General features: G+C 33.5%; 6 protein-coding genes across 11 annotated transcripts in view; 4 read left to right on the top strand and 2 right to left on the bottom strand.

Annotated features, from left to right (window-relative positions):
• Tsp42Er (Tetraspanin 42Er) overlaps positions 1–45,199 on the bottom strand; it is a 47,729-nt gene extending 2,530 nt beyond the window's left edge. The window contains exon 1 of one of the 2 annotated variants that reach the window (XM_075312009.1): positions 45,091–45,199. In XM_075312009.1, the coding sequence (XP_075168124.1) occupies positions 45,091–45,150 (60 nt within the window). In that variant the 5' untranslated portion in view covers positions 45,151–45,199. Of the gene's footprint in view, positions 1–387; positions 456–45,090 lie in introns of those variants that run through there. The other variant, XM_075312010.1, reaches the window with a different exon arrangement.
• LOC142238610 (uncharacterized) lies at positions 15,135–38,435 on the top strand. Its single transcript, XM_075310303.1, has 2 exons — positions 15,135–15,153; positions 31,881–38,435. The coding sequence occupies exon 2, from the start codon at positions 31,904–31,906 to the stop codon at positions 38,210–38,212; it is 6,309 nt and encodes a 2,102-aa protein (XP_075166418.1). The 5' UTR covers positions 15,135–15,153; positions 31,881–31,903; the 3' UTR covers positions 38,213–38,435.
• Positions 45,200–57,263: 12,064 nt separating the features above from the next.
• Tsp42Eq (Tetraspanin 42Eq) lies at positions 57,264–69,560 on the top strand. The gene is made up of 5 exons (XM_075309190.1): positions 57,264–57,453; positions 68,550–68,723; positions 68,791–68,946; positions 69,006–69,203; positions 69,272–69,560. Exons 1-5 carry the CDS (start codon positions 57,394–57,396, stop codon positions 69,344–69,346), a joined length of 663 nt encoding a protein of 220 aa, XP_075165305.1. The 5' UTR covers positions 57,264–57,393; the 3' UTR covers positions 69,347–69,560.
• A 7,827-nt stretch (positions 69,561–77,387) lies between these two features.
• Pgant3 (Polypeptide N-Acetylgalactosaminyltransferase 3) lies at positions 77,388–132,357 on the top strand. Of its 5 annotated transcripts, none has more exons than XM_075309184.1 (8): positions 77,388–77,477; positions 79,917–80,438; positions 107,992–108,092; positions 111,173–111,353; positions 125,349–125,518; positions 125,595–126,046; positions 126,105–126,896; positions 129,897–132,357. In XM_075309184.1, exons 2-8 carry the CDS (start codon positions 80,305–80,307, stop codon positions 130,056–130,058), a joined length of 1,992 nt encoding a protein of 663 aa, XP_075165299.1. In that variant the 5' UTR covers positions 77,388–77,477; positions 79,917–80,304; the 3' UTR covers positions 130,059–132,357. The 5 variants fall into 5 exon arrangements, with proteins under 5 accessions (XP_075165299.1, XP_075165301.1, XP_075165298.1 ...); XM_075309186.1 differs by having other exon boundaries at positions 77,400–77,563; positions 80,099–80,438; XM_075309183.1 differs by having other exon boundaries at positions 77,400–77,563.
• Positions 132,358–132,593: 236 nt separating this feature from the next.
• Positions 132,594–137,395, top strand: Tsp42Ep (Tetraspanin 42Ep). Its single transcript, XM_075310499.1, has 5 exons — positions 132,594–132,686; positions 133,812–133,985; positions 134,636–134,791; positions 136,996–137,187; positions 137,246–137,395. The coding sequence occupies exons 1-5, from the start codon at positions 132,627–132,629 to the stop codon at positions 137,393–137,395; spliced, it is 732 nt and encodes a 243-aa protein (XP_075166614.1). The 5' UTR covers positions 132,594–132,626.
• Positions 137,161–138,531, bottom strand: LOC142238777 (uncharacterized). The gene is made up of 4 exons (XM_075310500.1): positions 138,466–138,531; positions 138,111–138,263; positions 137,951–138,040; positions 137,161–137,538 (listed from the first exon to the last, which is right to left on the bottom strand). The coding sequence occupies exons 1-4, from the start codon at positions 138,523–138,525 to the stop codon at positions 137,407–137,409; spliced, it is 435 nt and encodes a 144-aa protein (XP_075166615.1). The 5' UTR covers positions 138,526–138,531; the 3' UTR covers positions 137,161–137,406.
• Between the last annotated feature and the right edge of the window lie 5,648 nt (positions 138,532–144,179).

The raw sequence follows: 144,179 nt of genomic DNA, 5'->3' as shown, positions 1-144,179 counted from the left end.
TATCACCCTTTATATTCCTTTACCCAGCAATACAAGAGCTTCCAAAAAAGTAGTTTGGATCCCAAACTTGTGATCCGGAAGTAGTGCAAACTTGGATCACCTCCAATGAATTTTACATGGGCTTGTCATTGAACGGAAGTACTCGATTTTTGGACCCTTTGTATTGCTTTAGAAGTTGTGCCTTAGAAGTTCATTTGAATGACAAGCAAAATTTTTTCAACAATTTCTTTTTCTATTTTTTGTTATGCCTGTTTTTCTTATTATATAATTTTTATAATTTGAATAACTTTTTGCCTCCACCTGGGGGTTGAACCTGGGTTTGTTGGCACCATTTTATACATCGTTTTTACTTTATTATTTTCGGCATATATTTTTGTATAAACATACCCAGCAAAAAAATTTGGAAGTTCTTCTAAAGGCACAACTTTAAAAGCACTTACAAAAATTACATCCCAAAGATGTTCTCCATATTAACTACACACACCCAGAGAAGGAATATGATCATCTCAAACATGTTGCAAGAACAAAATGTTATTTTTGGATGGTGACCATGTAACATGTTCGCCGCAACCATGTTATTTACTCAGAAATTATGTATATGTTTTCGGAAAGCATGTTATGTTTGGTCACCATCCAAAAATAACATTTTGCTCTTGAAACATGTTTGAGGTGATCATATTCCGTCTCTGGGTGCAGCAAGTTCTTTTAACTCAATTTTATGGTACATAACTCGCTTTTTCGTATTTTAATGGGTAATTTTAACTTTCTAGTTTCAAATAGATTACAACCAGAGTAAGAAATAATAAAATGGAACAATTTATTCAAGGTTTGTCGATAAAAATGGTAAATCCATTCTAGAAAAATTGCAATTTTTGAAGACACTCAGAGGAGGAATATGATCACCTCAAACATGTTTAAGAGCAAAATGTTATTTTTGGGTGGTGACCATGTAACATGGTTTTCGCAACACTGTTATTTTCCCGGAAATCATGTATCTGATTTCGGCAAGCAGGTTATATTTGACGAGAAAATAACATTTTAATGAAAAACATGTTACATGGTCACCATACAAAAATAATATTTTGCTCTTGAAACATGTGTTTGAGGTGATCATATTCCTTCTTTGCGTGGATATTTGAGGTCAAGCGTTTCAGACAAGCGTTCATTAAAAATCATAAAAAATTATAAAAATTATTTATTTGGCAAAATATAAAAACAAATTAACATCCAAAACACTGGATTCAGATCACACCCTAAAAAGTGATTCAAATTCAGTGCGACGACTGCTGAAATGGTGGACATCCGTCCTATTTCAAGCCCATGTTAAATTCATCGCTTCTGAGCCAATTTGGCACCACTTCCGGATCCAAAAAGATCATATATTTAATGGCGACCATTAAAATTATAACAAAAACGAGTTATAAAAAATTAAATCAAAAGAACTTCCTGCGTAGTTAAAACAAAGAACATCTTTGGGAGGACATTGTTAGAAGTGCTTTAAAGTTGTACTCTCCATTTTTTTGCGGGGTATTTATATTTAACCAGGGCTGTGGAGTCGAGTCAATTTTACTCGACTCCGACACCAACTCCAGCATTTCTTATTAGCCTCGACTCCGACTCCGGAATCGACTCCAGGTGGTGTACCTAAATCTCATTTTAAAGAACCCTAATTTTAAATTTTGATACGACTCGACGACAAATCTCAGCATTTCAGGGATGTAAAGAACTCTACATTTTAATGTCAGGCCAATAACTTAAAATACGACACAAGGCTACATAAAAGCAAAAAATTTCAAAAAATAAGTAGGCTTCCAGAAGTTTAAGAAGTAAAATCCTGGAATTAATCTATATAGGCATTTTATAATAAATAAATCTATTTAAAAAAGAAAAATACACAAAAATCAAAATGTCGGGCTAATCAGACAGAAAGTTTAGATGTTCAAAAATGTAATGTGTCGGATATAGAAAACAAACATAAACTGCCAAAAATTAGGACGGGCGGAATTTTAAATAACAACTACCATACAACAGATGACAGGAATAGCTGGACAGTTACGAATATTGTTTCTATAGAAATAAAATCGTGAAACATCGATTTATAAATGGTTTATCAGTTATGGATATTAGAGGCCAGGGTTGATAAAGTTGACAATTTTGTGTTTTTGTTTTATACATTTCGACTGCCAAAAGCACCGTGGCACGACCGCGAGTCATTTGGTACTTTTTCATCACAATTACTCTATATAAAGTTATTCTGCCCTAAATGTGAACGTTTCTCACACATCAACTCAACTCTAAAAATTATAAAAAGCAGACATTAAAGAAATATACATATTCTCAAATTAGGATATTTTAGTTTTTATTACAGGATCTTAATATTTTTGAGAGGAATATTGTCTATACCACATTCATTTGGTAGATGTTGCAAAGAGGTACTTCTTTGTGACAAAATTTTTCTATAGAAATAAAATTTTGAAAAAATTTTCTATAGAAATTTTTTACATTTTCAATGGAAATAATATTTTGACAAAATTTTCTTAGAAATAAAATTTTGACAAAATTTTCTATAGAAATTCTATTTTTACAAAATTGTCTATAGAAATAACATTTTGACATAATTTTCTATAGAAATTAAATTTTTACAAAATTTTCTATAGAAATAACATTTTGACAAAATTTTCGTTGAAATAAAAAAAAATCTGCAGAAATAAAATTTTGACAAAATTTTCTACAGAAACTAAATTTTTCAAAATGGGAAAAACTTTTTAAAACAAATCGGATGATGGGTTTATATGTAGGTGCTATATCCCAAATTTGTCCTGTATACCCCATCTTCGAACTCGACATGCCTGCCAAAAAATGTTGAACGTTAGGTTCAACTGCTATATTGTCTTAAAATTGTACCTTTATCAAGAGTACATATAACATGTTGGCTGATAAGTCCCCTGTCTGACACATAGATGGCGTCGCTAGTATTAAATACATATTATTTTTATATAGTACCAACCTTCAAATGATTCGTGTCAAAATTTGACGTCTGTAAGTCAATTAGGGAAAAATCATCAACAGTGACTATTAGATGGCGTTATTGGAGCGTTTGAAGGTCGAAATCGCGGCAAAACGGCCCCATATGAAGAAGAAAAAAGTGTTGTCCCACCAAGAAAACGCACCGTGCCACAAGTCATTGAGAACGATGGCAAAAATTCATGAATTGGGCGTCGAATTGCTTCCCCAGCCACCGTATTCTCCAGATCTGCCCCCCAGCGACTTTTTCTTGTTCTCAGACCTCAAATGGATGCTCGCAGGGAAAAATTTGGCTGCAATGAAGAGGTGATCGCCGAAACTGAGGCCTATTTTGAGGCAAACCCGAAGGAGTACTACCAAAATGGTATCAACAAATTGGAAGGTCTTTATAATCGTTGTATCGCTCTTGAAGGGAACTATGTTTAATAATAAAAACGAATTTTGACAAAAAAAATGTGTTTTTCTTTGTTAGACCGGGGACTTATCAGCCAACCTGTTATGGTCAAAAATCGATATTTTAATATGTTAAAAATGGACAATACAATTGATCTATTCGGCCCATATTCTAGTAAAATCTACTTTTTATATCACCGTGAAATTTCACCCATATAAATACACTGAAAGCCATTACTTCGTTTTTCGTTGTTCGATTAAAATCCCTAATGGAATCTAATTTGTCGAAATATTTCTTTAGTTACAAAGATAGGAAGTGTTTTCAGTTTGTTTCGCCGGAGTCGGAGTCGAGCAAAATTTCTACGACTCCGGCTCTGACTCCGACTCCAGCAAAATCTTCAAACTCCGACTCCAAGACTCCGAGTCCGGCTCCGACTCCACAGCCCTGTATTTGACCAAACATTATTTACATTAATTTCATTTAGGAATGAATAACAAGACTATTCCTGTGGTCTAAAAAGTCGCTACATGCACGGACGAAAAAGACTGTTTTTCATATGTTTGGGTGTAAAAATTATATGTTTGGAACTCCATTTTTTAACACAATATTTTTAAGTGCAAGCATATAATCTTCATAAACTAGTATAATATGTTTTAACACAATATTTTTAAGTGCAAGCATATAATGTTCATAAACTAGTATAACATGTTTGGGACATATATGTTAATATTAGAACATATTATGTTTGGGACATAAAATGTTTGTAAATATAATATGTTTAGATGCAAACGTATATTAATAAACATATATGTGTTTAGAAAGAGAGACCTAGAGAGCATGCTGCAAGTAAAATAACGGAAGTAACCAATTGGCGCTTTAAAAATATATCCACACAAAGAAAATTTCATTAACATTTTTTTACTGCCAGTGTATGCCCTAAGGTGAAATATAATATGTTTGAACAATACAAACAATATTTTGTTTGGACCAATCCTGAAAATATATATGCTTGGAGCAAAATGTGTTTGGGGTATATGTTACAGAAGCGATTTTTCTTGAGGGTGTGGTGAGATGAAAAAGAGAATTTGGTGGAATTAATTACAAATATTATAAATGTATGTAACTACTTTTCAACTAGATCTATTTTACATCTTTATATGTTTGTATTTTCTTATTTTATGTCATAGTCTTTTCAACTTCTAATATATGGACAACCATATATGTCCACTCACTTTGATATGCTAACGGACTGGAGAGTCATTTGAAATTTGCTACAAATTTGAAATTTGCTACAAATTGCTTAAATCTCTTCATCGTCAGATGAAATAACAAAAATTGTTGTCTTTGTTCTTTGTAGAGGAAATTAGGGATTTATTTCATTTTTCGTTTTGGGGAGTTATTTCATGGAGCTGCTTGATTCAAGTAAACTTTTCTCTATTATTTTTATCTATCCACCATAGGATGGGGGTATATTAACTTTGTCATTCCGTTTGTAATACATCGAAATTCCGTGTGTATTTAACACATCGAAAATTTGGCTTGCGATTGCTCTAAGAGAAGCAAAATTCATCCGATCCGGCTGAAATTTAGTACATGGTGTTAGTATATGATCTCTAACAACCATGCAAAAATTGGTCCATATCGGTCCATAATTACATATAGCCCCCATATAAACCGATCCCCCGATTTGGCTTGCGGAGCCTCTAAGAGAACCAAATTTCATCCGATCCGGCTGAAATTTGGTACATGGTATTGGTATATGTTCTCTAATGACCATGCAAAAATTGGTACACATCGGTCCACATCGGTCCATAATTATATATAGCCCCCATATAAACCGATCCCCCGATTTGGCTTGCGGAGCCTCTAAGAAACGAAAATTTCATCCGAACCGGCTGAAATTTGGTACATGGTGTTGGTATATGTTCTCTAATGACCACGCAAAAATTTGTGCATATCGGTCCATAATTATATATAGCCCCCATATAAATCGATTCCCAGATTTGTCCTCCGGAGCCTCTTGGAGTAGCAAAATTCATCCGATCCGGTTGAAATTTGCAACATGGTGTTAGTATAAGGCCGCTAATATTCATGCCAAAATTGGTCCATATCGGTCTATAGTTATATATAGCAGATCCCCATTCACACAAAAATTGGTCCATATCGGTTCATATTCATGGTTGCCACTCGAGCCAACAATAATCTACCAAAATTTTATTTTTATGGAAAACATTGTCAAAATTTTATTTCTATAGAAAATTTTGTAAAAATTTTATTTCTATAGAAAATTTTGTAAAAATTGTATTTCTATAGAAAATTTTGTCAAAATTTTATTTCTATAGAAAATTTTGTCAAAATTTTATTTCTATAGAAAATTTTTTCCAAATTTTATTTCTATAGAAATTTTTTTCCAAATTTTACTTCTATAGAAAATGTTGTCAAAATTTTATTTCTATAGAAACTTTAAATTTAATTATATACGTATTTAATCGGCCTTTTTTAGTTTAATATATACTATGTATGGACTACCTTGTAATTTAGAAGACGGTGTTAGGAAGATTTAAGATACCATGCCATCGGCAAGTGTTACCGCAACCCAAGTAATTCGATAGTGGATGACAGTCTTCAGTAGAAGTTTCTACGCAATCCATGGTGGAGGGTACATAAGCTTCGGCCTGGCCGAACTTACGGCCTTATCTACAGTATGTCAAGAAAGTGTTTTGACAATAGGATGAAACTTATGTTTTGTTCCAAAATTAAATATAATTTAATTTTAAAAAATATTTTATTATGTATTTTGCAATTTTCTGGAATTTGAAATATTTGGCAATGTCAAAAGACTTTCTTGACATACTGTACTTGTTTGGGACTAGTTTTGTTCAAATTCGGAATAAATAAATGGAAATCTTGTTTTATTTCTCAAGGGTATGTGTCATGAGGAAAATACTTCTCTGCAGCATTACCAAAAGTTAAATTGGAATCATGTACGTGTAAAGAGCAACCAATGCAGTTTGTGAGAAGTAAACCTCAAAAGTATTTGCTACTTGGTAGTATTCATGAAAATCGGATATATTGTAATCCAATTCGTTCGATATTGGTGGCGGATTGGTAAAAATGCTTCTGGTGAGCGTCTCAACCACTTACCTATTTTTTATTCGGTACAAGGTCTACGCTTGCAATTTAGTTCTTGGTATTGCTGCAGAGAAGTATTTTTCTCATACGACATGCCCATGCAAAAATATTAAAGCTTTCCATTTAATAGTATTTACTTACTTATTTTGAACCAAGTTACCTCCAAGAGTATTTGGTCGCAACAGTTTTTGCTGAAAATAGTTCATTATGAACTAATTGTAAATTTATTATCACTTTTTTTTTGTATATCAACTCTTTACCGATGTATGTGAATGCTTTCGCGGATGTTGAGAGGAAGGGTCCTTGACGGATGTTACAAATGAGTCGGCATGGATCCATATCTCCATAAATTACAACGAGGAACTTTTTCTGTATTAATTTATGCAAAATAAATACACTACAATTTAATCACAATTTGCCGAAGCCGTTTATCCCAGACACAAATGCCAGAGCGGAGAATTTGGCATGGAATAAAAAAATTTTTATACTTGCAATAATCTAAATCTTCTGAAGTGCCGATTTTTTTCTAGTATTATCTGTCTTTATCGGGGAAATATTGCTTACATTTAGCTTACTGACCTGGACTTTAATCGGCAAATCCCTTTGATAAATGCCGAATTTATCTCCTGCATTGCATATTGAAGCATTACGCATATACTCGTACAACTACCCCTCTAACCATCATTATTGTGGTATGAATTCAAAAACAATAATTGAATGATTGTTTACCGACTCATACGGCAAGAGAAAATTTTGGCCTACCATTAGATTTTATGACGCAAGTCTAAAGTACCTCCAAACTTCTTATCGCAACTGACTCAGAAATCCAGCGTTATCTGCCGTCATTGGTTTTCTGCAATAAAAGCTACCTTGAAAACATTTCAGGGGTATAACCGAAAAAGGGAGTGAGCAAGGCGAAAATCTCTTAAATTTAGTTATTGGGAAATATTTGTGATGTTAATTAAAACATATTATCCGAAATGTTTGAATCGAGCTATCTAATCGTTACCAATAGATCCCCATACGAGGGCGGTTCGGAAACTTCTTAGCCTATCAATGAAAGAGAATAGTTAGTTTTTCAAAAATATTTTTATTTTTCAATATAATCTCCTGAAACTTCAATACAATACAGTCCAACGCTTTTCTAGCAATTCTATCCCTTGATTAAAATAGTTTTCCTCAAGGTCTTCAAAATAGTGGTTTATAACTGTAATTGCATCTTCATTTGAGGTAAAATGGTTGCCAGCAAGGATTTTTTTTAGATTTGGGAACAAGTAAACGTCACTGGGAGCTAAATCAGGAGAATAAGGTGGGTGGTCAAGCAACTCGTACTTTAATTCATTGATTTTAGATTTATGTTAATACACTCTTGTGCGCTGGTGCGTTGTCTTGATGAAAATGTTTTTTTTGTGTTGTAAGCCTGGACGTTTTTCTCGAATTTGTACATTTAATTGATCCAAAAGGTTGCAATAGTACTCTTAATTTATTATTTTACCCTTTTAGAATATACTCCGAACCCCACTTGTCCACCCAATTTGGAGCTATCAGTGTAGAAATCTATATATTCTTTATTCCCCGGGGTCTGTGTGCACCACGCCTCATTGTTGGGGATTAGAGTCTCAAACTTTTTGTCGAAAAGTGGACTCGCCAAAGTGTAATCCACTACGTTAGGCATCTTCATCATCTTCAATGCTTGTACGAGCACGTTTAAATTCAGCAACCCAATTTTTTTACTGTTGCATATGCAGGAGCACTTTCACCTAACACATTCACCATATCATTATGAATTTCTTGTCCCGATAAACCATTTTATGTAAATATTTAATGACAGCACGCATTTCTAATTTTTGCATTGTAAAAAAAATTGCGGATGCGTCTTTTTTGAACACCTGTATATGAAGGAGTTGGAAGTTTCCAAAACACTTAACTTTTTTCTGTTTATACCGTGCTTTTTGTGCTAGACTAAGAAGTTTCCGAACTGCCCTCGTATAGCTAATTGGCCATCCATCGTCCATTGGTAAAATACTCAATTCATTTAAAAGACTGCTTATTGTCAGTCGTTTCTGAAGTACAGCTAGGAAGTGGAATCAAAACCAGCTAGGGGCAACGGAACGAAGAGTTAAATCAGAGATGTAAACACATTTTAATAAATACTACCTCTGATCAAAAATCAAATTTTAATTTTATTCATACACGCAAAAAAACAAATCGTTTAGAAAAACGTTATTAAAATTACGAAATAATTTTACAAAATATTTATTTTTGCAATTAATTTTTTTTTTTTGACTTTAAGTCTTTAATAAGAAACATTTTAAAGTTCATAGTAAAAATTTAATATAGTACTATGTAATGCCCGATATCGTTTCAAAACCTTGTGAACATTTTTGGAATATATGTAAAATTACATTATTTCCGTTTCCAAAAGAAAGTGGCCAACTAAGATATGTTTCTGTTAAATAAAGCTTCTTTACATCGACCCGTAGGCGCCCAAAACTATGCTCTATAGCGATAATTCTTTGTTGATAACAATAACAGCTACTTAGCCTAGTGGATAGTGTGTTGGCGTACAAACTGTATGGTCCGCGGTACGAAAGATAAAATTAAAAAAAGATAAAAAAAAATATAAATCAAACTAAACCTCGTGGAAGTGTGAAAGATGTGAAGGACGATTAAATTAGCCAGAAAATTAAAAAAATTGAGTTAGTCTTTATGAATTTACAGTGTGTAAAAAATAAACGTTTATCACAAAAATTTTTCTTTTAAACAAACTTCCTTACAGCGAAAAGCCTCAATTGCTCCAAATATGGATGCGGCAAACATGTTCACCGCCCAAAAACAAAATTTTTTAATTTTATTTTTTTTTTTTCAAAATTTTCAACAGGCCAATGAAATTTTCCTTTTGTTAAGTGTGTCTCAAACATTTTATGAACTAAACGTGGGTATAAAGTTCAACGACCGTACACAAAAGTTCAATATGAATTAACGCAAAAGATAATTTTCGTACGATTCTCAAAAATAGTAAGAATGAACTAGAGCATTGTTAAATGGTCGTGATTTGGCGCCAATGATTTTCTTCTTTATTTTTAGTTAATTTTTATACCCTCCACCATAGGAGGGAATTAACTTTGTCATTCCGTGTGTAACACATCGAAATATTGCTCTAAGACTCCATAAAGTATATATTCTGGGTCGTGGTGAAATTCTAAGCATGTCCGTCCGTCCGTCTGTTGAAATCACGCTAACTTCCGAACGAAACAAGCTATCGACTTGAAACTTGGCACAAGTAGTTGTTATTGATGTAGGTCGGATGGCATTGCAAATGGGTCATATCGGTTCACTTTTACGTATAACTCCCATATAAACGGACCCCCAGATTAGGCTTACGGATCCTCTAAGAGAAGCATATTTCATCCGATCTGGCTGACATTTGGTACACAGTGTTGGTATATGGTCTCTAACAACCATGCAAAAATTGGTCCACATCGGTCCATAATTATATATAGCCGCCATATAAACCGATCCCCAGATTTGTCTTGCGGAGTCTCTTGGAGGAGCAAAATTCATCCGATCCGGTTGAAACTTAGTACGTGGTGTTAATATATGGTCTCTACACGCTCACAAAAAATCGCTTCTGTAACATATACTCCCAAACATATTTTGCTTCAAGCATATATATTTTTGGGTATTGCCCAAACATTTATATGTTTGATCTCTTCCAATATATAATATGTTTGAAAGCATATTGATCTAAACAATATATGTTTGGGTAGTCTAAGTTCCAAACATTTTGTATTTTTGCATCCAAATTCAATAATGTTGTCTTCCAAAAAACAATATGTTATTATGTGAACATATAATATGTTTGGAAGCATTTTGCACCCAAAAATATTATATGCTTAAAAAAAATTCTCCCAAACAATATTGTGCTCAAAATTTTATTTATTTATTTATATATTTACAATCATAATGAATTATGAAAATAAACAGGTAATATAGGTGCTAACAACATAGGTTTTCGACCTGAATGCTCAAAATTTTTTGTTTTTGCCCAATTGTATATTCCCCGACATCTTTCTCACTTCCACGAGATTTTTTAGTTTTTAGCACCTTTTTCTGTAATACAAACATTGTAGAAGAAACTATTCAATTTTATGATTTTTTTTATTTTAATTTTACCTTTTGTCGGACGGGGATTCGAACAGCGGACCACATAGTTTGTAAGGATCAAAGAAGTAGCTGATCAATTGCCCAAGGAAAAATAAAATGTTAATTTTGTAATAACAAGCAACAACCACCAACTTAATTCAATATCGCTCCCTGTTAAATAGCGCTCCAAGCTACTAAACACATATATGTTTATAGGCTATTTCTAAATTAATATATGTTTGCATCCAAGCATATTATATTTACAAACATTTTATGTCCCAAACATAATATGTTCTAACATATTAACATATATGTCCCAAACATGTTATGCTAGTTTATGAACATTATATGCTTGCACTCAAAAATATTGTGTTTAAAAAATTGTGTTCCAAACATATAATGTTTATAGCCAAACATATGAAAAACAGTCTTTTTCAACCGTGTAAAAACCATGCAAAAATTGGTCCATATCGGTTCATAATTATATATAGCCCCCATATTAACAGATCCCCATATTTGACCTCGGGAGCCTCTTGAAGAAGCAAAATTCATCCGATCCGCTTTATATTTGGTAGATTTCGCTAGTGTATGGCCGATAACAACCACGCCAAAATTGGTCCGTAATACGGACCAATTACGGACTCCGTATCGATCTATATTACATATAGCCCCCAAATAAACCTATCCCCAATTTTGTAGCCATAGAAAATTTTGTCAAAATTTTATATTTCTATAGAAAATTTGTCAATATTTTATTTCTATAAAAAATTTTGTCAACAATTTATTTTTATAGAAAATTTTGTCAAAATTTTTATTCTATAGAAAATTTTGTCAGAATTTTATTTCTGTAGAAAATTTTGTCAAATTATTTCTATAGAAAATTTATGAAGCATTTCATAGTTGGAGAGGAATATTTTGCAAAATCTTCCAAAACATCAAGAATTCTACACCAAATAACCTAACCTAACCTATATTTACAGCACAAAAGCTCATATCGGTTCGTAATTATTTCTTCTCTATATATATCGGTCAAAAACTGAATATATACGTATTTAACAGAGCTGCCGCTACTACTTCAATCGAAGTATTTTGCTTCATTTTCACAAAAATTTCTACGTCACTCCTTCTTCCAAAAATCTGCTTCACTTTTTGTTCTGCTTCATATTTTAAAATTTTTCCCCATATTACATAATTGTTTTTCCCATTCCTTTAATTACGATGAACATAGCGGTTTTAATCATTGAATTATTAACCGATGTGGACCAATTTTTGCATAGTTGTTAGAGACCATATACTTACACCATGTACCAAATTTAAGCTGGATCGGATGAAATTTGCTTCTCGTTTATATGGGGGCTATACGTAAAAGTGGACCGATACATCAATAACAAGTACTTGTGCCAAGTTTCAAGATGATAGCTTCTTTCGTTCGGAAGTTAGCGTGATTTCAACAGACGGACGGACATGCTCAGATCGACACAGAATTTTACCACGACCCAAAATATATATACTTTATGGGGCCTTAGAGCAATATTTCGATGTGTTACAAACGGAATGACAAAGTTAATATACCCCCATCCCATGGTGGAGGGTATAATAAAATGAATTCTATTGTTTTGTTTTCAAAAATGTATGCTACTTCAATTTTATTCAATCTACTCCACTTTTTTCCAAAATCTACTTCACTCAATTTTTCACTAGCGGCAGCACTGGTATTTAATCGACCTTTCTTTTGTCTACTATATATCCCGCATGGAGCCACCGTGGTGCAATGGTTAGCATGCCCGCCTTGTATACACAAGGTCGTGGATTCGATTCCTGCTTCGACCGAACACCAAAAAGTTTTTCAGCGGTGGATTATCCCACCTCAGTAATGCTGGTGACATTTCTGAGGGTTTCAAAGCTTCTCTAAGTGGTTTCACTGCAATGTGGAACGCCGTTCGGACTCGGCTATAAAAAGGAGGTCCCTTGTCATTGAGCTTAACATGGAATCGGGCAGCACTCAGTGATAAGGGAGAAGTTCACCAATGTGGTATCACAATGGACTGAATAGTCTAAGTGAGCCTGATACATCGGGCTGCCACCTTACCTAACCAAACCTAACTTACAATTTAGAAGATGATGTTAAGAAGTTTTAAGATGCCTTGTCATGGCCCGCAACCCAAGTAATTTAATTGTGGATGACCGTCTTTAGCAGAAGTTTCTACGCAATCCATGGTGGAGGGTACATAAGATTCGGCCTGGCCGAACTTACGGTCGTATATACATGTTTCTTCTATGAGATTGTGTAATTTCGTGAATTGCAGTTAAAAAAAAGTTTCCTAGTTTTAACAACGATTTATGGAAATCTCAAAATGTCTAGTACAATTTAGTTCACTTTTCGCACGTGGTAGTTCATTCTTCCTATAAAACAGTTTACTTTTTTTCTATGTAGGTTAGGTGAAGTTAGGGGTAGTAGTAGCCCGTTATTATTTGGTTCACTTAGACTATTCAGTCCATAGTGATACCATAAGTGGTGAAATTCTCTCTTATCAATGAGACCGGCCCTATTCTATGTTTTGCTCAATGACAAGTGACTTCCTTTTGATAGCCAATGAAACTCGAAACTCTCAGAAATGTAATCAGTACAACCGAGAGGGGATAATCCGCCGCTGAAAAACTTTTGGTGTTCGGTCGAACTGGGATTGAACCCATGACCCTTTGAATGCTAGCGGACATGCTATCAATTGCACTCCAGTGGCTGACATTTTTAATGAACGCTTACTCGAAAATATTTCCCAATAAGTATACATTGAAGCAAAATTTTATTATACAGTAGGTAACGGATATAAATACATCTCATATAAGAAAAGAAAGCATACACTGAAAAAATATTGAGGCCAGCGAAAAAGCATGTCCGGTTCCAAAGATTTTGTGTTTACTCTAATGGTTTTTGGTATTGATTCCGAGCCACAGAAGCGGAGAATTGAAGTAAGGGTATTTTTAAGATACAATTCTCTTTTAAATTTGAGTTTAAAATTTAAACTTGAGCTTTTAAATTTCTTTTAAATCTGAGTTTTGATTCTAGGAAACAAGTTGGAATTGATTTGTTTTTTAGTTTTTTTCTTAGTTTTTTAGTTTTTTTTTTTTCAAACTCATACTCGATATCAAGTAGAAATTATTTAATGTTTCAAGTAAAAACGTCTTTAAAATTAAGCATGTCTTTCAGTACTACTAGTTTTGAAGGGTTTTTCCTTTGCAGTGAAGATACAAAAAGTCAACAAATTTAATGACAATTTTATTAATTTTAAAGAATTTTCTGCATTATTAAAGCCAAGTTGACCTTAGTCAAGCATAATTTTCTTTCATGTTTGGATATCCAATTTTAAGTCGAGTCACTTAACTATAAGGACAAAACGGCTTCATTGAAAAGTTTATCGAAAAAAACCTTATATCAGAGAAATGGGTCTTCTATGCTGAACAAAATTCGCATTCGTATTGCAAGAATATGAAATCTTGCGCCTCACAACAACACTTTTTTCAGTGCAATATCTACACCGTTTAGAATGGGACCAACCTTATTTAGAAGTTAATATGTAGGTTCTATTTCAAAAGCGCAATACAAAAACAAGTACACTAGAAAAAGAAACTTCAAAAAAAAGGGCGACGAAGAAAATTTAATATAACATGGTTAGGTTAGGTGGCAGCCCGATGTATGAGGCTCACTTAGACTATTCAGTCCATTGTGATACCACATTGGTGAACTTCTTTCTTATCACTGAGTGCTGCCCGATTCCATGTTAAGCTCAATGACAAGGGACCTCCTTTTTATAGCCGAGTCCGAACGGCGTTCCACATTCCAGTGAAACCACTTAGAGAAGCTTTGAAACCCTCAGAAATGTCACCAGCAGTACTGAGGTGGGATAATCCACCGCTGAAAAACATTTTGGTGTTCGGTCGAAGCAGGAATCGAACCCACAACCTTGTGTATGGAAGGCGGGCATGCTAACCATTACACCACGGTGGCTCCCTAATATAACATGTTTCGTTATGACAAGTTATGTAAAATCTATTAAAAATTCATGAAGAAGGTTTTGTAAAAATAACGAGAGGAATTTTTTCGGAGTACGAAATATTCGGTATTCGCACTAGCTAATTTATATTTATTGTTGCTTGCTTATTTTTCATATCACCAAACTGATTTCAGATTGATATTCCAGCAATTCGAAATATTTTCTTTTCTCAGTACAATGAATCTACGACGTTTCACTCTAATATACAAACCTTTCATAAATACAACTTGTTTACATACCTGGTATTACAGTTTTGCCTTTTGCGAATGCCCAAAGTAGAATGCATTTCAGTTAACAGAGCCATTACATGACAGAAGCAGATGTCTAAGACTGTATAAAAATGTATACCCACAGAAAACTGGTTCAGTTGAATTTTAACAGTGAGAGTGAAATCAAGTTGTTTTGGTGAGTGGATATGTGGTGTTTTAATAAAGGTTTCGTGTGATTTAAACGAAGTGCCTATAGTCTTCGAAACCACGAGCATGTGGCAATTGAGATGTTACCCTTTGCTTCCCCATATATTGTGTGTGTGTAATTTGAGTGCTACAGCCTCTTTGAAAATATTCGCAATAAAATAATATTTAAGTAATTTTCCATCCATTTGCATGGGTGTGTGATCTTTGTTACATGCTTGCAGGAGTCAAATGACTGCTGGCATACGAAAAGAGATACATATCAATTCGGCAAAAAAAAACAAATGTATACATTCTCGCCAGTGTTGGAAAAGCCTAACTCATGGTCACAAAAATGTACCAAATTTAAGGAACAATGCAATACCAAATTTAAGGAACAACGTATATTTTAGTTGGGCTAGTAAATCAGCATACAATAGAGTGAAAATCAACAACTAAAAGTTTAATATTTTTAAATTCATTAAATAGACAATGTTATTCTTTTTGTAAAAGTGAGACGGTTTGATACCAAATATATCGCTACGAATATCGATGGTGAAAATACTCACTTGTAAGATTTTACAGAAAAAAATATCAACAAATTTTAATTGAAAATTCGACTTGTTTTTAAACAAAATTGGTTATTAATGTTATCAATTTCATGGTCGAAGCAATTTTAATTAAATATTTAATTGGATCAATTAATTTCATATATGTAGATAATGTAGTGAAAATGTATCTTCATATACAAAAAAGTTACCTTTATATACAGTCAGCTGAAAAATGTATCAAATATTTTATAAAGGCCGTGTAAGATAATGAAACAATCCATTAAATTTTAATATATCTTAACTTTTGGAAATTGTTTAGAAATTTCAATCATAAATTTCAAGTTAAAGAAGTCCCATCTGAAGATCGCGTAATTTTAGTCACTAATCCCCCATGCAGAGAATGAAGCCGACCCATTTTTGTCGGCGACGGCGGCTTGACGGCTAAGCCGATATAAATTTGTCTATTCGGCGGCGGACGATTATCCATTATAAAATCAATTTGAAGTTATCCGAATGGTAATGAGATTAGTTGTACAACCAATCTTACAATCACATTTACATTTTATTCAAATTTTATGAGCTAAATTTTTGCAAAATTATTATATGACTGCTTTTGGATGGAAAGTTAAACGTCTTGACAAAAAAATACAAGAATTATTAACAAATTTTTCTGATTTAAATCAATATTTTTGATTAATTGGCGGCTAATTTTGAGTCGACATATTCGGCAGCGGCTTCGACTGGCAAAAACTGGTCGGCGGCAGCGCGACTCGACGGCTTCATTCTCTGTCCCCACACTAAACAGAATATTGTCCTGAGGTCAAAGATTTCATGTCTTTAAAATACGAATGCAAATTTTGCTTAGCATAGTACGCATTTCTCTAATATTCTTTCTTTGTCCAAAAGTCGATAAACTTTTCAATGAAGTCGTATTGACCTTACAATTAAGTGATTTGACTATAGGTATCATAAAATGAAACATTTTTGGACTAGTGTCAACTTGACTTTAATAATTCAGAAAATTTCTTTAAAATTAATGGAATTGTCTTTAAATTTGTTGTCTTTTTGCATCTTGACTACTAAGCAAAAAAATCGTTAAAATATAGGACATGTTTTTCTTAAAACGTTTTATACTTGAAACATAGCATAATTTCTACTGGAAGTCGAGTCTGAATTTGGAAAATAAAGTTGTCGTTAACTCGTTTTTAAAGGACTTTGATAGCATATGAAGAAAAAAAAGGAACAATTAAAAGCAAGTACACAAAACCTAAATTTAAAAGAGAATTGTGTCTTAAAAGTATCCTTATTTGTATTCTCCGCTTCTTTGGCTCGGAATCAATACCAAACATTTTAAAGTAAAGACAAAATCTTTGGAACCGAGCATGCTTTTTTCAGTGCATGCTCCGATATTCAGAATCGCAAATAGCTAAACACTCTTTTGGTGATATTTTCATAATCCAAATGATAAAAAGTTTAAATGGTATTTTGATTTAAATCCCAGTGTATCTTGAATTTTTGGTTATAAGAAAATAAATTCTTACGATTTGCGATTCTAAATATCGGAACATGGGCGAAAAAGTTGAGTATTCTAGTTTACGAATTCGCAAAGCATGAAACTTTTCTCTCATCTTTATCTTCCGAACTAAAATGGTTTATAATAAAAAACATTGTTCGCTTTTCTTATGCATAAGGAATTTGTTCCGAAGAGTGGGTGGACTACGAGATATTGGTAATTAAAAATTTTGTTTATTTTCACAAAAAAGTGGTCAACTCGGTTTCAAAATAAAACAAAGTTTTTGGTAAATTTCGAATGTCAAAAGTCGATTAGTCGAAATTGGGCAATTTCTTTCGAATGGCATTACATTACAGACGTCGATGGCTGAGGTAGTGTACATGCACAAAACTATATACTAATAGATCCAATTCCTTCAATCTCAACTGCAGTAAAGTATGTAATTAAAAAAATATTGGTGATATTTCTTTCTGTGTACAGTTAAAGTGATTGTGTGGCAATTTCGAAATTGTTTCGGTTAATTTGAAAGAGTATTCGAAACTCACAAAAATCACGTATGTACGTAGTAATATTCGAAATTTGGAATAGGAATGTTGTGTACACAAAATGTTTTGTTCCTTCAAAAATATGGAAAAACCCGAAAAAGAGTGTTTCTAACTAATAAACCAAATCCTCCAATTACGTAGAGTATATGAAAGACAAAATGTACTCTCCGCCAGTAATGCGAAGTTGACATAAAATCGAGTTTATCACTATTGTAACAATTAGAATAATTTTGGTTCACTAAAGGAAACTGATTAGAATACGGAAATCCGAAACGAATTTTCTCCTTAAAAATAAAGAAAATTAAAATAGAATTCATAAATTTTGCTTTAAGAATTGTTTTCTTTAAATTTGGAGAAGAAACTTTGAAATGTACGTCCTTATTTAATTATTTATTAAAATCTTTATTATAATTACAAATTATAATATCTATCGGCTTAAAAATAAATTTTGATTTAAAGAAAAAATTGTTAAATTAAGTGAGTGAGTGAGTTTAATTTTTCGACTAAACACAAAAATGGCCAAAAATAGTCTAATACTTATTTTAAAGATTTTTCATCTTTGGTTATTATTATTATTTTTGTTTTTTAGTACAATTTTTTTCCTTAAAAAATTAATTTTTTGTTATTAGAAATTATTGTTCAAATAGTTAATATGAAAAATTTTGTATTATTTTAATGTCTGTTGTGTTAATACATCTCACTGTTAATAGATACTGGTGTGATTCTAAATAAATGTAATAAATATATTGGACATCATGTGTTTTATTTAAAAACAGTAAAAGTGAGTATAAAACATAAATAAAAATAAAAGATACAAGACAACAGTTAATATATTGTAATAAACGTTTTAATAAAACGGTTTACATATATTAAAAGAAATTATTTCAAAAAGTTGGTTTATATTAACTCACTTTTTTTTAGTGCATATTTTTCTTCTTCAGAGTCTAGACGAAATCATTTCCCACAATGTTCCACTCTAATAAAATTATTTGTCAAAAGTACTGTATACCTCATATTTTGCAGGGTTAACAGCGACTTTAACATAACAAAATGTCAAACGATATACAATTGAATATAAAAGATTTGGTACTGTTAATTTTTAACAGAGATTGTTAATTCCACAGTATATGAATGTTTTAGTGAGAGCGTGTATTGAATTCACACATTGTTTTGCGTCCAGTGTTGCCAGCAAAGCAGTCAATAAAGTTAAAAAAAATCGTCACTTTTTCCAAAATAATTAGAATACAAGTCTAAACATTTGCAAAAAATAGGGAATATAAATTATTAAAATAAACCATAAAACAAAATAAAATAAATTTATTTCATATACAAAATAGAAAGTTAATTACGAAATATGTTATTTATGTACAAAACAAAATTTGAAAAAATGTCTACACTAAAAAAAAAAAAAATTTGTCGTGATGTCAAAGATTTCATGTCTTTAAAGTACGAATGCAAATTTTGCTGAGCATAGAAGACGCATTTCTCTAATATAAAGGTTTTTCCTCGTCCAAAAGTCGATAAACTTTTCAATGAAGTCGTATTATCCTTATAATTAAATGATTTCATTAAAAAATGGGTATCATAACATGAATGAAAAAATGTTTGGGCTAAGGTCACTTGACTTTAATAATTCAGAAAAATTCTTTAAATTTAATGAAATTGTCTTTGTTGTCTTTTTGCATCTGACTACAAAGCAAAAAATCTTCTAAAAATAGCACATGTTTTTCAACGCTTTATTTTAAAGACGTTTTTCACTTGAAACATAGCATAATTTCTGCTGGAAGTCTTTCTACTTGGAAAATAAAGTTGTTGTTAACTTTTTTTTAAAGGACTTTAATAGCATATGAATAAAAAAGCTGAAAAATTAAAATTTGCTTCCTAGAATCAAGCACACAAAACCAAAATTTAAAGAGAATTGTGTCTTAAAAGTAGCCCTACTTGTATTCTCCGCTTCTTTGGCTCGGAATCAATACCAAAATTTTTAAAGGAAAGACAAAATTTTGGAACCAGGCATGCTTATTTTCAGTGTAAAGAAAACAAAAACATGAAATGGAAATTATAATTCCATTATAGAGATAATCCAGATGGCGCCAAAAGAATCTTTTATCAGACGAATATATTCGTCCTTGCTGTAAACATATTGTTTATACCCTGATTTATAAATTGGACGGTACATTAACGTGATATTCCGCTTCAACTTCACATTATCAGATTCATTACCCGTTGATTATGTTACTTTAATATTCTTAAATTTGATTTATTTATAACTTGTCTAAAAAGTTAAAACTTATTCTCAGTTTATATTAAATATGTTTTGGACACTGAACAAAATATTGACCTAATAGGAAATATTATGTCCTAAATTTTATGCCACGCTATTTACACAATATTATGGACACATTTCTTTAAAACATTTCTTTAAAACATAAAATAAAAGAAAGTTTCAAAACAGTATTTGATTACATCTAGAAAAAAAAAATCTTGGAAATCCGCGATCCTCTGTGAAAGTCATATGTCTTAGTAAAACTTTCCTTAAAGTGACGAAAAATTTTTACTTTAAAGAAATCGACTTTAAATTAACTTAGATGTATATTTTTTAGATTTAAGAAAACAGCTTCAAATGTAGGCTAAAACTTATTTTGAGGATTTTGCATCTTTGATTTACAGATGTTTTTTTTTAGAATTAAGAAACTATTTGTAACTTTGAAGTATCAGTTATAATTTGGATTTTTAAACAGGCAAGAGAATGAAAATTCTGTAAATGAGATCTGAATCCGGATGAAAAAGACTGTTTGGGTGTAAAAATTATGTTATATGTTCGGAACTAAATTTTTTTAACACAATATTTTTAGGTGCAAGCATATAATATTCATAAACTAGCATAACATGTTTGGGACATATATGTTAATATGCTTGGGACATAAAATGTTTGAAAATATAATATGCTTAGATGCAAACCATATATTAATTTGGAAATAGCCTAAAAACACAGCCCAATGAAAATTTCGTTTTTGTAAGTATGTCTCAAACATTTTAAGAACTAAACGTGAGTATAAAGTTCAATGACCGTACACATAAGTTCAATATGAACTAAAGAAAATTAAAATTTTACGATTCCCAAAAATAGTAAGAATGAACTACTGTATGGTTAAAATGGTCATGATTTGGCTCCAATGATTTTCTTCTTTAATTTGGTTAATTTCTTCTTCTATGAGAGGTTGTAATTTCGAAAACTGCAGATAAAAAGTACAACGGGGCATAAAATTTTCCCGGTTTTAACAACGCTTTGTGGAAATCTCAAAATGTGGAGTAAAATTTAGTTCAATTTTCGTACACTGGTAGAAAAAGTTTCGTTAATACGATAAATTCCTACGTTGTATTAACGAAATTCTTCATTAAAAGTCAGCCAACGTAGCATTTCATTCTAACAACGTAATTTTACGTTATACTTACGAAACCCTTTTTGGAATAAATTTCGTTGTATTAACGAATAATTACGTTGATATAACGTAGCCTTTTCGTGGTATTAACGAAAATTATTCGTTGTATGAATGAAAATCATTCATTGTCTGAATAAAAGACGATCGTTGTATCAATGAACACAAACGATATATTAATGAAACCTAACCCATTAATGTATTTGAGTATAGTCATTGGCGGTGTATTATTTTTTGTTAAGAGCTTAGAAATATATTTTATATATAGTAGGAAATAATACAATTTCTCCAATTTCTTTGCCACTAAGGTTAATTCCGGTAATTGTTACACGTTTTCATCTGAAAGTTCAACGAATAATCAACAAATAATCAAACAAATAATCAACGAAGCCCGTTCGTTAATAGTACGAAGCATTTTTCCAGCAGTGTACGAGTTAGTTTATTCTTCCTATAAAACAGTTCACTTTTTTCGGTGCAGTATCAAACTTAAGAGAATTTCATCGTAAATACATTTTACTAAGGAATTCAATATCAAAATCCTTACGGAAATGTCAAAATCTTTTGATCCAAATAATCTTATTTTTTAGTGTAAGATTTTAAACTCCATAGAACTAAAAATATGTTTGTTCTGCTCGAGACCTCTTTTTCTAACATAACGAGAGTTCTTAAGTTAGAAAAAATATAAATAGTCGATCTTCGCGAAATTTACAAATAAATTTTTAAAGACACAAATATAGCAGTTTTGTAAACAGCATTATCCATTTTAAATTCTTTTTACAGCTATTAAAAATTGTTTCCATCGATCTATACAACTTCGAAAACGGACCCTTAAGCTTGGACTCTGAAATCCGAACACCTCTCAAAATAGACAATTTGTATACCCAAATATAATAAAACAAACGAGTAAAGTAGAAAGTCGAGCGAAGCCGTCAATATCATAGCCCAGCAAAAAAAAAAAGCGTCGCCAAAAAGTAGTGAAAATATTATTTTTGGATCTGGAAGTGGTGCAAAAAATGATGATGAATTTAACATGGACGGTCATAGGACGGATGTCCACCATTTCTGTAGTCGTTGCACTGAGTTTGTATCACTTCTTACGGTGTGGTCCGCAATTCATTGATATAAAGGGTGATTTGTTAAGAGCTTGATAACTTTTTAAAAAAAAAAAAACGCATAAAATTTGCAAAATCTCATCGGTTCTTTATTTGAAACGTTAGATTGGTCCATGACATTTACTTTTTGAAGATAATTTCATTTAAATGTTGACCGCGGCTGCGTCTTAGGTGGTCCATTCGGAAAGTCCAATTTTGGGCAACTTTTTCGAGCATTTCGGCCGGAATAGCCCGAATTTCTTCGGAAATGTTGTCTTCCAAAGCTGGAATAGTTGCTGGCTTATTTCTGTAGACTTTAGACTTGACGTAGCCCCACAAAAAATAGTCTAAAGGCGTCAAATCGCATGATCTTGGTGGCCAACTTACCGGTCCATTTCTTGAGATGAATTGTTCTCCGAAGTTTTCCCTCAAAATGGCCATAGAATCGCGAGCTGTGTGGCATGTAGCGCCATCTTGTTGAAACCACATGTCAACCAAGTTCAGTTCTTCCATTTTTGGCAACAAAAAGTTTGTTAGCATCGAACGATAGCGATCGCCATTCACCGTAACGTTGCGTCCAACAGCATCTTTGAAAAAATACGGTCCAATGATTCCACCAGCGTACAAACCACACCAAACAGTGCATTTTTCGGGATGCATGGGCAGTTCTTGAACGGCTTCTGGTTGCTCTTCACTCCAAATGCGGCAATTTTGCTTATTTACGTAGCCATTCAACCAGAAATGAGCCTCATCGCTGAACAAAATTTGTCGATAAAAAAGCGGATTTTCTGCCACTGATTTTGGTAATAAAATTCAATGATTTGCAAGCGTTGCTCGTTAGTAAGTCTATTCATGATGAAATGTCAAAGCATACTGAGCATCTTTCTCTTTGACACCATGTCTGAAATCCCACGTGATCTGTCAAATACTAATGCATGAAAATCCTAACCTCAAAAGAATCACCCTTTAGATGTGAATTAAAAAATTTTGTGATATTTTGCCACATAAATAATTTTTATAATTTTTCATGACTTTTAATGACCTCAAATATTTGCAAACATTCGCAATTTTTATACCCTCCATCATAGGATGGGGGTATATTAACTTTGTCATTCCGTTTGTAACACATCGAAATATTGCTCTAAGACCCCATAAAGTATATATATTCTGGGTCGTGGTGAAATTCTGAGTCGATCTAAGCATGTCCGTCCGTCCGTCCGTCCGTCTGTTGAAATCACGCTAACTTCCGAACGAAACAAGCTATCGACTTGAAACTTGGCACAAGTAGTTGTTATCGATGTAGGTCGGATGGTATTGAAAATGGGCCATATCGGTCCACTTTTACGTATAGCCCCCATATAAAGTGACCCTCAGATTTGGCTTTTAGAGCCTCTAACAGAAGCATATTTCATCCGATCCGGCTGAAATTTGGTATATGGTGTTGGAATATGGTCTCTAACAACCATGCAAAAATTGGTTCATATCGGTCCACTTTTACGTATAGCCCCCATATAAACGGACCCCCAAATTTGGCTTGCGATTGCTCTAAGAGAAGCAAATTTCATCCGATCCGGCTGAAATTTGGTACATGCTGTTAGTATATGCTCTCTACCAACCATGCAAAAATTGGTCCACATCGGTCCATAATTATATATAGCCCCCATATAAACCGATCCCCAGATTTGGCTTGCGGAGCCTAAAAGAGAAGCAAATTTCATCCGATCCGGCTGAAATTTGGTACATGATGTTGGTATATGGTCTCTAACAACCATGCAAAAATTGGTCCATATCGGTCCATAATTATATATAGCCCCCATATAAACCGATCCCCAGATTTGGCTTGTGGAGCCTCTAAGAGAAGCATGTTTCATCCGATCCGGCTGAAATTTGGTACATGGTGTTGGTATATGGTCTCTAACAAACGTGCAAAAATTGGTCCACATCGGTCCATAATTATATATAGCCCCCATATAAACCGATCCCCAGATTTGGCTTGCGGAGCCTAAAAGAGAAGCAAATTTCATCCGATCCGGCTGATATTTGGTACATGATGTTGGTATATGGTCTCTAACAACCATGCAAAAATTGGTCCATATCGGTCCTTAATTATATATAGCCCCCATATAAACCGATCCCCAGATTTGGTTTGTAGAGCCTCTAACAGAAGCATATTTCATCCGATCCGGCTGAAATTTGGTATATGGTGTTGGTATATGGTCTCTACCAACCATGCAAAAATTGGTTTACATCGGTCCATAATTATATATAGCCCCCATATAAACCGATCCCCAGATTTGGCTTGCGGAGCCTAAAAGAGAAGCAAATTTCATCCGATCCGGCTGATATTTGGTACATAATGTTGGTATATGGTCTCTAACAACCATGCAAAAATTGGTCCATATCGGTCCTTAATTATATATAGCCACCATATAAACCGATCCCCAGATTTGGCTTGTGGAGCCTCTAAGAGAAGCATATTTCATCCGATCCGGCTGAAATTTGGTACAGGGTGTTGGTATATGGTCTCTAACAACCGTGCAAAAATTGGTCCACATCGGTCCATAATTATATATACCGCCCATATAAACCGATCCCTAGATTTGGGTTGTGGAGCCTCTAAGATAAGCATATTTTATCCGATCCGGCTGAAATTTGGTACATAATGTTGGTATAGGGTCTCTAACAACCATGCAAAAATTGGTCCAAATCGGTTCATAATTATATATAGCCCCCATATAAACCGATCTCCAGATTTGGCTTGCAAAGCCTCAAAGAGAAGCAAATTGCATCCGATCCGGCTGAAATTTGGTACATGGTATTGGTATATGGTTTCTAACAACCATGCAAAAATTGGTCCACATCGGTCCATAATTATATAAAGCGCCCATATAAACCGATCCCCAGATTTGGGTTGGGGAGCCTCAAAGAGAAGCAAATTTCATCCGATCCGGCTGAAATTTGGTACATGATATTGGTATATGGTCTCTAACAACCATTCAAAAATTGGTCCACATCGGTTCATAATTATATATAGCCCCCATATAAAACGATCCCCAGATTTGGCTTGCGAAGTCTCCAAGAGAAGCAAATTTCATCCAATCCGGTTGTAATTTGGAACATGGTGTTAGTATATGATCTTTAACAACCGTGCCAGAATTGGTCCATATCGGTCCATAATTATGTATAGCCCCCATATAAAACGTTCACCAGATTTGACCTCCGGAGCCTCTTGGAGGAGCAAAATTCATCCGATCCGGTTCAAATTAGGAACGTGGTGTTAGTATATGGTCGCTAACAACCATATCAAAATTGGTCCAATCACACAAAAATTGGTCCATATCGGTCCATAATCATGGTTGCCACTAGAGCCAAAAATAATCTACCAAAATTTTTTTCTATAGAAAATTTTGTCAAAATTTTATTTCTATAGAAAATTTTGTCAAAATTTTATTTCTAGAGAAAATTTTGTTAAAATATTATTCGGTTCATAATAAAATTTTCATCATTGTCAAAATTTTATTTCTATAGAAAATTTTGTTCAGATTTTATTCGGTTCATAATCATGGTTGCCACTCGAGCCAAAAATAATCTACCAAGATTTTATTTCTATAGAAATTTTGTCAAAAGTTTATTTCTATAGAAAATTTTGTTAAAATTTTATTTCTGTAGAAATTTTTTTCAAAATTTTCTTTCTATAGAAAATTTTGTCATACAATTTAGAAGATGGTGTTAGGAGGTTTTAAGATGCCTTGCCATCGGCAAGCGTTACCGCCGATGGCAAGGCATCTTCGATTGTGGATGGCAGTGTTTAGAAGAAGTTTCTACGCAATCCATGATGGAGGGTACATAAGCTTCGGCCTGGCCGAACTTACGGCCGTATATACTTGTTCTAGATTGAATTTAGCATTTTTTTCGACAAAATTAAAATAATTTTTTCCATCCTATTAATTCTTACTCTGTTTTAAACTTAAAACGCCCATTAAAAATATGAATAAAGCGAGTTATAAAAAATTTAATCAAAAGAACTTTCTGTGTGGTTAAAAAAAGAACATCTTTGGAAGTGTTTTTAAAGTTGTGAATTTGGAACAACTTCAGCATTTTTTTGTTGGCGCCCTAAATAACCTCTGCTGAAGTAGTAAATCTAAGCATTTGGGGCTATTAGTAAAATAAGTTTGGGTGGAAGATAAATATAAATCTCCTATGATGTGGTCGATGTTTTGCACTGATGAGAGAAATAGGGCAAATTTTGCATTGCTTAGAAGACGCATTTCTCTAATATAAAATTTTTTTCTTGTCCAAAAGTCTATAAACTTTTCAATGAAATCCTATTGTCCTTATAATTAAGTGACTTGACCATTAGCGTAGCTAGACAATTTTCCTAGGGGGGGGGTCTATAGCCCCCCTAGCTAAAACTTTATAGACTGAACTTATAGGTTCAACTAATGTTTTATTTCATAAAATTTAATAAAAAATAGACATCAAAATAACTCGACAATCAATTTATAATAAAGCAACTAAAAGTACCCCACGAGAAATAGGTGCAAATTGCCACTGACGGACCTATCACAGAACTGGTACCTGTGCTCCAGTTAGTTGCAATTTTCACATTTAGTGAAATAAAATGATCAGAATAACCTTTTGTTCGACATATTTCAAAAGTTTTTTTTTCATTTCGGGTTCGATTAGGAGCCCAAATTGAAAGAGATTTCTAAGAGTTTGTCCGAGAATGGTTCCTGAGGACCTGTTTATGGGTTGCTCCTGCTAAATTGTCCCAGGACGTGTCCTTTGGGATGAGTCCAAGACGCGTCCTAAAATGTAAGTTTACTCCGTCAATGACAAACCCATGTTAAAGTGGACGGTCCCTTCCATACGTTTTGATCAGAACTGGGACTGGTCCATACACACCAGGGACTAGTCCTGTACCATTTCTGTGGTTGATCCATTTCCCGTAGGGTAGTTCCACACTTTTCCCAGCAAAAAATTGGGAGTTGTTCTAAAGGCACAACTTTAAAAGCACTTCCAAAAATGTCCTCACAAAGAAGTTAACTATTTTAACTACACAGGAAGTTTTTTTACTTAATTTTTTTTTTTATATTTTAATGCGTAATTTTTTGTTTTCTTTATTCAAATAGTTTAAAAAAAGAGTAAGAATAAATAAAATGGTACAAATTATTCAAATTTTGCCACAAAAATGCTAAATCCATTATAGAAAAATCGATAATATTTGAAAAAACGTTTCAAACAAGCGTTAGAATGCATTAAAAATCATAAAAAAGTATAAAAATTATTTATTTGGGAAAATATCACAACATTTTTAATTCACATTCAAAACACTGAATTCAAATCACACCCTAAGAAGTGATGCAAATTCATTGCAACGGTTGTTGAAACGGTGGACATTCGTTCTATGACAAGTTCATATTACATTTATCGCTTCTCCACCAATTTTGTAACACAGAACATTTTCACTTCTTTTTTGGCGACGCTTTTTTGCAGCATTATTAAGATATTAATTTATGAAAGAATAGTTTTAATATCAATTAGTATTTTTTATTCAACTAAATCATAACTTCAACCACAGCTTTATTTCATAAATATCAGACTTCTACCACAACTTAAGTAATTCGATTGTGTATGAAAGTCTTTGGTGAAACTTTGTGCGCTGTACGAGTATATACTTGTTTAATTTTTATAAAAATGTAAAATCGTAAATAAGTTTTCAAATTCTGGGGGGGCTAAAATTTTTCTGGGGGGGTCTAAGCCCCCTCCCCAGAGGCCTTCCTACGCTTATGGACTTGACTTAAAAAGGGTATCATAATATGAAAGAAAAAAATTTTGGGCTAAGCTCAACTTGACTTTAGTAATTCAGAAAAATTCTTTAAAATTAATGAAATTGTCTTTAAATTTTTTGTCTTTTTGCATCTTGACTACAAAGCAAACAATCGTTCAAATATAGGACATGTTTTTCAACACTTTATTTTAAAGACGTTTTTTACTTGAAACATAGCATAATTTCTACTGCAAGTCGAGTCTGAATTTGGAAAATAAAATTGTCCTTAAATCGTTTTTAATGGACTTTGATAGCATACGAAGAAAAAACTGAAAAACCGAAAAATTAAAATTTGCTTCCTAGAAACAAGTACACAAAATCCATATTTAAAACGAATTTTGTCTTAAAAGTATCCCTACTTGAATTCTCCGCTTATTTGGCTCGGAATCAATTCCAAAAATTTTAATGTAAAGCAAAATCTTTGGAACTGGGCATGCTTTTTTTCAGTGTACATTTGATGAGAGGGTCACCTTCTTATGTATTTTCATCTGCTGAATTCGAAAATGAAGTTTAAGATTTTTATGGAACCGTTTTTAAGATGTCCCGTTATGTTTAGTTTTTCGTCCTTTTTCACTAGACAAAGTTGATAGTATTTGCTTTAAAAAATGTATTCTTTTCATTTAGGACGCGAATCTTTTGAGTTTGCGTCCCCCCGTAAAGTCCTATATCGACGAAGTAAAGTCAATTTTCCTTAAAGTGAAAAAATAAATAATCTTTAGGTTAGGTTAGGTTATGTGGCAGCCCGATGTATCAGGCTCACTTAGACTATTCAGTCCATTGTAATACCACAGTGGTGAACTTCTCTCTTATCACTGAGTGCTGCCCGATTCCATGTTAAGCTCAATGACAAGGGACCTCCTTTTTATAGCCGAGTCCGAACGGCGTTCCACATTCCAGTGAAACCACTTAGAGAAGCTTTGAAACCCTCAGAAATGTCACCAGCATTACTGAGGTGGGATGATCCACCGCTGAAAAACTTTTTGGTGTTCGGTCGTAGCAGGAATCGAACCCACGACATTGTCTATGCAAGGCGGGCATGCTAACCATTGCACCAATATCTCAGTTAATCTTTCATTTAACTGAGATATTGAACCTTTCGAATAAAGATAAAAATGCCTCAAATATAGGCTAATACTAATATAGGAAGAAGGACGCACAATTCAAAATTTGTTGTCCTAAATTAAAAAAAAAAATAAACTTAAATTTATGAACTTCTTTTAATAAAAATTTCTTAATTATTTGATAATTTTCCTTAATATGTGTAAATAACGTGCCGCAAAGATTGTGTAATATTTCATTCTACTTCAATATTTTTTGCATAATTATTTTTATATCGTTTACCACTACTGTTTGTGCATTTGTATGTAACGGCCAGAAGGAGCCGTCATAGACCCATCTTTTAGTATACCGATATTAAATTAAAATTAAAGTCGATGAGCGATGTCTGTCAGTTCGTCTCTCTGTTGATGTATTTTTGTGTGCATTTTGGATTTATCAGTTCAGATTTTGATATAGCTGCCATATACATTTATAACCGATCTGGTCATAAATTACGTATTTATCAACCCATCTTCTTCAAGTTTCGTATATTCAAATATTTTGTGAGTCTCATAAATTTTGCAGAATATCAGTATAATCGGTTCAGATTTAGATATAGCTCCCATATATATCTTTCACCCGATATGCACTTATATGACCACAGAGGCCATAGTTTTACTTCGATTTAAATGGAATTTCGCACAGAGAGTAGATTTCCCATTCTAACTGTGTATGGCAAGTTTGATTGAAATCGGTTCAGGATTAGCTATAGCTCCTATATAGAGGTATCGCCCGATTTACACTCCTATCCCCAGAGGCCAATATTTTATACCGATTTACGTAAAATTTTACACAGGAAGTAGAATTAACATTATAAATATGCATACACCTTAAAAAAAATCGCTTCTCTAACATATGTTCCAAACATATTTTGCAGGAAGCACATATATTATTGGATACCGCCGAACCATTAATATGTTTGTTTTATGTGAACATATTATATGTTTGGAAGCATTTTGAGCCCAAAAATATTATATGCTTGGAAGAATTTTCCCCAAAGAAGATTGTGCTCATTCCCTAACATAATTTTCACTTCCACGAAATTTTTAGTTCTTGGTATCTTTTTCTGTAATACAAATAATGTTGAAGAAATTATTCAATTTTATAATTTTTTTAAGTTTTACCTTTCGCCTGACGGGAGAATCGAACCGAGGACCATACATTTTGTAAGCCAACACACTATCCACTGGGCTACGTAACAGTTATAGTCACCAGTATACAATTATCGTTATAAGTTACATTTATATAGCATAGTTTGCAGCGCCCACAAGCCCATGCAAACATAACATTATTTAAACGAAACATACATTTGTTAGCCACGTGGAGTAGTGGTTAGCATGTCTGCCTTGCATGCACAGGGTCGTGGGTTCAATTCCTACTCCGACCGAACCATTTTTTTTTGTAATTTAGACATTTATACTATATTAAATTTTTATAATGAAACTTCGAAAAGTGGGTTATTAAAGATTTACAGTCAGAAACAGTGCTTGATATAAACGAAATGGCTTTTGAATAAAATATTACTATTTCTTTGCAAAAATAACAATTTTATAACAAAAAACTGTTTTTGGTATAAAAGTTTGAAATTTTTGAAGAAAATCAAAAACTATACACATACATAAATAATTTTATAATGTACACATAAATTTATTTTGGCGTGAACCGTTTTTTATTAGCATTTAATACCATTTTAAATGCCTTTAAAACTTTTGTACTTAATTTCATTTTTACCTTTAAGGCCGTTAAAAACTGTGTGTCCATAATGCCAAAATGATAAACAAAACACTTGTCCACACATACATAAAATTCTCCTCTCAAGGCGAAAACACATGCTGTTTTTTTTTCAAATCTCTATGCTCTTGGTTCTGAATGTCTATACTCTTTACTCCGAATACTCATTTTAATATTCAAATTAAATAATATTTAGACTAAAGCATATCAATTTTTGGCCTTATCATAAAGCAGTTTTCCGAAACAACCGTTTCACAGAAATTGTAAACATATATATGTTTACTCGAAATTTGTAAATTTATATATGTTTACATTCACACATATTATTTTTATGAAACATTCATGCCCCAAACATAATATATTTTAACACATTAACATATGTGTCCCAAACATTTAGTGTTAGTTTAGGAACATTACATGTTGGCACTTAAATATATTGTGTTTAAAAATTGTGCCCGAAACACATTTTGTTTATATCGGAACATATGAAAAACATATTTTTCTAACAGTGTACCGAATTTGGTTGTAATCGGTTCAGATTTAGATATAGCTTCCATATATGTATTTTATACGATTTACATATGACCACCGTAGGTTAAAATTTCCCGGCCCGACTTTAGACTTTACTTACTTGTTGAAGAAATCTTCGTAGTTTGAAGAAACAATTTGTGTTCATTGCAAAAATGTCTTCTCCTCAAGCAAACAAGCAAAAATTGTTTAATATAAGTCCTTAATAACTATTGTCCCCATATGGTCCTATCGCTAGATTGGACTTCTGGAGTGTCAAAAAAGTTTATACAAAAATTGGCCCATATCGATCTATAATCATCGATTTTTAAGATTACATAAGATCGATATGGCCAAAAGTAGTAAAGTAAATGTTCGACTATTTTCTAATAGCAAACCAATGTAACAGCTCTTTAATAATTTATCTTTTGCAGAATTCGTCGATATAACTTACCTCATGCTCAAAATGGCACACAAAAATATTTCAAACCGATTTAATCCGTATTTGAAAAAAGAAAATAAAGAAACGAGCGTTTTGGAGCAGGACAGCACAATAAAGAAATCATGCTCGGAATTGAGGAGTCTGGTCGAGGAAAATCGCTGTCCCTTAGTAGTGCCACCATCACATTATGAAAATATGAAAAAATTAAGCGGATTTCAAATATTGCAGTTTAAGCGTGAACGCATCATAGAGGACGATCACATTTTCATATCCAGCGATGATGATGACGATCAGGACTACAGAGCTGTTAAAAGTAGTAGCTACAGAAATAAAATTCCATCATTGCCAGAAACATCCAGTACGTCAAACATAAGCTTGCAATCTAACTCCGATGCCTCATTTAACTCGCGAGAAATATCCTTAATGGGTAGAATAAAATCGGATCCATATTGTGATCGCCATACAGGAACCACCAGGAGAAAGGTCAATCAAACACCAATTACTACAGAGTTTGCAGAAACCCATATAGTTCCATCTGTAATGTCAATCCATCGCGAACCAAAAAGCTACAAACGTTTAATTTCAGTAGATAATAAATCGTTTACCTTTTCTCAAATGAAACCAAATTTCCAATCCAATTGCTCATTGATGGCCGGTAAAAGATATATATCTAATATTTTCCTAACCGATGATATTCGACGCGAATTAGAACCCCATATTCTCCATATTCTGGCAACTCGAACGTACCGTAGACGAATTTGTAAAGAGTTTATAATAAAAGATAGCAAGTACAAAGTATACATTAAGCGCAGCGGAGATTTAATAATTATAAAGCAACCTGTGTCTGATTCGACTGAAGGTAGTCGAGAAATGGATAGTAAGTCATCGAATGATGATGAGATATCGAAAGGACCAGCACAAGTGTCTGCAGCACCAATACAACTTTTGGGAGGTAAACCATTTGTATGTGACCAATTCTTAGAAGAAGATATTCGTAGCTATTTGGATAAGCAAGTGTCGGAAATATTGAAAACAGATCCGCATCGGAAACGCCTTAAAAGAAAATTCGATATTAATGACAAGAAATATCGGATACTTTTTCAACGCAATGGAGGATTGGTAGTCCAAGTTTCACCACAGACAAAAGAACTTTGTATGGAAAAAGAAGTAAATTCGCGTGATATATCATCCGATCGTATGGATTTGGAAACGAAAAATATAAAACCACAACCGTCTGCCCACTCATTGATCGAAAACCCCGTTGTACATAGTAACACATTTAAAGAAAATGGGTCCCATGATGGAACAAAATCGAACACTACGAAAATGCCTGTCAAACCCTCACAACTTTTAGGTGGTAAACCATTTTTATGTGACCAAATCATAGAAGAAGATGTTCGTAGCTATTTGGATAAGCAAGTCAAGGAAATATTGAAAACAAATCCGCATCGAAAACGTCTTAAAAGAAAATTCGATATCAATGACAAGAAATATCGGATACTTTTTCAGCGCAATGGGGGATTGGCAGTCCAAGTTTCGACTCAAACAAAAGAAATTTGTATTGATAAAGAAGTAAATCCGCGTGACATATCATCCGATCGTATGGATTTAGAAACGAAAGATATACAACCAAAACCTTCTTCCCATTCATTGATCGAAAACCCCGTTGTACATAATAACGCATTTGAAGACATTTTCTTCAAATGTGTTGAAGACAATTGTGTTGATAAAGAAGTAAATTCGCCTGATATACCTTCCGATCGTATGGATTTGGAAACAAAAACTTCTAGCCGTTCATTTATCGCACAACCAATGGCACATAGTAACGAATTTGACGAAAATGGGTCCCAAGATGGAACAAAATCGAACACTTCGAAAATGCCTGTCAAACCCTCACAACTTTTAGGTGGTAAACCATTTTTATGTGACCAAATCATAGAAGAAGGTGTTCGTAGCTATTTGGATAAAGAAGTTACAGAAATATTGAAAACAAATCCGCATCGTAGACGTCTTAAAAGAAAATTCGATATCAATGACAAGAAATATCGGATACTTTTTCTACGTAATGGAGGATTGGTAGTCCAAGTTTCGCCTCTGACAAAAGAAATTTGTATTGATAAAGAAGTAAATTTGCCTGATATATCATCCGATCGTATGGATTTAGAAACGAAAGATATACAACCAAAACCTTCTTCCCACTCATTGATCGAAAACCCCGTTGTACATAATAACGCATTTGAAGACATTTTCTTCAAATGTGTTGAAGACAATTGTGTTGATAAAGAAGTAAATTCGCCTGATATACCTTCCGATCGTATGGATTTGGAAACAAAAACTTCTAGCCGTTCATTTATCGCACAACCAATGGCACATAGTAACGAATTTGACGAAAATGGGTCCCAAGATGGAACAAAATCGAACACTTCGAAAATGCCTGTCAAACCCTCACAACTTTTAGGTGGTAAACTATTTTTATGTGACCAAATCATAGAAGAAGATGTTCGTAGCTATTTGGATAAAGAAGTTACAGAAATATTGAAAACAAATCCGCATCGTAGACGTCTTAAAAGAAAATTCGATATCAATGACAAGAAATATCGGATACTTTTTCTACGTAATGGAGGATTGGTAGTCCAAGTTTCGCCTCAGACAAAAGAAATTTTTATCGATAAGAAAATAAATTCGTCTAATATAACATCCGAAGAGATACAACCAGAATGTTCTCCCCGTTCATTGATAGAAAACTCCTTTGCCATTGACGACAACGTTTTGAATTCAATACCCGATAAAGAAGTAAATGCTTCCAATATATCATCGGATAGTATAGAGGTGGAAACAGAAGATAGACAGACCAAATCTTCTTCGCATTCATTGACTGGAAAATCCTTAGAACATACCAACGCATTTAAAGATCAAGTTGGACCACAATCACACGTGTCGGAAAGATCTACTAAACCTCCACAACTTTTGGCTGGTAAACCGTTTATATGTAACCATGTCTTAGAAGAAGATGTTCGGAATTACTTGGATAGGCAAGTTACGGAAATATTAAAAACTGATCCACATCGCATACGTGTTAAAAAACAATTCCGGATCAACGACAAGAAATATGATGTATTTTTCAAACGTAATGGAGATTTGATTGTCCTGGTTTTGCCTCAGCCAAAAGAAGTTTGTAACGAAAAAATAACATCAGCTACATCATCACCTGGCAGTTTCGAGTCAGTAGAAAAAGATATAAGATTACAAGATTCTACGAATTTCCATAATCTCGAAGACGAAATATCTTTGCGCCATAATCTCGGAGACGAAATGTCAGATCTATCATCGTGTGGAACAAAGTCTACATTTTCTGAATTTTCTACAACACCCCGACAACTTTTGGCAGGTAAACCGTTTATATGTGACCATGTCCTAGAAGAAGATGTTCGGAAATACTTGGATAGACAAGTTGTGGGAATGTTGAAATCGGATCCACATCGCAAACGTGTCAACAGACAATTTGAGATCAAAGACAAGAAATACCGTCTTATATTTAAACGTAACGGAGATTTGATTGTTCGCGTATTACCTCAATCAAAAGAAATTGGTCTCGCTAAAGAAACAGATGCCTCTGAGTCGGAAACTGAGGATATACAATCAGGTTCAGCTATGCATTCATTAGCCCGATTGTCGTGCGTGTCCCATAAGCTATTAGAAGATAATGTTCGAGGTAATTTGCAAGGCAATAAAATATTGGGAATAAAATCCGAAATCCAAAACGAAGGGAACTCATCTGAAATAATGGAGACCGAAGATGCTACAACTGAACCACCTGCAAATTTAATGACCAGTAAAGCATTTGATTGCAACGAAATACCGTCAAGGAATATTCAAAGTGGAAGACAACTTTTGGCCGGTAAACCGTTTATATGTGATCATGTCCTAGAAGAAGATGTTCGGAGTTACTTGGATAGACAAGTTGTGGAAATGTTGAAATCGGATCCACATCGCAAACGTGTCAACAGACAATTTGAGATCAAAGACAAGAAATACCGTCTTATATTTAAACGTAACGGAGATTTGATTGTTCGCGTATTACCTCAATCAAAAGAAATTGGTCTCGCTAAAGAAACAGATGCCTCTGAGTCGGAAACTGAGGATATACAATCAGGTTCAGCTATGCATTCATTAGCCCGATTGTCGTGCGTGTCCCATAAGCTATTAGAAGATAATGTTCGAGGAAATTTGCAAGGCAATACAATATTGGGAATAAAATCCGAAATCCAAAACGAAGGGAACTCATCTGAAATAATGGAGACCGAAGATGCTACAACTGAACCACCTGCAAATTTAATGACCAGTAGAGCATTTGATTGCAACGAAATACCGTCAAGGAATATTCAAAGTGGAAGACAACTTTTGGCCGGTAAACCGTTTATATGTGACCATGTCCTAGAAGAAGATGTTCGGAGTTACTTGGATAGACAAGTTGTGGAAATGTTGAAATCGGATCCACACCGCAAACGTGTCAACAGACAATTCGAAATCAAAGACCAGAAATACCGTCTTATTTTTAAACGTAATGGAGATTTGATAGTTCGCATCTTGCCTCGATCAAAAGAAATTGGTCTCGTTAAAGAAACAGTTGTCTCTGGTATATCATCGGATCATTTAGAATCGACAACTGCCGATATAAAATCAGGTTCAGCTATTCAGTCATTAGCCCCATTGTCGCGTGTGTCCCATGAGCTATTGGAAGATACTGCTCGAGGAAATTTGCAAGGCAATATACCTATGGGATTAAAATCCGAAATCCAAAATAAAGGAAACTCATCTGAAATAATGGACAGCGACGATGCTACAAATGATCCACCTGCAAATTTAATGACCAGCAGAGCATTTGATTGCAACGAAATACCGTCAAGGAATATTCAAAGTGGAAGACAACTTTTGGCCGGTAAACCGTTTATATGTGACCATGTCCTAGAAGAAGATGTTCGGAGTTACTTGGATAGACAAGTTGTGGAAATGTTGAAATCGGATCCACACCGCAAACGTGTCAACAGACAATTCGAAATCAAAGACCAGAAATACCGTCTTATTTTTAAACGTAATGGAGATTTGATAGTTCGCATCTTGCCTCGATCAAAAGAAATTGGTCTCGTTAAACAAACAGTTGTCTCTGATATACCATCGAATCATTTACAAGCCTCATTGCCTTGTGTGTCCCATAATCTATCGAAAGATAATGTTCAAAGTTTTGTTCCAGACAATATATCGTTGGAAATAAAATCTAAACTCCAAAAGGAAGAAAACCCTGAAGTATTGGAAACCGAAGATGCTACAACAGATCCATCTACAAATTTAATGGCCGGTAGACCATTTGTTTGCATCGGAATTCTACCAAGCAATATTCAGTGTGAGCTGGAGAAACAAGTTGCACTCATGCTTTCAACACTTACCCACAACTATGGTACTAAAAGACTTTTCCATGTCGCAGATAGGAGATATCGTGTATACGTTAAAAGGAGCGGGGACTTGATAATAACTGCGTTACCATCAACGACGGATGTTGATCTCGAGAACGCCGCAAATTTATCTGATATATCCGATTATGAAGTGGACTCCATCATGGACTATAAAAATTCCGATCAATCCAAACTACTAAAAGGTGATCCACATTCTTCGTCTATGAATGTTGACCTTGAGAATATTGGCAATATATCTGATATATCATCTGATGAAATGGAATCATTCACAGAATCTAATACTTTGAATCATCCCAAGCAACTTTTAGCTGGAATACCATTTTTATGTAAAGAAATTTTAGAAGAGGATGTTCGACGTGAGTTAGACGACCACGTTGCACAAATGATTAAAATTCCACTACATAATAATCGAACGAAAAAGCTTTTCATTATTAGGAATCGGAAATATCGAGTATTCCATAAAAGAAATGGTGAATTGATAGTCACCATATCGCCTCCGTCAGAAAATTGTACCACAGAAATTATCAGCCATTTATCTGATATATCATCTGATGAAATGGAATCCGTAAAGGAATCTATTAACTCCCATCAACCCAAACAACTTTTGGCTGGAAAACCGTTTATATGCAGAGAAACCATAGATGAAGATATTCTACATCAGTTGGAGGAACAGATTGTACCAATCCTTAAAACCGATCGACCACATCAGCATCGAACTAAAAGATGTTTCAATGTCAAGGATCGGAAATATCGCGTCTACTTTAAGCGAAATGGAGATGTGATCATTACTGTTTTACCATTATCTTTAGAATCATGCTTCCGGATATTGAAGAGTTCTCCTGATTCGTCATAGGCACGAAGACATAATCTCCAAATAAATTATAATGCAATGAAGTGGTAGATGTAGGACACATAGAAAAATTCAACAGTAAATCGTATGAAGAATTTGTAATACGGAAGTAACAAGCCAAATCTCAATGGGAGAATCCCATAAATTCATTGAAAATAATAATAGCAGGATATATTAATATTTTGTACATTGTAACTTTGAAGTAAATAAAATTACTATTTGTTTATATACAGCGTTTAATTTTTGTAAAAAGAAATATACACAGAAGAACTATTAAATTAGTTTTTATTAAATTAAAATTTGGATGTATTATTTTAGGATACAAAATTCACACAATATTACACTCAAAAAATACTGTCGTGTCCTTAAAATACGCAAGCGGTTTTTTCTTAGAAAGTTTTTACTTAAAAGTCAATGTTTTATTTCTACTGGAAGTCGAGTATAAATTTGGAAATTTAAATTGTCGTTAAAACGTTTTAAAAGATCTTTGATAGAACATGAAGAAAAAAGCTGTAAAAAGGGCAAATTTTTATGTTTTACAGTGAACCACTTAACTTATCACAGATCCAATTATACACGATTATTTGTCTTCTCAATACCTTTCATCTCAATGCATTTCTAACTCGATATATAATTCGTTTGGTGAAAAAAGAGCGAAAAACTAAAAATAACGGGATATCTCAAAAAAATGTTCCATAAAAAAAAATTAAAAAATTATTTTTTTCGAATTCAGCAGATCAAAATACATAAGAAAAGTTACATCTCACCAAATGTACATTAAAAACAAGTATATACACCCGTATGTTCGGCCAGGCCGAATCTTATGTACCCTCCACCATGGATTGCATAGAAACTTGTACTAAAGCCTGTCATCCACAATCGAATTAATTGGGTTGCGGTAACACTTGCTGCTGGCAAGGTATCTTAAAACTTCTTAACACCGTCTTCTCAATTGTAAGTTAAAGGGTGATACGGTCAAAATTTGGCCAAGGGAAAACGCGTGTAAATCGGTGAAATCGTTTATTTAAAAAATCAAATTAAATTTCTTTTTCAAGTTCAATTAGTATAAAATTCAGGAAAAATATTCAATTAGGCTTTCGCTTTTCCAAATCCGAATTGCCGGGCCTCACGCTTGACACCTGCCATCAGATTTCGTACAGACACCTTGTCCACCTTCTTCGCCGCAGAAAGCCAGTTTGCCTTGAACTGCTGCTCGTCCTTAGCAGTTTTTTGGTCTTCATTAGGTTCCGCTTGACAATAGCCCAGTATTTCTCAATTGGGCGGAGCTCTGGCGTGTTGGGAGGGTTCTTGTCCTTGGGAACCACCTGCACGTTGTTGGCGGCGTACCACTCCATGGCCTTTTTACCGTAATGGCAAGATGCAAAATCCGGCCAAAACAGTACGGAACAACCGTGTTTCTTCAGGAATGGCAGCAGACGTTTATTCAAACATTCTTTCACGTAAATTTCTTGGTTGACAGTCCCGGAAGCTATGAAAATTCTGCTTTTCAAGCCACAGGTACAGATGGCTGGCCAAACCAGATATTTCTTTGCGAACTTTGACAGTTTTATGTGCTTGAAAATATCTGCTACCTTTCCCCTTCCTTTTGCCGTATAAAACTCCTGTCCAGGAAGCTGGTTGTAGTCGGCTTTGACGTAGGTTTCGTCGTCCATTACCACGCAGTCAAACTTCGTCAGCATCGTCGTGTACAGCCTTCGGGATCGCGCTTTGGCCGTCGTATTTTGTTTATCATCGCGATTTGGAGTCACTACCTTCTTGTAAGTCGATAGTCCGGCTCGTTTTTTGGCTCGATGCACGGTTGTATACGATACACCCAGCTTATTTGCGGCATCTCGGAGAGAGAGGTTAGGGTTTCGCTTGAAACTACCGGCAACTCTCTTTGTCGTCTCAGCGGCTTCCGGTTTTCGATTTCCCCCCGATCCAGACTTCCTGGCTGTCGACAAACGTTCCCCAAACACTTTAATTACATTTGTAACGGTTGATTTGGCAACTTTTAGCGATTTTGCCAGCTTTGCGTGCGTGGCGCTCGGATTTTCGCAACATTCTACACACACACACCTTCAAAATGAGGGGTGTTCAGGTTTGTTAAATGCAAAATTGAAAGAAATACGTCAAGTTTATATTGGCCAAATTTTGACCGTATCAACCTTTAGTCCATACGGGGTATATATTAAACGAAACAAGTATATACGGCCGTAAGTTCGGCCAGGCCGAAGCTTATGTACCCTCCATCATCGATTGCGTAGAAACTTCTTCTAAACACTGCCATCCAGAATCGAATTACTTAAGTTGCGGTAACGCTTGCCGATGGCAAGGTATCTTAAAACCTCCTAACACCATCTTCTAAATTGTAAGCAAGTCCATACGTGGTATATATTACATCAAAAAAGATCAATCCAATAAATAAATAAAATTTTAACAAAATTTTCTATAGAAATAAAATTTTCACAAAATTTTCTATAGAAATTAAAATTTTGACAACATTTTCTATAGAAAGAAAATGTTGACAAAAATTTCTACAGAAATAAAATTTTAATTATGAACCGATATGGACCAATTTTTGTGTGATTGGACCAATTTTGGTATGGTTGTTAGCGACCATATACTAACACCACGTTCCTAATTTGAACCGGATCGGATGAATTTCGCTCCTCCAAGAGGCTACGGAGGTCAAATCTGGAGAACGTTTTATATGGGGGCTATATATAATTATGGACCGATATGGACCAATTCTGGCACGGTTGTTAAAGATCATATATATATACTTACACCATGTTCCAAATTACAACCGGATTGGATGAAATTTGCTTCTCTTAGAGGCTCCACAAGCCAAAGCTGGGGATCGGTTTATATGGGGGCTATATATAATTATGGACTGATATGGGTCAATTTTTGCATGGTTGGTAGAGACCATATACCAACACCATGTACCAAATTTCAGCCGGATCGGATGAAATATGCTTCTCTTAGAGGCTCCACAAGCCAAAGATGGGGATCGGTTTATATGGGGGCTATATATAATTATGAACCGATATGGACCAATTTTTGCACGGTTATTAGAGACCATATACCAACACCATGTACCAAATTTCAGCCGGATCGGATGATATTTGCTTCTCTTTTAGGCTCCACAAGCTAAATCTGGGGATCGGTTTATATGGGGGCTATATATAATTATGGACCGATGTGGACCAATTTTTGCATGGTTGTTAGAGACCATATACCAACACCATATACCAAATTTCAGCCGGATCGGATGAAATATGCTTCTGTTAGAGGCTCCACAAGCCAAATCTGAGGGTCCCTTTATATGGGGGCTATACGTAAAAGTGGACCGATATGGCCCATTTTCAATACCATCCGACCTACATCGATAACAACTACTTGTGCCAAGTTTCAAGTCGATAGCTTGTTTCGTTCGGAAGTTAGCATGATTTCAACAGACGGACGGACGGACGGACATGCTTAGATCGACTCAGAATTTCACCACGACCCAGAATATATACTTTATGGGGTCTTAGAGCAATATTTCGATGTGTTACAAACGGAATGACAAAGTTAATATACCCCCATCCTATGATGGAGGGTATAAAAAGGCTGATTAAATACGTATATAATTCAGTTTGGCAAAATTTTCTATAGAAATAAAATTTTGACAAAATTTTCTACAGAAATATATTTTTGACAAAATTTTCGATAGCAATAAAATTTTGACAAATTTTTCTATAGAAATAAAATTTTGACAAAATTTTGTATAGTAATAAAATTTGGACAAAATTTTCTATAGTAATAAAATTTTGACAAAATTTTCTATAGAAATAAAATGTTGACAAAATAGTCTATAGTAATAAAATTTTGACAACATTTTCTATAGTAATAAAATTTTGACAAAATTATCTGTAGTAATAAAATTTTGACAAAATTTTTTATAGTAATAAAATTTTGACAAAATTATCTGTAGTAATAAAATTTTGACAAAATTTTCTATAGTAATAAAATTTTGGTAGATTATTTTTGGGGATCGGCTATATATAACTATAGACCGATACGGACCAATTCTGGCATGATTGTTAGCGTCCATATACTAGCGCAATGTACCACATTTCACCACGTACCAAATTTCAACCAGATCGGATGAATTTTGCTCCTCCAAGAGCTCCGGACGTCAAATCTGGGGATCGGTTTAAATGGGTGTTATATATAATTAAGATCGGTATGGACCAATTTTTGCATGGTTGTTAGAGACCATATACTATGGACCAATTCCTGCATGGTTGTTGGAGATCATTTACTAACACCACATACCAAATTTCAACCGAATTGGATGAATGTGCTCATCCATGATGCTCTGGAGGTCATTTCTGGGGATCGGTTTATATGGGGGCTATATATAATTATGGACCGATATGGACCAATTTTTGCATGGTTGTTAGATACCATATACCAACACCATGTACCAAATTTCAACCGGATCGGATGAAATTTTCTTCTCTTAGAGGCTCCGCAAGCCAAATCGGGGGATCGATTTATATGGGGGCTATATATAATTATGGACCGATATGGACCAATTTTTGCATGGTTGTTAGAGACCATATACTAACACCATGTAACAAATTTCTGCCAGATCGGATGAAATTTTCTTCTCTTAGAGGCTACACAAGCCAAATCTGGGGATCGGTTTATATGGGGGCTATATATAATTATGGACCGATATGGACCAATTTTTGCATGGTTGTTAGAGACCATATACCAACACCATGTAGCAAATTTCAACCGGATCGGATGAATGTTGCTACTCCAAGAGAGCTAAATCTGAGCGTCGGTCTATTTTCCCTACATAGGGCAAATATTCGTATACCTTTTTCAGGTATGTAACGGTGTAAAGTGTATTTTAGAACACCTCTTAATTGTGACACTTCGCGAAGGTGATACAAGTGATTACCAGAACTGGCACGATTGATAAAAATAATAAGTGAAATTGGTCAAAAATAGGTTTTTAGTTTTTTTTTTTAATTTCTTAATTCAAATTAAATTCCGAGGCACAGCTTCTAAAGCAATGCAAGGATCCGGAGTACTTTCCTTTTTTACTTTTCACTATTTCCGGATCACAAGTTGGGGATTCAAAGAATTTTTTTTTGAAGCTCTTTTTTTGCTGGGTTTATAATATGGCCCAAATCGTATCCTAAATATTTTCCATTAGACCAAGAATAATATCCACAACTTACCGCACACAATGCATTAAAGAAGAACGTCGTGTATTTAAAAAAATTTCTATAGAAATAAAATTTTGACAAAATTTTCTACAGAAATATATTTTTGACAAAATTTTCGATAGCAATAAAATTTTGACAAATTTTTCTATAGAAATAAAATTTTGACAAAATTTTGTATAGTAATAAAATTTGGACAAAATTTTCTATAGTAATAAAATTTTGACAAAATTTTCTATAGAAATAAAATGTTGACAAAATAGTCTATAGTAATAAAATTTTGACAACATTTTCTATAGTAATAAAATTTTGACAAAATTATCTGTAGTAATAAAATTTTGACAAAATTTTTTATAGTAATAAAATTTTGACAAAATTATCTGTAGTAATAAAATTTTGACAAAATTTTCTATAGTAATAAAATTTTGGTAGATTATTTTTGGGGATCGGCTATATATAACTATAGACCGATACGGACCAATTCTGGCATGATTGTTAGCGTCCATATACTAGCGCAATGTACCACATTTCACCACGTACCAAATTTCAACCAGATCGGATGAATTTTGCTCCTCCAAGAGCTCCGGACGTCAAATCTGGGGATCGGTTTAAATGGGTGTTATATATAATTAAGATCGGTATGGACCAATTTTTGCATGGTTGTTAGAGACCATATACTATGGACCAATTCCTGCATGGTTGTTGGAGATCATTTACTAACACCACATACCAAATTTCAACCGAATTGGATGAATGTGCTCATCCATGATGCTCTGGAGGTCATTTCTGGGGATCGGTTTATATGGGGGCTATATATAATTATGGACCGATATGGACCAATTTTTGCATGGTTGTTAGATACCATATACCAACACCATGTACCAAATTTCAACCGGATCGGATGAAATTTTCTTCTCTTAGAGGCTCCGCAAGCCAAATCGGGGGATCGATTTATATGGGGGCTATATATAATTATGGACCGATATGGACCAATTTTTGCATGGTTGTTAGAGACCATATACTAACACCATGTAACAAATTTCTGCCAGATCGGATGAAATTTTCTTCTCTTAGAGGCTACACAAGCCAAATCTGGGGATCGGTTTATATGGGGGCTATATATAATTATGGACCGATATGGACCAATTTTTGCATGGTTGTTAGAGACCATATACCAACACCATGTAGCAAATTTCAACCGGATCGGATGAATGTTGCTACTCCAAGAGAGCTAAATCTGAGCGTCGGTCTATTTTCCCTACATAGGGCAAATATTCGTATACCTTTTTCAGGTATGTAACGGTGTAAAGTGTATTTTAGAACACCTCTTAATTGTGACACTTCGCGAAGGTGATACAAGTGATTACCAGAACTGGCACGATTGATAAAAATAATAAGTGAAATTGGTCAAAAATAGGTTTTTAGTTTTTTTTTTTAATTTCTTAATTCAAATTAAATTCCGAGGCACAGCTTCTAAAGCAATGCAAGGATCCGGAGTACTTTCCTTTTTTACTTTTCACTATTTCCGGATCACAAGTTGGGGATTCAAAGAATTTTTTTTTGAAGCTCTTTTTTTGCTGGGTTTATAATATGGCCCAAATCGTATCCTAAATATTTTCCATTAGACCAAGAATAATATCCACAACTTACCGCACACAATGCATTAAAGAAGAACGTCGTGTATTTAATTGTCGCTGTAGCACAACCCATTCTATTTTTTTTTGTTCCTAATTTCCGATAATTCAAAGTTTTAATATGATTTCGCTGGAGGTTTAAACCAAACTAAGTAAATATGCATATCCAAGTAATTCGTATTATCGTTTTTGTTTCTTGTATTGCCTATTCGCCCATTTAATCAGGCGTCATTTATGCTTCCGATAACATATCATCATTTGAAATGGTGAAGAAAGCTACCTAATCATATCTAATACCAAGTTATTTTTTATTTTGGCATTCGTACTACTAGTAAAGTTAATATGAAAAACAAAATTAATTAAAATAGGGGACTATCTTACGTGCATTATGGTTATGTGCTGAAGAGAATTTTGATAACAAACACCGCGAACTATATAAGAATTGACCAACTCTCTCAAAATGTTACACAGAAAGAAAAAGGAGATTTTGAACCGTCGCTCATTCTTCCGCTTCATTGGTTCATCGTTTTTAGCTGTGCTTTATTCAGTGATGCCAAAACTCTCGAAGGGAAATATATTATAATGTCTAACACTCCAAAAAAAACCTTCGCACTAGAATATGGATAATATATGGATACAGATAACTTAACCCTTTCACTACCGAAATAAATCTAATCTTAAAAACATTTATTTTTCATCTGTTTTTAGTTGTACTAACAGCATGTAGAACAAAAATTGTCATTTTAAAAATCTACCTCCATTACTTCAAGAGCAATATGAGCTTGTTCTGAAAACTTGATTCATGAATTGTGACCAAATGGCCTTACGAAAATAAGCGCTATTTGGCCTATAATATCTTTCAAAGTGTGAGAAAAAATACAAAAAGATCCCGTAAAAGTATCAGCTATAGTTTTTCTATAAATGTCCATTTACTAGAAACATACAGTAGAAAAATTGTCTTAAATTTTCGTATTTTTCGTTTATTGTTAAAGAAGTTTATAAAAATTTATTTTAGACCTCACCAATATGGATAATCTAAATAAGCTATAAATATTTATAGCTTATTTAGATTAAAGCCTCTACTTTAAAATAACATCGAAACTAAGTGGGAAAATAGAATTTGGTGTCTTTTTCGAATGTCCTTCTAAGTGGACATCGCACAGTGGGCGATTGGGCCTCGTTAGCGGCATTTAATTAATAACTTCTAAACGAAAAAAGATATTTTCAGACGTTTTTTTCACAGCTCAGAAAAAAGTCATAGAATTTTTTAAGAAAAAAAATTTGTTTAAATTTATTTTTTTTAATTTTTAAATTTTTTTTTTCATTTTTTTTAAATTTTTTTTTAATTTCAAAAAATTTTTTTAACTTCAATAAACAAATAAATTATGTTCGGAATCTTCGGAATCAGAATCAGGCATATCTAGATGCTTCATTAAAAGCAAGCTCTTAACATCATCGTCCATAATAATATTTTTTGCAGACGAAATTTGGCAATGAAGATATCAAAGGGTCAGACGAAACTAACAAAGCATTTGTGATATCTTCCATTGTATTTTTCCTGGAATTTTTTCTTGTATTGCTCTCGCGTATGTTTCGATAGTCCTTGTTCCTGGATTTAAGAGCTTCTTCGGACATCATACCAATCGGAAGGGAAAAATGGTTTGTTATATCTGTTCCATGAATTAAAATTCTGTGAACAGACGATGTCATGTAAAACCAGGAGTATGCTTTAACAAAAATTTCGGCAGTTTCCAATGCGTAAGATCTGAAAGCGTTTGAATTTATGTCGTATCCACAAGCCAATGCTCGTAAGACTACGCTAAATCGATATATTAAATCATAGCTTACTCCTGTTATACGAGCAGCCAAATTTGGTTGTTGGAAAAACCTCCTTGCAGTGTTTCCGTTGTTCGTGCTGCCAGTACCAGCCATTGGTATATCCACCAACAAATGCATTTCTTCCCTTAGCTTCTGCTGAATACTTCTTTTATTTTGTTCAACGACATCCTTGTCAGCACCACGAGCTTGCCACTTTTGTATTGGTATTCTATATGCAATGTGCAAAACACACTCGAAAAACCTAATCCATGCGTGGAGACTTGATAAGCCATATTCAAATAGGTTTCCCTTAATAGGAAAGCTTTTCACCAAATTTAGATCGTGTTCATATTTTTGGGAGTCGCGCTACAGATTCCGCATGTTTGCGAAGCCGATTCCGATATGACACTGAACGTTTTGCCATCAAGCATGGTCATATGAAATTGGTGATCAATTCTTAAGGTACTAACAAATGTTGGAAAAATATTTAATATTTGGCTGTTAATGTTTTGAATTTCTCTGCGATACAAGTCTGCCGATTCTTTCTCGCAAAGTAATTTAATGGGTCGACAATATCGGATAGAAGAAGGCCGATTGTTTTTCCATAAAACTGTCGGTCCTTTCTGCACTATCAATGGTACCCTACAAATTGAAAATAAATATTGATCTATCATGTCTCCATCGAAGTCATTAAATTTTTGCCTGTAAGTAGAATGGCCGCTGCTGCCATCACAACCCCATTTGTAGGTAGCAGTTGGGTGTTATTATTATTTTCAATATGGTTTTGAAAACTTTCTGGGTGTGCTTCAATAATCCTAGCAATCGTATGGTCTACTAAGCTTTGTAATGGCACCTCAGCGAAATGATCAGTGACCGTGATGACACTAGGATAGCATTTTTTTCGCACAACGCAGTTTGTCGTAGCATGGATATATATCGGCGTTTTGCCCTTTAGCGGCTCTCTTTGAAAAATTCCATGTGTACTTGGTATGTCCATTCTAGTCATTCCTGGTTTTTGTTTTCAAAAAAAAAACTTATTTCTTCTACAGTTTTTCCACTTTTCTACAAGCTTACTAGTAAAATTCCGAAGCTGTTTGCCAATCTCGTACTGCTCCTCCTGAGTATATTTTGAGAACAGTACCAAATACAAAGTTTTCCATGGTGAGAAACATCTTGGTTGGGATCGCTTCTTCATGCCATACTAAAAAAAGTACCCGTTTTGCTACCGACATTGTTCCTAAAAAGTACCATGTTTTAAAGGTTAGCAGGTAATAGCAGTTCATATTACACATTTTGGATGCACAATGACTCATACTTCCAGCTAAAAAAAGAGTTAGACCTAATCCGTGCGAATCTTGAAAGTTCTACTCCACGAACTACAGGTGCACGCTAGTGCGGGCTAGTTGTTAATACACTTAATTACCACTACATTTTATGAACAATACATTTAAAGACCGGTCACAAACACTGATTTTTTATGTAATACATACCTAGATTTTAATAAAAAGCCACACTTTTAATAAAACAAGTAAAAATTGTAAATTTCCAAGGAGCTCGAAATCAATGCGCACAACAAAGAAAAATATTGTAAAGCACTTGCTAAAACATATTTTGTGTTTGACAGCTCACAGCTGATGATCATCTGATCGTAGAGCTTATAAAAAAACGCCAAAAATCTAATCAAAGCAGATTTGATTAGATTTTTAAGCATTTAATTCAAATTTGAAAATTTGAATTAAATGCCGCTAGCGAGGCCCAATCGCCCACTGTGCATCGGTAGTAAAAGGGTTAAAAGATCTATTACATAATCAGGTAACTTTTTTTTAAAATTATGAACCTTTATCAAAAACCACTATGTTCAATGTACATTGTACACAGCTTTATATGTTTACTGCTTATTTCCATTTCATTCCATTCATTTTAATAAGAGTTCTTCGAGAAATTTCAAATTACGTTTTTCAGAGGGCAAAATATATTTGTCGACATTACGAGGGCGGTTCGGAAAGAAATAGTGAAAGAAAATAGTTAGTTTTTCAACAAGATTTTTATTTTTCAATATAATCTCCTGAAACTTCAATACACTTAGTCCAACGCTTTTCTAGCAATTCTATCCCTTGATTAAAATAGTTTTCCTCAAGGTCTTCAAAATACAACTGTAATTGCATCTTCATTTGAGGTAAAACGCTTGCCAGCAAGGATTTTTTTAGATTTGGGAACAAGTAAAAGTCACTGGGAGCAAAATCTGGAGAATAAGGTGGGTGGTCAAGCAACTCGTACTTTAATTCATTGATTTTAGCCATTGTTTAAACACTCTTGTGCGCTGGTGCGTTGTCTTGATGAAAAAATATTTTTTTGTGTTGTAAGCCAGGACGTTTTTCTCGAATTTGTACATTTAATTGATCCAAAAGGTTGCAATAGTACTCTGAATTTATTGTTTTACCCTTGCAGATAGTCAATCAATAAAATACCTTTGAAGTCCCAAAAAACCGTTGCCATAACCTTACCAGCCGATTGAATTGTTAGAGATCATTAGAGATGCCCATGATATTAGCTATTTCACGCACTTTTATTCGTCGATCATTTAATACCATATCAAGCACTTTGGCTATAATTTCTGTTGTTGTAGCTGTTTTTGGACGTCCACTCATCTTCAATGCTTTCACCTAACACATTCACCATAAATATAATTATGCATTTCTTGTCCCGATAAACCTTTGTTTATGTAAATATTTAATGACAGCACGCATTTATAATTTTTCCATTGTAACAAAATTGAGGATGCGTCTTTTTTGAACATCTGTTTCTATATGAAGGAGTTGCCAGATCGAAACAAAATTTAATATGTGTTCACAACACAGATGGAAGTCTCCAAAACACTTAACTTTTTTCTGCTTATACCGCGCTTTTTGTGCTAGGCTAAGAAGTTTCCGAACTACCCTCGTAAATATTGAAATACTCGTTGAGTATTTTAATATTCGCCGGGAGTCTATTCTGAGTCCGTCCGTCTGTTGAAATCACGCTAACTTCCGAACGAAACAAGCTATCAACTTGAAACTTGGCACAAGTAGTTGTTATTGATGTAGGCCAGATGGTATTGCAAATGGGCCATATCGGCCCACTTTTACGTATAGCCCCCATATAAACGGACCCCCAAATTTGGCTTGCGATTGTTTTAAAAGAAGCAAATTTCATCCGATCAGGCTGAAATTTGGTATATATATAGCCCACATATAAATCGATCCCCAGATTTGTCCTCCGCAGCCTCTTGGAGGAGCAAAATTCATCCGATCCGGTTGAAATTTGGAACATGGTGGTAGAATGTGGTCTCTAACAAACACGCAAGAATTGGTCCATATCGGTCCATAATTATATATAGCCCCCATATAAACCGTTCCCCAGATTTGATCTCCGGAGCCTCTTGGAGGAGCAAAATTCATCCGATCCCGTTGAAATTTGCAACGTGGTGTTAGTATAAGGCCGCTAATAACCATGCCAAAATTGGTCCATATCGGTCTATAGTTATATATAGCCGATCCCTAATTACACAAAAATTGGTCCATATCGGTTCATAATCATGGTTGCCACTCGAGCCAAAAATAATCTACCAAAATTTTATTTTTATAGAAAATTTTGTCAAAATTTTAGAAAATGTTGCCAAAATTTTATTTCTATAGAAACTTTAAACTTAATTATATACGTATTTAATCGGCCTTTTTTAGTTTAATATATACCACGTATGGACTATGTGGTATATATTACGGTATTAGGAAGTTTTAAGATACCTTGCCGTCGGCTTCAGTAGAAGTTTCTACGCAATCCATGGTGGAGGGTACATAAGCTTCGGCCTGGCCGAACTTACGGCCGTATATACTTGTTAACATTCTATTTAGACATTTAAAAAGTTTTGAATGAAAAGGTGTTCTCAATCAAACTATACTCTGTTCAAATTAACCCTTCCGACCCTAAAGTTGCCTGTGGGCAACTTTTTGTATTGTATTTTAAGACTAACTATTAGCGTTGTTTTTGTTTTTGAGATTTTTTTTTTTCAAAAATTACAACAAAAATATTGCAAGTTTTTATTAAATCTTTTGTAGTACATAACATATCAAATAAAATATTTATGGAGGTCAAATCTTAGAATTGCAAAAATAATTTTTAAAATTTAAAAATTGCCTGTGGGCAACTTTGGGCAATTGTGGTAGTAAAATTACATATTTTTGGACATGGGACCTAGAGAAAAAAGGTTTGTGAAACAATGATATTAAACAAATGTTGAACTTTGATTGGGATGTCCCAGTGACGAGGAAAGCGGCAATGATGTGGAAGACATATCTGCAGTGCTGAGGAGGAATTTGAAAGAAATCATAAAAGGGAAGAAGCCATAGATATCAGCCTTCTTGGCAACATACTGGCGGATTAGCACGAATATTGACACTTTACTATAATTTGGTTTTTTAGACCGCCAGTTAAACTTGGCTTCAGAACAAACAAAGAACAAAACATTTTCGAGAATCACGCATGATTCACGCGAAGCTGTGAATGAAATTTAAACTAAATGTCGTGAATGTGCGTGAACGGAACTTGTCTTGCCATTTGAAATCGCTTTCAAGCATACTTGTGCATACACAGATAAAAATAAGTTTGAGAACCAATAACTTTTGTTGAAAAACCAATAACAAAATTTGTTAATTTTCCTGCAACAAATTAATTTGTACTTTTAATAACCATTATTACAAAAAAGTTGTTAGCAATCGTTACCATCAGAAGGCAACAAACAATTTGTGTTCTCAATAACATAATTTGTAAGTAATTTGTTGAGCATCCAACAGTACAAAATATTTGTTGTTGAACGTTATGTTTAATCCTCAACAAATATTTTTGAATTTGAATGAAAAAATTTGTATGTGGTTTGTTGAAGTCTATCAATGACCTGTAACAAATTTATTGGTGTATTGACAAAAAATTAAATTGAAATTGACAGAATTATTGCACCAAAAATTGCAAAATTGCCGGAACAATTTTGGAGATATTTTGTTAAGTACACACGGAGAAGGAATATGACAAAATGCTATTTATGGACGGGGAACATGTAACATTTTTGTGTCGAAAATCCTATACTCAGTTTTGTAATTGTATGACGATTTTAAATTTGAGTAGTCCAGGGTCTAGCAAGCATTTTGACAACTTTTTGCCCAGTGATATATATTCTAGTTAATTAGAATTGTAATAATCCCGATATTAATACGGGTTTATTAATTATCTCATACAACAAACACATTTAAGAAACTACCAAATTTAAAAAATATAAATTTTTCACACGCATTTATAAATGCTTTTCTGTACTCTATGATGAATGAGCTCTTTGCTTGCTATCATACACGTGCATGTGCTCAAACTCATTTTGTTCTAACGGTATTCTTCGCATACTTCTTTTAGCTATCGTACATGTTCTCAGCGATGTGCGCGTAACCAATCTTGTATTTTTGTTTTTGTTTTCATATCGATAGCAGTCAACTATTTTCGCAACAAAACAATTTGTTGAAAATTCAGAATATTTCTATTATTTCCGCTGTCAAGCATCTACAAACACATTTCAACAACAAATGCCTCATATTCAATAGACAAATTTGTTGAGCATCAGCTGATTTTACATACAAATAAAGTTGTTAATATTTATTTGCAGTTATTTTTTTGTGTGTACCTTCACTACGCACATGGCATGCGTGAGTACAAATATTTCTTCGTGAATGCGCGTAAGCGTAAGTAAAATTTACTATAAAAATAACAAAAAATGTAAAAAAACCAATAAAACGTAATACGTCTGAATAAAAATGGGGGGATGGAGCAGGGTCTAATGAGCACCGATGGTGGACAGTATAGAGAGCTGGACACAACGCTCCAAGATTGTAGTTGTGTTTGTGGACTGTATTTGGAATCCCAGAGAAAGATAGCTCCCACAAGCGAGATGTTAAATACATGGTGGATGAAACTGTCAAGCAGAAGAGTTTAGTTATATTGTTAGGAAATGATATCTCGAGCAATGAGGTATCGTAACCCAACACAATAAGTAAACCCAAGTAGAGGTAAACACAAGTGGGTCAGATTTCAATTTACAATTTATTTTAAGATGATCAAATCTCACCTAGTGGCCTGGGTCACGGCTTACAAAAAACAGAAAGATTGTATCTTTCCCACTAACTAAGAAACCTATCAACTCCATTTATTTTTATTTTTAGAACATTCTGAAGATTTTTTTGGCATTCCTGTCGATACTTGTTTTGGTATATGTATATCGTTTTCAAATTCAATGACTTTCAAATTGTATTTACGTTAAATTTTAAGCTAACATAATTCATTCAAATTCATTAAAATCCAATCAAATTTCTATATATAATAACTAAGGCTAAACAGCTATGTTTAGACAACGTCTATAATTACAAAGCAAACCATTTTATAGCCACATTTGCCCAAAGTTGACCACAGGCAACAATCTCTACCGCCCAAACGAATGTGCGTGGCGACCCGAAATTTTGGCTAGATGCTTCTTAAATGACTTAAACATGATTATAAAAAATTTTTAGCGATATCTATAAAAATTCGGGGTCGAAAGTGTTAAAAAAAGCACCAAAAACACTAAATGGAAATACCAAAAAGCACCAAGTTGGAAATCAAAAGGCACAAAATTGGTACCACTGGCTTTAATTCATCGACAAACATTTCTTTTTTAGACTTGGTTCTTATGAATGTATAAATAAAATATTTGCTTGTTTTATTCAACACATCTTTATGTAGAGGTAAAAGTCGAAAGCGCTTCGAAAAATTATATTTTTTAAGTTAAGTTATTAAGTTAATTTTTTATTAAGTTATAATGAAATCCAAAACATCTGAGGAACTAGTGCGAAATCAATGCAGCAGATAATTAAAGAGATAACTTTCACCCAAAGACAAGTCCAAGCAGGCCACATAGTTTGCAAGCCAATACAACATCCACTAGACTATGCGGCTGCTATTGTCATCAACAGACAATTATCGCTATAGCCATCAACGCACAAGCAACCCATATAGCCATTTATAGAACATAGTTTTCGGCGACCACTAGCCGATGTAAAGAAACTATTTAGGAAGACAAACCACTTTGGTAAGCCCCTTTCTTATAAACGATGTACAAATAAAAACTTTTGAAGCGGAAATTATGTAATTTTGTAAATATTCCAAAATTTTTCGCAAAATTTATTTAGTTTTTACTTCGAAAACTCAGAAACTAACATTGCTTAATATAAACAAAATAGATTGTGATTTTGGAATAAAATTTTCTTTAGTTATTTTAAAAATCAATTTTTTGTAACAATAAACGAGATAAAGAAATTCAAAAAAACTGTGACAAAAGAACAAAGTTTGCTATACCCGTTCTCCAAACATTTCGTTGACTGCAGATCTACAATGATTTTCTCAAGAATTAATAGGAAAATGTTTATTTTCGTCTATGTTTTATTTTTTTTTTTAAGTAACTGCGAAAATAAAGTGATTTTCCACTCGAAAATCAAACATAGTACCGGTCTTATGAAGGCAAATATTAAGAACAGAATATTTTTTTGTTCAATTGGTTCATTTTAATTTACAATTATTAGAAAACGTATTAGTAGAAACCACATTTGTATGCAGGGACCAATGGATAAGCAAGATGACTTCGAGTTGATCGAAGGAAGAATAATTCCCGTATGTAATTTTTAAAATAATTAACATATAAGACTCTAATTGAATCATCTCACCCGGCCTTAATAAAAACTATGTGTACCTTCTGTGTTTGGTATCTGGCATTTTCTTTTCAATAACTTATTAGTATCGATTCCTTTAATCTTCTTGTCCAGTAAGCTCGAATAAACATTGTAATAATGTGCGGTTTAAATGATTTGGACATTATACCAGCCTGCGTTGATATTAGACTAACATAAAAATAGTTAGGTTAGGTGGCAGCCCGATGTATCAGGCTCACTTAGACTATTCAGTCCATTGTGGTACCACATTGGTGAACTTCTCTCTTATCACTGAGTGCTGCCCGATTCCATGTTAAGCTCAATGACAAGGGACCTCCTTTTTATAGCCGAGTCCGAACGGCGTCCCACATTGCAGTTAAACCACTTAGAGAAGCTTTAAAACCCTCAGAAATGTCACCAGCATTACTGAGGTGGGATAAACATAAAAATAGTTATTCTGTAATATTTTCCAACTGATTTTTGGTTTTCCTACCACTGTGCCTCCCTTTATATACCAATATTCATAATAATTTATTGATAGTTTATCGAAGGAATTTGTACGGTAATAGTAGGTTTAAAGTTTACGTTAACTTTTATGAATATAGGGGATAGTCTTTTACTTGGTTAGATCTGATTATACAGGGAGCAACAACATAATCTAGTAGCCTATAAGATATAGAAACTTGAAACAGCTCTGTTACAGAATAAATTACATTACCACGATGACTGATAATATTATCATTCATTCATTAGAAAATCCTGCTATCTGTACATGCATTCTCACCCCGTCATACCCCTAAATAAAATCTAAAAATATTGATTTCCACTACAGTGTAATTTCATTAGGAAACTTTGTGTTCGGTATTAGTGAATGCCATCGTACTTATTTTTATCTCCAAATTAGAAACACAAATGTTAAGGTGATGACATTGTGCTACAATTCCTTATCACTGCTTTGATAAAAATCCCCAACTTAAAATCCACAAATAGAGATTTCTAAGTTGTTCATTTGTGGAAATTTGATTATAGGGCTAGCAGTTAAGGGCATTGTGGGGATTTATTTCCTATACCGTACACCAAGCGGAGAAACCGATACGTATCCGAACAGCAAAAAACAATATAGTAACTTTAGCAAATACGTTGGTGGTCCGATAAGTACTTGGCTCAGAAGCATTGAATTTTAACGGGGCTTCGTAACCGAAAGCTTCCGTTGATAGTAAGCCATTCTTTCTAACAGGTATATCTGGGGGCATTAGCACAAGAGGTATTGATAATAAGTTTTTCACATCAACACTTTTAAGAAGCAGTTCACTTTTACGTATAGGTTTTGTTTATTTGATAGTCGAAGGAAATATCAGTTAATTAGATTTGTTTGTGTTTTTTTAATAAGGCCTAAAAAGCTCGTATATCTATATTTTTGGAAATACAAATCGTCGCTTTGAAGAGCCATTGGAACTTTGATCGCCCAGCAAAAAAATTGGAAGTTGTTCCACAAACATTTCTTTTAAAGCCCATCCCAGAATCCCCCATCGCGTTTTTTCAACTTCCGATGCAGTCCTTTTGGACAAGTCCACAAACATTTCTTCTAAATCGCATCGTGGGATCCCCCAATAATTTTTTTCCACTTCCGATGCAGTCCTTGTGGACAAGTATTAGAAAGAACGCAATCAGGCTATTTTACGTGCAAATTTTGTATAATTAAATTTTACAAAAAATATAAAACTAATAAAAAACTAAAAAAATAGAAATTAATAAAAAAAGTAAAAAAAATAATAAATTTCATCCCCGCTGGGATTTGAACCTGTGCCGTTTGACTTTTTCGCTTCCATGGAAGTTCTTTTGAGAAGGTTTTGCAAATTACGAGAATTTTTAATTTTTTTGTTGGTTTTTAATGGAAAAAATATATGCCGAAAATAAAATATAAAAACGATGCGTGTTATAAAAAAATAATTTTTTAGAAAAATATTTGATAAAAAAATTGCCGCTGGTGAGATTTGAACCTGCGTTTCTTATTTTTTCGTTCATACTAATAAAGAACATCTCGAGAAGCAATTAGAATGTTATTCCTTGGTGTCGTATTACGATCATATCACAACCGTTTAAATTGACCTTCCGACGCGAAAAAGATTTTCAAATTGTAAAAATTAGATAATAGGAAAATAATTGTGTAATAAAACTATATGGATGAAAAAAATGTGAAATTGGTTGAAAAAAATTGTTTTTTTTTTGCTTTTTAAATTTCTTCATTCAAATTAACTTCCAGGGCACAACTTCTAAAGCAATGCAAAGGATCCAAAAAGGGAGTACTTCCGTCCTATGACAAACCCATGTAATGAGTTATATTTTTATTTAAATTTATCCAATATTTCGAAACATTTCCGATGTTCGTCTTCAGGGATTTTTTTTTTTGAAGTAAAGAACAATGAACTTATTCGCAAACGAGCAAATTTTCACTTTGACTTAAAATTTGTCTCTGAGTTTGGCATCCCTATCAACAACAAAAAAAAACAAAAACACGATCTACAAACATATGTTTGCTGTAATCTCTATTGTGCCGTTCATTCGCTACGCCACTGAGTTTTTGGAAGTTTCGGATAGAACACAATAATCTCAAATAAAAATTCAGTTATCAATTTGCCGTCCTAGAGAACACATGACTATCGTGAGGCATTTGAAAATATCGTAAAAATCGAAATCGGTTAAATAGCTTCCTCTTCGGATCTACCAGTTAAAGAAGTCAAACAAGAATGGGTTGTGGCGAATCATCATTAAAGTTCTCCCTATTTATTTTAAATATTTTGTCTTTCGTGAGTGTTGTTTGTTAATGTAATCTAAATACATCATACTTGAAGGTTATGATATCTAATGACGGTGAAAATTGATAATGATATTATAATTGACATATAAGCAAACAAAACTAACAACTATAATTTACACATCTAATTAAATCATTTACCTTCGGCTGTAGTTTTTGATAAAATAAAAAAATATATTCAAGAAAAAAACAAAAACACCTTAGAAAGAAAGGATTATTCTATTAGCACCGAAGAAATCAATCATACGTGCCTACCATGCGTACGTTCATCTTCTAACTATTCTGTTGTACTCTAAATTAAAACTAATTCTACCAAATTCAAAAATGATTAAAATTAAAAAAATAAATAAAAATTACCTAATATAAAATATAATTCCACTCAAAATTAAGAGCAATAAGTTTGCCCAATATTAAGGAAAAATTTGTTTAAAATAAAAATAAAAAAATGAAATAATGTTCATAATCTTTTTTTAACATTTTGTGATTACACGTATGCTACTTAACATTGCAAATTGCGTCCCTGGAAAAGTGTCCATATCCTCTAATATATATTTTTTTAAACTAAACAATTATTTGTTGGTGATTAGCTTTTTTACTATGTCGAAAAAAGAATATGAAAAATTTGGTAATTGAAACATATATTCTAAATTATATTTTATATAGAACACGCTTGAAAGACGTTTACATTGTGATACCACAGTGATGAACTTCTCTCTTCAGAGAGAATAAAAACACAAGAGGACGAAAGTTTCTCTTCTACAAAAACAACAAATGTCAACCGTATAGATATCGCACAGTGCCTGCAGCTTTGGTATTTCCGACGTTGCGGTCGAAGCGCTGTTTTGATAAATTGGTTATAAAGGCATCGCCAGTTATAATTTCAAATTGTCTGCCAAAAAATTTAATGGAATGAAAACTTTTATAAAAAAGAACATTTGTTACTACAAAGTAGGGTTTAAATCCTATTTTCTTTACGTTTCGTAAAGTCAGCAGAGAACTGAACTGGGTGACGCCGACGCAAACTGTGTGATATTTGAGAGAAGCGCCGACAAAAATTGCATGATATTAGAGAAATTTTCCTCATGGCTGCCACCTACTGACGCAGTTTCGCTTCACAGTTACGTTCTCTTGTGTTTTTATTCTCTCTGCTCTCTTGTCACTCAGTGCTGCTAGATTCCATGTTTAGCGCAATAACTAGAGACCTGTTTTTTATAGCCGAATGATTTCAATGACTCAGGAATGACACCAGCACCGCTGAAGACCATTTTTGGTATTCCTTCAAAACGGGGATTGTACCGATGACCCTTTGTATACAAGGCGGGCTAACCATTTTATTACATTTAGGTCACAAATTTTGAAATCTGAGACCCTCCGTTAAAGTCTTAGGGTTTTAAACTAAGGCAAATGTTCTCTAAAATAAAAAAAAAACACATTTTTGATTTAATGAAAACTTCCTTAAATTAACTGAAATATTGAATCTTTAGATTTAACGCTTCAAATATAGGGTAAGACTTACAGCCTATTTCTGCTATCAGAATTCTAGTCTTCGTTCGCATACAAAACGAAAAACAGCTGATTTTCGTTTCTCTAAGGTGTATCTAAACGAAAATTGAAACGAAAGTCAATGCGAACGAAAACGTAACGTTACAACTAAAATTGGGTTTCTCTAACTCCATTCGTTCGCATTTGTCGAACAGAAATGTCAAATCCAGTCACTTTGCACAAACCTTTCGTTTTGTGGAAAAGGGTATTCATAAATAAGGAAAAACTTACAGCCTATTTCTGCAATCAGAATTCTAGTCTTCGTTCGCATACAAAACGAAAAACAGCTGATTTTGGTTTCTCTAAGGGGTATCTAAACGAAAATCGAAACGAAAGTCAATTCGAACGAAGACGTAACCTCTAAAATTAGGTTTCTCTAACTCGATTCGTTCGCATTTTGTCGAACTGAAATTCAAAACCACTTACTTGGTAAAGACCTTTCGTTTTGTGAAATAAGGCATTTACACTGTTAGAAAAATATGTTTTTCATATGTTTCGATATAAACAAAATGTGTTTCGGGCACAATTTTTAAACACAATATATTTAAGTGCAAACATGTAATGTTCTCAAACTAACACTAAATGTTTGGAACACATATGTTAATATGTTAGAATATATTATGTTTGGGGCATGCATGTTTCATAAAAATTATATGTGTGAATGTAAACATATATAAATTTACAAATTTCGAGTAAACATATATATGTTGTGATATTTTATTCAGAGAGCCACAGAGAGAGAGTATAGAGAAAGAAATAGAGATAAAAACCGGGAGGGTCGACGAAAGATATAAAATTAACACAGCGAGAGAATCAAAAGAGAGCAATTTCTGTGAAACCGCTTATATGTTGTTTCGGAAACTGCTTTATGAAAAGGCCAAAAATTGTATATGCTTAAGTCTAAATATTATGTAATTTAAGCCTAATTATTATTTAATTTGTGTATATTATAAAATTATTTATGTATGTTTATACTCGACCCCACGTTCTTCCTTTGTTAGAGTTTTTGAATTCCTTCCAAAATTTCAAACTTTTATACCAAAACCAGTTTTTTATTACAAAATTGTTATTTTTGCAATAAAAAAATAATATCTTAGCCAAAAGCTCAGTCCATTTCGTTTATATCAAGCACTGTTTCTGACTGTAAATCTTTAATAACCCACATTTCGAAGTTTCATTATAAAAATTTAATATAGTATAAATATAAATGTGTAAATTAAAAAAAAAAATTGTGTTTGGTCGGAGCAGGGATTGAACCCACGACCCTTTGCATGTACGGCAGACATGCTAACCACTGCTCCACGTTGCCAACACATGTATGTTTCTGTTAAATAATGTTATGTTTGCATGGGCTCGTGGGCGCTGCAAACTATGCTATATAAATGTAACTTATAACGATAATTGTCTACTGGTGACTATAACAGCTACGTAGCTCAGTGGTAGTGTGTTGGCTTACAAACTGTATGGTCCTCGGTTCGATTCTCCGTCCAGGCGAAAGGTAAAATTTAAAAAAATTATAAAATTGAATAATTTCTTCAACATTATTTGTATTACAGAAAAAGGTGCCAAGAACTAAAAAATTTCGTGGAAGTGAAAATTATGTTAGGGAATGAGCACAATCTTCTTTGGGGAAAATTCTGCCAAGCATATAATATTTTTGGGCTCAAAATGCTTCCAAACATATTATATGTTCACATAAAACAAACATATTAATGTTTCGGCAGTATCCAATAATATATGTGCTTCCTGCAAAATATGTTTGGAACATATGTTAGAGAGGCGATTTTTTTTGAGGGTGTATAAATAAGGAAAAACTTAATAATTGGTAAATTGATTAAAGCTTTTAATGTAAATATGTGATAAAAGTGATTTATATCGATCTATTTTTTCTTTATAACCACCATAGAGACCGTTTAAGGGAAAGTTTAACACGAATAAACACATACATTTCGAATGAAACTCTCATTAAAAGGAGAACCGAACTTGAATTACTGTAGAAATATAGAAATGCAAGCACATATCTCTCTACGCGGGCTTATTTGTTAATAAAATTAGTGAGCTAAACCAAATATTAAGAGTGGGAAAAATTTGCCAAAATAAACGGCGATTTTATGGAAAATAATTTTTAAAATGTGTGGACCTTTTTCAAGTAATTGAGATCTAATATTAGCATTTGACAGTAACGTAAGCCAAGCGAACGACCGAAAGGAATTTAGAGAAACCCAAATCTAGACGAAAGTGAGTGACTACCGTTCGTTCGCAATTGCTTTCGTTCGGATATCGGAAATAGGCTGTTATTTCGAGGATTATTTAGCATCTTTGGTTTAAAGTTTATTTGAAATTAAGAAAATATCGCGAAAAGAGAATGACAATTTGATAAATGAGATCTGTAGCCTTATTTCAATTTTATTGATCCTAGATTTGAAGCCAGATAAGTTGCTAAAAATTTATTTGTTTTAAAGAAGCCGCATATTGGCCCGGAATCAATAACAAATCCATAAGACTGAATCCAAGTAAGCCCTTTTTTGAGTGTAGATACCCAAGCCGTGAAAACAGAATAATTGTTTATACATGTCCAAAAATGTGCAGCACTGTCATCAGCTGTTTAAAAACAATCACATAGACCAAGTAGGGTTGCAAGATGATGGTTGCGGAAATCCGGGACATTGCTCCGTACATTCCGGGATTTATCGGGACAAGCAAAAACAGTCACATTTTTCGAAAATACACGGATGAAAAAGGCTGTTTTTCATATGTTTGGCTATAAACATTATATGTTTGGAACACAAATTTTTAAACACAATATTTTTGAGTGCAAGCATATAATGTTCATAAACTAGCATAACATGTTTGGGACATATATGTTAATATGTTAGAACATATTATGTTTGGGACATAAAATGTTTGTAAATATAAAATGTTTGGATGCAAACATATATTAATTTAGAAATAGCCTATAAACATATATGTGTTTAGTAGCTTGGAGCGCTATTTAACAGGGAGCGATATTGAATTAAGTTGGTGGTTGTTGCTTGTTATTACAAAATTAACATTTTATTTTTCCTTGGGCAATTGATCAGCTACTTCTTTGATCCTTACAAACTGTGTGGTCCGCTGTTCGAATCCCCGTCCGGCAAAAGGTAAAATTAAAATAAAAAAAATCATACAATTGAATAATTTCTTCTACAATGTTTGTATTACAGAAAAAGGTGCTAAGAACTAAAAAATCTCGTGGAAGTGAGAAAGATGTGGGGGAATATACAATTGGGCAGAAACAAAATTTTGAGCATTCAGGTCGAAAACCTATGTTGTTAGCACCTATATTACCTGTTTATTTTCATAATTCGTTATGATTGTAAATATATAAATAAATAACTAAAATTTTGAGCACAATATTGTTTGGGAGAATTTTTTTAAGCATATAATATTTTTGGGTGCAAAATGCTTCCAAACATATTATATGTTCACATAATAACATATTGTTTTTTGGAAGACAACATTATTGAATTTGGATGCAAAAATACAAAATGTTTGAAACTTAGACTACCCAAACATATATTGTTTAGACTAATATGTTTTCAAACATATTATATATTGGAAGAGATCAAACATATAAATGTTTGGGCAATACCCAAAAATGTATATGCTTGAAGCAAAATATGTTTGGGAGTATATGTTACAGAAGCGATTTTTTGTGAGCGTGTAGTTGCCATTCTTTATCACTTGGCAAATGTGCATATACGTCATTGCGTATCGTTATTGTCTATAGACTTTGAAATTCCTAAATATGTTGGAACCTCTGAAACTTTCTCCCATGATTTTATACCAAACGTAAATATTGGGATTTTTTAAACGGAAACCTAAACTTATATTTACTGGCATATTACTTTCGGTTTTAGCAAACAAACTTAAGCTCTGAGATGACAATCGCTGCTTCTTTTGTACACTCAAAAAAAAAGTGAACTCTCCATTTCACTATAGCCAATTCAACTTTATTTTAGTTCATGGAATTATTATATATGGAGAAAGTTTCCAAATGAAGTAAAAAGTTTTACTAAATTCGTACTTCTCACAAAATAGTTCATTATTTCTTTAAATTTGTGAATTTTATTACAAATGTGTCCATTATGATCTTCGTATGTCGCTAAAGACATTCTTGCAATTTTGAACTCCAATTTTTTCTTTCAAACTACAAAATTTTCTTTGACAAGTGAAAAAATTAATTAAAGGGTGATACGGTCAAAATTTGGTCAAGGGAAAACGCGTGTAAATCGGTGAAATCGTTTATTTAAAACATCAAATTAAATTTCTTTTTCAAGTTCAATTAGTATAAAATTCAGGAAAAATATTCAGTTAGGCTTTCGCTTTTCCAAATCCGAATTGCCGGGCCTCACACTTGACACCTGCCATCAGATTTTGCTCGTCCTTAGCAGTTGTTTTGGTCTTCTTTAGGTTCCGCTTGACAATAACCCAGTATTTCTCAATTGGGCGGAGCTCTGGCGTGTTGGGAGGGTTCTTGTCCTTGGGAACCACCTGCACGTTGTTGGCGGCGTACCACTCCATGGCCTTTTTACCGCAATGGCAAGATGCCAAATCCGACCAAAACAGTACGGAACAACCGTGTTTCTTCAGGAAAGGCAGCAGACGTTTATTCAAACACTCTTTCACGTAAATTTCTTGGTTGAAAGTCCCGGAAGCTATGAAAATGCTGCTTTTCAAGCCACAGGTCAGATGGCTTGCCAAACCAGATATTTCTTTGCGAACTTTTACAGTTTTATGTGCTTGAAAATATCTGCTACCTTTTGCCGTATAAAACTCCTGTCCCGGAAGCTGCTTGTAGTCGGCTTTGACGTAGGTTTCGTCGTCCATTACCACGCAGTCAAACTTCGTCAGCATCGTCGTATACAGCCTCCGGGATCGCGCTTTGGCCGTCGTATTTTGTTTATCATCGCGATTTGGAGTCACTACCTTCTTGTAAGTCGATAGTCCGGCTCGTTTTTTGGCTCGATGCACGGTTGTAGACGACACATCCAGCTTATTTGCGGCATCTCGGAGAGAGAGGTTAGGGTTTCGCTTGAAACTACCGGCAACTCTCTTTGTCGTCTCAGCGGCTTCCGGTTTTCGATTTCCCCCCGATCCAGACTTCCTGGCACTCGGCAAACGTTCCCCAAACACTTTAATTACATTTGTAACGGTTGATTTGGCAACTTTTAGCGATTTTGCCAGCTTTGCGTGCGAGTAGCTCGGATTTTCGCGATGCGCGAGCAAAATTTTGATACGCTGCTCTTCTTGCTTGGACGGCATTTTGACAACTGAAGAGTGAATTCCAAAATCAAAATAGAAGCAACATTCTACACACACACCTTCAAAATGAGGGGTGTTCAGGTTTTTTAAATGCAAAATTGAAAGAAATACGTCAAGTTTATATTGACCAAATTTTGACCGTATCACCCATTATGTCTAATAAATTTTCTTGAATTTGTCGAAAAAAATTAACTTATTTTTTGTGATATCGGCGCGATGTCAGCGTTAGTTAAAATTTTAAAAAAATATTTAAAAATTTCTAAAAATGTTTTCTTCCTGGTGGGTTCACTGTTTTTTCAGTGTAGTGCCTTTCGATACTGGGAATTTGGATATCGCCATGGACAGGTATATTTCGCATCAGAGTTGGGGATTGTTGTAGTGCCACTAAAGAGTCTACGGAAGTGGTAGGGATAAAGTCGAACTTTGAAATGTTGGCAGGGAGTATAGACTTGAGTTATAATTTGTAAAAATGCATTTCGCACAAAAACGTGAATTTGAAATTAAATTAGACAGTTGCGTTAGTTTTCTACATTTACTGCTCAAGTGACAGCTGATGATTCGAAAGAGAGTTATTTGATTTGTTTCTCATAGTGACAAGATTGAATGAAATGGTACAAAAGCTGACAGACAAATGTACATTTAACAAGTATATACAGCAGTAAGTTCGGCCGGGCCGAATCTTAAATACCCACCACTATGATTCAAATATAACAGTTGCCTTTGAAAACTCTTCGTCGTAGCGGGTTACTTGATAATATATAGAAATGATTAAAGAACGCCATCATTTAAAATCTAAAATCTATAGATTGTTTTCTTTGAAACACCAAATATTGTAAAAGCATATAGAATTATGTATATACACACCTTTTTCTAATGCAAATTGACAGATTTGAATGGTAATTCTCGTTTTTCAAAACAAAATTGAGTCGCTTGACTGCACAATTGAGTGCGATGACTGCGCATTGCATCATAGACCAAGGAAGGTATAGACATCTCAAGTGAATTCACAGCGCTGTAGTTTGTCTGCACACCGTAGATGGCTCTTTTTCGTCTGCAATTGAGTGATTCTTTAATTTGGCTTTAATTTGTTTTCTTTCCTTTGTTTTCTCGTTGAAACACCAAATATTGTGAAAGTTTATAAAATACTATTCATCCACACCTTTTTTGTAATGCAAATTTACTCATTTATACGGTTATTCTCGTTTTCCAAAAAGAAATTGAGTCACTTGACTGCGCAATTGAGTGGAATGACTGCGCACTGCAAATAAACAAAACCATGGTGAATTATCAAGGTATGTCTCTATATTTTCTTGGTCTATGATTGCATATAAACGAAATCATTGTGAATTGACATAATACGTCTATGCATTTTCTTGGTCTATGCCAATCACAGACAACATGTAAAATCTTAAATTTTTAATGTATGAAGTGCTCAAATACTAATAAATGTATAATGCTGTGATTATTTATTCCACTACATAACTTTTAATTTCATGTTATTCGACACGATTTACACTGATCAGATGATCTAAATATAACACCATAGACCAATTACAATAGACACATACCTTGATAATTCACCATGGTTTTGTTTATTTGCAGTGTGCAGTCATTTGCACTCAATTGCGCAGTCAAGTGACTCAATTTCTTTTTGGAAAACGAGAATTACCGTACAAATCAGTCAATTTGCATTACAAAAAAGGTGTGGATGTATAGAATTTTACATGTTTTTCCAATATTTGGTGTTTCATCAAAAGAACAAACGAAAGAAAACAAATTAAAGCCAAATTTAACAAGTATATACGGCCGTAAGTTCGGCCAGGCCGAATCTTTTGTACCCTCCACCATGGATTGCGTAGAAACTTCTACGAAAGACTGTCATCCACAATCGAATGGATGATGGTATGGACCAATTTTTGTGTGATTGGGGATCGATTTATCTGATGGCTATATATAACTATAGATCGATATGGACCCAGCTAGGCATGGTTGTTAACGGTCATATACCAGCACAATGTACCAAATTTCAACTGACTCGGATGAAAGTTGCTCCTCCAAGGGGCTCCAAAACCAAATCTCGAGATCGATTTATATGGGGGCTATATATGATTATGGACTGATATGGATCACTTTTGGCATGGTTCTTAAATATCATATACTACCACCACGTACCAAATTTCAAACAGATCGGATGAATTTTGCTCTTCCAAGAGGCTACGGAGGTCAAATCTGGGGATCGGTTTATATAGGGCCTATATATAATTATTGACCGATTTCGACCAATTTTTGCATGGGTGTTTGAGGCCATATATTAACACCACGTACCAAATTTCAACTGAATTAGATGAAGTTTGGTCTTCCAAGAGGCGCCGGAGGTCAAATCTGGTGATCGGTTTATATGGGGGCTATATATAATTATAGACCGATGTGGACCAATTTTTGCATAGTCATTAGAGACCATATATTACCACAATGTACCAAATTTCAGCCGGATCAGATGAAATAGCTTCTCTTAGAGGCTCCGCAAGCCAAATCGGGGGATCGGTTTATATGGGGACTATATATAATTATGGACCGATGTGGACCAATTTGTGCATGGGTGTTAGAGACCATATACTAACACCATGTACCAAATTTCAGCCGGATCGGATGAAATTTGGTTCTCTTCGAGGATTCGCAAGTCAAATTTGGGGGTCCGTTTATATGGGGGCTATACGTAAAAGTGGACCGATATGGCCCATTTGCAATACCATCCGACCTACATCAATAACAACTACTTGTGCAAAGTTTCAAGTCGATAGCTTGTTTCGTTCGGAAGTTCGCGTGATTTCAACAGACGGACGTACGGACATGCTCAGATCGACTCAGAATTTCACCACGACCCAGAATATATATACTTTATGGGGTCTTAGAGCAATATTTCGATATGTTACAAACGGAATGACACAGTTAATATACCCCCATCCTATGGTGGAGGGTATAAAAATCTCTCAATTGCAGACGAAAATGAGCCATCTACGGTGTGCAGCGCTGTGAATTCACTTTCGTTGTCTATACCTTCCTTGGTCTATGTATAACACCAGTGAAACGATGTTCTAAATCCCAATAAAAACAAGTATTGCAGAAATGCTTATACTCAATACGTTTTCAAACCTTTTCTTAAAGAATTTGCTCAGAATTCAATTTGAAAAATTGTTGATATGGGATGAAGATGGGATTCACTATCAAATTGATATGGTGTTACCTATGCAAAATGCTCATCCTTGTGTTTGTTGGGATAGTTCATACAAATGTTGCATCCAGTGTTAAAAGAAAACAGGCCTATAGTTGTACACGAGCATTATCGTCAGAGTTGGTATGTCGCAAATTTTAACTTGTGTGACATACATTTACGACGGTGTCGCAAACAAGTGTAGGTTAGGTTAGGTTATGTGGCAGCCCGATGTATCAGGCCCACTTAGACTATTCAGTCCATTGTGATACCACAGTGGTGAACTTCTCTCTTATCACTGAGTGCTGCCCGATTCCATGTTAAGCTCAATGACAAGGGACCTCCTTTTTATAGCCGAGTCCGAACGGCGTTCCACATTCCAGTGAAACCACTTAGAGAAGCTTTGAAACCCTCAGAAATGTCACCAGCATTACTGAGGTGGGATAATCCACCGCTGAAAAACTTTTTGGTGTTCGGTCGTAGCAGGAATCGAAACCACGACCTTGTGTATGCAAGGCGGGCATGCTAACCATTGCACCATGGTGGCTCCGAAAACAAGTGTATTACACAGAAAAAAAAAGTCACGAAAAATTTTCCAATTGAAGTCTTAATTGAGTTTTAAAAAAATATTCAATTAGAAATTTAATTCGTGATTGAAGACAAAAAATATGTTTTTGTGTGTATGATATCACTTGTGGTGAACTTATCAATTAATTTTGCCAAATTCCATACAGAAAGAAAAATGAATTAAAAATGAGCCAACGACATTTGTGCATTGTCGTAACAAAATGCAGGTAATGAATATTTTCATCAATAACACGGCAATTTTAGTTTTCTAATATAAAATCCGTAACGAATTTTTTTTGTATTATTGTATTTACGACGTCGATTTGTTGGCTCAATTATAATAATAAATTTCGTTGATAATCCGAAGTTTCTTCTAGTTTACATAACTTTAATTAAAGTAACTGAATTATGTTCTGTTCATATGGACATATGTTTATAATTTTTAACCTTTTTAAATTCTTTAGATCTTTGGAGCATTGACACTGTCAGCATGTATCTACGCTCTCATTGAATTCGAGTTTTGTGAGGCGGTAAGAATTCCATGCATCTTGGGATGCGTTCTAAGCTCTGTATTATTCCTTAACAGTATTTTGGGATGCTGTGGTGCCTACCATAAAGCAGTACATCTAACATGGATTGTAAGTCCCTCTACCATCAGAAAATGTGCACAGCACAGTTTTTGAAATAAAATTTCATTTCTTTTAGTACTCTGTGATAATGCTCCTGTTAATGGGAGCCCAAATTGCTGTGATATTTTTGCAACCAATCGATTTCAATAAAGTGGCCACAGAACTCATTGACAAGGTGTGGAATTCAACCGATATTGGAAATGATTACATGATGACCTCATATGAGATAAAGGTAATAAGCAGTGATATGTTTATAGCTAAAAATATAAGATCTCTTTGGAAATATTTTAGTATGAATGTTGTGGGAGATATGGTCCAAATGATTATAAAATTGCGAATGAAACAATTCCAACCAGCTGCTATAGTTATCATAACAACACCATCGCTGAAAACCTCTTCGTTGATGGTTGCATTCCTAAAATGACAGAAATGTATTCAACCAATCAACGTGTGGAGGAGATAAGTGATTGGATTCTTGTCGGTATCGAGGTAAGCACCTTCTTTAATATTTATCTTAAATCAAGCCGTCTACAATTAAGGTTAATTTTTTATTGTAGGGTCTATGTGCTTTGATTGGTGGACTTATGGCAATTACTATAAAAAATGTTCAAAGAAGAAAATACTATCATTAATACTGAGTATAGGGGAAAATTATATCTCTATGTTGAAGTAGTTTCACAAACAAAATTTGTAATTTTTTTATTTGTATAACATTTTTAGAAAAAATATTTGATAATGAAATAAAAATGTTAATAAGGTTCAATGTTGGGCTGGGCCGAATGTTTGACTCGCCTTCAATGAAAAGTTTGTCAACTTTTGGTCAAGTAGAACCTTTGTAAAGAAAAACGTATTTTAATGACGCGATATGTATGAGCTTACGACAAAATAGTATAGATGTTGTAGAAGTTAAATCAAGAGATCGAATTATGTGAAGCTATATCAAGCTCTAAATCGATAGACTTCTTTGAATTATAACTATCTTCAGACCAAAGTCTCAGCGTGATATCACAATTATTGAAAGATGAAATTGGAATTTCAATTTCATATGCAGGATGGGAACTTTACATCTCGGAAAAATTATACAAATACTTAAGTGTACTCACCTAATATCACGGAAAAAATTTTGTCCAAAATATTGGAAATTATTTTTTTTTAAATTAAAATGTTTATAGAATTTTAAAACTATAAAATTAAAAATTTAATTGATTCAACAAATAGTTTAATTAAAACAGAAATCAATCACGAAAACGAATACTATCTATAAATTTTTTAATTGGATCAATTAATTTTTTAATTGACTTCGGTGATTGACACAATCATTTCTGTGATTGAAGGCATTTCAATTACAAATAAATTGGATCAATTAATCCAAAAATTATTTTATTTTGCGAAGACTGTAAAGTTAGATGAGGACTTAACCCTTCTGTGCGTGATGAGGTCCCGCTGGACCTTTTTGATTTTTATTCATACATAACTTTATCTTTTATATGAATTTCTGCTTGATGGTTTATGACTTCTTGTACTGAAGTGTTTTAAGTTCAAAACTTAAAATTTTTATGTGATTGAATCATTAAATCGGTTTTTATAGGTATTTGAAAAAGTTTAGTGCGATTCTGCGTGATGAGGTCCAATGGGACCTACTACTAATTACATTAGTGGTTTTAGCACAGTTTAAAAAACAGCGTAAAGATATTGCGATTTTCGTATTTGGAACAATTAATAACAACAACATCCTTTCAGAAAATACCGTTATTTGGAAGAATTTGTCGTTTTTGAAGTTTCCATTGGTTTCGTTGCTTGGTAGTACATAATTTTATGTCTTCCGTGGATATATCCACTACAGTGAAACTAAAAGTGCAAAAAAAGTTATTTGAACTTCATGGAAATCTTGGCCGATCTAAGTTTTTATATTTTTATACATGTTCGAGACCCATCGGCTCCCAGAATTTGGCAAGATGTGCCTCAATTTGGACCAAGTTTGAAGCAAGCAATATGCACATAATAATGCGAACAAAAATGAACGCCCCTAAAAGAATTGTATGTTATTGTTTATCCCTCAAAAATCCAGTTTGTAAAGAACATTCAACTACCAAAACAATATATTGTTGCTTGGTACGTATAAGGATACTTATAGGTACCACGCCTGCGACAAACATCAGGGCCTCTAGTATACTTAACATATCAAAAATTTAAACGTTATCTGTATCCTATAAAAAATTAAATAAAACTCCATATTTACAACCAAATATTTATATATGCAATTTGTGCATCATAGAAGAGTCCACCTACAGTAAATGATCAAAAAATATCGTAGGGATAACCTCTCTACCATCCTTTTTTATTGTAGGTCCCACGGGACCTCATCACGCTGGTATCGCTTCCAGTGTTATCACATACACAAGGGTTAATCCAATCAAGCATATATTGTGTGAATATCTTTCGTTGTGTGTAAAGCGTAAGCGCTGTTAAGTTCCACATCTAGACACCAAAACATACTTGCCCAACCAATGTGGAACTGTGGTTATAGGAATCATTTTATTTTATTTATTTATTCCCAGGAGTCTGAGTAAACAACACCCTATTATTGCAAACAGCTTATATTATTCACAGCGCCTAAGGGTATGCCATTTTTATTTTATACACACTTGACTCGACTTAGTTTTGCTAAGCCCCAATAGATGGCGTTAATAATTCTACCACAATCCCTATTGTGAGAACTTCTCACACATAAGGTCTGTTCGCGTACTTTTCCAGTAAAAACTAGCAAGAGAGTAAGAGTGTATTTTATACTCTTTGCTGAAAAGTACACGAACGGTATCCAGTAGCTATTTGCACATTGAAAATTTCAGCTGCTAAAACATTGAAAACAAAAAACGAATCCTGTATATTTAACTTCCAATCGTAGTTGCCGAACATGTACATTGTATTGGTACTTTGTTTTTTATCAATAACCAGCTGCCAACGTACGCTATGGTTTGCAAGATTTTACTGGGAAAAAAATCTCTAGCAAAAACTTGCAATTTCTCTATCTCATAACTGTCAAATGTAGTCTCTCTCCGGCTCTCTTTTGCTGGCGTTTTGGTGTAAACGAACGACTTCCAGTAAAAATTTGTAATAATTATCAAATATTATCGGGTTCTCGAACGGAGCTATAATTAGATTATAAAAAACTATATGAAGTAAAGTATTTAAAAAATACCGCACACATTATCGAATTAAATTTTATGCGTCTAAATTAATTATTTTAATAAAGTAAAGTAATGTGAAAACCTAACATAGTAACGGCCTTAAAAACAAATTTCTTACAGGCCATTATACACTGCAAAAAAACAGTGAACCCACCAGGAAGGAAAATTTTAGTTAATTTTAGAAAAATTAGATTAAATTTAGAAAATTTTAACAAAACTGTATTAGAAACGCAGATGTCACGCTTTCTTAAAAAAAGTAAAATTAGACAAATTCAAGAATTAGACAAATTCACGAAAAATTATTAGACATAATTAAGGAAAAAAGTTTAGTTAAAAATTGCAAAAATGTCTTTAATACAATACGAAGTTCATGATGGACGCATTATTGGTAAAATTTAGAAATATTAAAAAATTCATAACTATTTTGTAGGAGACACGAATTTAGCTAAACTTTATGCTCCATTGTATATAATTTATGGTTTAAGGTAGGTATTAAGTCCGAGTTTAGCAGCTAAAGGCCGGTACTATGTTCATTCTTGCGAAAAATTTTTATGGAAACCATTATTTCGCACATAGAAAGCGGCGTTTTTTTAGGTAGCTTGGAGCGCTATTTTACAGGGAGCGATATTGAATTAAGTTGGTGGTTGTTGCTTGTTTTTACAAAATAACATTTTATTTTTCCTTGGGCAATTGATCTGCTATTCCTTTGATCCTTTGTATAGTTTCGGAACAAAAATATGGTCCGTGTTTGATTTATAAACACACACAAATAGTTTTTAATAAATAAATTATTTCTTAATTCACATTGCAAATGGCGCCGTGCTATAAACGTCAGTTTTTCAACACGAAAAAAACAAAGTATCACAAATGGAAAAAATTTCGCAAATTTTTCGCATTTTTTGGTTTTGTATGGAGTTTCAACGCGAAAACCGAACAGAGTACCGGCCTTAAAACCGTCATTTTTTCACGATTACTTTTCTTTAATAATCTATTTTAAGGAATACAAACTTTGTGAAAATTTATTTTGGGCTTTTTCCCATCAAGTTATAAAAAAATTTGCAATAAATATGTATAATTTTATGCCTTTTTCTTGCTGATTTAGTTTTCACTTTAGCGATTTTAGCGGCTAAACTCGAACTTAGTACCCACCTTTAGTTAATTTAACTAACGTACGCAAAAAATTATTACAGTTATAGAAACTTTCTTAAAAAGTAATAATTGTATGAAATTCCTAATCAATCAGGCAATCAGTACGAAATTCCTAATGTTCGCAGCTGTAATGGACGTTCGTTGTTAATCCCCTAATGTACAAGCCCGCCTGGAAAGATTTTAACAAAAGTTTACGAGTTACCACGGGCTGACATGTAGTCATTGAAAGTTGGTCACCTCGGGGGTATGAAATGTTGTTTTAGTTGTCATATCAGCAATTATGAACCGATTTCGATGATTTCTCTCTTTGCTGGAAAAATCCCTTTGTAAAACCCTCAAATTTATTGTTTTGCAAAATTTTACCAAAGTAGCATCATTATTTTGAATCGATGAGTTTCGTTTTTGGGCGGATCCTTATTTTCTTTTCTTAACTGCATTCCCTTTACGAAATGCAGTTAATGCACAATCGACGAACGAATTTTTACCAATTTTTCGGAAAAGGCACCTATATTCATAACATGTTTTTTTCTATACTTCTCCCAATTTATTTTGCTTGTTTCTTCTATCAAATAAGGATATGTTCATATCTTATTTATATAAGATACACAAAAAAACGATGTAAGTCCAGAACACATTCTCATATTGGAGAAATTTTAAATAAAGCATAATATTTGCCTAAACACACAAAAATAGTGCTAAATGCTGGAGGGTCCATTTTTTGACTTTAACAAAACCTCATAATCTAAAGGAATTCTATATTTAGACCAAAAAATTAAAATAGGATACAAGGTTAGAATCCCCTAATTTGAATTAGGCTCTGACTAAACATACTCAAAATATATGTCAAATTATTGAAATAAATTTCACCTTAAAGGTAGGTATTAAGTTTATTATAACCGCTAAAATCGCCATTTTTCACGATTTTTGCAAGATTAACTACAGTCTACTGAATGACATATCCAACAATGTAAACTGGAACGAGGTTTATTACTACGAAGAAGTTGAAGTTCAAGCTAATTTTATGCAAGGTAAAACACCAATAGGGCTGTTTTCTTTTTGCACTGGATGCAACATTTGTATGAGCTATCCAGAACATCGTTGCACTGGTGTTCTATCCAGAACATCTCATCAGTGCAAGTCGCGCCGATCTTGCCAGATTGTGTTTTGATAAAGTGACGCTTCATCGATTCACAATATCACTTTATTGTGACTAATTTATCGAAAAACATGAAATTCAAAGTGGTATAGTGTCATTAATAATCGCAGCAGTAAATATTTATTACTAATTGGAGCATTTCATACATTAAAAATGCAAGATTTCACTTCTTTTCTGTGATTGTTTTTGAACAGCTGATGACAGTGTTGCATATTTTTGGAGATGTCCTGGGTAAACGAGTGCTCTGTTTTCTTTTAGTCCTTCACGGCTTAGGGTATCCAGTGCTAAAAGAAAACAGACCTAATGCTGTTTGATGCTTGTGTGCCTAAAAAAGTTGTAAGTACTAAACCTACTCAGCAGATGTGGTTTAATCATGACATTAAAAAGTTGATACGTGATAGAGATAACAAATCCAAAAGATTGCCAGACGTGAAGTTACAAAAGCAATAAATACCACGAAATCTTCTTATCATCAAAGGAAATTTAATGATACAGATGCAAAATGGAAGACAATTCGAAACATTGGAATTGGGCGGAAAAGTTTCACACCTATTAATATTGCTTAATGATCTAAATAAGATTTTTGCTAACCAAAATCTGAATAATAGTTCTGCGTATGAATGTCTTCCGTCTTGTGGAGATCTTTTGTTTGAAGAGTTCACCTTCAAGTGGGTAGATCAATATGATGTCCAGAAAAGCATCCTATCTATTAAATCGAACTCTGTAGGAATGGATGAACTGAACCCAAAATTCGTAAAGTTATTATTACCAATATGCCTGCCATATTTCACACACATTTTCAACACAATTCTGACAAAGTCAATTCTTCTCAACACTTGGAAATATACAAAGATAATACCTCTGCCTAAACCAAACAACGAATTTCGTCCAATTGCCGCATCTGTCGAAAGTCTTAGAGCGGTTAATGTATGAACGAATAAATACATAAATAATATAAAAAAACTGTTGACTGAACGGCAATCAGGCTTTAGACCTATGAGAAGTTGCGTTACTTTTTCTGCAAAAAAAAAAAATATATGTATAGTGGCGAGCCCCCCTATATATTCGAGAGATTAAAGTTCGCTCGATCAAATCGAGGAAGAAAAATCATCCAATTACGATACAAATATTCGAGACCTGAGCCACAATTTCTGATATATGCGATCCGTCTCTGGAACAATCTCCCTACAACAATTCAATTAATAAGCAACGCATTTCTTTTTAAAAAAAGAATTAAAATCACATTTACAATAATATTATTATTATACAATTCTTGATTAATGTGTATACTTGTCGCATTTCAAATCGCAACCAATTTTATTGTCATTTAAGGTGGGTATTAAGTTCGAGTTTAGCCGCTAAAAACGAAATTTTTTCACGATTACTTTTCTTTAATAATCCATTTTAAGGAATACAAACTTTGTGAAAATTTGCTTTGGGCTTTTCCCCATCAAGTTATAATAAAATTTGCAACAAATATGTATAATTTCATGCATTTTTCTTACTGATTTAGTTTTCACTTTAGCGATTTTAGCGGCTAAACTAGAACTTAATACTCACCTTTATACAAAACTTGTAAAATAAATATAATTAATTTTCATATTTAATATTTAATATTCATTGAAACCTATTTATATAGTTCCCATTATTTTTTTTTACATCTAATAACTTAAAATATATTGTTAATCGACTTAAACCTTAGTGCTGTCATATATAAGAATTAAATTTTGTTGTGCTAAGGATCACCAAAAATACGAATAAATAAAATAAAATAAATAAATAAAGTGATTGTTTTTCAGATATTTTTCCAGACACGCTGCCTCAATCTAGAATAAAAACACTGGCTGATGGACGCTGCAACATGTAACTTGCCCCTTTTAAATCAACATCATTATATTATTAATGAAAAAATTATGTTAAATGTGTTGTGATAGTGGTATTAATGTTATATTTATAAGAATTTATAAATATTTAATCAAATTAAAAAACATCTAAACAATAGTGTTTTACTTGACCACAATGATTCTTTTACAACTATCTTAAACTGTACTTTTTCTAATTGTTTGAAGGGGCTCTTATTGGCGTCGTTCTAAATTTATCTAAAAAGGCACCTAATATTTGCACTCATGCGACACTTTTTTGTAGTAACTTGGCGTGGTACAACTTCTCAATAGTAACGGCGCTTTTCCGACGAGTTTTGGACGTCGTATACGATTGTTTTCGACGTGGTGGGTATTCTCAGAAGCGCCATCAAATTCAGAAAATTTTGGCAGGGTGATTAAAGGTGAGTACACCGGGAGCCACCGTGGTGCAATGGTTAGCATGCCCGCCTTGCATACACAAGGTCGTGGGTTCGATTCCTGCTTCGACCGAACACCAAAAAGTTTTTCAGCGGTGGATTATCCCACCTCAGTAATGCTGGTGACATTTCTGAGGGTTTCAAAACTTCTCAAAGTGGTTTCACTGCAATGTGGAACGCCGTTCGGACTCGGCGATAAAAAGGAGGTCCCTTGTCATTGAGCTTAACATGGAATCGGGCAGCACTCAGTGATAAGAGAGAAGTTCACCAATGTGGTATCACAATGGACTGAATAGTCTAAGTGAGCCTGATACATCGGGCTGCCACCTAACCTAACCTAACCTAAAGGTGAGTACTATGTTCGGTTTTCGAGTTGGAAATCACTTTATATTCCTGAAATAATCAAAATTATAAATGAAACAAACATATTCCCATAATATTTTGCCGAAGTTTAGAGGAAGAAGAAACTGTTTTAATAAAGTAACCGCGAACATTTCAACCAAAAAGTGAACATAGTACTTACCTTAAAACTCAAAAACATCACAAGTGGAAACTAAAAGTAACAATGAAACGCTTTTCATTGCAAAACATAACATAAAACTATTGGGCTCAATTTTAAATAAAAATTCGTTAGCATAAATAGCAATGCATTTCTTATGGGAATGAAATTTTTCGCTAGAGGTGCATACCGGCCTAAAGGCAAAGATTTATGTATTTTCTATTATAAAGCAGAGCCATCTAGTGGTTGAAAGTTTACTTTAAATACAAGCCTTTGCCAACACTACAGTCAACGGCGTCAGTTTATGTTTACCCAGCTTTTTTTGAATACCGCCGTCATATAATTTTAAAACGGCTTTGTTAATATACTCTATACGCTTTACAACACTAGGATAATCTTAAAGTTGTTTTCCAAATAAACATTGAATTATCTCCCACCGCCCACTTTTCGCAGTATCCACTATCCCTATCCTGTAAATTATTTGTATATTGTGAATTATTTGGTGTTTGATCCATGAAATCGATACCGGACTCTTGAAAATGGAATCATAGTTAGCAGGTGAAGTCATCTGTTTGTGGTTTATTTTAGTTGGAAGTGTTCCATCAAACAATTCTGTCTGTTTTGTTTTCGCCTCATCGTTTCCAATGTTGAATACTGGTACTTTTCTTGAGCTACGGTTGCTCCTGGTTGTTCCTACTCCCAATGTTAAATTAGGAGGCTCGAATAAACCATATGTAGATTTGCCTTTCATACTATTGAAAGGGCTTATGGTAGAGGTGTGCACTAGAGATGTGCACGTGACACGAAATTGTCGTGACTCACGAAAATTTTCGTGATTCGTGCGTGAGTCGTGAGTCACGCTCATGACAACAGCGTGAGTGTGCGTGAGCGTGATTAACAAACCAAAATGTCGTGCGTGAGCGTGAGTCACGAAAATAATATCTTCGTGAGTGTGCGTGAGTAACGAATTACACTCACGAAAATATTTCTGCTCAACAACATAAAACGCTTAAGAGTTAAATTCAATAACAATTTTAGTGACACCTGGGATGTTAAGAGTTTAATAACACTCTCGATTTTAATAATGCTCATGTTTTCAGACACTTCGGTAAGGTAAATTAATCATAAAATTATTCGTGAGTCACGATATTTTTCGTGAATCACGATATTTTTCGTGAGTCACGGTATTTTTCGACGTTTTCGTGCGTGAGTGTGCGTGAGTACAAATTTTCTTTTCGTGAGTGTGCGTGAGCGTGAGCCCTACCAAAAAAGTTCGTGCGTGAGTGTGCGTGAGTATGATTTTTCAGTCGTGAGTGTGCGTGAGCGTGAGTAAAATATTACTCACGTGCACACCTCTAGTGTGCACGTGACACGAAATTGTAATGACTCGAAAAGTTTCACGCTCATGTCAACGGCTTAAATGTGCTTGATTAACAAACCAAAATGTCGTGCGTGAGTGTGAGTCACGGAAACAATATCTTCGTGAGTGTGCGTGAGTAACGAATTACGCTCACGGAAATAATCCCGCTCCCCAAAAAAACGCTTAAAAGTTAAATTCATTTGTAATTTTAGTGACACCTAGGATGTTAAGAGTTTAATAACGCTCTCGATTTTAATCGTGTTCATGATTGCAGACACGTCGCTCAGGTAAATTACTCATAAAATTAGTCGTGAGTCACGACATTTTCGTGTGCGAGTAAAAGTGTTCTTTTCGTGCATGAGTAATGCCCTTTACAGACTATCAGTTATTCCGGACGGAATGTCGGTGTTTGTAAAGAATCTTACAGTGTGTCGAATCGATACGACTTGTCGGCGATGACTAAATAATCGGTAAAAGTGTTATCGATCCCATAAACATGCAGCAGTATCGATTATGCCTTCGGACTTAACTTATAATGTGCACAATATATGGGATATGTTCGACACGAGCACTGTCGTCCGGAATAATTGATAGTCTGTAAAGCGCATAAGATTTTTCCGTCGTGAGTGTGCGTGAGTGTGCGTAAAATATTACTCACGTGCACACCTCTAGCTTATGGGCTTATGATGAACGGATTCATTATTTGTTTACCCAGCTTTTTTGAATACCGCCGTCATTTAATTTTAATACGGCTTTGTTAATGTTCTCTATACGCTTTACAACACTAGTTGTGTTGTCAGCTTCCAGTAGACAACATTTTTGCCGTCGGTCGAAATGTTGCCAGCTCCCAGTAGATAATATTTATGCCGTCGCTCGAAATGTTGCCAGCTCCCAGTAGTCAACATTTTTGCCGTCGGTCGAAATGTTGCCAGCTCATGCCTATGGTCTAAATGAGCATAGGACATGCCCTATAGCTCACACACAATCCAGCGGCGGAATCGAGAGGACCTTGTAAATCAGGCATGTTAAATGTATGTATGTAGTCTTCTAAAATTAGACCTGTATTAATTTCAAGACAAGAAGTAGACAAGCTTCTAATTCAGCTTCCCAAAATCGGCCATTATTTTTCTTTAATTTTTTGAATTTAAATTCTTCCAAAAATTATAATTTTTTTAATTTTATATTATTTATTTATTTATCTTTCTTTGAACTCGGAAATTCTTACTGTAACCATAAATAATTGTGAATTGAAACAATAGTAATACTGAATATTGTATTATAATAATGAGAACGTATAGGGGAAACCTTCCGTACTATAGAACACCTTCTTCAGCACATAGCTGTAATAAAAAGGAGGGGTGGTGTGGTTCTATTTTCAGTAATTATGTTGGAATTCTAAAACACACATTTCGAATTTAGATACAAATATTATTTGTTATTTCGAAGATTCAAAGACGGCCTTCACAAACAAAATCAAATGCCAATATCTTTGAAAGAATTAAATTGCCAAAGAATTAAACCCAAAGAAATTCTGTCTTTTTACAATTGCAGGACGTCTTCCCGACAAGATTTAATACTAATAACTCCATTATATGAAACGCCTTGTCAAGGGAGCATAGACGCAACACTGTCATTGTTTTGGCTGAAACACTGCTAGTATTGACTCTTTGTTATGAGCGAAAACAAAACAGAAATTCAGTATAAGTGAGCAGCAAACGTCTCCCATTCAGCAGTTGATGGTTGGTGGTTAAACTTATCTCGCGGAACGTTGTATCGCCGGTTCTTTGTGGTCAAGTTGGTGGATTGATTTTCGTGCTTTAAATAAAACATAAAACGGGTATACGGGTTCGTTTTTAGTGAGTCAAAGATCTTTGGAAGAATTCAAAATTATACCAACAACAACATTACGAAGACGTCACGTCTTTTTACACGTAACATAATGGGCTTAAGATTTCAACAGCTGAAGAAGCTATGGCTATTGTATCTGTTCTTGCTGTTTTTTGCCTTCTTCATGTTTGCCTTCAGCATCAACCTATATGTGACCAGTATGCAGTCAGTGAACCAGGAACAACTGTAAGTTACTTTTCTAGCAACGTTAACTCATAATAACAGTGCCAATTAAGCAACAGTTAAGAGTGGGAATAAACGAATTGATGGTCTACATAGCAGCCAATTTGTTTGGCCATCATGCTTGAGTTAGTATGAGATGCAACAGCATGGTCCAAGATAAGAAATAATAGTGAAAATGACCACAGCCGTCTATGATTGAAATTATGCAAAATTTTCCAATGCTGAAAATGGAAACCGGTGCTATGTCGGTTAGAAAATTATCTGTTTCCAAAAGATAGACGATTAGGGAAGCCAATACCTTTTTCAATCATCATCAGAGACTAATGCAAAATATATTAGCGTAGCTGGACAATTTTCCTGGACTGAAGTTATAGGTTCAATTAATGTTTTATTTTTTAAAAATAAATAAAAAATCTGACTTCAACATAGCTAGACAAGTAGTTCACACATTTTCCCAGCAAAACAATTTGGGTGTTGTTCTGAAGGCACAACTTTAAAAGCACTTCTAAAAATGTCCTCACAAAGAAGTTAATTATTTTAACTACGCAGGAAGTTGTTTTGATTCAATTTGTTATAACTCGTTTTTCGTATTTTTAATGGGTAATTTTATAAAATAAATAAAAAATATAAAATGGTACTAATTTTTCAAATTTTTCCGCAAAAATGCTAACTCCGTTCTAGAAAATTTTAATATTTTAATAATTTTTGAAAATATTCGAAGGGAAATAATTTTTGAAAATATTCCAGGTCAAGCGTAATAATGCATTAAAACTCATAAAAACTTATTAACAAATTTTATTCGGGAAAATATCACAAAATTTTTTAATTCACCTTATAATAAAGAAACTAACTTACACTTTAAAAGACAATGTTAAGAAATAAAATTATATATTGCCATCGGCAACTGCTACCACAATGCAAAGTCGTAAATAGGTTTTCAAATTCTGGGGGGGGGGGGGGCTAAAATTTTACTGGGGGTTTAAGCCCCCTCCCCAGAGGCCTTCCTACTCTTATGGCAAAATACATAAATTGTGAATGTGATAAATACGTCGAAAACGTAAATGGTAGAAAGTGGAGAATTCAGTATTAGTCCATAACGATGATAATTATATAAAAATTAACTTTTATTAAGAAAAATAATTTATAGAAAAAAGAATAATTTAGTCGAAGTAAAAATATTTGTGATAAAATTAATCAGCTGTGTAACCAAATTAAAACGTATTATTAATTTTCCTATTTTGATTGTAAAATATCTTGGTATACCCTCCACCATAGGATGGGGGTATATTAACTTTGTCATTCCGTTTATAACACATCGAAATATTGCTCTAAGACCCCAAAAAGTATATATATTCTGTGTCGTGGTGAAATTCTGAGTCGATCTGAACATGTCCGTCCGTCCGTCTGTTGACATCACGCTAACTTCCGAACGAAACAAGCTATCGACTTGAAACTTGGCACAAGTAGTTGTTATTGATGTAGGTCGGATGGTATTGCAAATGGGCCATATCGGCCCACTTTTACGTATAGCCCCCATATAAACGGACCTCCAAATTTGGCTTGCGGATCCTCTAAGAGAAGCAAATTTCATCCGATCCGGCTGAAATTTGGTACATGGTGTTAGTATATAGTCTCTAACAACCATGCAAAAATTGGTTCATATCGGTCCATAATTATATATAGCCCCCATATAAAACTAAAATTCATCTGATTTAGTTGAAATTTGGTACGTGATGTTAATATATGTTGTGGCATCAAACACCCATGCAAAAATTGATCCACATCGGTCCATAATTATATATAGCCCCCATATAAACAGATCCCCAGATTTGGCTTGCGAAGTCTCTAAGAGAAGCAAATTTCATCCGATCCGGTTGTAATTTGGAACATGGTGTTAGTATATGATCTTTAACAACCGTGCCAGAATTGGTTCATATCGGTCCATAATTATATATAGACCCCAAATAAAACGTTCTCCAGATTTGACCTCCGGAGCCTCTTGGAGGAGCAAAATTCATCCGATCCGGTTGAAACTTAGTAAGTTGTGTTAGTATATGGTCTCTAACATCCATGCAAAAATTGGTCCATATCGGTCTATAGTTATATATAGCCGATCTCAAATCACACAAAAATTGGTCCATATCGGTTCATAACAATGGTTGCCACTCAAGCCAAAAATAATCTACCAAAATTTTATTTCTATAGAAAAAAATTTGCAAAATTTTTTTTCTATAGAATTTTTTTGCAAAATTATTTCGGCATAAGCCGGCTATCATACAAAACCTTTTTTCGGAGGGTTCAAGTGTGGTTCATTGTTGGGTTTAATGAACTGCCTGAATTTATTCTGATAATTGGTTGATAGTTTTGCTGCAAATAGAGGATGCTGATAAGGAATGTGGTAATTCCGAAACCATCCAACCATCTTGCAGTCCATAGGTCTTTGCCCAAATAAATTTGACAAACATTCTTTTCCTCTGTTGGTTAAACTACACTTGTAGTTTAGTCAATGTATGGTTTTAAGCTGCAACAAAAAAACAACAATGCTTAAAGATCAAAACCAACAATAACAAAACAAAACGAATGGAAAATTTTATTTCTATAGAAAATTTTTGCAAAATTTTATTTATATAGAAAATTTTGTCAAAATTTTATTTTCTTTAAAATTCAGTCTCTTGACAATAATATTCAAGTAAAATTTTTGTTGAAATTTAGTAACAAGTACCTTTCCGATCAAAAAATACATTTTTTGTACTTTCTTAAAAATTGTATTTTCCATCCCTGAGTAACTGGCAAAGTGACCAAAATTTTTAAAATATGCACGTTTGGAAATATCTCTTTATTGCTTCCATCGCTAAATTAGGCAAGTTTTTTTCGCAGGTTTTGCTCAATTTCATTTACACACGTGTGTTTGGCTGTTTCGTTGGGGGGGTGGTTTGATCCCCCTCATCCCCCCTGAATACGGCCTTGAATCACCCGATAGCATGAAAGTACCTTACTAAATATTCCTTGGAACAAATATACCCAGCAAAAAAAGCGTCGCCAAAGGAGTAATGAAAATGTTCTTTTTGGATCCGGAAGTGGTGCAAAATTGACGCAGAAGCGATGAATTTAACATGGGCTTGTCATAGGACGGAAGTCCTCCATTTCAACAGCCGTTGCACTGAATTTGCATCACTTCTTTAGGTGTGATCGGGAGCCACCGTGGTGCAATGGTTAGCATGCCCGCCTTGCATACACAAGGTCGTGGGTTCGATTCCTGCTTCGACCGAACACCAAAAAGTTTTTCAGCGGTGGATTATCCCACCTCAGTAATGCTGGTGACATTTCTGAGGGTTTCAAAGCTTCTCTAAGTGGTTTCACTGCAATGTGGAACGCCGTTCACAATTTTTTCAAATTGGATTTACCATTTTTTTGATTTGTACCATTTTATGAATTTTTACTCTGTTTTTAACCTATTTGAAACAAAAAAAGTACCCATTAAAAGTATGAAAAAACCAAGTTATAAAAAATTGAATTAAAAGAACTTTCTGGGTAGTTAAAATAAAGAACATCATTGGGAGTGCATCTTCTGGAAGTACTTTTAAAGTTGTGCCTTTGGAAGAACTTCCAAATTTTTTTGCTGGGTAATACATAACTAATCTAAGGGCAAACCAATATAACATAAAAAGTTAGTAATGCGACTTAATAATATATTTTCCCAGCAAGGAAAATTAAAATTTACTATCAATTAAAACAAGAACAAAATATCCGAAAACAAATGCATTAAAAACAACAAATATGGAAAAAATTCTGCTGCAGTTCGACACCCTCAAAATCCGGTAACAAAACTTAACCATATTCTACACGAGGATTTTGGTGATATAATTTGTGTGATTAAGGAAATTTTTTTAGAGTATTTCCACGAATACACGAATATAACGATGTTTAGTAGGATCTTCAAATTTAATGCAATAATTTTTTGTATGTTCTTTTAAAAACGTTCCAATTTGTATCGTTCACATATGAAGTTATTTGGAAACTGATTTTGAACTAAGTAGCTTGTTTGTTTCAATGCGCTTGTTTGTTTACAATGCGCTTCACTGACCTCATATTCGAAATTAGCAAGCCGAAATGTTCTAAGAAAAAACTGCAATACCAAACCGTTTGTGAAACAATTGTAAAATATGGCCCATAATTCAAATTTTAATACATATATATTTTTTTTTGTATGGAAATGCATTAACATGATTTTTGCCATTTTCCCAAGATTTAATTTTTAATGAGATGTGTGTGTGTGTGTGTGATGTACCTATGCTCTGGTACTCTTAACCGTTTGTAAGAACGATATTACACCCAATTTAAACTCAAACATACGAATCAGAATAACAATACAAAAGCACTACTGTATACACGTCTCTAAAGTCTATATCCAGTTGTCTGTTGTCCACGGATTAGGGTAACTTGTTTCTATTTTTGTAAGTCATCTGTAAGTCTTCAGAGTTAGTATTTAAATATGCCTATCTACAATATGGAAATGATGCCAACAAAAATGGGTTTGTTTTAATACCCGACCAAACCAAAAAAGTCATCTTCTAAATGTAAACGTCTATTGAGTTAGGTCAGAGCACAAAACAATTAATTAAGTCAAGGATATATGTATATTTACACATTGTTTGATTTTTATTGTGTTTCTCTTCTCTATATGTACTATAGTTAATCGTTTTTGTTTTGACAAACTTAGCGAAATTTGAAATTGATTTTAAAGTGGAAGTTGATACTATTCAACCCATATGAAAATTCATGGACTTACTCTGCAATAAATTAATTAAATCACATACATTTTAAAACATTTTCCACAGAAATAAATCTTAAAATTAATTTTCTACACTGCCATTGTCTTCATTATCATGCACAACCGGTGGTATTTTTCTATCTACTTCCTTGATAACAAGTTTTAAATTTGGAACTCCCCAAATTCTAATTTTAAGCCTACATAATTTTTAATATCACATGTGCGTTTCTATATATAACTAAAAACAATTTGTTAGTTTAATCTTCATCTAAGTTACAAACCTAAAACTATGCAGACAAAAAATATCAAAAAAATAGTTCCAATTAAAAAATTGTCTTAATCAATTAAAAAATTAGCTGATATAATTAATCTTTTAATCAAATACATTTAACGTCAATTAACGTTATATTTATATAAAAAAATATTTCCAATTTTTTTAAATTTCCATTTTGTTCGATAATAATTGTTTTAAACATCAATTATATTTTTAATTAAACAAATTAACAGATTTATTAAAAGTGTCGAAGATATCAATTAATTTTTTAATAAATAATATTTTAAATTTCCAATTATTTCTGCCCTTGATACTATACATCAATTGCCTGATTAAATCAGAAAACATTTTCTACGTCGATAGCCGTCAAAGTCAATTGGAGATAGATAGGGTACGATATAAACTATTTTCGGGCTCTAAAAATCTTCAGGTGGAAATGTCAGGACAAACAAAAAATATTACGGATTCTAGATACTCAAGAAGGAAATCAGGAGATTGCTCTATGCGTATTCATTTCTTCAAAATATAAATGCATGCCTTTAAAAGCAAATCAGTTTAAATGTTTCTACTTACTACAATAATAATAATACGAGGGCAGTTCGGAAACTTCTTAGCCTAGCACAAAAAGCGCGATATAAACAGAAAAAAGTTGTGTTTTGGAAACTTCCATCTCTGTTATGAACACATGTTCAATTTTGTTTCGATCTGGCAACTCCTTCATATAGAAACAGGTGTTCAAAAAAGACGCATCCGCAATTTTTTTACAATGGCCAAAGTGCATGATATGGTATTAAATGATCGACGCATAAAAGTGCGTGAAATTGCTAATATCAGGGGCATCTCAAATGATCGAGTCCATTTAATTTTGCATGAAGAACTACAGATGAAAAAGCTTTCTGCAAGATGGGTGCCGCATTTGTTAACAGTCGATCAAAAACGCATAAAAATTAACATTTCTCAAGCTTGTTTGGATCGTTTTAAGCAAAATAAAATGGATTTTAAGCGTCGTTTCATAACTGTTGATGAGACATGGATCCACCACTATACTCCAGAGACAAAAGAACAATCCAAACAATGGACTGAAGCTGGAGGAAGTGCCCCAAAAAAGGCAAAGACAATTCAATCGGCTGGTATGGCAACGGTTTTTTGGTTATGGCAACGATTTTTTGGGACTTCAAAGGTATTTTATTGATTGACTATCTGCAAAAGGGTAAAACAATAAATTCAGAGTACTATTGCAACCTTTTGGATCAATTAAATGTACAAATTCGAGAAAAACGTCCTGGCTTACAACACAAAAAAATTATTTTTCATCAAGACAACGCACCAGCGCACAAGAGTGTTTTAACAATGGCTAAAATCAACGAATTAAAGTATGAGTTGCTTGACCACCCACCTTATTCTCCTGATTTAGCTCCCAGTGACTTTTACTTGTTCCCAAATCTAAAAAAATCCTTGCTGGCAAGCGTTTTACCTCAAATGAAGTTGCATTATAGTTGTAAACCACTATTTTGAAGACCTTGAGGAAAACTATTTCAATCAAGGGATAGAATTGCTAGAAAAGCGTTGGACTAAGTGTATTGAAGTTTCAGGAGATTATATTGAAAAATAAAAATATTTTTGAAAAACTAACTATTATCTTTCATTGATAGGCTAAGAAGTTTCCGAACCGCTCTCGTAATAATAATCACAGCCAAATCGGTTAAAAAACGCGGTTGTTATGGTCAAGAATCGCATATATCCAATATGGTCTCTATGGAAGTAATGAAGTAAAATTAACCGATCATTCCCCACACCGAAGTAAGAAGTTTCTTTTCGGAGGAACGACATTTTAAACAAACAAAATTTTTTTCTGCAGCTAAAAAAATTCTTTAAAAGCAAATACAAATGTTCAGAGACAATTTTTGTATCGTTTGCTTTGTTTGATATTAAAGAAAATACTTCACATTAAAGGTGAATTTCGTTTGTTTAAAATTTCGTTCCGGAAGGAAGTTTTTATACCCTTCACCACTACTGTGGTACAGGGTATAATAAGTTTGTGCATTTGTATGTAACGCCAAGAAGGAAAAGTCTGAGACCCATCGTTTAGTATACCGATCGTCTTAGAATTAAATTCTGAGTCGATTTAGCGATGTCCGTCTGTCTGTCTGTCTGTCTGTCCGTCTGTCTGTCTGTCTGTTGATGTATTTTTGTGTGCAAAGTACAGCTCGCAGTTTTAGTCCGATTGTCCTAAAATTTGGTATAGGGTCCTGTTTCGGCTCAAAGACGATCCCTATTGATTTTGGAAAAAATCGGTTCAGATTTAGATATAGCTGCCATATATATTTTTCACCGATCTGGTCATAATTGGCGTGTATATCAACCGATCTTCCTCAAATTCCGTACATCCGAATATTTTATGAGTCTCGAAAAACTTGCAAAATATCAGCCTAATCGGTTCAGATTTAGATATAGCTCCCATATATAGCTTTCGCCCGATTTACACTCATTTGCCCACAGAGGCCAATTTTTTGCTCCGATTTAGTTGAAATTTTGCACAGGGAGTAGAATTAGCATTGTAGCTATGCGTGTCAAATTTGGTTGAAATCGGTTCAGATTTAGATATAGCTCCCATATATAGCTTTCGCCCGATTTACACTCATTTGCCCACAGAGGCCAATTTTTTGCTCCGATTTAGTTGAAATTTTGCACAGGGAGTAGAATTAGCATTGTAGCTATGCGTGTCAAATTTGGTTGAAATCGGTTCAGATTTAGATATAGCTCCCATATATAGCTTTCGCCCGATTTACACTCATTTGCCCACAGAGGCCAATTTTTTGCTCCGATTTAGTTGAAATTTTGCACAGGGAGTAGAATTAGCATTGTAGCTATGCGTGTCAAATTTGGTTGAAATCGGTTCAGATTTAGATATAGCTCCCATATATAGCTTTCGCCCGATTTACACTCATATGACCACAGAGGCCAATTTTTTGCTCCGATTTAGTTGAAATTTTACACAGGGAGTAGAATTAGCATTGTAGCTATGCGTGCCAAATTTGGTTGAAATCGGTTCAGAGTTAGATATAGCTCCCATATATAGCTTTCGCCCGATTTACACTCATATGACCGTAGAGGCCAATTTTTAACTCCGATTTAGTTGAAATTTTACACAGGGAGTAGAATTAGCATTGCAGCTATGCGTGCCAAATTTGGTTGAAATCGGTTCAGAGTTAGATATAGCTCCCATATATATGTTTTTCTGATTTCGACAAAAATGGTCAAAATACCAACATTTTCCTTGTAAAATCGCCACTGCTTAGTCCAAAAGTTGTAAAAATGACTCTAATTTTCCTAAACTTCTAATACATATATATCGAGCGATAAATCATAAATAAACTTTTGCGAAGTTTCCGTAAAATTGCTTCAGATTTAAATGTTTCACATATTTTTTTACTAATATTGTGTTCCACCCTAGTGCATTAGCCGACTTAAATTTTGAGTCTATAGATTTTGTAGAAGTCTAACAAATTCTGTCCAGATCGAGTGATATTTAAATGTATGTATTTGGTACAAACCTTTATATATAGCCCCCAACACATTTGACGGATGTGATATGGTATCGAAAATTTAGATCTACAAAGTGGTGCAGGGTATAATATAGTCGGCCCCGCCCGACTTTAGACTTTCCTTACTTGTTTTTCTTTGGGTTTAGGGAAGTAAGGAAGTAAAATTGTCAACGATTCTCTGTGAAGGCTCAACAAGTTCTTAGTTTTCAAATAAGAGCACTCCCCCAAAGACAATATTCTGCGGAATCTACCGCTTCCACACGATATAACATCAAAAGTACACAATTGAGCAATTAACCCTTAAATGCGCACTGTATCTTTTAAAATACAACCAGAAAAAATCTTACGTCTTAAAATTTTGGTCGAATTCTACGAAATCAAGTTTGTTGCATTTAAAACATCATAACGCAGTTTTATAAAATATTTCCGGAAAATCTATGGTACTTCTGTGTCATCTGAATCCAAAAATTGTCTTGCCGTACTAATCTTATGTATATTATACTAATTTTTATTAAAAGCTTGTGTGCTAGTATAGGTTTAATGGTTAGTTTTAAGTAAATTTTTCCTGAATTGTACTAAATTCTATCAACATGTTGTCCTATAGTAGGTTGGTTGATTAAATAATGAATAAATAAAATAAAATAAACATTTTTGCCCGAAATTTTAAAAAAAACACACACAAATTGGAGAATAGTTAATTTTTGCCAGAAATAAAAGGAATGTTTTAAAAATTTTGTGTAGTGTAAAAATATCTCTATTCTCTACTACAACCAAATTGTTTATTTGTAAACAAAAACTTAGTTGCACTGGGCACTGTATATTTTAAGATACAACCATTATTTCTGCCAAAAAAAAAAAAAACAAAATTTAGAAGACAATTTGCTTTTTTGGGCATTTAAGTGTTAAAATATGTTAGTAGACTGAAACTATATTCCCATTCTTATCTGTAATTGTTTGAATAAATTACATTTGAAATTTAGTCACAGTGAAATTTATAATTGTTTTAATGTAATGAGAAGTTATTATTTGACGATACCATCATATTAGCGAAACGAATTGTGCATTGAAGAAAATTATATTTCATAATAGAATTTTAGCTGCAGCTGATTGAATTGCAAGATGATTCGTTAAGAAATCCAGCAACTGGATAAATATAGGAACGGATTTGTTGAGGCATGAAATTCATTATCTTGTAATTCGACGGTGAAATAATGTGTTTCAATTAAATTGTAATAAAACTCAATTTTGTCAATAAACACGGAGGAAATCTGTCAAAATAGTAAAATGTCGGCTGAAAAAGCAAAAATAAATTATTTAAATTTGTCTGTTATATTTAATGCGTTTTTCAATGGTTTATACATTTCCGATGGCACAGGGTCACCGTAAAATGCTCCCTATTTTCATCGATATGATTTAAACCACTTAACTTGTCACAGATCCAATTGTACACGTTTGTTCGTCATCTCAATACCTTACATTTAAGTACCAACAACTATATAATTGGACATTTTTCGCTCGAGATAGGATTTGTCTAGTGGGAAAAGGACACAAATATTAGTCTCGGACCCCATTTATTTATTCTGGATCAAATGAGTTATAAACCAACCCCGCAAATATGGCTTGCGGCGCCTCTTGAAATTTGGTTCCATAATTATATATAGTCCGGGGATAGGATTTGATTTCCGGAGCTTCTTGGAGGTGCAAATCTCTTCCGATCCGTTTGAAATATGGTCAGTATATGTTTTCTATTAATCATGCAAAAATTAGTCCATATCGGTCCAAAATTATATATAGCCCCCATTTAAAGTTCCCCAAGTTCTGGAGTCACATGGAGGAACAAATTTCATCCGATGCAGTTGAAATTTGGCTCTAATTACCATGCTAAAATTGGTTCATAATTATTTATAGACTCCTCTATATAAACCGATCAAGATATTCTGCACTCAAAAAATATTGAAGTTAATTTTGTTTAATTTTATAAACTTTTAATATTACAGTTTAGTATTACCAACGATTTCACAAAAATAAGTAAACATTTATCGACAAATTCAAGAAAATTTATTAGACATAATTATTTTTTTTTTCACTTGTTAAAGAAAATTTCGTAGTTTGGAGGAAAAGATTGGATTTCAAAATTGCAAAAGTGTCTTTAGTGGTATGGGCTCATTTTTGGTAAAATTTACAAATTATAAGAAATTCTGAATTTTTTTGTAGCAACCACGAATTTAGTTCATCTATATGCTCCATTTGTATATACGTTTTCCCCTTTTTGGTTCATTTAACGTAACTTAAACAAAAATTTATTAAAGCAAAGGCAAATTTCTCATATTTAAATTGGCTTAGTGTCATATACACAATTTTTTTTTATTCAATCACAAAATTAATTGATCCAATTAATTTTTTAATTGATATGTCTTCAATCACAGAAAATTAAAAAAATAATAGATCGAATATAAAAATTAATTAATTTTTGTGATTGATTTTTTTTTTTTCAACTAGAAAATTTGTTGAATTTTTTAAAACTTAATTTAGACTTTAATTGGAAAAAATTTTCGTGAAATTTTTTTCTGTGTACATAAGATTCGGCCTGTTCGAACTTACGACCAGCGTTGCCAGAATTGTTTCACCAAAAACCGCTAGATTTGTCCAAAAAACTAGCCAAAAAAAGCTAAAAAATTTAAAAAAAATAGCTAGAAAAAAAAAGCTAATTTTTTTTGTATCAAAAGTCACATTTTTGATTGAAATTTAACAAACTTAAAGGCTTTATTTCACTTAAAATGCGTATTATTTTAACTGTATTCATTTTATTTCCATTTCTGTGAGACTGTAAGAAAATCTATGTCATATTAGCTCTGTTTGCATACTCGATACATTTTGATTACTATCACAAGTCCTTCATTTATATTTCCTAGTAAAAAACTTTTTTCCCGGTAAACTTGCAATTATCAGCTGGTTAATTGTCAACAAGTCCAATGTCGCATAGAACTGCATTAGCAAATATCAATATATTTCGTTTTAACTGAATTAATGATAAATTCGTGATCGTGTACACTTCACCTAATATTACCCAAGAGAATAAAACCCATTCTGTCTTGCAAGTTTATACTGAATAACTTTTATTCGAAAATTTCCCATACAAACCTATTGTCCAATTTTCGTAAATGTAAATCCATTCCATTAATAAATAGCAGATTTGTTTTGATCCTATCACTACGAATTTTTTATTGCATTTTTTTGATGTTAAAAAAATAATACCACATTCAAAACTTTATTTCCTTAATTATTTCTATGTTCTGTTCCAAAGATTTTGTACACTAATGATTTTGGTATTGATTCAGAGTCAAATTTGAATTTATTCATTTTTTCAGCTTTTTCTTCATGAGCTATCACAGTGCTTTAAAAATGTGCTAACGACAACTTAAATTTCCAAATTCAGACTCGACTTTAAGTAGAAATTATTCTGTGTATACGTTTTTAAAATAAAATGTTGAAAAACCCCTTCTTTTATTGAACGCTATTTTGGTTTGTGGTCAAGATACAAAAACTCCACAAATTTAAAGACTATTTAATTAATTTTAAGAATTTTTTAGAATTGACCCTAGCCTGCTTTCATGAAAAGATACCCATTTTTAAGTTGAATCACTTAACTATAAGGACAAAACGATTTTATCGGCTTTTGGACAAGGAAAACAGTTTATAACATTTAAGAGAAATCCACAAATGCTATTATAACCAAAATTCGCGTTCGTATTTTAAAGACATGAAATCTTTGGCCTCATGACAATATTTTTTCAGTGTACAAAGCAATTCACATCCACTATTTTAATTTAGTAATATCATAATAACTTTAGAATACGTATTAAAATAACATAAAAAGGATAAACGAGTCAAATGCTATTATTCCTAATAATTTACTGACAGTTTATATAAGGAATATGTATGGTAATAGTAGATTTAAAGTTTACGATAACTTTTATGAATACGAGGAAAAAAACTTTACATCAAGGTGTATTTGCTGCAAAAATGCCCGCATAATGGCTGGAATAATTATTAAGGCTTAAATTGAGCTTTGAAATATGCGGAAAACCTTATTCTGGCAGCAAGACTTAGATAAAAACGAAGTTTTATCCATATTTCAATAGGAACATGTCGAAAATAAAAAAAGCCAAACATAGCTAAAAGGGTCATGAAAAAAAGCCAGAAAAAAAGCTAAAATCTAAATGCATTTTTTTTCCCGCTAAACGTCTTCAAAAAAAGCCAAATCTAGCGGGAAAAAAGCTAAATTGGCAACGCTGCTTACGACCGTATTCTTGTTTCAATTTAATTAATTGTTGTAGGTGCAATGTACTTAGCTGTAGTTAACATTTTATTATTAATTACAAACCACATGTTTTCTGTGTACAAATTTAGCATTCTACAAGTTTTGCACAATATTTTATTTATTAGTAATAGTTACGTAATAAGTATCAACTGTATAAATAGCGAAAACTCAAGTGATAAGAAATACTAAGTTCACCCAAAAAAAGTTGTTAGTAAACATAGTACACTCAAAAAAAGTGAACCCTCTTGAATTCACTAAAGCCAATTTAACTTTATTTCAGTTAATGGAATTATTATGTTTGGAGAAGGTTTCCTTTACTCTAATAATTTTTTGCGTACTTTGGTTTAATGAAATAAAAAACGGGAAAAACTTGCACACAAATGAAGCATAAAGATTTACTAAATTCGTACTTCTCACAAAACAGTTCATTACTTGTTTAAATTTGTAAATTTGCACCCATCTTGAACATTGTTGCAATTTTGAACTCCAATTTTTTCCTTCAAACATTTTTTTTAACAAGTGAAAAAAAAATTAATTATTGAATTTGTCAAAAAATATTTACCTACTTTTGTGATATCGTCATCGTTTGTAATACTATTTATATAAAATTTTCTAAAATTAACCAATTTTTTCCTGGTGGGTTCACTGTTTTTTTTTCAGTGTAGACGCAGATATATCTGCTAAAACAACAAAAAAGTCTACTAAAAAGGGATAGCACTCACTATTTATTGAAATAGCAAACATTTTCAGTCTTTTAAATCAATATTTTTGATTAACTGGCAGCTAAATTTGAGTCGAGATGAGTCGACATATTCCGCGACGACATCGACGGTCAAAAACTGGTCGGCGGCAGCTAAAATCGGCGACGTTACTAGGCGGCTTCATTCTCTGCTCGGATAGGCAGCAGCTTTACCATTGTGACACTTTAGTGACAAATTTGCCACTTTTTTCGAACACTAAATGTGATTCTTTTAACGATTTTGTGTCACTTTTCCCAAAAGTTTAAATTTTGTGGGGAATCATGAAAAGATTCGTTTTTATGAAATAAATTTTGAGTACTCTTCTTAAAAGATGATGCATTATATATCGGGTGGTAGAGTGTTCCAGAGACGTATCGTGCCAATAAAGAACTGCCATTCGGATGCAAGACTTGTCCTTCTAAAGGCTATTATATTCCTATTCCTATCAGATCTGGTAAACCGAATTCTATCATAGAGATAGTTTGATTTTCGTCTGTAAATCAATTTATGTAGAAATACTAACGATTTGACATTAAGCAGGGTATTAAAACTAAAGCCAAAGGGGGAGTCTGCAACATGCGAAACATGATCGGTCCTGCGTAACCCATACACATAACGAAATATACTATTGAATGCCACGTTAAGTCTATTGTTGCTCACGGAGTCACAATTCGCGAAGAGTTCCGATCCGTAAATTAAACCCGGTATAAAAAGACTTTTCGCCAAGAGAAGTCGAATATTGACTGGTGTGTAGGAATGAGTAATCCATAAAGAACGTAATTTAGCATATGTCTGTCCAACGACCGTGTTTACATGACTCGACCAACTCAAGGTCCTATTGAATACCACTCCTAAATTCTCAGCACTAGTGACTAAATCGATTTTCTGACCATCTGTCATAATATGAGCATTCGACAAACAGAACCTTCTATTCTTGTGTATAATAAAACATTTAGACTTTAGTGGCCATTGTCCATCGAAACACACGATTAAGGTCGTGGTTAAGTTTCCCCAAACACTTACTAGCATTACCTACCGGACTACTTAAAAAGATTTGCATACATAAGCATCTGACTATGGACTATTTCAAGAGGGAAGTCATTGGCGTACATGCAAAATAATAGAGGTCCAATTATAGAACCCTGTGGAACCCCTTTCGTAACTGGTAATGGAATGAAAAAGTATCTCCGGTGTAAACCGTCTGTAACCGATTGTTAAGATAGGAAGTAATAAGAGAGGTAGTAGTAGGTGAGAAATTGAAAAATCTTTGAAGTTTCAGACATAACATTGTGTGATCAACAGTATCGAAAGCCTTTGAGTGATCTAAGAGGACAAGAAAACTAACATGGTTCCCATCAATATTTCTCCTAATTGATTCTGAAACTTCGATCAGTGCACTCACACAACTGTGATCTCTGCGGAAACCGGACTGCCTTCCAGATAATAAGTTACAACGAAGAAGATAATCATATATCTGCTTGTGTAAAACCCTTTCGAACACTTTAGAAACATAACACAAAATAACAATGGGTCGTGACTCCGAATTAGATTTCGGTATCGGAATAATCTTTGCATGCTTCCATATGGTGGGATAAGTGCTGGAAGTCAGAATTGTGTTAAAAAAGTAGGTGAAAAGAGGTTTAAGTTGAGAATATGTCTTAAAAATCTGATTTTTTTCAAATTAAAGTATAAAAGGCAAACAAAATATTTGCTTGATCGTATATTGAATGGGGTTGCAAAATCCAAAGAACCTATTTTGGTTCAATCTGGAAAATCTTTTGGGTACCATTAAATCCCCAAAAAATTTTGCAAATTATTGTACGCTATTCTATGAGTTTCAAAATTATAACAGCAGATACTGAACGTTTTTGTATGCAGACATTTTTGTAAGAGTGTTTTGATGGCATCATAAATTGCCTTTAGGCAAATTGCTATCATGTATTGTTTTTTTTTGTATATTTCAACCAATTATTTTATCTACACCCTCAAAAAAAATCGCTTCTTTAACATATGTTCCAAACATATTTTGCAGGAAGCACATATATTATTGGATACTGCCGAAACATTAATATGTTTGTTTTATGTGAACATATTATATGTTTGGAAGCATTTTGAGGCCAAAAATATCATATGCTTGGAAGAATTTTTCCCAAAGACGATTGTGCTCATTGCCTAACATACTCGTAATATTCACATCCACGAAATATTTTAGTTTTTGGCACCTTTTTCTGTAATACAAATAATGTTGAAGAAATTATTCACTTTTAAAAATTTTTTAAATTTTAACTTTCGCCTACACGGAGAATCGAACCGAGGACCATACAGTTTGTAAGCCAACACACTATCCATTGGACTACGTAGCTGTTATAGTCACCAGTAGATAATTATCGTTATAAGTTACATTTATATAGCATAGTTTGCAGCGCCCACGAGCCCATGCAAACATAACATAACGTGGGGCAGTGGTTAGCATGTCTGCCTTGCATGCAAAGGGTCGTGGGTTCAATTTATATTTATACTATATTATTATATTTATACTATAATACACATTTATATTTATACTATATTAATTTTTTATAATGAAACTTCGAAATGTGAGTTATTAAAGATTTATAGTCAGTAACAGTGCTTGATATAAACGAAATTGACTGATTTTTGGATAAAATATCATTTTTTTTATTGCAAAAATAACAATTTTGCAACAAAAATCTGTTTTTGGTACAAAACTTTAAAATTTGGAAGGAATTCAAAAACTCTAACAAAAGAAGAACGTGGAGTCGAGTATAAACATACATAAATAATTTTATAATATAAACATAAATTTATTTAGGCGTGAACAGTTTTTTACTAGCATTTAACACCATCGCTCTAAAATGCCTTTTATATTTCTTTAATAATTCATTTTAAAGAAAATAAACTTTTTAAATTGTTTTAGCTGCAAAACTCGAACTTAATGCCCGCTTTTATATTTGAAGGTGTCCGTCAACTCCTCGTGGACTACTTATTAATAAAGAGGAACTAAACTTTGTTTTTATACATTTTACTGTGTAATTTTTCACTATTTCCTCCTTATTTCATTTTACTGTCCCAACTCTAAAAAGAGTATAGTGTCCTTTCGTTATTTTTATGAAGACCCCTGATTTCTTTTAACGAACCAAGAAAAAAAAATTGTGCCCATAATGTCAAAATGATAAACAAAACACATGTCCACACATACATAAAATGCTGCTCTCAAGCATAGACCAAGAAAATATAGAGACATACCTTGATAATTCACCATGGTTTTGTTTATTTGCAGTGCGCAGTCATTCCACTCAATTGCGCAGTCAAGTGACTCAATTTATTTTTGGAAAACGAGAATAACCGTATAAATTAGTCAATTTGCATTACAAAAAAGGTGTGGATGAATAGTATTTTATAAACTTTCACAATATTTGGTGTTTCAACGAGAGAACAAAGGAAAGAAAACAAATTAAAGCCAAATTAAAAAATCACTCATTTGCAGACGAAAAAGAGCCATCTACGGTGTGCAGACAAACTACAGCGCTGTGAATTCACTTGAGATGTCTATACCTTCCTTGGTCTACACAGTCTCACATAAGTTTACATACCCTTGAGGTTTTTACCTTATAACTAAACATGTTTCTTGTTGTTGTTTATAATCCAGACTAAAAACATCTTCTTGAAAATGGACAAATACTTTGTTTTTTAAATTAATTTACAAAATCTAAAGCATATATGTGCATATTTTATTATATTTTAATAATTAAAGAAAATACAATTTCTTAAACCGTATGTAAACTTGTGTAAGACTGTGTATGTCTCAAGGCGAAAACATATGCTGTTTGTTTTTCAAATGTATATTCTCTTGGTTCCGAATGTCTATTCTCTCTATTCAAATTAAATAATAGTTAGACTTAAGCATATCAAATTTTTGGCCTTATCATAAAACAGTTTTCCGAAACAACATACAAGCGGTTTCACAGAAATTTTTCTCTTTTGATTCTTTTGCTGTGTTATGTTGATATCTTTCGTCAACTCTCCCGGTTTCCATCTCTATTTCTTTCTCTATACTCTCTCTGTCGCTTTGAATAAAATATCACAACATATGTATGTTTAGTCGAAATTTGTAAATTTATATATGTTTGCATTCACACATATGATTTTTATGAAACATTCATGCCCCAAACATAATATATTCTAACATATTAACATAGATGTCCCAAACATTTAGTGTTAGTTTAGGAACATTACATGTTTGCACTTAAATATATTGTGTTTTAAAATTGTGCCCGAAACACATTTTGTTTATATCGGAACATATGAAAAACATATTTTTCTAACAGTGTACAACTTAGGTATTCTTTCTTGGGTACCGATTAGATTTTTTACTAGTAATTTATCATCTGTGAATCTTTGCTCAAACGTTTCCAATCAATTTGTGCTCAACAGTCGAATGTCGGTTTTACAGTATTCTCATATATTCTAGAGGTTATTCTCATTTAATAAAACTTTTCACATAAACTCAACCAAAAAGAAGGGTTTCCTATTTTAAATTTCTCTTCATTAAGATTCTAAATTCAAAACCAGTTTAGTTTGTTTTTTAGAATATTTAAGTTTTCTACATTGACTGTATCTGTTGCCTAATCTATACATGGTGTTGTAGAAATGTTGGAAAAATTGTTCTCCTCACACAATAATGAAAATTTTCCAACAATTATAAATATTGAAGTCGATTCTCAATGAGTAGTAACTTGTTTTTTGAAAATAATTGTTGCGAAGGACAAAAAAACAGCTAACAGCAACAACAATCATTTGGACCTGATTGCATTATCAAGGTAAAAAAAACTAAGTACTGAAGAAGCGGTATGGCTATTCGAAAGACAATTGACTTGCCGTTTCTTACATATTGCATGTACGTAGTGAATGGGCCACAATTATTCATCCATTGAGAAGCACTTTAAAATATTTTCGACTTAAACGCTTCTGTCTTTTCGAATAGTTTCTTCGTCTTCGTTATCATAGTCATCGAATATTTACTACACCACTATACACATTAGCATTTTGATGTAGTCAAACTTAAACAGCCTGATAGATTTTAGTCTGGCTTAGATATATTTGTTGTTTTTAGTGGTAGCTACATATTTATTATTAGAATGCTAATTCATATTCCCTTATATATTCGAAAATAACAATAAGTTGCTGCAAAAAAAATCTTCTTAGTTATATGCAAAATTTTGTTTATACCCTCCACCATAGGATGGGGTTATATTAACTTTGTCATTCCGTTTCTAACACATCGAAATATTGCTCTAAGATCCCATAAAGTATATATATTCTGGGTCTTGGTGAAATTCTGAGTCGATCTAAGCATGTCCGTCCGTCCGTTCGTCTGTTGAAATCACGCTAACTTCCGAACGAAACAACCTATCGACATGAAACTTGGCACAAGTAGTTATTATTGCCCACTTTTACGTATAGCCCCCATATAACCCGATCCCCAGATTTGGCTTGCGGAGCCTCTTGGAGGAGCACAATTCATCCGATCCGGTTGAAATTTGGTACGTGGTGTTAGTATATTGTCTCTAACAACCATGCAAAAATTGGTCCATATCGGTCCATAATTATATATAGCCCCCATATAAACCGATCCCCAGATTTGACCTCTGGAGCCTCTTGGAGGAACAAATTTCATCCGATCCGGTTGAAAATTGGTACGTGGTGTTAGTATATGGTCTCTAACAACCATACAAAATTGGTCCATATCGGTCTATAATTACATATAGCTCACATATAAACCGATCCCCAGGTTTGGCTTGCGGAGCCTCTAAGAGAAGCAAATTTCATCCGATCCGGCTGAAATTTGGTGCATGGTGTTAGTATATGGTCTCTAACAACTACGAAAAAATTGGTCCATATCGGTCCATAATTATATATAGCCCCCATATAAACCGACCCTAGATTTGGCTTGCGGAGCGTCTAAGAGAAGCAAATTTCATCCGAAACTTGGTACATGGTGTTAGTATATAGTCTCTAACAACCATGCAAAAATTGGTACATATCGGTCCATAATTATATATAGCCCCCATATAAATCGATCTCCAGATTTGACCTGCAGAACCTCTTGGAGGAGCAAAATTCATCCGATTCGGTTAAAATTTTGTACTGTGCGCTAGTTAGGGCCGCTAACAGCCATGCAAAAATTGGTCCATATCGGTCTATAGTTATATATAGCCGATGACCATTCACACAACAATCTACCAAAATTTAATTTCTAACATATAGAAAATTTTGTCCAAATTTTATTACTGTAGTAAGTTGTGTCAAAATTTTATTTCTATAGAAAATTTTGTCAAAATTTTATTCCTATAGCAAATTTTGTCAAAATTTTATTTCTATAGAAAATTTTGTAAAAATTTTATTTCTATAGAAAATCTTGTCAAACTGAATTATACACGTATTTCATCGGCCTGTATGGACCAACTTACAATTTAGAAGACGATGTTTAGAAGTTTTAAGATACTTTGCCATCGTCAAGTGTTACCGCAACCCAAGTAATTCGATTGTGGATGACAGTCTTTAGTAGAAGTTTCTACGCAATCCATGGTGGAGGGTACATAAGATTCGGCCTGGCCGAACATACGGCCGTATATACTTGTTTTTATTTTTAATTCCTGAAAATGTGATCCTATCCGTTTTTCTACTAAAATAACCTTTTATATAAAGAAATAAAGTGGCTGATATACACAAACAAAAATAAATTGTTTTATAGTAAGAATGAAATACGTCGTGCGAAAATTGAACTAAATCATACTCCACATTTTGAGATTTCCACAAAGCGCCGTTAAAACCAGGAAAATTTAATGTCATGGTGTACTTTTTAACTGCAATTCACGAAATTACACCCTCTCATGGGAGAAAAATGAGATATGTTAAATGTAAAGAAAAAAAGTTCGAAAAGATAATAAAATTTAACTACAAACAAATATTTTTTTTTACAATAAAAATTAGATTAACTACGGAATGTACTAACCATATGGACTAACCCGAGTAAAAATTGAGAGATCTAATTTGGTACGATTAGATATGAGTAGATCCGAAAAATAGTAAGATCTAGTCATATCTGATTACTATGGAATTAGAACAGATCAGATCTCAAAATTGGCCTAGATATAATATCTTAGATATAATTATATCTATCACTATATATAGTTCGATCTGATGTTAGATCTCATCATATATGGAATTATACATAATTACATCTATATATTCTGTCTCTTCATCTCTGGGTTGATAACACACGCAGAGAAGAAACATGATTGTCACAATCATATTTGAAGAGCAAAATAATGTGATAGGAGCTATTTTTGCGGCGACCATGTAACATTTTCACCTGTAACCATGTTGGTTCTGTGAACATGGTTCTAAGAAAAATAAAATTATCCTCATCTAAAATGTTATTATATTGATAACAAGAATTTTGTTTCAACCAAAAGACAATGGTCACGATCTAAAATGTTATGGTATTCGTCAAAAATGGTTTTCTTCCAGTTAAAAGTCACAACCTAAAATGTTTTGATCTTTATGAATAAATTTTTTCGTCGTCGAAAAAAGGACGCCACTTGAGAAAAGAAAACACAAAATTAACTTTATTTATTGGTTTTTATTTATTTATAAATTAAATCATTGTTTTTTTTTGTATATATAATGTCGTGCAAGCAAACACCATATATTTTTACACACTCTATTTTGGTTCAATTTCAACAATAAGTAATCATGCCATATTTACTTCGTGCCCATTAAATGTATCAACGCAGACCTCATGTAACTGCAAATAAAAATAAATTATACCATATATCAAAATTCAGAACAAAAAACAGGTACATTTTTTCAATTACACTTCCCTTTTTTGTGTTCACATAAAACCACGTGCCACTGAATAAATAAATTAACACAACACACAGTAATTCCGTATTCTCCGTCCATTTCAAGAAACAATCAACACACAACTGACGCGCAAAATGAAAATCCTGCTCAATGTTTTTATTAAATTCTTTTCGCTGCGAAAAAAATTTAAAAATTAAATGGCCACGAAAACAATGTACATGGTCTTTATGGCCATATAATGGTTCTAGACATATCTATACGTAACTTATAAAAGTACTTTTTTCCCTGCAAAAAAGTAAAAATAAATTGAATGGTCAGGTACATGATTTTCCTGACCATGTAATGGTCTCAACTTCTATCATTTAAATAATAGAACATGTTTGCGGCGTTTGAGAACCATTTAAATGCTTATTGCCAGCATATATTTTTCTCCGCTCGAAAATTATTTTTACAAAGACAAAATACATCATTTTCGCGACAATTACATACTCTAGATAAGCATTAAATGGATGCGGCAACCATGTCCAAACAGGTTTTTTCTATGCGTGAGCCAGACAGATGGACATGGTTATATTGTCTTAGAATTTCTCTATGATCAAGAATATATATACTTTATATAGTTGGAAATAAATATTTCGATGTGCTACAAACGGAATGACAAACTTATTATACCCTCGTCACCGTTCTATGCTGGTGGGTATTGTAGGTCCACAAATACATGTACCGAAAATGGAGTGTATTGGTCCATGTTTTGGTATATCCCCCATATAGACCAATCTCCCGAGTTTCCTTCTTGGGCTTATAGAAACCGTAGTTTTTATCCGATTTGCCTGAAATTGTAAATATTCTGGTATTTCAGACTCACAAAAACGTGTATCGGATTTAGTTTTTATCGGTCAATTTGGTAAGGCCTCCTTATAGACCGATTTTACTTTTTGAGGGAATAGAAGGCGCACTGATCATGAAATTTTCTTGAAACTGAATGTAAAATTTCCAGATTTTACTTCTCGTAATCAAGGCCGTAGCCAGGATTTTAATTCGGGGGGGGTTCAACTTAAAAAAAAAATATTCATATAATCTCATGTGTAGAAAATTTTATTTATGCATAGGTATGTATACACTATTTTTATACCCTTCACCACTACTGTGGTACAGGGTATAATAAGTTTGTGCATTTGTATGTAACGCCAAGAAATAGTGATCATAGAACCATCTTTTAGTATACCGATCGGTTTAGAATTAAATTCTGAGTCGATTTAGCGATGTCCGTCTGTCTGTCTGTCTGTCCGTCCGTCTGTCTGTATATGTAATTTTATGCACAAAGTACAGCTCGCAATTTAAGTCCGATCGTCTTCAAATTTGGCATAGGGCCGATTCTTGGGACAGAATCGGTTTTGGAAAAAATCGGTTCAGATTTAGATATAGCTGCCATATATATTTATCCCCGATTTGGTCATAGTTAGCGTGTTTATCAACCGATTTTCTTGAGATATCGTACATCCAAATATTTTATGAATCTCGAAAATCTTGCAAAATATAAGCCAAATCGGTTCAGATTTAGATATAGCTCCCATATATATCTTTCGTCCGATTTAGACTCATAAGACCACAGAGGCCAACGTTTTCTACCGATCTTCGTGAAATTTTGCAATCATTGACATTCTACCAATGCTTGGTAAATTTGATTGAAATCGTTTCAAATTTAGATATAGCTCCCATATATATCTTTCGTCCGATTTGAACTTATATGGCCACAAAAGCCAGAGTTTTGCCGTGATTTGCTTCAAATTTTGCACAAGGGGTACGTTTATTAGTATCGTTAAGTGTGCCAAATTTTGTTAAAATCGGTTCAGATTTAGATATAGCTCACATATATATCTTTCGCCCGATTTGGACTTATATGGTCTCAAAAGTCAGAGTTTTGCCCTGACTTACTTCAAATTTTGCACAAGCGGTACTTTTAATGATACTATTGTATGTGCCAAATATGGTCAAAATCGGTTCAGATTTAGATATAGCTCACATATATATCTTTCGTCCGATTTGAACTTATATGGCCTCAAAATCCAGGGTTTTGCCGTGATTTGCTTCAAATTTCGCACAAGGAGTACGTTTAGTAGTATCGGTAGTTGTGCCAAATTTTTTTTAAATCGGTTCAGATTTAGATATGGCTCCCATATATATCTTCCGTCCGATTTGCACTCTTATGACCAGTGGGGCCAAAGTTATACTCCCATTTACGTAAAATTTCGCATAGATAGCAGAATTATTGTTCTAACTATATATGTCAAATTTAGTCAAGATCGGTTCAGATTATATATATGTAGCTCCCATATATACGTACACCAGAGTTGGGGAAATATGGTAGACTGTTACACATTTTAGACCCATTTTCAATGGAAGTTTCCCCCAATTAACTGGATAGCGTTAGCCGATTTTAATTTTAATTCTAGAGATTTTGCAGAAGTAAAAAAATTGTCTCCTTTATATAGCTTCCAGCAAATGTGAAGTAGTTGAGATGGTAACACAAATTTTGGCCTACATAGTGGTGAAGGGTATAATATAGTCGGCCCCGCCCGACTTTAGACTTTATTTACTTGTTATAATATTAAATTGAGCCGACGGGCTTTTTGGGCAGCAAATAAATCAATTACTTCTTCAGTCGGCACATTTATTCGGCGATGAACCGACATTAATGCCAATCCATTGAGGCTACTCTCGCTAGTTGAATTTCTAAGATACGTCTTTAATCTCTTCATTGTTGAAAATGAAAGTTCGGATGAGTACGTAGTAACTGCAGGGATGGAAAATGCAGTACTATAGTACTTTTTTCAATACTTTTTCACCCCGGTCAGTACCGTAGTACCCCCGCGAATGATTTAGTACCTTTTGTGTAGACATTTTTGAGTCGATATCAGATTTATGGTACAATAGCTTTGACTAAATATTTTAATATTTTGAGAAAGTCTCTATCAACCTTATTTGCTAATAGTCTTTTACAAATATGGCAAAACAGACATGTTCATGTGGGAAGAAAATCTTGATTTTGTAAAAGACATAGTCAAAAACAGGATTTTATTGAACTTCAAGAATGTTTTAGTCGAAAAAAGAATGCGATCCTATATTATCGATTTTATATTTCGGTAGAAAATGTTGTCAAAATTTTATTCTATATAGAATTTTAGCAAATTTTTATTTTTATAGAAAATTTTGTCAAAATTTTATTTTAATTGAAAATTTTGTACAAATTTCATTTCTATAGGAAATTTTTGCAAAATTTTATTTCTATAGAAAAAATTTTGCAACATTTTTTTTCTACAGATTTTTTTTGCAAAATTTTATTTCTATAGAAAATTTTTGCAAAATTTTATTTATATAGAAAATTTTGTCAAAATTTTATTTTCTTTAAAATTTAGTCTCTTGATAATAATTTTCCAGTGAAATTTTTGTTGAAATTTAGTAAAAATTTCAAAAAATACATTTTTTGTACTTTCTTAAAAATTGTATTTTCCATCCCTGAGTAACTGGCAAAGTGACCAAAATTTTTAAAAGAATATGCACGTTTGGAAATATCTCTTTATTGCACTCTCCAAGTGCTTCCATCGCTGAATTAGGCAGGTTCTTTTCGCAGGTTTTGCGCCATTTCATTTACACATGTGCGTTTGGCTGTTTCGTAGTTATTGCTATGGCCAAACAAAGCGAGTCATGTTCACAAAAAGAACAACAAACACAAATAAAAAGCAGAAAGACTTTTTCCAAAAATGAAATTTGTGGTGCGAGAACAAAAACAATTTGTTTTTTTCGACCGTCGTTTGACGGGATTTTCAACTAGTATTCTATGATTTGTGCAAGTTTTATAGGTAAGCGTTTTTCAAAATAAAACCTCCAGCTTTTCTTCAACATCTTCGATAAGATTTTTCTATGCATCTAAAAATATATATTTATTTATATACAAATATTCATTCATTTCGGGGGGGGTTTGATCCCCCTCATCCCCCCCCCTGAATACGGCCTTGCTCGTAATCATTTAAATATTGGGGGTGAAGATCTACAGATTCTAGATTTCAAATCAAGGCGTTATTTCATAATTTTCTTGTACACTTGCAAGATATGTTAATGATTCCTCTAAAACTCAAACCAAAATGGTTCTTATAAATCCAGAATCTGATATAAAGGGTGATACGGTCAAAATTTGGTCAAGGGAAAACGCGTGTAAATCGGTGAAATCGTTTATTTAAAAAATCAAATTAAATTTCTTTTTCAAGTTCAATTAGTATAAAATTCAGGAAAAAATATCAGTTAGGCTTTCGCTTTTCCAAATCCGAATTGCCGGGCCTCACGCTTGACACCTGCCATCAGATTTTGTACAGCCACCTTGTCCACCTTCTTCGCCACAGAAAGCCAGTTTGCCTTGAACTGCTGCTCGTCCTTAGCAGTTTTTTTTGGTCTTCTTTAGGTTCCGCTTGACAATAGCCCAGTATTTCTCAATTGGGCGGAGCTCTGGGGTGTTTGGAGGGTTCTTGTCCTTGGGAACCACCTGCACGTTGTTGGCGGCGTACCACTCCATGGCCTTTTTACCGTAATGGCAAGATGCCAAATCCGGCCAAAACAGTACGGAACAATCGTGTTTCCTCAGGAAAGGCAGCAGACGTTTATTCAAACACTCTTTCACGTAAATTTCTTGGTTGACAGTTCCGGAAGCTATGAAAATGCTGCTTTTCAAGCCACAGGTACAGACGGCTTGCCAAACCAGATATTTCTTTGCGAACTTTGACAGTTTTATGTGCTTGAAAATATCTGCTACCTTTCCCCTTCCTTTTGCCGTATAAAACTCCTGTCCCGGAAGCTGCTTGCAGTCGGCTTTGACGTAGGTTTCGTCGCCCATTACCACGCAGTCAAACTTCGTCAGCATCGTCGTGTACAGCCTCCGGGATCGCGCTTTGGCCGTCGTATTTTGTTTATCATCGCGATTTGGAGTCACTACCTTCTTGTAAGTCGATAGTCCGGCTCGTTTTTTCGCTCGATGCACGGTTGTAGACGATACACCCAGCTTATTTGCGGCATCTCGGAGAGAGAGGTTAGGGTTTCGCTTGAAACTACCTGCAACTCTCTTTGTGGTCTCAGCGGCTTCCGGTTTTCGATTTCCCCCCGATCCAGACTTCCTGGCTGTCGACAAACGTTCCCCAAACACTTTAATTACATTTGTAACGGTTGATTTGGCAACTTTTAGCGATTTTGCCAGCTTTGTGTGCGAGTAGCTCGGATTTTCGCGATGCGCGAGCAAAGTTTTGATACGCTGCTCTTCTTGCTTGGACGGCATTTTGACAACTGAAGAGTGAATTCCAAAATCAAAATAGGAGCAACATTCTACACACACACACCTTCAAAATGAGGGGTGTTCAGGTTTTTTAAATGCAAAATTGAAAGAAATACGTCAAGTTTATATTGAATTATGACCGTATCACCCTTTAGTATTCATAGGTAAAATTTTTATTTTCGGGAAGTGTACTAGTCAAAGTGCTCTGTTTGGGAGAATATCTGTTATCAAACCCCCCTGACATTTCAAAGGGAACTTAGTATTTGATTCATGGTGGTGGGTATTTAAGATTCGGCCGGGCCGAACTTACTTCTGTATATACTTTTTATTTATAATCATTTGACCTTTACATGAAATAATTTTATTGGTGATTTTTTTCTTTAGCAAAGAGACAGTCATCATATCACTCTACAGAAAAGATTAATATAAATTTAAATTCTGGTGAAATTCTTAGTTTGTTCGCAAAAATCGAAAAGTCAACTTTGACAAGAATCATAAAGTGGAATTTTTAATTCTAGTTACATTCTCTAGTTTCGTCTTTGTTTGGTATCAGTTTGTGTAACAAAAGGAATCATTTCCGTATATATTCCGTATGCAACTCATTAATCTCCCTTATTTGTTGTATCTCGATTTTGTCTTGGGTTTTCATTCGAATGTTTCCATTTTTTAACTGGTTTCCTTGTTTCTTTCCCTTCTTGCAGACAACCAAAACCCCCACCAAAAAGACGTTCAGTTTGGCCTATAAAAGATGTGGTAGCCCACTATATAGGCAAAGGAGATATATTTGGCAATATGACCGCTGGTATGTATGCTGCTTTACTCGTTTATGGTATTGTTTATTGTTTACAATATGAACATTTGTTTTGGACACGGCTCTGCTGCTCTGCTCCAGAAGACAACACCGCAAAACCACCTCATGAATAAGCAAGCGATTTCTTCGATTATCATTCGTCCGTGCCAGACAGGTGTATTTCGCACTTTTTACTGTTAGTAAATACGCGAATAAGTAAAAGTTGAAAAAGAAATTGAAATTCTATGACACATCTTTCAGAAATTACAATAAACAATTGATGATGATTGTTTTGTGGCCAAATAGTCAAGGTGACACGATTTCGTATTCTGGCTTGTAGTCACATACAAAAGATTAGCAACTCTGATATCTGTGTCAAAGACATTAAAGGTACTGGAAAGGAAAGGCGGCGTTTTAACATATTTGTGATGTTTCTTGGTAAACGATTTGCATTGTCTCGAATGGTAAAAATAGAAAATAAAAGAGTTAAAATATACACATTAAATCTCTAAAGAATATTTACAAGTTTTTCTCAGTTTTTTATTTTCTTCACCACTACTGGCATGATTTTTATTAATGGAATAAAAAATTAGATAAAGATCAGTTACAGAAAATTGGGTCCACTTTCGCTAAAAATAGATTTTGTCAGCATAATTCGTAACGAAAGAAATATCGGCTCGGGTTACCAAACTTCCACAGGAAAAAGTCAATACATTATCCAGCATACAGAGTGCTTCAAAAAACAGAAGTTTGGATGCCTAATTTGTGATCCGGAAGTAGCGCAAACTTGGATCATCTCCAATGAATGAATGAATTTAAATGGGCTTGTAATAGGTTAGGTTAGGTGGCAGTCCGATGTATTAGGCTCACTTAGGCTATTCAGTCCATTGTGATACCACATTGGTGAACTTCTCTCTTATCACTGAGTGCTGCCCGATTCCATGTTAAGCTCAATGACAAGGGACCTCCTTTTTATAGCCGAGTCCGAACGGCGTCCACATTGGAGTGAAACCACTTAGAGAAGCTTTGAAACCCTCAGAAATGTCACCAGCATTACTGAGGTGGGATAATCCACCGCTGAAAAACATTTTGGTGTTCGGTCGAAGCAGGAATCGAACCCACGACCTTGTGTATGCAAGGCGCGCATGCTAACCATTGCACCACGGTGGCTCCCGGCTCACGGTGGGCTTCTCTCTTCATGGATCCTTTGCATTGCTTTAGAATTACTGAGGTGGGATAATCCACCGCAGAAAAACTTTTTGGTGTTCGGTCGAAGCAGGAATCGAACCCACGACCTTGTGTATGCAAGGCGGGCATGCTAACCATTGCGCCACGCTGGCTCCCGGCTCACGGTGGGCTTCTCTCTTCATGGATCCTTTGCATTGCTTTAGAAGTTGTGCCTTGGAAGCTCATTTGAATAAAGAAATAAAAAAAAACAAAAATTTGTTCCTCTTTTTAATTTTATGAACGCCTTATCACACTCAGCCACGAACGGTATTGAACACGAAGCATCGAAACGTCAATTAAAATGTTTGCCATATGAACGTAACATCACACCAAGGCATAATATTCTAACTACGAGTACTTCTGATGTTCTTTATTATTATGAATAAAAAATGAAGAACACAGGTTCAAATCTCAGTTAATTTTTAATTTTTTATCAACCGTGGGGGTAAAATATGTAATTTTATTTTATTTTTGCTTTACTTTTTTTATTTTTTTCGCGGCATTTAACTTTAAAAAAAGTAACTAAATTAGCCTTTTAATTGAATATTTTTTTGTCAATTTAATTAATCACCCTATGGATTGAGCCATATGTAGCTCTAATAATCATCAACACACAAGTAACGCATACAGACAAGTAAGTCCATTTTTACACTAAAAAATATTGACCTACACGGACGACTGTTTTGCATATGTTTGGGTATAAAAATTATATGTTTGGAACTCAAATTTTTTAACACAATATTTTTAAGTGCAAGCATATAATGTTCATAAACAATCATAACATGTTTGGGTCATATATGTTAATATGTTAGAACATATTATGTTTGGGACATAAAATGTTTGTAAATATAATATGCTTAGATGCAAACATATATTAATTTAGAAATAGCCTATAAACATACATATATGTGTTTAGAAAGCGAGACCTAGAGATTATGCTGCATGTTAAAAAATGAAAGTAACCAATTGGCGCCTTAAAAACATATTTACATAAAGAAAATTTCATTACATTTTTTCTACCAGTGTATGCCTAAGGTGAAACATAATATGTTTGAAAAATACAAACAATATTTTGTTTGGACCAATGCTGAAAATATATATGCTTGAAGCAAAATGTGTTTGGGGCATATGAGGGTGTATACACTGAAAAAAATCGTGGACAAAATCAAAACTTGTGCACCGATTGTAATGAAATAAAGGTCATTTTATACGAAATATATTTAACTAACTGTTTATAGACCAAAACTGTGATTTTTGTCTCATTTTTATTTTTTAGGAATTTTTAAATACCAAAAAAAAATTTTTTTTTAATTAATTTTTTTTTTTCAAAACTTGAACGATATCCCTAAAACTACTTGGAAAATTGAAAAAACAATGGCTTAAGGAGAATAATGTTTGGAATTTTCAGATATTTTTTTTTAATTTAATATGGTCAACCGTTTTCAAGTTATTCCAATATATGTAGCGGAAGTGCCTTAATTTTGAACACAACGGTATATCTCAGGGACCTCAAATTACTAAAAAAAATTGCTATATATTTCAAATCAACACAAAAAGTTCAATTTTGTTCCCCTGTGCTATCATTAACTCTTCACATAATATTAATATATTAAGAACATTCCTTTAAAAGTACGAACATTTTCCAAAGAACATTTATGTGAATATATCATTGTATTTAATAAAAATATTCCAATGAATAGTGCATAAAGAATGTTTTGTAAGAATAACGAAGAAATTACTTTTGGTGCAGATTGACTCAGGAGGAGATTCGTGCAGATCAAATTCACTAGCTTACAAAAGAATTAAATAATTTACTAGGTATCTTTAGAAATCTTCTTTTCATTTTCATTTTTCTTATCTTCCAGATGATTACAACATAAATCTCTTCAATCCAATATCGGGCGAAGGTGCCGAAGGTCGACCAGTAATTATACCATCAAGAGATCGTTTCCGCATGCAAAGATTCTTCAGACTGAACAGCTTTAATATCTTGGCCAGTGACCGTATACCATTGAATCGTACCCTCAAGGATTACCGTACCAGAGAGTAAGTTCTTACTAGTTCTCATTAATTGATTTAATGGATAATTAAAACGTAAAGTCTACTTAATGGTTGGATATACTGTACATATGACATTACCACCATAAAATAATAACCACCATAAGTTATGGCTTCCATTTCATGCTAGAATTATAATCATGAAGTTGATAACATACATTTTGAAATTCACTTAATTAATTAGTATTTATTTAATTGTCATGGAGTAGTTCGAAATCTTCCATCGTTGGTCAGACTGGTTTTTTGGAGGGAAAAAATCAAAACTTAGCATCCATTCATCCATCCATTGTTCGTGGTATTCAATGCAAGTCATTGGCTTCTTTAAACACGTAAACTATTGAAATATTTGTTGATGTTTAGGAGCATTATACCTCAGCCCATTGTGTACTTACATATTTGTACATTAGGGTGGGAACAAAAATGTTCTCATAATATAAAAATCGAAGGCATTTTGAGTTAAGCTAAAACCAAAATAGAACCTCTTGTAATAATGTATTCGATGGAGAACTGCAGAAGCGGTCACAGTTAATGAGTAACCACAAAAACAGAAATACAACAAAAACTTTTGCTTCTTAAATTAACTAAAATATAGAAATAACTTCGAAATATCAAGACTTGTATGGATTATTTTGGCGTAGCCACAAAAACTTGCGAACAAAAAATTATTACAACAATTATTGCTTCTAAAATTAACGTAAACATTAATTAAAATATAAAACTAATTTCGAGATATCAAGGTTTCATGTAGAATTAAATCTTCACATATGCATTGAAAAGGTTTATTTATTAAATTCTACATTGAGGGTGTAAAAACGGGCACAACAATAAAAATATTGAGCTTCTCAATTCATCTTCGGTTTCATTTAAAATTAGGATGAATTACTTTTTATACAGGTCAATAAGTGATATGTAATTTTGAAATGCTTATAAGTACACTGAAAGAAGAGTTTTCTTTTCTGAGGAAGGAAATTTTAGACAAACGAAGTTTTCTTTTGGACCTTTTTTTAAAAGCAAGGATTATAAATATTCTTTTAGTTATTTTTTTTAAGAAAATGTTCTTTTAGAAAATTCTATATTAAGGTGGTGTAAGTTTGTTTTGGCGAAAACAATTTCTTGAACTGCAGTCAAATATGTTACAATACTCTAAAATTTGTGGAATTGCCTTCAATTCGATTATGTTTTTTAACTAGAACTTTACGTCCATGTTCTTCATTTGTTTTAGCTCATTTAGAGAACATTCCGATTGTAAAGGTGTTCTTCAATCCGAATTAATACATTTGAGAGAAGTTAGAGTTGCCGTAGTGTTTCGTACGCAGCGCTGACTGCACAGACAGTACAGATTGGTTGTGATAATCGAATTTATTGCCAACCTCCTTTTGGCAGTTACAACAACTATCTGCTGGCAGTTGTGATACCCGACAAATTCGGTCGACTCAATCGAATTATGGGAAATCCAACTAATACTATATATGGAGTTGGTTGTATTAGACAATGAAATTGGTCGTTGCTCCCTTCTTCATTTGGTTGTATCGCCCAACTTTACTAACACCTTAACCGAATTGAAAATAGTTTTTTCCTCAAAATATTGCATTTTATTTATATTTTAAATAATAGAAACGTATATAAAATCACTTTATACCTGTATACAATACATTGATAACAATTTTAATGTTCACCTTTAAAAGTATAGCCGCTAGCATGGATTGCAGAATTGACAGGCAATGGGAGTTAAATATTTGGGACTCTTAGTACCTTAGTAAATGGGGTTCGACCTGAGCACATAGTGGTATAGCATAAAATTGACCAACATAGCCAGTCTAAAAACACCGCAAAAGTCAAAAAATTAGTGTGGAGTTTTAAAAAATAAATAGGAATCTACTCGCCATGGTCACTTCCTTTGACAGCCGCATTAAAGTCGTTACATGGTTTAAAATTTTGCCCTTTAAGGCAATAAAATTGTTCCACATCTAAAATTATATCTGTAACTCGATTGGCATTTGACTCGCGCCTTGGGTATCCTGAAGCCTGCGCGTTTTCAGTGGTTTTTATCTTAAATTAAAAAAAAACACGTTTTCCTTCAACATTGAATATTTGGTAATAACATTATTGACATTTAAAAATACTTCCAAAGCAATTCGGCTGTGAGTATCAATTGAAAGTTCTGAATACTAAATTACAGTTATGAGGGGTTTATAAGGTTGGTTGTGCTTATCGAATTCGATCCAAATTTTTCAAAAGAGAGACAGTTAGTTCAGACAACTATTTGACTTGTATTATAAACAAAAATCTATAATAATAAGCGCCAAATGGTAGAAGGAAAGAAATACTGGTTGTAAATAAAGTAAATATATTGACACAACTGTGATTTCATTGTAAATGCATAATTTTCATTACAGCATTCGATTTTCAACCAATATCTTCTCTGTGTGTGTCTGTAAAAATATTTGCAACCAGAAAAAATATAATTTGGTAACCTCTAATGGTAAAAACAAAACTCCATGAAATGGTCCGGTAACCAAATATCTCAGAGTGGCCGTAAATTGGTGGAATCGAATATGTCTTTTATGCGCGGGGCTACCTTTCGCAGAACAGACATGAAAGCGTCCTTGTTAAGGTGATATAAGGTGATATAAGGTAACAATTCCCATATACAGACTTACACAGCATCTGGCATGTCCATGGGATCTGATGAATTCCGAAGGCAACGCCTTCTAACATGGGACTCTTGAAATTTGCGTTTCTTTAACCCAACAAAATCCAAACGGCTTTTCTACAGAAATAATTCCTTCACCGAAAACACAGCTGACTCGAAAATGAGAGAAAAAACCACTCCAATTTAAGAACAGGAAATTTTTACCGAAAATAATTAGAGTGGATTTTATTATTTTGTCGGATTCGGAATAGCACGAAAAGAAGAACATGGCTGTAAAGCTATAAATCAATGTACGGACGAAAAAGATGGTTTTTCATATGCTAGAGTGTAAAAATTATATGTTTGGAACTCAAATTTTTAAACACGATATTTTTAAGTGCAAGCATATAATGTTCATAAACTAGCATATCATGTTTGGGACATATATCTTAATATGTTAGAACATATTATGTTTGGGACATAAAATGTTTGTAAATGTAATATGCTTAGATGCAAACATATATTAATTTAGAAATAGCCTATAAACATACATATATGTGTTTAGAAAGCGAGACCTAGAGAGTATGCTGCAAGCAAAATAATGGAAGTAACCAGTTGGCCCTTTAAAAATATATCCACATATAGAAAATTTCATTAACATTTTTTACTACCAGTGTATGCCCTAAGGTGAAACATAATATGTTTGAACAATACAAACAATAGTTTGTTTGCACCAATCCTGAAAATATATATGCTTGAGGGTGTGGGTAGAAACCTATCCTAACCTAACGTACAATAGAAATTCCTTTGCCAATCTTCTGTAATATATGGATAATTTGTAATAACGACATTTACTAATAATGAATACATTTACTCTACTTAACATATTTGTCTACCAGCCTATACCATTATAATAAAATATTTTTCATAGAGGATGCTCAATAAAAACCCAAGCAATTAATGATGAGCGTTTTTTATGCTAATTACTTTTGAATTAATAGGCAATGACGGATTTTCAATTGGCTTGTGTTGTTGTTTCAAGATTTATGGCTTCGTTGCGATGTTGGCTTTTGTTGTTTCCGATAAGCGCACCTGATTTTCAGGCAATGCATCTCCACTAAAACGAGCGGAATTTTGAACAAATGCCAACCATTTGCAATGCAATCGGTTATTTACAACAGTCACAGATTGAAGTACACTGTTTAAAATTTGGAAAAAGTGATGACCCGGTATACTTTTTAAGTGAAATTTAGGCAATTGCACCCTCTCATAGAAGAAAAGTTGAACTAAAAACAACGAAAAAAATCATTGTCGCCAAATCATGGTCATTTTAACCATACAGTACTTCATTCCTACTATTGAAAATCGTACGAAAATTTTCTTCTGCTTTAGTTAACATTTAACATTTTTTGTAAGGTCATTGAATTCTATACTCACATTTAGTTAAAAACAGTTTTAAAAAATAATAATCTAAATTAGCATTAGTTGAACTATTGAATTTTGTTTTGTGCAACTTCAATTTCATTGGAGTTGCACAGATTTTTCATAATTTTTAAATTTCACTGGAGTTGCACATATTTTTATACCCACCACCATAGAATGGTGACGGGTGTATAATAAGTTTGTCATTCCCTTTGTAACACATCGAAATATCGATTTCCGACTATATAAAGTATATATATATATATATATATATATATATATATATATATATATATATATATATATATATATATATATATATATATATATATATATATATATATATATATATATATATATATATATATATATATATATATATATATATATATATATATATATATATATATATATATATATATATATATATATATATATATATATATATATATATATATATATATATATATATATATATATATATATATATATATATATATATATATATATATATATATATATATATATATATATATATATATATATATATATATATATATATATATATATATATATATATATATATATATATATATATATATATATATATATATATATATATATATATATATATATATATATATATATATGTATATATATATATATATATATATATATATATATATATATATATATATATATATATATATATTCTTGATCAGGGAGAAATTCTAAGTCGATATAACGATGTCCGTCTGTCTGTTGTAATCACGCTATAGTCTTCAATAATGAAGCAATCGTGCTGAAATTTTGCACAAACTCGTCTTTCGTCTGCAGGCAGGTCAAGTTCGAAGATGGGCTATATCGGTCCAGGTTTTGATATAGTCCCCATATAAACCGACCTCCCGATTTGGGGTCTTGGACTTATAGAAATCGTAGTTTTTATCCAATTTGCCTGAAATGTTGAGGTGTGCCAAAAATGGTGAGTATCGGTTCATGTTTTGGTATAGCCCCCATATAGACCGATCTCCCGATTTTACCTCTTGGGCTTATAGAAACCGCAGTTTTTATTCAATTTACCTGAAAGTGGAAATCTAGAGGTATTGTAGGACCACAAATACGTGTGCCAAAAATTGTGAGTATCCGTCCATATTTTGGTATAGCCCCCATATAGACCGATCTCCCTATTTTACTTCTTGGGCTTATAGAAACCGCAGTTTTTATCCAATTTACCTGAAATTGGATATCGAGAGGTACTTTAGAACCGTAAAGAGGTGTGCCGAAACTGGTCCGTATCGTTTCATCTTTTGGTATAGCCCCCATATAGACCGATCTCCCGATTTTACATCTTGGGTTTATAGAATCCGTAGCTTATATACAATTTGCCTGAAATTGGAAATTTATAGGTATTTTAGGACCATAAAGAGGTTTGCCACAAATGGTGAGTATCAGTTCATGTTTTGATATAGCCCCCTATAGACCGATATCTCGATTTTACTTCTTGGGCTTCTAGAATCCGGAGTTTTTATCCAATTTGCCTGAAATTGGAAATCTAGAGGTATTTTCGGGCCATAAAGAGGTGTGCCGAAAACGGTGAATATCGGTCCACATTTTAGTATAGCCCCCATAAGAACGATCTCCCGATTTAACTCCTTGGGTTTCTAGAAACCGTAGTTTTTATCCGATTTGCTTGAAATTGTAAATATTCTGGTATTTTAGGCGCACAAAAACGTGTATCGGATTAAGTTTTTATCGGTCCTTTTGGTAATGCCTCCATATAGACCGACTTCACTTCTTGAGGGTTTAGAAGGAGCACTGATCATGAAAATTGCTTGAAACTCAATATAAAATTTCCAGATTTTACTTCTCGGGTGAAAATCTATAGATTTAAGATTTCAAATCAAGACGTTATTTTATAATTTTCTTGCACACTTACAAGAGATGTTAATGATTCCTCTAAAACTCAAACAAAAATGGTTCTTATAAATCCAGAATCTGATATAGTCCTCATAGGTGAAATCTTTAAATTTCGGCCCTCCTGAAATTTCAAAGGAAACCCAAATATTTGGTTCATGGTGGTGGGTATTTAAGATTCGGCCCGGCCGAACTTACTGCTGTATATACTTGTTTGAGTTAAAATATATACACATATCAATTCCACCTTTTTACTATTTTTAACAAATTGGTGCCATCATCACCCGATTTTTATACCCTAAACCACATACTGGTTTTGATTTTAGACCCCATAAAATATTTACCGATCGACTCAGAATCACCTCCTGAGTCGATCTAGGGCTTGGTGTCCGTTCATCTGTCCATGTATTTGTTGTTCACAGGATTCCGGTCGCAATTATTAACCGATTTTAATGACATTTGGTACACAGTGTTTTTTGGGCACAAGGACGAACGCTAGTGAATTTGGAAGAAATCGGATCAAATTTAGATATAGCTCCCATATATAGTACGTATCGCCCGATTTCGACAAACGGAGTCACGTTGCGCTTTATTTCTCACCCTTAAAGTCTGCAAAATTTCATCGAAATCGGTCCAGATTTAGATATAGCTCCCATATATATTTATCGGCCGATTTTGCCAAATTTGGTCGTAAAACCCCTATTTATCAACGGATCCTACTCAAAGTTGGCTAAATGTAATGTTCTGTAGGATTAACGGTATGTGCAAAATTTCATTGAAATGGGTTCAGATTTAGATATAGCTCCCATATATATGTATCGCCCGATTTTCCCAAATTTGGCCATAAAAACCTTATTTTTTAAGCGATCTTACTAAAACTTGGCTTACTTTATTCTGTTATATTACTGACAATATGTGCTAAAAATCATCGAAATCGATTCAGATTTAGATATAGCTCCCATATATATGTATCGCCCGATTTTACCAAATTTGGACGTAAAACCCTTATTAATCAACCGATCGTACTCAATGTTGGCTAAATGTAATCTTCTGTAGCACTAACGGTATGTGCAAAATTTCATTGAAATGGGTTCAGATTTAGATATAGCTCTCATATATATGTATCGCCCGATTTTAAAAAAATGTACCCCTAATAACCTTATTTTTGGCCATAGAGCGCATTTCCTCTTTTTTAACCCAGATATGCCGACGGGCCGTTATATTCTGTAGCACACCAACAAGTAGATTAGAAAATGTAAAGCACTGTAAACGCAGAAACCTAAACATAACAGGTGTACTACATGTAGTACGGTCGGCATATCTGGGTTAATAATGGACTCAATATTAGTGGCGTACTAATCAAATATAGCTCCTTATATCAGACATTTCTGCTCAGATTGTGACACGTTCTTAAATATGAAAATACGGTTTATCTCCAAAACCTATACTAATGATGCCCCACAAATTGTTATGTTTACTAACAGTGGTGGTTTAGGCTATGATATAGTCGATCCCGCCCGACTTTCTACTTTACTTACTTGTTTACTTTTGTTTTGACAGTTGTCGTCAGATAATATCTGGATCTTATTTCTTTTTCACCCGTTTTTCAATAGTTTAAGTTTTTGTGTTGTAAATATCAAATATATAAAGTTATATAAATGATAGTAATCTTCGAATTCAAAGATATGACCACAAAAATTTTACCGATAAATATTCTGGGGAGCTAATTTTTCTAACGTAGCTACGCCAATGGGAATGACACAGTTAGTATGCACTCGTTCTATGGCGGAGTTTATGTCCTCCATAAATGAAATCCATCTAATTCGTTATGAATAAGAAAAAAATAATATTTTCTGCATTACAATTAATTTTTTGGTTTAATTAAAAGTTTAATTGAATTTAGTCTAAACTCATTTACATTTTTTCATTGAAGTAATCAATTATTTGTTGTATTATACTTTTTTATGAATTTTCCCGAGCAAAACAATATGTTGAAATCCCGGTAATCACTAAATTCCAGATTAAACTCGAAACATTTTAGGACCATGCACGCAGAGAAGAAACATGATTGTCACAATCATATTCGAAGAGCAAAATAATATGATAGCAGCTATTTTTGCGGCGACCATGTAACATTTTAACCTGCAACCATGTTGGCTCAGTGAACATGGTTCTAAGAAAAATACAATTGTCCTCATCTAAAATGTTATTATATTGATAAAAAGAATTTTGTTTCCATTAAAAGACAATGGTCACGATTTAAAATGTTTTGGTATTCATTCAAAATGTTTTTCTTCCAGTTAAAAGAACATGGTCACAACCTAAAATGTTTTGATCTTTATGAAAAAACTTTTTTCGTCGTCGAAAAAAGGACGCCACTTGAGAAAAGAAAACACAAAATTAACTTTATTTATTTGTTTTTATTTATTTATAAACTAATTTATTGTTTATTTGTATTTATAATGCCGTTCAAGCAAACATCATATATTTTTACACACTCTATTTTATTTCAATTTCAACAATAAGTAATTATTCCATATTTACATCGTGCCCATCAAATGTACAAACGCAGGCATCATGTAACTGCAAATAAAAATAAATGATCCATATAGCCAAATGCAGAACAAAAAACAGGTACATTTTTCAATTACACTTTCCTTTTTTGTGTTCACATAAAACCACGTGCCACTTCTGAGTAAATAAATTAACACAATAGTTCCGTATTCTCCGTCCATTCAAAGCAACAATCAAAACACGACTGACGCGCAAAATGAAAATCGTGTGTACCTGCTCAATGTTTTTATAAAATTCTTGTCGCTGCAAAAAATTAAAAAAATTAAATGGTCACGAAAACAATGTACATGGTCTTTATGGCCATGTAATGGTTGTAGACATGTCTATACGTAAACTATAAAAATACTTTTTTCTCTGCAAAAAAGTAAAAAAAATTGAATGGTCAGGTACATGATTTCCCGACCATATAATGGTCTCAAATTCTATCATTTAAATAATAGAACATGTTTGCGACATTTGAGAACCATTTAAATGCTTATTGCCAACATATATTTTTCTCCGCTCGAAAATTATTTTTACAAAGACAAAATACATGGTTTTCGCGACCATTACATACTCTAATTAAGCATTAAATGGATGCGGCAACCATGTCCAAACATGTTTTTTCTGTGCGTGTGGACATACATATTTACTGTAACCATATATTTTTGTTTTAAGGGCGGTACTATATTCGCATTTTGTATTATAATTTCAAAGCAGATAATTTAACTCAATTACAATAATACGCATTGTCTTTTACATCTAACGGCCATTTTCATGTAGCTCCGTTTGGCTTTAACTTCCAGTTAACGGAAATTAAATTGCAAATATCTTCTCTCCGGTTAACTTTAACTGAAAATTTTTTGGCAGTTAAGCTCCTAACTGGCATATGGAATATATAGACAAGATGACAGCTATGTCCATAATATGGTTTAAAAGTTCGTTATTTAACGGAACACTAAAGGACCTTCATGAAAATGGGGGTAAGTTTGATTAAGATTTAACAGGAATATATTTGGTTTCATATATAATTTTGATTGTTTTAGAAAAAGTAATCGCGAAAATAAAGTGATTTTAACTCGACAAAACCACCACTGCTTTTAACTAGTTTTTTTTTTCTCTCCGTGTAGGAGAAGATACTGACATTTTAAAATGAACATCTTATTCACATTTGGGCTCATTTTCTTCATTTGGACCGTAGCATTCTAGGGCATGCATCCCCATTACCTCAATGACATTTTGTGAATCCAAATAACTATTGTTTAGTTAATTACAGTCGATTCTATTGAGCTGCAACTGGCAGCTTAATTAAGCTCATCACAATTTGTTGTAGAATTTCTAAGCCCAGTGTCCAATTCAGACAAAGGAAATATAGATGTGGCAAAAACAACTGACTCGCAAAAGTCATTACTTTCTGGAATAGTACATTTGTTATTCTCTCTATTTTGTTTGGCATTGTTGTTTGTGTTTGTTAATAATTTGTAAACTTTTAAACCTATTATGTTGTTGTTAACAATAACAAAATTGCCATTAATCCTATTAAGCATCTATGGTATCGTTTTCATTTGTTTTTTTTTTTTTTTTTTGTAAATTATTATGATTCCATTATATTCAAAGTATCGCCTCACTCTTAATTGGGTTTAATTGTTTAGGAAGTCTAGGAAAGCCAGTGATGATGCTTCATTTTATGCTGGGGTTGGCCTGCAATGATTTGTTTCCAAAAACCAAAACGAAATAAAATAATTTTGTTTTACACAATAGATTTACGTGTTTACAAAAACCAGTCTGAAGAAGTGCAGGCAGACGGAAACCATAAATAATAAAATGCTTCCAATACCAAATACAAAATTTGTCGTTACCATTTATAAAAAAAAAAAAAATTAGCCTAAACACAATTTTGGCCTCCAGCCATAGGCAACTAATCCATTTTTAAAATATTTAGTTCACCAATTTCTGGTTTGGCCAAAAGATCACTTCATTTTCAATTGAATGGTGATGCTGAGTGGCTCATTTAGTTTTATTGCCATACACATTTATCTGTTAAGGTCGTAAAAGCGATATTAATTTGTTGTACTCTCATTAATAAGTTAATATGGTATCATATAACTGATATATCGATTTTTTCTATATTGAAATAATTTAATTTTGTATTATATTTATCATCGTTGTCTTCCAACAAATATAATTCTATTAATGGACTTTTAGTAGTGTAAAGAGTACGTAAGTCCTTTTACCATGACAATAAAGACAATTGCATCGTCAAAACAAAAAGATACACTCAAAAAATAATACCTTCCTCCGAAATGATATTTTAGACCAAACAAGGTTTCTTCTCTTGGATAAGTTGTCTCTTTGACGACAAATAAATCTTTGTTTGTGGCAACGAAAAGAAGGCATCTTTGGTATACAATTTCGATCCATCCAAAAGTCGTTTTTTTTGCGTACAGTAATTACGGTAAAACTTGTAGCTTTCTCAGCCTTTTTTATTTGCTAAAAAGGCAAAGCAATATTTTTTGTTGCAAATGCTACCAAGTATGTTGTTTCGATTTAAGTCATGCTTGCCGAAAATAAAACAGAAAAATTTTTATATACACAAAACAAAAATATTATTTCCTTCCAACGAAACTTTAGACAACCCTTTGTTTTGCCATTTGGATTTCGCTGTAAGTTTGTTTGGAATAAAAGCATGCAGCTCATATTGTCATCAATAAACAAGTAAGGAAAGTCTAAAGTCGGGCGGAGCCGACTATATTATACCCTGCACCACTTTGTAGATCTAAATTTTCGATCCGTCAAATGTGTTGAGGGCTATATATAAAGGTTTGTCCCAAATACATACATTTAAATGTCACTCGATCTGGACTGAATTTGACAGACTTCTACAAAATCTATAGACTCAAAATTTAAGTCGGCTAATGCACTAGGGTGGAACACAATGTTAGTAAAAAAATATGGGAAACATTTAAATCTGAAGCAATTTTAAGAAACTTCGCAAAAGTTTATTTATGATTTATCGCTCGATACATATGTATTAGAAGTTTAGTAAAATTAGAGTAATTTTTACAACTTTTCGACTAAGCAGTGGCGATTTTACAAGGAAAAAGTTGGTATTTTGACCATTTTTGTCAAAATCGGAAAAATATATATATAGGAGCTATATCTAAATCTGAACCGATTTCAACCAAATTTGGCACACATAGCTACAATGCAAATTCTACTCCCTGTGCAAAATTTCAACTAAATCGGAGTTAAAAATTGGCCTCTGTGGTCATATGAGTGTAAATCGGTTGAAAGCTATATATGGGAGATATGTTATATCTAAATCTGAACCGATTTCAACCAAATTTGGCACGCATAGCTACAATGCAAATTCTACTCCCTGTGCGAAATTTCAACTAAATCAAAGCAAAAAATTGGCCTCTGTGGTCATATGAGTGTAAATCGGGCGAAAGCTATATATGGGAGCTATATCTAAATCTGAACCGATTTCAACCGAATTTGGCACACTTGACTACACTACTAATTGTACTCCTAGTGCAAAATTTAAACCAAATTGGTGTAAAACTCTGGCTTCTGGGACCGTAACAGGTTGGCTGATAAGTCCCCGGTCTGACACATTGATGGCGTCGCTAGTATTAAATGCATATTATTTTTATATAGTACCAACCTTCAAATGATTCGTGTCAAAATTTGACGTCTGTAAGTCAATTAGTTTGTGAGATACCACGACCATCACAATTTGTCGATCGCTCCAAAATCGAAACACGCCTATGACATAGTGGATTTACGCGCATGAGCCCGATAGTGGTTATTTCAAGATCAGTCAACTCCAACAAAAGTTGCTCGCTCACGAAACACATCAAAACAAAAAAAAAAACGAACATGTCGCAATCAATTTTGAGTTATATAATAGAGGTGTGCACGTGAGTAATATTTTGCTCACGCACACTCCCGACGGAGAAATCTTATTCACGCACACTCACGCACGATATTTTTTGGTAGGACACACGCTCACGAAAAGAAAATTTGTACTCACGCACGAAAATCTTTTAAATGTCGTGACTCACGAAAAATGTCGTGACACACGAAAAACCTCGTGACTCACGAATAATTTTATGAGTAATTTACCTATAGAACCTGATTGAAAACATGAGTATGAATAAAATCGAGAGTGTTATAAAACTCTTTACACCTAGGGTGTCACTAAAATTATAAATGAATTCAACTCGTAAGCATTTTATGTTCGTACGCGGAATTATTTTCCGAAATTCGTTACTCACGCACACTCACGAAGATATTATTTTCGTGACTCACGCACGACATTTGGTTGGTTAATCACGCTCACGCACACTCACGCCGTTGCCGTCAGCGTGAATCACGAAAATTTTCGTCAGTCACGACAATTTCGTGTCACGTGCACACCTCTATTATATAACCATTTCTTTGCGAGTTGTATTCGTTACAACAATGCCAACTCTCACACATCGGCTCAAAAAATTGCATTTTTTAGCACTCAAAACAATGATTTCTTGTTTTATCCTGACATGGCACCGGGAGCCTGGGAGCCACCGTGCCCAGGCTCCCGGTGCCACGGTGGCTCCTTGCATACACAAGGTCGTGGGTTCGATTCCTGCTTCGACCGAACATCAAAAAGTTTTTCAGCGGTGGATTATCCCACCTCAGTAATGCTGGTGACATTTCTGAGGGTTTCAAAGCTTCTCTAAGTGGTTTCACTGCAATGTGGAACGTCGTCCGGACTCGACTATAAAAAGGAAGTCCCTTGTCTTTGAGCTTAACATGGAATCGGGCAGCACACAGTGAAAAGAGAGAAGTTCACCAATGTGGTATCACAATGGACTGAATAGTCTAAGTGAGCCTGATACATCGGGTTGCCACCTAACATGGCACCGAATGACTTCTTTCTATTCCCGTACGTAAAAAATAAAATGAGAGATCAACATTTTTCGACACCTGAAGGTAATACCTTAATCAGAGTGGCAAAAGTGCTTCTACAAACGCATGCAAATGTCTATAGATCTTAATGGGGAATATTTTGAAAACAATAAAGCGATTTTCGATTATAATTATTTGGTTTTGTTATCTAATTCCGAAATATAAAAGGCAAACGATTGCCATATTTAACTTCTAGAACCTACTGAAAAAACAAATTTCGTCCGCTCCGGTTCAAAATTTGGTACGTGATGTTAGTATATGTCTTCTAACAACTTTGTAGAAATTAGACGAAATCTAAAGCAAAACCTTTTGTCAACTCAAAGTCAACTCAAAAAATATCAAAAATTGGGATAATTTAATTATATCTATAAAATGTATAAAATCATATTCGAAAATGATGCAATGCACACATTTCAGTTTAATACATTTTTTAGAAGCATGTATGCTATTGCAAAATGGCCTTCTCTTCTCTCTTGGAAATCTAAAATGTATGTTCCTTTTTATTCCAGATGCCGCGATGAGAAATATAATATCGAAGAAATGCCAACAGCTTCCATTATTATAGTATTCCACAATGAGGCTTGGTCCGTACTGCTGCGAACAATTACCAGTGTTATAAACCGTACACCCAGACGACTCCTGAAAGAAATTATATTGGTTGATGATGCCAGTGATCGATGTAAGTGCTTTCATATTTATGGAATAAAATCTAAATGCTAAAACTGATCTTTAACTTCTTTTTGCAAATTTTTCAGCATATTTGAAAAAGCAATTAGATAGCTATGTTAGAGTTCTCAGTGTACCCACCAGAATTTTCCGCATGCCAACTAGAGGTGGACTTGTACCGGCTCGTTTAATGGGGGCAAAACATGCCCGAGGTGATGTGCTAACATTCTTGGATGCTCATTGTGAATGTTCCAGGGGTTGGTTGGAACCCTTAATACATCGTATTAAAGAGTCCCGCACCACCGTTATATGTCCCGTTATCGATATAATATCGGATGATAACTTTAGCTATACCAAGACATTTGAAAATCATTGGGGAGCATTCAACTGGCAATTGAGTTTCCGTTGGTTTGCCACAGAGCGTGGCACATTAAGACAACATCCCACGAGACCCACACCAACACCCGGTATGGCCGGTGGCCTATTTGCCATAGATCGCAAATATTTTTACGAAATCGGAGCTTATGATGAAGAAATGAAGGTCAATCTTATATTTATGTAGACAAAATGGCATTTTATTAAATTTTTGCTCTTTTCAGATTTGGGGAGGAGAAAATGTGGAAATGTCTTTCCGAATTTGGCAATGTGGCGGCACTATAGAAATTAGTCCATGCTCCCATGTTGGTCATGTATTTCGCAGTAGTACGCCTTACACATTCCCCGGTGGAATGAGTGAAGTTCTTGGACATAATTTAGCTCGTGCTGCGGTGGTATGGATGGATGAATGGCAATATTTCACATTGCTTTACACGTCTGGCCTCTCATTGCAAACACCAAAAGAGATTGATGTTAGTAATCGTGTGGCCCTTAGGGAGAAATTGCAGTGCAAACCATTCTCTTGGTACCTAAAGAATGTGTGGCCAGAACATTTCTTCCCAACTCCTGATCGTTTCTTTGGCAAAATTATTTGGCTCGATGGGGAAACAGAATGTTCTCAAGCATTTTCGAAACATATGAAAAATATTCCAGGTCGTTTGATTTCGCGAGAATGGCCACGTATATTTGAAGAAGTTGAGAATATGAGCGATCAACTGATGAATCTTATTGATTTGGATAGAGATAAATGTCTGAGACCGGCCAAAGAGGATGCTCCTCGTACTTCCGCCCAGCCAATAACAGTTGGAGATTGTAATGCCCATTCACAAACTATGGACATATTTGTCATTACGCCAGGTGGCAAGATCATGACAAATAACAATGTCTGCTTAACCTACAGTGAGCCTAAACAGAGTACCATTAAAATGTTGAAGAATCGCAATGCAACGACTTCAAATGTCCAATTGGCCATGTGTTCCAATGATTCACGTCAATTGTGGGATTATAATATGGATGTAAGTAGTGGGTGTAAATCTTGGTTGAAGTGGGTGAAGTGTCGTAATTCAAATTCAAATGTAAAATCGTATTTTAGTTTTGAATACTATAAGATGGATTTTGAAAGTGTGAAAACTTCGCAAGATTGGCTTTTGCAAAACTTAACTTCAAAAATTTTAGAAAATCAAAAAGTCGACGCTTTCATTGCATATTTTGCATATGCAATGGTTAGCTTGCCCGTCCTGCATACAAAGGATCGCCGGTTCCCAGTTTCGAACACTGAACATTTTTCAGCGGTGGTTTATCGCCTCTGGTTAATGCTAGTGATATGTCTGAGGGTTTCAAAATATATTTACTTTTCATGAAATTTTGCATAACCAAATTTCATATGTGTGTTTTATATTTTCGAAAAACTAAAGCCTAATAACCCCGCCGGACCATAAGCTGAAGCAAACAAATACACGTTAAGAAGGGAGAGGCCTTTCAACAATAGCTCCTGGGTTTTCCGAACGCCGAATACGACAATTGACGTAGCTACCGAGATGGAAATGCGCCTCATGATGCCCACCATTTTTGCACTGAATTTTAATAATTTTTTGATGCGTGCTACTTACCAAATGGTTTTTCCGAGCCCCAGATTTGGGAAAAATATTTAACAAAAAGGCATCGAGCTTAGAAAAATTTTAATTTAAAATTCAAAGTAAAACTGGTGCATTTAAAGGGTGATACGGTTAAAATTTGGTCAATATAAACTTGACGTATTTCTTTCAATTTGCATTTTAAAAACCTGAACACCCCTCATTTTGAAGGTGTGTACACACAAAAAAAAAAAATTTTTCGGATTCAATCACGAAATTAATTGATCCAATTAATTTTTTAATTGAAATGTCTTCAATCACGAAACTGATAGTATCAATCACAGTTTTAATTGGTCATAGAAAAAAATATTGATTAAAATATTAATTGATTTCATTAGCAAATTTCAATTAATTTTTTAATTGATTCAATTAAAAATTTAATTGATGTTGATTGCAAAACTCAATTAATTTTTTAATTAAGAAATGTAACTATTTTCAATTATTTTCTCAATTGGTTTTTATTTGGATTAACAATTGATTGTTTGAAATACAGTTTTAATTAAAAGTTAAAAAAATATTCATCACTTTCTTTAACTGACTTAGTCTTCCGAATTTGATTAAAAAGTTAATTGTATCAATTAATGTTTTAATTAAAAATTTTTAAATTTTCAATCATCGACTTAATTGATTAATATTTCTATCTTGATTAAAAAGTTAATTGTATCAATTAATTTATTAATTGAAATTTTTTTCAACTTCAATTAACTTTTTAATTGGAAATATTTTGGTGATATTTTTTCTGTGTATGTGTAGAATGTTGCTCCTATTTAGATTTTGGAATTCACTCTTCAGTTGTCAAAATGCCGTCCAAGCAAGAAGAGCCGCGTATCAAAATTTTGCTCGCGCATCGCGAAAATCCGAGCTACTCGAACGCAAAGCTGGCAAATCGCTAAAAGTTGCCAAATCAACCGTTACAAATGTAATTAAAGTGTTTGGGGAATGTCTGTTGACAGCCAGGAAGTCTGGATCGGGGGGAAATCGAAAACCGGAAGCCGCTGGGACGACAAAGAGAGTTGCCGGTAGTTTCAAGCGAAACCCTAACCTCTCTCTCCGACGATGCTGACGAATGCTGACGAAGTTTGACTGCGTGGTAATGGACGACGAAACCTACGTCAAAGCCGACTACAAGCAGCTTCCGGGACAGGAGTTTTATACGGCAAAAGGAAAGGGAAAGGTAGCAGATAATTTCAAGCCCATAAAACTGTCAAAGTTCGCAAAGAAATATCTGGTTTGGCAAGCCATCTGTACCTGTGGCTTGAAAAGCATCATTTTCATAGCTTCCGGGACTGTCAACCAAGAAATTTACGTGAAAGAGTGTTTGAATAAACGTCTGCTGCCTTTCCTGAAGAAACACGGTTGTTCCGTACTGTTTTGGCCGGATTTGGCATCTTGCCATTACGGTAAAAAGGCCATGGAGTGGTACGCCGCCAACAACGTGCAGGTGGTTCCCAAGGACAAGAACCCTCCCAACACGCCAGAGCTCCGCCCAATTGAGAAATACTGGGCTATTGTCAAGCGGAACTTAAAGAAGACCAAAAAAAATGCTAAGGACGAGCAGCAGTTCAAGGCAAACTGGATTTCTGCGGCGAAGAAGGTGGACAAGGTGGCTGTACAAAATCTGATGGCAGGTGTCAAGCGTGAGGCCCGGCAATTCGGATTTGGAAAAGCGAAAGCCTAACTGAATATTTTTCCTGAATTTTATACTAATTGAACTTGAAAAAGAAATTTAATTTGATTTTTTAAATAAACGATTTCACCGATTTACACGCGTTTTCCCTTGACCAAATTTTGACCGTATCACCCTTTAGAAGCAGTAACTTTTCCGATTCGCCTTTAATTTGTAATTTCGGGTCTTACACTCAACAACGAATACAAAAATCAGCAGACTGTGACTGCTTATTAATATATTGGCATTCTTGGTATTTGTAAAATTGCCAAGATTTAACATGTAATCCAACGCAATTTGGAGAACCGATAATAGTTATATGCTTTTTCCCAACTCTTCAACTTTCTTAAAGGCTATCGAATACGATTAGCAAACATTTGTTTTGCTGTTATACCTTAATTTGAGAAAAATGCGGTTATTTAAGCAAATATAAGTCTTATTTATAATACATTGATTTTAACATTGTAAAATACCTCCAATATTTATATTTTGTTAGTTACAACCAAACCTAAACATATTTTTTTAACCTAACTGAACCGTTGTCAACTGACATATTCGAATTTTATCCCAGTATTTAAATTATTAAAGATATTGTAAAGCTATGAATTAAACCCAATGATCTTCGAACCGACCGAACTTATAGTCTATCATGCCTGTTATTAATTGTAGAATTTTTATTTTAATGGAATGGTATTTACTTTTCTTTTCAATTTCAGACTCAACACATCAGCCATAGAGATAATAAACTATGCCTAACACTGAAAGCCGCTTTATCTGCGCGAACGCAGAAGTCGGAGAAAGTCGTGGTGGCCATCGAATGTAACTTTAAAGACATAACACAAAAATGGGGTTTTGTACCACTGCCATGGAGACTCTAAAAATAGTCGCATGTGTAAAAACTACACTTTTTATTTCATACATAGTGAGATCAATTTTTAGGAACAAATGCAATTAATATCAAACAATTAAAATATTAACTTTAGGATGCGATGAAGTTATTTGTAAAAAAAAAACAACAAAAATTAATTTTACACCTATAGATATATAAGAAATTTTGCGAAACACCGACGAATACTAAATGTGATATTTTTAATTCGTAAATAACATGCATCCATTTATACTAACATCAATGGATGTAATCTAACAAATAGTTTTACAACAATTCGTGTATATTTGCGTTTCTACAGTAGTCTAGGAAATAACAATAAAAACGTTTCCACAAAGTATAAAACAAAAAACACTTCCACCGCATATAAACATATTCCGTATACCACTACCACCACCAATACCCAATTTTTAATGAAAGTATATTTTGAATTTTAATCTGATAGCATTTGAAAATTATTGTATAGTTTTCATTAATCGTAAATTATCTGAAATTGAATTTTAAACAGTTATTATAATGTAATGTTGAAGCGTAATTTGTTCCTCTACATTAAACCTTTATGTCATGTATTATTTATTAACTTGTGCCAATTCGAAACAGAAAAAATCTGACTTAAAAAATTTTAATTTCTTCTTTTTTTAATATAGAGGATTTTAATAGATTTTGTACTTAATATGTGTTTTTTAAGTTTAATATTTTTAGATATGTTTTATCAGATGTATTTACTTTTTATTTTAGATCTGTTATTGTATATTTGTTTATTACTATATTTCGGAATAATGAAACCATAAAAAGATGCATATTCTTTAAGTCTTCTAGTTACATCCTCTACCATAATTCAATTATTAAGTTTCCCATTATTAACGCCCAGAGTGAAATTCTAAGTCGATGTATCGATGTACGTCTGTTTGGCTATCTGCTGTAATAACATTTTTCATTACTGAGTTCAGAAGTGAAAGGCAACTATTACCTGATTATACCAGACCATTTGTCATCGACAGCTGGTGAGCTTCCTCCCAGTAAATGCTGCACTGATAGAAAGACATTTCCTTCTGAATTGCTGTTGAAAGCGTCACCTCCCATGCCTCCTAATGTTTTTGCCGGTCAGGTGAAGGTGATTGATTGATTATTTGTCCATTCTGAAATCAAGTAGGAGAGGCCTCCTTGGGATGGTATGATTTACTTCACTGCACTTTATCAGGTGCTGGTGGGTGAGGAGTTCGCAGCGTTGCCTCGTGAACAAGGCAACGGGATTTGTCTTGCTGAAATTTGACACATATTGGTTTTTTGTCTGTAGTCAAATTAGTTTTTGAAAATTGTATATCTGCATATATTTCGATAAAACCCCCTTATATATCCATTCCAATTTTACGTGTTTTTGATACCTGTATGATAATTTTTTGTCCGATTTGGTAAAAATTGGAAGAAGTAAAAGTTTTACTTTTCGACCGCATCGAAGTAAAATTGTTTATATGATATGCAAAACTATTTCTAAAATATGAGCTGAATACGTTCTATATATTTTCAATTTTTCGATGCAGTCCCATAGATATTACTTCTTATGCGCTTTACAGACTATCAGCTATTCCGGACGGAATGTCGGTGTTTGTAAAGAATCTTACACTGTGTCGAATCGATACGACTTGTCGGCGATGACTAAATAATCGGTAAATGTGTTATCGATCCCATAAACATGCAGCAGTATCGATTATGCCTTCGGACTTAATTTATAATGTGCACAATATATGGGATATGTTCGACAGGAGCACTGTCGTGCGGAATAACTGATAGTCTGTAAAGTTAAGCATCTGAAAGTTGAATTTGTCTGTCGTATTTTTTTTGCCAAAAAGAGAAATATAAAATAAGGTTTATGTGTGCTAATTTCCTTGATCTTCCAAATTTCCTTCCATTTAGAAGTGACAATTTTTAATTGAAAAATATTGTTGATATTTTTTCGGTGTACTATTATCACTTTATATTCCGATTGATAAAAACTAATATACAAAATCAGATCTCAAATTTGAAAAATTCATAATAAATGATATGTGAACAAATCGATAAAACATTAACATATTTTTTACCAATTTTGTAATTACTATTTAAGAAATGAATTTTGTAAATAATTGTTTTGCTTATATAACAAATTTTGTTAATTTCCTTTTTAAACTTAATTGTAATATTTTAGCAAAACGAACAATTACATTTTAATAATCCTGCTTAGTATACCATCATAATTTTAAGTATTTTGTATTTTAATAAAGAAAGAAAACAAAAATATCTAATGAACTGAATTCTTATTGTCATTCTCATTGCAATTCTCACCATGGGCCATTATGACGAAAAGGTCGAAAGTCAAAACATTTTTTCTTTTTGTTGAAGAACATAGATAGTAGTAGGTATTCTCATTTCATTATCATTTGCTTGTGCAGTATTATCTTGAAAGCTGCATTTAAGGCAGGTTTATTCACAAGCAAAGATCGTTTGGGTTTCTTTCGTTTTTTGATATTCAATTGGACAGTTTGGAATTTTTAAAGTGTGTACCTTTGTAATACATAATAAAATGGGAGCTTTATTTAATACAGTTAAAGGATTTGTTTTTGGTTTCAATATCATTTGTGTGGTATGTTTAAATTGAGGTTTTTATGCAATTAATCGCCCGTCTTTTACAACCCTATTGTGCCGACCACCAGATAAGATTACCATTACGAATTATTGGTCTAATCGCAGCATATTTATTGTCTTGTACAACGCCTACGGTCTTCTCTTCAATTCTAAGTATAAATACGAGTTTTCTGTCCCCGCGATGCAGGGCTTAAGATCTCTGTAAGATATCTATAATTGCATCTGGGAATATCCCTCTGGCTGCTAGTATCACATCATCGTCGTATGCCTCTTATCAATCAATTTATAAGGAAGTGCAATATACGCTGCTGTTTGCATACCATTCAAAGAAAAAAATATCTAATGAATTGAATTCTTATTGTCATTCTCATTCCAATTCTCACCATGGGCCATTGTGACGAAAAGGTCGAAAGCCAAAACATTTTTTCTTTTTGTAAAAGAACATAGATAGTAGTGTACTCTCATTTCATTATCATTTGCTTGTGCAGTATTATCCCTTAAGTTGAAATTTATCTGTAGTAACGGTACTACCTTCAAGACTTCACCATCGTCACAGCAGTCTCTCTGATTGGGCCATATATAATTTCATCGACCCCTTTGCTTAAGTTGGTTGGACAGTTGGACTATTGTATTTTGAACATACAAGGCGAAATTGTGTGAGGTATGTGCCCTTTGCATTTTCATTTGAACTATTTCCTTCCCGATTTAGCTAAATGATGACCAAGTAAATTCAGATTTCTTGACCGATACTATAACTCCAAGAAATTTGGAATCCAGTTAGCTATTGTATAGACCAACTAGTCAGTAACGCTCAACCTTCAACGAGGGCATCTGTGTTTTTGAATCATACCGTCCACACAACGCTGTCCTTAACATAATAACTGAGTCAAACGATCAAAAAGATTCTTTTAAATAACGCCGTTTCCTGTGGTTGATATATCAGCTATCAGCAGAAGGTAATGTGATAATCCTTAAGTTTATGTTGACTTTGCTGTTGGTAATGCATGAAAGGGAATTTGATTTTCGTTGACGCACTGCGATTGACTCTAACTTCTCTTAAATCTCTTCGCTCTCCAAAGGTCAAGTTACTACTATCCAATATTTTGTATTTTTTTTTTTTCAGATCATTGGCTTAGCTACCTTAGTAATTGATGTATTGGGTATTAAAAATTCGACACCGGGAACTGATAGCCATGCATGTTTTATTCTTGGAATGCTGTTATGTGGACTTTTGGTTATGACAGCAGTTGTTGGCTGTTATGGCATCTGTAGTGAAGTTCTTGGAGTAAATGTTATCGTAAGTCTTCGAGAAATCGAAATTTAAATTGCGAACAAAACCCAGTTGGAAGGACACAGGTCATGAAAATTACATATAGCATACACTGAAAAAAAAACATAATCATGTCCTTAAAATAAAAATGCAAATTTTGCCTATTATAGAAGACGCATTTCTCTGATATATAGTTTTTTTCGGTGTCCAAAAATCGATAAACTTTTCAATAAAGTCGTTTTGTCCTTTTAGTAAATGTTTCTTTACTTTTCTTCCAAACACCCAGAAAATAAGTGAACCTACCATCAAAGAAAATGTAGGTTAATTTTAGAAAATTTAAACTAAAATATTTTAGTAATGATACAAATAAGTTTATAATTTTTATCGAATTGAAAAAACAAAAATCATTAAAAATAATATTTTTTCTATTGTTTAAGAAAATATGACATGGTGAAGGTAAAAATTTAACATAAATTTTATTTCAAAAACTTATGATCGCAAATTCAAAATTTGGAAAATTTTGTACTTCATTTTTGTCTAAATCTTCGTTTGGGAGAAAATAACTATTTTTTGTTTGCAGTTTTTACCTACAATTATTATTGGTATACATAATAAAAAAAATCTGTATATTGTTAAATCTGCATATTAATTGATCGATTTCTACTTTAATTTTGCAGTATTCAATATTTATGCTTTCACTGTTGATCTTGCAATGCCTCCAGTTGCGCTCATTTCAGCCGCATGGAATTTACTTCCACTCATTACAAGAACTGGAGGTTGCTTGGCGAAATGTTGGAACAGATCCCAAGGCTATGGACAATATCCAAATGCAAGTAGGTATTAATAACCAGAAGAAAATAGAAAAAAGTACGAATGTAACAAAGCTCGACAGGGCAAATGTTTATGTACCCTCCACCAAGAAGTGAATTCTAAAAAAGGACAATACTATATTCGCATTTCGCAGTGAAATTAGATAACGGCTTTTGTGTGTAAAACATAAGGTGATTTTCGAGTATCACCTATGTCAGCGTCCTGATTTTCTTCTTTACTTTTAGTTCATTTTTTCTTCTATGAGAGGATGCATTTTCGTGAGCTGTACACCCTCAAAAAAAAAATCGCTTCTAAACATATTTTGCAGGAAGCACATATATTATTGGATACTGCCGAAACATTAATATGTTCGTTTTATGTGAGCATATTATATGTTTGGAAGCATTTTGAGTCCAAAAATAGTTTATGCTTGGAAGAATTCCCCAAAGAAGATTGTGCTCATTCCCTCACGTAATTTTCACTTCCACGAAATTTTTGAGTTCTTCGCATCTTTTTCTGTAATACAAATATGCTGTTTTTTTTTTTCAAATGTCTATTCTCTTGGTTCCGAATATTCATTCTAATATTCTAATTAAATAATATTTAGACTTAAGCATATTACATTTTTGGCCTTATCATGAAACAGTTTTCCGAAACAACAAACAAGCGGTTTCCCAGAAATTGCTCTCATTTCATTCTCTCGCTCTGTTATGATGATATCTTTTTATTCAACCCTCCCGGTTTCCATCTCTATTTCTTTCTCTATACTAACTCTCTCTCTGTCGCTCTCTGAATAAAGTATCCCAACATATATATGTTTACTCGAAGTTTGTAAATTTATATATGTTTACATTCACACATATTATTTTTATAAAATATTCATGCCCCAAACATAATATATTCTAACATACTAACATATGTGTCCCAAACATTTTGTGTTAGTTTAGGAACATTAAATGTTTGTACTTAAATGTATTGTGTTTAAAAATTGTGCCCGAAACACATTTTGTTTATATCGGAACATATGAAAAACATATTTTTCTAACAGTGTAGTTAAAAAGTACAACAGGACATTACATTTTCCTGGCTTTAACAACGTTTTGTGGAAATCTCAAAATGCGGTGTACAGTTTAGTTAAATTTTCGCACGAGGTAGTTCATTCTTCCTGTAAAACAGTTTATTTTTATTCGGTGTACAAAACCTCAAAATGGTTCTTATTTAAGCGCCTGATATAAACGAAATGGGCTATGATTTCGATATAAAAAAGTTTATTTTTAATGCAAAAATAAAAATTTGTAACAAAAAATTGTTTTGGTGTTAAAAGTTTGAAGTTTTTGAAGATATTAAAAAAAACTGTAAGATAACTTGTGATACCCGTTTTCCAAAACTTATTTTTTTCTTTGCGTGTAGGTCGGTTAGTCGATTTTTTCGACTTCTATATCATCAGTTAAAGTGTGTCTATATGCGGATATACCGCTACCTTACCTTACACAGAAAAGAATATCACCAAAATATGTTCAAGAAAAAACATTCTTGAATTTTTAATCATATTTAAAAATTAAAAATCCATTAAAAAATGTTTGAATATTTTTATATTTTTAATTAAATTTTAATTAATTAATTATTCCAATGAATATTTCAATGAAACCAAAAATATTTCAAATTAAAAACAAAATAATAAAACGTTATATGCGAAAATAATGAGTTTCATATTATTCATTGGATCACTAAATGTTTATTCAAATCTGAAGTAGGTTAGGTGGCAGCCCGATGTATCACGCTCACTTAGACTATTCAGTCCATTGTGATATCACATTAGTGAACTTCTCTCTTATCACTGAGTGCTGCCCGATTCCATGTTAAGCTCAATGAAAAGGGAGCTCCTTTTTATAGCCGAGTCCGAACGGCGTTCCACATTGCAGTGAAACCACTTAGAGAAGCTTTCAAACCTTCAGAAATGTCACCAGCATTACTGAAGCAAAATCCTACTATAACTATAATCGGAAAAAATTTATGAAAGTACAAAATTACAAGAAAATTACATAAATAATTAAAAACAATATTCTAAGTAAATACACAATAATACAATGAATAATTGAATGAATAATTGAGTTTTTTGTTTAAAATTGATTAAATTTTTAATTGAACCAATTAAAAAGTTATTTGGAAGTGCGGGAACATTTTTTCTTTGTAGATATTAAAAAAATATATGTTCTCTTACTTTTAGCTAAAGTGTTGTGGTCTATTCAATGCACAGGACTACGCTTACAAGCATTTGCCGATTCCATCCAGTTGCTATAGCAAGGATAACGACATAGCACAATTCAATCAAAGTGGATGTTTGGAAGTCCAATGGAAATCACATGCTATTATGACAAGAAGACAACAAATGTTCAACTGGGCCTTGTTAATTGCCGAGGTAACAATATTTTTTTATTTTTATTTTTATTTTTTTTAATGTCTTGTGTTTATTGTAGTCCTTAACGTTATTCTATGCCTTCGTTTTGTGCATTTTAATATGGAGACGTCAGAATCGTATAGACCATCATAGAGATGGTCAAAATGATGCAGTTGGAAGGGCAATTGTCCAGCAAAATAACATTGGTTCACGGTATCCTCTGTTGTAGGATATCATCTATCAGCAATGATTTAGAGGATTCAAAGGGACCATTGCAGGCGATGTGATGGCTGCAATTTTATTCACTAAATCCACTTTTCGTAGACGGTGCACAAGTAGAAATGCAATTCCAGATATTAGACCATTCAATATCTATAAAGATGAAATATAAAATAAGGAATTAAATTAAGTTATATATTTAGATATTTATAATAATATATTTCTTTTAAAGACATTCATAGATACATACACCAAAGCCAGTTTAACTCTATTATAGTTCGAGAAATATACTACATTTTAGTGAAAATTCCCCCAATATGTGCACGTTTCCTTCACTTTGATAATTTTTTGTTAAGAAAATGCATTTTTCATTTATTATGTGCATTTTGAGACTGTTACTGTACGAATCACATCTAGCCTACCGGAGTACATGTCACGATATAATGACATTATTTTTATTGTATTATTACTTATATATTTATGGTGGTATAGAAAAATAAACATCTTCTCTGAAATTCCTATTGATATATTTCGGATCGAAAACAGAATGTAATTCTCTTCTTACCATTGCAGTTAAGGTGTAGTAACAAAATGCTTTCACATAGATCCAAATGATTGTAGTCGTTACAATTCCCGAAAGGAACACTGTCGCAACCTGGGAAATTAAAGAGAGAGAGAGAGAGAGTAATTGGCTTAAATCTGAATGATTATTGAGTTGCTCTTACAATTTCCACAACAATGACCGATTCCACGAAAGCAGCGGCACTACATATACCCGATAATACCATGTTGATGTAGTTCATTATCATACTGTGGACATCGGATTGATTTTCATAATTGAAGAAAAGTATCACTGCGATATGAATAAGGGCACATACCTTTAGATGGTCAAAAAGGAATAATAAATTCAAAATTCTTCAAGTATTAAAATAATTTCAGCTCGTTACTATATTGACAATACACTGCGAAAAACAATAGATTTTTATGATTAAAATTTTTAGACAATGAGTTTCGGAGCAATTGTCATATAATATTTTCATGGCAGACTTTGATTTCAAATCTGATTTTTAAAGCTCTTACGATATTAAAACAATTCACTATAATTAGGATTAATTTAATGGTTTCGTTGGAGAAGATCATTTTGTTGCGAATTTCTGAGTTAAACTGAACTTCAGTGATGAATAATATAGACCACTTGGGTCTTTCTGTAATGAGTGATCGATTTTATTTATAAACTTTTATGCGGTATACGAGGCTCGCTATTAATCAGTGTAACATATTTCTCTCGTTGTTCGTTTTAATATTAAATTTGAGTTTATTACAAAATAGTGCCACCTTTGTCCGTAGCGAATTTTAATTGTTTGCTTGTAGACCGCACAGAAAAAAAATATCACCAAAATATTTCCAATTAAAAAGTTGATTGAAGTTGAAAAAATGGATACAATTAATAACATTAAGTTAATTAAGTCAACGGTTGAACATTTGTAATTAAAACAAGTATATACGGCCGTAAGTTCGGCCAGGCCGAATCTTATGTACCCTCCACCATGGATTGCGTAGAAATTTCTACGAAAGACTGTCATCGACAATCGAATTACTTGGGTTGTGGTATCTTAAAACTTCTTAACATCGTTTTCTAAATTGTGAGTTAGTCCATACGTGGTATGTATTAGACAATACATACAGAGCCAGAATTGAAATATGGGGTGGCTTATATGGGGGCTATATACAATTATGAACTTGATATGGACCAATTTTTGTGTAATTGAGGATCGATTTATCTGATGGCTATATATAACTATAGACATAAGCGTAGGAAGGCCTCTGGGGAGGAGGCTTAGACCCCCCCAGAAAAATGTTAGCCCCCCCCCCCATAATTTGAAAACCTATTTACGGCTTTGCATTGTGGTAGCAGTTGCCGATTTTATTTCTTAACGTTGTCTTCTAAATTGTAAGTTGGTTTCTTTACTATAAGGTGAATTTTGTGATATTTTCCCGAATAAAAGATTTTATGATTTTTAATGCATTATAAAGCTTGTTTATCGAATATTTTCAAAAATTATTAAAATGTTAAAATTTTCTAGAATGGATTAGCATTTTTGCGGCAAAATTTGAAAAATTTGTACCATTTTATAAACTTTTACTATTTTTTAATCCATTACAAAAAAATTACCCATTAAAAACACAACACGTCGCAGAGTTCCTCGATCTGGCCATAAGCTGAATACCAAAGCGTATAACATAAAAATGGATGAAATCACAATAAACTGTTACAACAACAACAACCCATTAAAAACAAAAAAAAAAATACCCATTAAAGAAAAAATGAGTTATAAAAAATTGAATCAAAACAACTTCCTGCGTATTTAAAATTATTAACTTCTTTGTGAAGACATTTTTGCAGTTGTGCCTTTAGAAACACAACACAAAAATTTTTTTGCTGGGAAAAAGTGTGGAACTACTTTTAGTTACTTTTTTTATAAATTAATTGTCGAGTTATATTGAAGTCTGATTTTTTATTAATTTTTATAAAATAAAACGTGAATCGAACTGAAGTTCAGTCTATTAATTTTTTTCTAGGGGGGCTATAGCCCCCCTAGGAAAATTGTCTAGCTACGCTAATGACTATAGACCGATATGGACCTAGTTAGGCTGGGTTGTTAACGGCCATATACAAGCACAATGTACACGCAGAGAAGGAATATGATCACCTCAAACATGTTTCAAGAGCAAAATGTTATTTTTGTATGGTGACCATGTAACATGTTTGTCACTAAAATGTTAATTTCTCGTCAAATATAACCCGCTTGCCGAAATCAGATACATGATTTCCGAGGAAATGACATGGTTGCGAAAACCATGTTACATGGTCACCACCCAAAAATAACATTTTGCTCTTAAAACATGTTTGAGGTGATCATATTCCTTCTCTGGGTGTACCAAATTTCAACTGACTCGTATGAAATTTGCTTCACCAAGAGGCTCCAAAACCAAATCTCGGGATCGGTTTATATGGGGGCTATATATGATTATGGACTGATATGGACCACTTTTGGCATAGTTGTTAAATATCATATACTACCACCACGTACCAAATTTCAACCAGATCGGATGAATTTTGCTTCTCCAAAAGGCACCGGAGGTCAAATCTGAGGATCGGTTTATATGGGGGCTATATATAATTATGGACTGATATGAACCAATTCCTGCATTGTTGTTGGATACCATATACTAACTTCAGGTACCAAATTCAGGTACCAACTTCTTCCAAGAGGCTCCGGAGGTCAAATCTGGGGATCGGTTTATATAGGGCCTATATATAATTATGGACCGATTTCGACCAATTTTTGCATGGGAGTTTGATGCCATATATTAACACCACGTACCAAATTTCAACTGAATCAGATGAATGTTGGTCTTCCAAGAGGCTCCGGAGGTCAAATCTGGCGATCGGTTTATATGGGGGCTCTATATAATTATGGACCGATGTGGACCAATTTTTGCATGGTCATTAGACACCATATATTAACACCATGTACCAAATTTCAGCCGGATCGGATGAAATTTGCTTCTCTTAGAGGCTCCGCAAGTCAAATCGGGGGATCGGTTTATATGGGGGCAATATATATATTTATGGACCGATGTGGACCAATTTTTGCATGGCTGTTAGAGATCATATACTAACACCATGTACCAAATTTCAGCCGGATCGGATGAAATTTGCTTCTCTTAGAGGATTCGCAAGCCAAATTTGGGGGTCCGTTTATATGGGGGCTATACGTAAAAGTGGACCGATATGTCCCATTTGCAATACCATCCGACCTACATCAATAACAACTACTTCTGCAAAGTTTCAAGTCGATAGCTTGTTTCGTTCGGAAGTTAGCGTGATTTCAACAGACGGACGGACGGACGGACATGCTTAGATCGACTCAGAATTTCACCACGACCCAGAATATATATACTTTATGGGGTCTTAGAGCAATATTTCGATGTGTTACAAACGGTTAATATACAAAGTTAATATACCCCCATCCTATGGTGGAGGGTATAAAAATAATTGATACAATTAATTAATCAAACTCGGAATACTAAGTCCGTTAAAAACTTAAAACTTATTTCAAACATTAAATTAAAAAAAAAAAAAAACTAATAACAATAAGTCAGTTAAGAAAGTAATTGATTGATATTATCATTTCCGTGATTGAAGACATTTCAATTGAAAAATTATTTGGATCAATTAATTTTGTGATTGCATCAGAAACAAATTTGTGTGCAACGAACATCGTTCGGAAATTTCGTGATAACTTTTTTTTTTAATTTTATAACTTATTTCATCTTCCCCATATCTCTCTCACTTCCAAAACTTGTTTTACACTCACCACTTTATCTTCTGTAATGCAAAGAATGTAGAAGCAAATATAACAGTTCATAAAATATTTTTATACCCTCCATCATACACGCTCACATCTTTTTATACCTTCCATCATACACGCTCACATATTTTTATACCCTCCATCATACACGCTCAATCGCTCCTGTAACATATACTCCCAAACATATTTTGCTTCAAGCATATATATTTTTGGGTATTGCCCAAACATTTATATGTTTGATCTCTTCCAATATATAATATGTTTGAAAGCATATTGGTCTAAACAATATATGTTTGGGTAGTCTAAGTTCCAAACATTTTGTATTTTTGCATCCAAATTCAATAATGTTGTCTTCCAAAAACCAATATGTTATTATGTGACCATATAATATGTTTGGAAGGATTTTGCACCCAAAAATATTATATGCTTAAAAAAAATTCTCCCAAACAATATTGTGCTCAAAATTTTATTTATTTATTTATATATTTACAATCATAATGAATTATGAAAATAAACAGGTGATATAGGTGCTAACAACATAGGTTTTCGACCTGAATGCTCAAAATTTTGTTTCTGCCCAATTGTATATTCCCCGACATCTTTCTCACTTCCACGAAATTTTTTAGTTCTTAGCACCTTTTTCTGTAATACAAACATTGTAGAAGAAATTATTCAATTTTATGATTTTTTTTTATTTTAATTTTACCTTTTGCCGGACGGGGATTCGAACAGCGGACCACACAGTTTGTAAGGATCAAAGAAGTAGCTGATCAATTGCCCAAGGAAAAATAAAATGTTAATTTTGTAATAACAAGCACCAACCACCAACTAAATTCAATATCGCTCCCTGTTAAATAGCGCTCCAAGCTACCAAACACATATATGTTTATAGGCTATTCTAAATTAATATATGTTTGCATCCAAGCATATTATATTTACAAACATTTTATGTCCCAAACATAATATGTTCTAACATATTAACATATATGTCCCAAACATGTTATGCTAGTTTATGAACATTATATGCTTGCACTCAAAAATATTGTGTTTAAAAATTTATGTTCCAAACATATAATGTTTATAGCCAAACATATGAAAAACAGTCTTTTTCATCCGTGTAGGATGGGGGTATATTAACTTTGTCATTCCGTTTGTAACACATCGAAATATTGCTCTAAGACCCCATAAAGTATATATATTCTGGGTCGTGGTGAAATTCTGAGTCGATCTAAGCATGTCCGTCCGTCCGTCCGTCCGTCTGTTGAAATCACGCTAACTTCCGAACGAAACAAACTATCGACTTGAAACTTGGCACAAGTAGTTGTTATCGATGTAGGTCGGGTGGTATTGAAAATGGACCATATCGGTCCACTTTTACGTATAGCCCCCATATAAAGGGACCCTCAGATTTGGCTTGTAGAGCCTGTAACAGAAGCATATTTCATCCGATCTATCTGAAATTTGGTACATGGTGTTGGTATATGGTCTCTAACAACCATGCAAAAATTGGTCCACATCGGACCATAATTATATATAGCCCCCATATAAACCGACCCCCAGATTTGGCTTGCGGAGCCTAAAAGAGAAGCACCTTTTATCCGATCCGGCTGAAATTTGGTACATGGTGTTAGTATATGGTCTCTAACAACCATGCAAAAATTGGTCCACATCGGTCCATAATTATATATAGCCCCCATATAAACCGATCCCCAGATTTGGCTTGCGGAGCCTAAACGAGAAGCACATTTCTTCCGATCCGGCTGAAATTTGGTACATGGTATTGGTATATGGTCTCTAACAACCATGCATAAATTGATCCACATCGGTCCATAATTATATATAGCCCCCATATAAACCGATCCCCAGATTTGGCTTGCGGAGCCTCAAAGAGAAGAAAATTTCATTCGATCCGGCCGAAATTTGGTACATGATGTTGGTATATGGTATCTAACAACCATGCAAAAATTGGTCCATATCGGTCCTTAATTGTATATAGCCCCCATATAAACCGATCCCCAGATTTGGCTTGTGGAGCCTCTAAGAGAAGCATATTTCATCCGATCCGGCTGAAATTTGGTACATGATGTTGGTATATGGTCTCTAACAATCATGCAAAAATTGGTCCACATCGGTCCATAATTATATATAACCCCCATATAAACCGATCCCCAGATTTGGCTTGCGAAGTCTCCAAGAGAAGCAAATTTCATCCAAGCCGGTTTTAATTTTGAACATGGTGTTAGTATATGATCTTTAACAACCGTGCCAGAATTGGTCCATATCGGCAAATAATTATATATAGCTCCCATATAAAACGTTCTCCAGATTTGACCTCCGGAGCCTCTTGGAGAAGCAAAATTCATCCGATCCGGTTCAAATTAGGAACGTGTTGTTAGTATATGGTCGCTAACAACCATA

This window comes from Haematobia irritans, chromosome 5 (genome assembly GCF_050003625.1).
Source record: "Haematobia irritans isolate KBUSLIRL chromosome 5, ASM5000362v1, whole genome shotgun sequence".
NCBI classification, from domain to species: Eukaryota; Metazoa; Arthropoda; class Insecta; order Diptera; family Muscidae; genus Haematobia; species Haematobia irritans.
The sequence above is the reverse complement of the archived record's forward strand: the minus strand, read 5'-3'. Positions and strand labels throughout refer to the sequence as shown.

Excerpts from the sequence above, each read along its gene's own strand:
- Pgant3 (XM_075309184.1), top strand. The coding sequence starts at position 80,305 with ATGGGCTTAAGATTTCAACAGCTGAAGAAGCTATGGCTATTGTATCTG. Across the intron at positions 80,439-107,991 it reads TCAGTGAACCAGGAACAACT|ACAACCAAAACCCCCACCAA; the intron begins GTAAGTTACTTT and ends CCCTTCTTGCAG. Across the intron at positions 125,519-125,594 it reads TGATGATGCCAGTGATCGAT|CATATTTGAAAAAGCAATTA; the intron begins GTAAGTGCTTTC and ends CAAATTTTTCAG.
- LOC142238610 (XM_075310303.1), top strand. The coding sequence starts at position 31,904 with ATGCTCAAAATGGCACACAAAAATATTTCAAACCGATTTAATCCGTAT.
- Tsp42Ep (XM_075310499.1), top strand. The coding sequence starts at position 132,627 with ATGGGAGCTTTATTTAATACAGTTAAAGGATTTGTTTTTGGTTTCAAT. Across the intron at positions 132,687-133,811 it reads GTTTCAATATCATTTGTGTG|ATCATTGGCTTAGCTACCTT; the intron begins GTATGTTTAAAT and ends TTTTTTTTTCAG. Across the intron at positions 134,792-136,995 it reads TGGACAATATCCAAATGCAA|CTAAAGTGTTGTGGTCTATT; the intron begins GTAGGTATTAAT and ends TCTTACTTTTAG.
- LOC142238777 (XM_075310500.1), bottom strand. The coding sequence starts at position 138,525 with ATGATCTTCTCCAACGAAACCATTAAATTAATCCTAATTATAGTGAAT. Across the intron at positions 138,264-138,465 it reads TAGTGAATTGTTTTAATATC|GTATGTGCCCTTATTCATAT; the intron begins GTAAGAGCTTTA and ends GACCATCTAAAG. Across the intron at positions 138,041-138,110 it reads CGGTCATTGTTGTGGAAATT|GTTGCGACAGTGTTCCTTTC; the intron begins GTAAGAGCAACT and ends TTAATTTCCCAG.
- Tsp42Eq (XM_075309190.1), top strand. The coding sequence starts at position 57,394 with ATGGGTTGTGGCGAATCATCATTAAAGTTCTCCCTATTTATTTTAAAT. Across the intron at positions 68,947-69,005 it reads TGACCTCATATGAGATAAAG|TATGAATGTTGTGGGAGATA; the intron begins GTAATAAGCAGT and ends GAAATATTTTAG. Across the intron at positions 69,204-69,271 it reads GGATTCTTGTCGGTATCGAG|GGTCTATGTGCTTTGATTGG; the intron begins GTAAGCACCTTC and ends TTTTTATTGTAG.